The 121,896-nt window shown below is 45.6% G+C and overlaps 1 long non-coding RNA gene across 1 annotated transcript; it reads left to right on the top strand.

The window, feature by feature from the left end:
* Nucleotides 1-5,223: 5,223 nt before the first annotated feature.
* LOC144767346 (uncharacterized) lies at nucleotides 5,224-103,732 on the top strand. The gene is made up of 3 exons (XR_013598159.1): nucleotides 5,224-5,282; nucleotides 103,330-103,362; nucleotides 103,461-103,732. It is a non-coding gene; the product is annotated as an uncharacterized LOC144767346 (long non-coding RNA).
* Nucleotides 103,733-121,896: the final 18,164 nt, after the last annotated feature.

Here is a 121,896-nt window from a genome sequence, read left to right as displayed (position 1 = left end):
CTTCCCACTGTCCGTCATCCAAAGGGGGTTCGCCAGCACAGTGTTTCTGGTCGAGAAGAAAGGGGGCGGATCGTGCCTTGTTCTCAACCTGAAAGACTTCAACGGAGGGGTCGTTTACAGGCACTTCAAGATGGAAGGCATCCATCTGTTGCGGGATCTTCTTCGCGAGGGGGATTGGATGGTCCGTCTGGATCTCAAGGATGCATATCTGTCGATTCCAGTCTACGGCCCTCATCGTCGGTTCCTCCAGTTCCTCTGGAAGGGGCTTTGGTACGAGTATCAAGTTCTCCCGTTCGGCCTTTCGTCAGCACCTTGGTGCTTCACGAAGCTTCTGAGGCCAGTCGTGGAATATCTCCGAGCTCGGGGTGTGCGTCTGATTATTTATTTGGACGACATTCTAATTCTGGCAGATTGTCCTCGCAAACTCCTGACTCATCTGGAGTGGTCCATCGACCTATTGAATCTCTAGGTTTTCTGTTCAACATACAAAAATCCGCTTTGACACCGACGCAATCAATAGATTTTCTGGGTTTCAAGATCGACTCCATTGCTTGCCAGCTTCTCTTACCCAACCAGAAAATTCGATATATCAAGAGGGAGTTAGCTTCCGTTATTTCCAGACAGACTGTGTCATTGAGGTCGTTGGCACGTGTAGTAGGTCTGCTGGCATCCTCCATTCAGGCAATTTTCCCGGGTCCTCTGCATTACAGAGCAATGCAACGTCTGAAGATCCGACATCTCCGGAAAGGCCTCAGATATTCAGATCATATTCCTCTGTCAGAGGAGGTGAAGTGGGAGATGCAATGGTGGCTGGACCACATGGAGGCTTGGAATGGTCGGGCCCTATTCGGAGCATCGCCGGAACTGGTAATAGAGTCCGATGCCAGTCGCTGGGGGTGGGGAGCCCGGTGCGGTCCTGTCTCGACGGGGGGGTCGTTGGTCTCCTCAGGAACTATCTCTCCACATAAATTGCCTGGAACTCCTGGCGGGTTCCTTTGCGATCAAGTGTTTTACGCCACATCAGTCCAACTGCTGCATACTTCTCCGAATGGACAATGTGTCAGCAGTCCGCTACGTCAACAAGCTGGGCGGAACGCGGTCCAAGGTTCTAGCGGAGATAGCCAAGGATTTTTGGCATTATTGCCTGCAACAGAAGATCACTGTTATTGCAGAGTATCTTCCCGGCCGCAACAATCAGATTGCGGATTGGCACTCGAGACATCTTCGGGAATTCAGCGACTGGAGGCTTCACCCTCGCGTATTCCGTTCTCTTCTTCGGAGTTGGGGCCAGTGTCACATCGACCTGTTTGCCTCTCGCCTTAACACCCAGCTTCCACGGTTTTACAGTTGGAGGCCAGACCCGCTAGCCCTAGCCACGGATGCCTTTCTTCAGGCTTGGCAGTCGGCTCTCTGCTATGCGTTTCCCCCGTTCATGATGATCCCCAGAGTTCTGGCTTACACCAAGCGGTATCAGACAGATCTCATTACTCCGCTCTGGAGGGCTCAAGCGTGGTTCCCGGTTCTCCTGGAGATGTGTTGCGTGGTTCCAATCCTTCTTCCCCAGAAGTGGAATCTTTGCTGGACCCTCTCGAGGATCCGCATCCCCTGATTCTGTCCGGCACTCTCCAGTTGTTGGCGTGGCGGATTTCGGGGAACGTTGGTCCATCCCAGGCCTTTCGAGCGACGCTTCCAAATTCATTAGTGAGGCCTGGTCTCCCAATACTCACAAACGATACAAAGGAGCTTGGAAGCGTTGGTGTGATTGGTGTGTTCAACGGGAAGTTGATACCACTTCAGCAGATGTCTCCTTGATTATTAATTTCCTGGCGTCCCTAGCCTCTTCAGGTCTGGCCTATAGGACGGTCAACAATTTTTGTTCCGCCATTTCGGCGGGACATATCCAGATTGATTGTAAGCCCGCTGGTGAGCACCCTTTCATTTCCAAATTGCTTAAACGTATCCGTCTCATGAAACCACCGTGTCCTAAGTATGTCTCTTTATGGGATGTTTCCATCGTTTTGCGGTTTTTAGAGGCTTCGCCTCCTAACTCTTTGCTGTCCCACAAGCAGCTTTCGGCAAAGTTGACCATGTTGTTGTGTCTTGTTTCTTGCAAACGAGTGTCTGATGTTCGGGCATTGGACCTTGCGGGTCGCAGTTTTACGCCAGAGGGCGTTACATTTCGTATTTCCAGACGTACTAAATCTAATACTGTTTCGATTACCTATCCATCCTTTCCCACTCATCCCAACCTTTGCGTTGTGCAATGTGTCAAGGATTACGAAGTAAGTACTGCTTCTTTACGTTCAGATATGCAGGGTCAATTGTTGATTGCTTTGCAGAAACCATTTCGCCCTGTAACACCTGCTACATTAGCGCGCTGGGTACGATGGCTCATGTCAGAGGCTGGCATTGATGTGTCTGTTTTTGGTGCACATTCTGCGCGTGGGGCGATGGCTTCTAAAGCTTTCTCCATGGGTGTCTCTCTTTTTGACATTATGAAGGCCGCAGATTGGTCTTCTGACTCTGTTTTCAAAACGTTTTATTATAAACCAATCGATCATATTGCTTCTGTGGTGGTGGATCAGCTTTGAACAAGCATAATTGGAGCCTCCTGTCCTGACATAGAATTAAAAATTTGCAAACATACGTGACAAGAGTGTATTTTGCTATCCTTAATATACAACAATAACTTCCCTGCAGCAGGACGCCACAGCCACCATGCGTGCTGCATGTGGGGTGCTGCCGGCTGTACGTCTCTGAGTCATGGCAACCATATAAACATTCTGGTGTCTGCTCAGAGTACGTCAACAGACGACAATTAAACTGCCATAGAACGCGTCAATGAAGCCAAAAAGTGTGTATTGTTTAAATAAGAGCCCAAATAAGAAACAAACTGCTAAAAGTGTGGAATTAACAGCTATTACGAAATGTATTACTGCAAATGTAGATCACCAACAATAACTCAGTGGGTGAACCGTAGTTCGGATATCAGCCGCTATCATTATGAGCATTATGTATTTACATGTACGCATCTCAAAGTCATGTCAACAATGTCACCATTCAATAGGATGGTAAAGGTATGCAGCGAGAAACTAGAACTAGGATTGTATGTATCCTCCCAAAAAAAACAGAATGGTTTATATTGTAACTGGATCCTAAGTATGTAATGCAAGTCTAGATTTATGTACAGACAAGATAGAAAGGTCCATAGCTGTTTAAACCTATGCAATCTATGGAGTGGCCATATCTACAATAAGATACTAATGATAAATTGTCTAGACCTCACTAGAATATAATGGGGCCTGTACATATCCAGTGTATATAGTATAAATAGACTTAGATAGTACGTTGGTTTTGCTGAACATGGAAAGATACATCGACACCACATCTACATCTACCCATCCGATCGGCAGATTCTTTCTTTTCTCTTCGCCTTGTTGTGTTTCCTAACACCCTGCCTCACCTCTTTCCTCCCTCACTCTTTATCCTCCTCTTCTATTCCTTCCCTCTCTCCCCCGAATCTCTCTCCCCCTGTCTGCTTTTTCTTCCCTATACCTGAGCCATGCCTTTGTAACTCATGTATTTCCAGTAACTACGTACCTGAAACTGTTGTAACTATATAACTTTTGAAGCAATTGTACCGTCTCATGTACAAAGCGCTCTGATACCTCTGGGTTTAGCCAGCGCTATATAAAACTTTTCGAATAAATATAAAACTTTTTTTCAAATACACTTATGCCATGTTCAGGTGTCTCTCTTGACTGTCTGTTTGTTGGCTAGTACATATTGTCAATAGCAATTGCTAAATTTCATTTGTACCTCTTATTAGAGGAATCGTCATGGTGAGAGACTCTGTAGATGATTGAGTTGGACTATTCATATTGATCTTAGGTAAGATCTTTAATTTGATATTTTTTACTAGGCATCTCACTAGAGAGATGGGTGAGGGTGCACTTTGGTGATGTGGAAAGTTTATTTTTGATTCTTGTTTTACTATTTCACAGAGCCTTCTGACCTGCCACATTGACTGAATGCAGCATGGATTGATGGTCCAGAATTTAGGCCATCGTATCATTATTATTTCTATTTTTATTTCTACACTGTAGTTTTACACCACATGCCAACAGAGTGACATAAATTACTGACCCTAATGAATGCCTTGAACCTTACGGTCATGTAGGCAGAAACATGTTGACCACATAACGGGGTACATATCTATAACCCTGTATCACTAAGCTTTTATCCTCTATCTCGTAGGTAGGAAGAATAAAGTTGTTGCCCCTACTAAGTTAGTTTTAATACACATTCACACTCTTTATTTGTACTCTACTCCTCTCTATTCCCTTGAGGTATTGAATACATACATGCTTTAGACATACTCCTGTTCCTTCCCTTTTGGGAAGTTGTAGCCCACACTGGGAACCTTGCGGTCCCAGTGTGCTGGTGAAACCCAATGATGAAGCATGTCACCATCGGGTGAGTGAGGGTTTTCGTCCACAACATTATTGTGCCCTTTCCCCCACTAGTACCTTACATTGCTACCCTATATCCTGTGTGAGTAGTATATATAATCCATCACAGGATAGAACATTATTAACGATACAATAGTAAATCAAAGTAACAACCAGCAGTGACAAATTCCAACAAGCATTTGCAATGCAATAGGTCTCGCATTTGGTAAAGTTAGAGCTGTTGGGGCTGAAAATTACAATATTTTTTATTTTTGCTTTTTTATTTGCATTGAAGAAATCATACTTGTGTAGCGTTATTGCCATTGATATGACCATGTCCCACTGGAGAACAAGTCAATGGGAAATAGGTTATGAGGGAGGGGAGAAAAGAGTGATATGCTGCCTGAAAACAAAATGTAACAACATCCTGGAAAATCCAACCACTTTTCTGGAATGCAAGATCAAGTAAAGAATGTAAAATGTAAGCAGGAACATCATGGTTACCACGGGGCTCGCACACTGCTGTGATGTGCCGCTGGTGATGGAAAGGCGCAGGGAGATCTAAAACTGCAACTAAAATGTAAAGCGAGGTTCACTGATGCCTGGTTGTTTAAAACACTTAAAAGGGCTTTCGTTACCCTTGAATACCACATTTTAACATACAAAACATCCACAATGTACGACGATGAGCAGGGTAAGGAGCCTCTGATGAGAGCCTTGAACGTGCTCCCTTCTGCCCCCCTCCTTAACTCATCCGTGTCTCTGTCCCCGCAGGTGGAGGCATGCGGGTCGGGCTGCAGTACCAAGCAGTTGTTGCGGAGTACGATGCGGGTAAGTCTCGGAGAAGCCAGGATTAGCTTCTGAGTGGTGGTGCTAGTGGTAGCCTCGAACTCATTCTTTCTCTAGCATTGGATCTCGCATCAGTGGCACCTCCTGGTTGATTCTTGCTGTGACTGCCATCAAGGGCTATTTGCTCTTTTGGTACATATTAGTTGCAGGTGTGAAAACAGACTGTTGCAGGGTTATGCTATGACGTGTAACTTTATCTTTTTTATTCTTTGGCCTGTTCATGGGAGAAAGCGTGTTGTGCAAACGTGGTGTGACCCGGAGGGCGAACTACCTTACACTTTAAAGTTCTTTCCCTAATTGTCTATCGATCGTTCATGGTTGTCATTTTGGTATCGTGAGTGTATTAAAGGCACAGGAAGTAACTGATAAACAGTAACCATCATTCACAGCCCATGGTCGTTCCAGTCTCTGTTTGCTGTATTTTTTTATTAGACAACATCCAGTGGGAGCTTATGGAGGCGGAGTATTCAGAGGCAGGGGTGGGTTTGTCTGAAACCCCTCACTCCTCTTTGTGTCCTCCCCGATCAACCCTCCCGCCCCTCCCCCACCTGTTCGCGCACGCAGCGGCGCTCCAGTGGACTGGCCATGGCTGGGTACGATGAGAGGGGAAAGTTGCTAAGCGGTGGCCATGCAGCTCCGTGTACGAGAAGGGAGCACCACCAAGCATTACCATGCTCGAGAAGGGTGCCGAGCTCTTGGGCTCCAAGCGTCGTGTCTGTCACAACGCAGCCAATAATAAAACTTTGGCGACGCCCAGTGGGGGCCACAGCAACAATAGCAGCGCTGCCCCTGAGGGCGAACTGCCTTACACTTTAAAGTTCTTTCCCTAATTGTCTATCGATCGTTCATGGTTGTCATTTTGGTCTTGTGAGTGTATTAAAGGCACAGGAAGTAACTGATAACAGTAACCATAATTCACAGCCCATGGTCGTCCCAGTCTCTGTTTGCTGTATTTGTTTATTAGACCTAATACATCACCCAGATTCTGAACGAGGACCATTCCACCCTTTTCGTTAATAGCAGTTTTAAAAAAATTCTGTAATGAGTGATGATGTGTGTTAGTGTCTGGGTAAGGAGGGTTGATTCAAGATTGTCTGACGCCTTGTAGTGAGTACCCCAGACTGTCAGGAAGCAGAACATCATCTTTAACGAAGCGCTGCTGCCACATGACTGTGTGTGTGTGTGTGTGGCTTTGTGTGTGTGAGTGTGTGGCTCTGTGTGTGTGTGGCTCTGTGTGTAGCTCTGTGTGTGTGTGTGTGTAGCTCTCTGTGTGTGTGCGTTGCTCTGTGTGTGTGTGTGGTCTGTCTGTGTGTGTGTGTGGCTCTGTCTGTGTGTGGCTTTGTCTGTGTGTGGCTCTGTCTGTGTGTGTGAAGCTCTGTGTGTGTGTGTGTGTGTGGCTCTGTGTGTGTGTGGATCTGTGTGTGTGTGGCTCTATGTGTGTGGCTCTGTGTGTGTGTGGCTGTGTGTGTTTCTGTGTGTGTGTGGCTGTGTGTGTGTGTGTGTGGCTGTGTGTATGTGTGTGTGTGTGTGTGTGGCTGTGTGTGTGTGTGTGTAGCTGTGTGTGTGGCAGTGTGTGTGTGTGGCTCTGTGTGTGTGGCTCTGTTTGTGTGGCTCTGTGTGTGTGTGGCTCTGTGTGTGGCTCTGTGTGTGTGGCTCTGTGTGTCTGTGGCTGTGTGTGTGTGTGTGTGGCTGTGTGTGTGTGTGTGGTTGGGTGTGTGTGTGTGTGTGTGTGTGTGGCTCTGTGGCTCTCTGTGTGGGTGGAAATGCAATAGGTCTCGCATTTGCGAGAGATTAAGCTATTGGCATTGTAAATGACAATGCCATTTATGTATATCTTTTAAAAATAATGTCATGAGCAATGTCAATAGCTCTAACTTTAACAAAGACGAGACCATTGCATTGTAAATGCTTGTTTATTTAGAGACTCTGATGTTAAATCTATTGGTGGGTCAATATACCCCTACAGGTGGGCATTCAATTTTGCTTGTGTCACCTGCAATTGTGTAACTGGATCTAGGACTGGATACAGCCTTCATATTGAGGGGGAAGCACTGTGGGTGGGGGTGATTTAGTTCCATCTCCCACAGGAGAGGCACTGGAGCCATCTTGCTTACAAAATAATCTCCACATTGCCAAAGTACGTTCTCTTTTTCCCTGTGTATTTAGTTATAATGTATGAAAGAGTATGATCTATGATTTTCTCATCAAATGTACCTTCTTGGAGCAAACGACGTACATGCTCTTGTGTATTTTTAAACCAATTTTTGCAATTCTTATCTATTCTCCTACTCTGATGTACTTATATGAAGCGGAGTCTCTGCCATCTTGCTGTAAAAGAGGGCCGTTGCTAAGGCCAAACCACATTTTAGTCACTTGCTTTGTCTATAACTTCAGGGTCTGCCAAGGAGCAAGATTATGAGTAAGTTATCACCTACCCTTCATAATTGTGTCATTATCTTATAGTGTATATATGTATATATATATATATATATATATAAATATATATATATATATATATATATACATACACATATACATATATATATATATATATATTACCTACTGGCGGTCGCCAGTAGGTATATATAGTTAGGATTTTTTCTCTATGGGATTTTTGAAAATTCTATGTCAAATAACTTTGGCGTTTGTGGACGGAATTGGCTGAAATTTTCAGGAAAATGGCACATTTTGTTTCTGAGCAGCCCCTGAAAATTGGGGGGGGGGTTCGTCCAGGGGGGGTCGAGAAAAAAGGGGAGTCCCAAAACGTGTTTTTAACATTGAGTTTTCCATAGGGCGGTTGGCCTCACTTTTAGCCCGAACGGCTGAATGGATTTGCACGAAACTTGGCAAAATTGTAGGGACTGGTAGCCCGATGTGCCTTTTGTAGGTCTCAATATATGTGCTACAGTGGATTTTGAGAAATTAACGTTTAAAAAAAGATATATATCTGTAACAGCGGACCGGGCAGCGCTCCAGTACGCGTACTTTTCGCGCAACGGAGCTTTGTGAAGCGAAGCTGATTGGTTCTCCGGCGTCTGTAAACATTCCAAACAGTCCGTAGCGGCCGCCATCTTGTCTCTCGGTAGGATCGAGAGACAAGAGGAGGCCAAAGCGAAGGGGCAAATGACCATAAGGGGGCATAGTAGATCCTCGCTGACCCCCTAGGTTTGATGTGGAGGTTTTAAAAGGGCCCCGCGGGGCAAAAAAAATATAATAATAATAATAATCGAACGGCTGAATGGATTTGCACGAAACTTGGTAAAATATTAGGGACTGGTAGCCCGATGTGCCTTTGCTAGGTCTCAATATATGTGCTCCAGTGGATTTTGAGAAATTAACGTTCAAAAAAAGATATATATCTGTAACAGCGCTCCGCTTCGCGTAACGGAGGTTTGCGAAGCTGATTGGTCATTCTGTCACTGGGCTATAGTTGGGCTACATCTGGCTGATATTTGGGCTACATTTGTTTTTTTTGTCTCTGGCGGCCATCTTTGGGCTACATTGGGCTACATTGGGCTTCATTGGGCTTCATTGGGCTACATTGGGCTACATTTGGGCTCCAACATATATATAGGCCAATGTAGCCCAATATATATTTTTCAAAGTTAATTTTCGTAAAAACCACTGGAGCATATATCTTGAGACATAGCAAAGGCACATCGGGCTACCAGTCCCTACAATTTTGCCAAGTTTCGTGGAAATCCATTCAGCCGTTCGAGCTAAAAGTGAGTCCAACCGCCCTATGGAAATGAAGGAAATGAATGGGTAATTTGTAATTAGCAAATAGCTCATCGCAAACTAGGAATGGTAAAGAATCGCTATTTATTCCTTAAAGTTCGCTATTTAGGAAATGCAAAAAACTTTGATGATACATATGGCGGTTCATCTCTAACAAGATAAGAAGCATAGGGATAGATTTATGATGACTGGCGCATCACCAGGGATGTGTTAGTCATTCTGTGCCACTGTTCCGTCACCTATGGTGTGCTGCATTTACAATGCGGCGCATCATGGGGCAAAAACAGCACAGATGCGTGATGTATCTGTGCCGTAAAGGTGGCGCATTGCTGGAGTTGTATCGCAAGTGTGATGAAGCTCCAGCAAGGGTCGGGGGTGCCCCTGTCGCAGGGTTTCTGTTCTCACACAGAACTGTGGACAGAGGATTGGAACCTCGGCGAATTAGGGTGCCCCAAAACTCACCTTAGTAATCAAAAACTTCTTAGCAAGCTAGGTACAGTGTCACATTGGATATAACAAACTCTCAATGTTTAGACAATCCAGAATATGAACTTATAGTACCTCAGGATACGTGGAACTCATGAACAGTCGGTCGTTATATATTTCTTAGAAACCAGAACATGGAGTTAAGAAGAACACATGTGTATTTGAAATGTTTATTAACTAATGCCGTCTTCTCAGGCGTAGTATCTTAGATAATACAAGTACACATATTATCAGTAGCAAAATTACCAGCATAGTTACTAGTACATAAAAAGCGAATGGTGACAGTATGTTAACATGCTGTAAATGAATAAGAGTTAGCAACACTTATAAGCAGCCACGGGCCGTGGAGGGAGTTACGGTGGGGCAGGGAGGCGGGGAGGGGGAGGGGCAGGGTGGAGAGGGCTCCACCCTGCCCCTCCCCCTCCCCGCCTCCCTGCCCCACCGTAACTCCCTCCACGGCCCGCGGCTGCTTATATCTCACCCTCCCTAATACACATATTATATTATTTGCTAAGAAGGTCTGTTTGTGTTGGTTTAGGGCGTGCCCATACTTTAGTGTCTTAGATTTGAAGGAATCACATCAGCATACACCAGCTCTCTCTTCATGTGAACCGCATCAACTGTTGTGTATGTGTGTTCGGCAAAGCAATATAAAACCCGCCTCATGCCCAGAATTGGCAGAAGCTGCACTTATGTTATGAGTATGAAGTCGTGGAGATCAGACCTCATAACAATTCTGTATCGTGTTGTTCTTGAAACTTCAGCACTCGCTGTACAGATATAGTTTAACAAGCAAAGCAGATAGTAGAGCAATAACATATTATTCTCATGTAAACCACGATGAACTACTAGGTTGAAAGCTAAAGCAACAACTAAGTGTCGTGTGCAGAAGTTGCAAAAAAGGAAAAATGGCGTTTAAACCGGTAATGAGCCCATGCTAACTTAACACGGTGTAAAGATATCAAGGACCTAGATGACACCTCCCCATGATCCGGAAACGAACTGAATAAGATAATAGAAGTGCCATCTCATGAGAGCAGATTGCAACTTTATATGTGGACGGTCCGCAAGGTAAAACATTAAAAACTAGGAAAATTTAATGCTAAAGAAAAATAAAACAGCCAAGTACTTTATCGAGTCTTAAGCCAATAGGCAAGCTAAATAATAAAAACTTGACAAATAAGTCAATGAATTGTCAATGAAATGCTAGTACTCAGCATATCAAACATGAAAAAGGTCTATGACATAACTGTGTATGCAAAATAAGCTGCAACAGCCTCCAATAGGAAGTCACCGTCTTCATCCGAAAAGAGTTCAGCCATCCAATTTAAAAGCGGAAAAGAACATACGTGCTCTCCCAGCACCGGATCCTCTATCACCATCAGAGGACAGCTCGGTGGGTTTTCAAGAAAGCTCTGTTCCAAGAAAGACTGTGTTGCCGCCAGTAAATTCCAGGGACCAATTAGTCCATGCATCAATGCCACAGCCATAATCCTTTCGCCAGGACAAACCAACTCGTGAGTAATGATAGGAGTCATCAGCTGATTAAAGTCGACGTCAGGAGAAACCGGTCCGCAGAGACACAAATCAATGGCCCAATCGAAATCACAGGTCAGGCAGTGAAATACAGGCTGGACACAGGTGAAGTAGGAGAATCGAAAAGATAATCCATATGCCGTGCTTAATATCGCCAACGGCATTGTGCCATAATATTCTAGCATGCGATTGCGGAACAGTGTCAGCAGCTGCAGGGCGGGAGCTTGCACAGGAGGGACATCCATATTTAAAAATGTAAAAAAGCACAAGGGCGTCCGCTGGTAATGCAAGTAAAAATGGGAATCCACGCAGCAGAGTGGAAAAAATAGAATGAAAGAAAGCAGGGATGACTCCAAAGATTTTCTCAAATGAAGTCACGAGACCACTGGTAACAACTTTAAAAAAGTGCGCCAGGGCCTTTGTGGAGGACGCGTTAAAGATAGTCCGAACCATGTCGCTGAAATGCAAAGGCGAATCAGTATTTAAAAGGGTCTGCACCTCTGTATGGGTGTTCGCTATGTGAAGCACGAAAGTTTCACGGGCCGAACTCAAGGCCACCTCTCTCTGAGACAAAAGAGCTCTTATTCTTGCCATGCCGTTGAAATGTGCTCCCAAGGTTGGTATTTGTGGCCAGATTGAAAACTCCCTATGTTCATGTGTGGGAGGAAATAGAACATTTCTGCAGCAAATAACCCGTTCACTTACTGTTACGATAAAAGGAATACTTTTAATTAACCCAGAACAATCTTCATTATTGAGCATCAAATAACTACCATTTTCCAACAACTTGAACGTGGGGATGATAGCAGGAACTGGCGTGCCTTGCAACACGCAAGCCATATTTGGTCGGTGTTTGTTGCATGAACCGTGTAACTGTATGTGCCTACACATTAGTGAATGATCTGGCGTCTCAGTGCATTCCTCTCCATTCAGATAAACTTCTTGATCATCTTTGAAACATCTGTATGTGTATGGAAGCGACCAGACCTCATGAAGAAAAGCACTACCTAAAGGTTCATAACGACCTATTGGTATATATTTCATACAATTTGAAAACTTATATAAAGCAAAAGGCAGCGTTATTAAACCGTGGATAAGGCACGTTGCCAAAAAACCCGCAATCCTCTGCTGATGATGTCACTGAGCATGTCATGAATGATGTAATATGTGACATCATCAGCAGTGGATTACGGGTAATAGTATCTCTAGTTTACTCCCCTATAGCTGTCTTTCTTTTAACATAAGTGTCTGTTTCCTTCCCTTATACTTACTGTTCTTTTTTTTACAAAAAAATTTTTTGGTTCACTTCCGGTTCGCGTACCGGCGAGCGAACTGGGAAGCGAACTACGAGAAATAGAGGTTGGCACAGTTCCAAATATTGTACCAATTTTTTAATAACGGGGAGGTAGTTCTGAAAAGAACTTTTTTTTTTATTGTTTTTGTTGTTTTATATTTTTTTTATTATTTTTCTGAACATTTTTTTACTTTTTTTGAATTTTTCTGAACAGTTTTATATTTTTTTGGTTTTTTTTTGCAGGGGGCAATGAAAACGATTCATTGTAAAGGGCTCAACAGGAGCAACAAAACAAAAAAAAAGTATTTATTATTTGGGGCGTTTCGTACAAACTTGCATATGATAGTCAATAGCTCTGTTGATCAGAGTGATGCTTCTTTCTCCGTAGCAAATGAATCCATTGCAATGTACGCAGACGTGTTTTACTTCATGAAATCTCGTTTGAATATTTGGCACCATCTCCCTGCCCTCTGGTCCCGTTACTTCCGGTACAACAGATCTTCTGGCCATAATAGGGAGATTATCTAGGTCGTTACGAAACTGTGCAGCACTGTAGTTGTTAGGATGCCACCTAGTCATATGGCGATGCATTGTGTAGTTTCCGAAACTGTATTTTTTGTCGGTCCCTCTGGACAGTCTATCTTGACATATAAGGCAAGTTACGTATCTTGCATTTACTTTTTTCTGACCTTTGGGAATTTTAAAAAATTGCCAAATGAAGTTTTCTTTCCGGTGAGACGTCCTGGGCTCCTCAGGCAAAAAGTGCCTCTCTTCGTGCTCGTCGTCCTGTTCCTCTTCTTCCTCTTCTTGCTGAATTATAACTTGAGCAGGTGGTCCACTCTTCCTTGGATGTGGTGGAGGTGGTGGGGAAGCACCAGCTGAAGCTACTAAAGAAGCCATTGCTCACTGGTAACAAAGGGTCTTTCTCTCACAATGATGAAAGTCAGAGTGAGGAAAGAAGGAGGGATTTTCATCATTTGGGAAAAACAATAGTTCTCAACCAATGAAAAGTGTTCATTTTAGATTATATGACCTAGTCTTACATCATTAGGAAACCAAAAGTGAAATGAACCAATGAAAAGTGTTATTACCAAGTCACATGACCTGCTGTGTTTACGTTAAGCGCTTTGCAGGGCCTCCCGGTTTGCTTCCAGAAACCTGTGCTTTGCGACTCGGTAAGCGTACCAGTTCGCTAACGTAGCACGTCATATGACGTATCACGCGACAACGCGAAACGTCATGCGGACGGGAGGCGTCACGATGTTGTTTTCTAACGCGGCAGTTGCGGTAAAGAAACGTTTACCGGCTCGCGGTCTATTTCGCGGCATCAAGGTCAGCTAACGGGAAGCTTCCCGATTCGCGAAGCGGGAACGAAGAAAAAAAAATATTTAAATTTTTTTTTATTAATAAACATATAAAATATATTTTTGGATTTAAAGAAGAATACATTTTACAGCTACAGATATTAGCTGTTAAAAAACCAATGAAATTCACTGAAAAAACCATAGGTTATAGACCATATATAGTTAGGAATTAGCATTTATAAAACCTTGAAAATTCACTGAAAAAACCATAGGTTATAGACCATATATAGTTAGGAATTAGCATTTAGAAAACCTTATTTTACTCACACAAAACCATTGAAATTCCATATATAGTTAGTTGCACTAACTATATATCGCGCACCCGCAATCCACTGCTGATGATGTCACATATTACATCATTCATGACATGGTCAGTGACATCACTGATGACATCACTGATGACATCTCAAATGACATCACTGATGACATCACTGATGACATCTCATTTGACATCAATGACCACATCACTGATGATATCATTCATGTGACAATACAATGCATCTCCTCATATTTTAATATAACCTCTGTTTCACCCAGTGTTAAATACAGAGTATAATTTTTGAAACCATTGACACACCAATACTAGTTACTACATATGTACTCACTGATTCCTACGTCTACACACACATTCACTCATTCACCCATACAATCATTCATACATACAATCACTCATCTTTACAACACTATCATATGCACTCATACACCTATACAGACACTCACACTCTGCCACTCATCCATGGAGTTACTCACACACCTAGTCAGTCCTGTAAAGAATCAATCACACTTCCATTTTCTTGTCTATATAGTTAAACATAGAGCACCTTATATTTTCAAACATATACTAACACATACTTACCTTGTTATACAATCATTGATATAAGTACACATTGATCTGCACAGAGTCACACACCTCCCAGCCAGCCACACACACACTCAGTCTCCCATACAAATACTTGGACAATCAATCAATAACCCATATAGTTACTCATATAGCTATTGATCAACACATGCAACAGTTTACAGAACAACAGACATAATGATGCACAAATTAAGACAGTTTAGTCACTAACCCATGCACTCAGTGAGACACATTTAATCACTCACTCATACAGTCAGTCATGCACCTACTAAATCCTTCGTCCAGACACTTATACATCCACTCATTCTTCAATATGTAAGACATATTTAAACTTTACAGAAACATAAAATCACTGGATGTTGTTATCAGTGATGTCATCAGTGATGTCATTTGAGATGTCATCAGTGATGTCATCAGTGATGTCACTGACCATGTCATGAATGATGTAATATGTGACATCATCAGCAGTGGATTGCGGGTGCGCGATATATAGTTAGTGCAACTAACTATATATGGAATTTCAATGGTTTTGTGTGAGTAAAATAAGGTTTTCTAAATGCTAATTCCTAACTATATATGGTCTATAACCTATGGTTTTTTCAGTGAATTTTCAAGGTTTTGTAAATGCTAATTCCTAACTATATATGGTCTATAACCTATGGTTTTTTCAGTGAATATATATATATATATATATATATATATACAACTCTATTCCTCGTATTTTATCAGATGACACCATCTTTCTTTTCCTGTCACACACAACAAAACAAAAAAATGTGCAATCAAGAAAATATTGAAATCAGGTCCTTTACCCTAATTAGTATAAGCATAGTTTAAGAAATCATGTCAAGAAAAAGAAAAAAACAAATAATAATTAATAACTATGGGGCATATGTATCAACCGAATTTTGATTCGCAAACTCTGCGAATCGCAAAAAAGCAGCGTTTGCGACTCAAAAGTCAGAAAACGGTATGTATGAGGATAATCGCTTCGCAAATTTAAGGAATCGCAACATTTGCGATTCCTTAAGTTTGCGTAAGCATTTAAGGAATCGCAAATTGCGATTCCTTAAATGCTATGTATGAAGCACCCAAGTTGTGCGATTACTCATTAAGAAATCGCAAATTACCACCAACTTCCAAGTTGGTGGTAATTTGCAATTTTTTTCCCAAATGCACTTTTTGGCATTTGCAAAGGTACCATGTGGCGCACATACATGCCCTTAGGGCATGTATGTGCGCCATATGCGCACACATGTGCATTTCAGGGGTGCATCAGGGTGTCCTTATGGGACACTTGCACCCTTGAAATTATTCTCAATTTGCGATTCAAAATTGTGAATTGCAAATTGAGAATGACTTCCCATTTATTCCCATGGGCCTACTGGCCCAGAGAAATGAATAGGAAAGTATTCCTTAATTGCGATTTCGCAATTTGCTAATCGCAATTAAGGAATACTACGAATTCGCAAAAAATGTGATTTCTTTAATACATCCTGTTTTGCAATTCTCAAATAGCGATTTCTAAAAAATCGCTATTTGAGAATCGCAAATGAGGATGTTGATACATATGACCCCATGTACTTTACATACTTGACAATAGATTGGTAATATGTGGTTCAGTTGTCTTTTGTGTATAAAGTTATGCGAAAAAAGAGGAAAGGAAAGAGGTGATGGGCACTTTAAAAACAGAAGTTCTGGACCACACATAAAGTTATGGTCCTGTAGAAGGCTAACGTCGAAACGCGTTGACTATCCCTGTAAATACTGCACGAATGGTGAAAAAAATTATGAATTGAGCCCTGTGGTGCCGCTTGGTTCCTTCATTGCATCGAGAATAGCAGGAAGAAATCTTGGATATATATATAAATTGATACTTAATCATTTTTTAGACGTGCATTATACCCTATTCTCTTTGTGAAGGTGTACCCTGTATGTAAATAAATGAAACCTACAGGCCACGTGAGTCAGACACATCCAGGCCTAATTGTGCCACTACTTCACCTATTGTTAAATCAGGTGCTGAAAATATAATAGGTGGCTTAGAGAAGTCACTTCCAGATGACACTTGCACTACTTCATTATTATACACGTGTATGATTAACTGGGGCTATGGGGTGTCACTCTTCTCTAATGTCATCACTTACTGAGGGAAGGAAAAACTCAATATCCCTTAAAAACGAATTTTGAAATATATCTAAATTTGTGACTATTTCTGGACCATCACAATACACAATAATATTATCACTGAACATGAATCACACTACCCTAATGTCTAGTTATGTGCTGCTGCCCATGTTTTATCACATATTACTCAAGTCTTTTCTCACTTACCAGTGAAATCATACTCTTTCATACTTGTGAGTGCAAAACCTTCTTCGCACACCACCAGAGTGTCTGAACTTACTCAGAATAAGTCTATTGACACCAGTCTTGCGACTGACAGCAAGCACCGGCTTTCCAGCCTCGAGTTATTTGTTTTGCAGAGTTTTTATCTCAACCTGACAACATAACATATTATATTACTGAGCATTCATAATACAAATATCTACATTTCATTTTATAAAAACATAAGTAAGCCGTACATTTTATATCTTACAATGACAAATTCTACCATCTAGATGTTGCAAACTGCAATTCTAGGCATTTCTAAGCATCTCACATATACATTTCCTTTCATAAAAACATGCATGAAATATTCATAATTTCACACGTATCGAAATATGAAGAATTCTACCCTTGTAGATATTACAATCTAGGCATACCCTAGTATTTATCCTCTAGATCTCATAACCTAATCTACCTCACATTTCATATTGCTTTGCAATATGAAGAATTCTACCCTTCTAGATATTATAATCTAGGCTCATATTCTACACTTCTTTACTCCCTATGTTTAGTGCCAGCTAGCAATGCATATATATATATATATATATATATATATATATATATTTTTTTTTTTAAACAATAGGTTTACAGAGTTCGAACTGGTGCCTCACATATATGTCGGCAACTTCAGGGGTTTCTGCTCTAGTGAATAGACAGACCTTTTTTTTAATAAAAAATGATGTCTGCATACCTGTGTTTCTGCAGAAAAACGTGTATTCCGCAACGGCAGGGCTCCTTGATCCCTCAGTTGCAGTTGACGTAGCACAACCTGATCTCCTGGCTCGCTCGCCACTTGTTTAGCTACGATGAATAAACAGAGGCCCAGTTGGCAATATCATACACTGGGGTTTTAATTCTAATAATGCGACCAGTAGACACAAACGCAAGCCTTCCCTAGCAGACACTCTACTGGTCTCTCAAAAATCCTCTGCAAATGGCCCATATTTATAGGCCTTTGATACTCATATTTATTTAATTCATACTTGTAAAGCGCGAACAAATCATCCCCTTAAAAGTTTCAAGGTGCTGGGGGCCATCGGTAAACTATTGCCCAGAATCACATGATGCTGAGCTAAGCTGGCGCCGGGGATCAAACCATGAGCCCTGTTCCATAGTTTGCTGTTCTAAAATCAATGGAAATCACAGATTATCTGTACCTCATGTTACTGTTTATATGATTTCCTTTAACATAAAGCATGTCTTAAAAATATAAACTATACTAGGTTACAAAAATACATTTAAGACTAATATAGTATATCTTTTGAAATACTCCACCGCACCATATGTAAACTCTAATCTTTTACATCCATTAATTGTTTTCTCATGTCAGAAACCCCTAACCCCTGATCCAATTTTGTCTAATATATTTTCCAACTTAGGTTTCTCTGACTTCTGTTAAATTTAACGTCAGATTCCAAAGCGGTCATGAGGTAGCTTTCTCACCATTTCAGAACTGCTAATGTGTTTACACATTCCAATACATCTTATTTACAATTTTAACCTACTAAGCCACATGTCCATTAGTCTTCTTTTGTTTTGACCTTTTTGTGATTCCTTTACCAGACTTCCCATTTTTATGGATGTAAATCTGTCTAATGCCCACATTCTTTACCATACCAATGTATTTTTAAACAGTAAATATTCTATGAACACGTCTGCTTTTAAAATTGAGTTTATGTTCTTGGACTAACTTTAACCCTAGTGATGTTTACCCACCTCCCAGCATTGAAAACTAATGTATTTAAATTCTTATTTCACAGTTTCACTTCCCTACAGACCTACACATTCTCCCTAACAGATATATATTATATAGATGTGACCTATAAACTGAAAGCATGTGATGCAGAAAAAAACTTGAATGAACAGTTTAGCTCTGATGTGCATTCCTCTTTTGTAAACAAAAAAGAACCTCCTGCCCCGTAATTTTTTACCCTATCAACGTGTATTGATCTTTAACTAAATATACTGTTCCTTCAAGCTTTGCTGGCATCTGAGGTGGGGTCTATGTATGTTTCAGATTCTCCTTAAGACCATAAAGGGCTCTTGGTGGAAGATTGTTTAAGTAAACCAAAGAACAAAGTAAGAGAGACCCAAGTTGCCATAAGAACCTCAGAAAAGAAGACAAAAAAATAGAAAACACAAATAAGCATGAAGGGAACTTCTTGGGTGTAATGAGTATCCTTTCAGTGAGTAGGAGCTGAGTCAAGCCTAAGGAACATTTCTTCTTGTTCATCCAATTGCACCTAGGAGATAAATGGCAGCTGGTTAAAGCCATGGTTTATTCTGGAGTTATTGGCATATTCATGAATGAAACCTTAGCAAAGGAGCTGCAGCTTATTTTCGTAACGAAATCCATGCCAGAAGCAGTAGCTGTGGATGGATGGGATCTGGCTTCGGGTCCCATTTGCTTCCATACTGAAGAAGTGGAAGTGCTCAGCGAAGACACCCATTTTGAAACTCTCCGCTTGAACTTCATGAGAGCCCCTCAATATGGAATAATATTAGGTCTTCCATGGTTGAGGAAACACAACCCCGCAATTGATTGGGTAGTTAGTTCTCTTGTTTTGAACTTGACTTTCTGTACTGAACATTGCCTGGAAGTACATAACAATCCTGTTAGGCGATAACAACAGGACATGTTATAGCCACGGGTGCCGAGAAAGATATCACCCACGCAGAACAGTATGATGCTTACTGGCAAATGTTATGTGAACAACAAGCAGAAGTCTTACCTCTGCACAGGTCTTCCGACTGCTAAATAGATCTGGTTCCATGAGTAGTGGTCTCATATGGGAGACTATACTCATTAATGGAGCTGGAGAATAATCAACTGTGGCAATACTTAGAGAAATACCAAGCGAATGGATTCATACGTCCTTCCAAGTCTCCACTAGCCTCACCTCTGTTTTTCATCCCTTAAGCAAATGCTGAATTGAGGATTTGTATTGACTTTAGAGCCCTGAAAAATGTAAGCATGAAAAATCGTTATCCCTTACCATTTATTCCTATCCTGGATCAAGTAAAGAAGGAAGTGATTTACACCAAGTAAGACCTGAAGGGTGCATATCATGTGGTGGGAAGGAGACACGGCGATAAGTGGAAGACAGCGTTCAAAACCAGATACGGTTTGTTTGAATATATGGTTATGCCATTTGGACTCTGCTACGCTCCCGCTGCGTTTCAATAGATTTTAAATGACGTATCAATAGAATCTTTGGACATCTTTGCGATTGTCTATATGGACCATATTCTGATTTATTTTTCCTGTGTTGGTATACATAGCTACCATGTACGCGGAGTGCTCAAAGCCCTACTTCAGAATGACATGTTTCGTAAACTCTGCAAATGTGAGTTTCAGTTGGTGAAAGTTGAGTTTCTAGGAGTGATGCTCTCGGCTGAGGGACAAGAAATGGCTAAACGCAAGATTCAAGCCATAAAAGATTGGCCCATATCTAAAACTGTTTGTGAACTGCAATGCTTTCTGGGATTTGCACATTTCTACTGAAGATTCATTGATCACTTTTCAAAGGTGGTTTCTCTCATTATGAAGCTATTGAGAAAGAATTCATCTTTCGTTTGGACGACCGGAGCTCAGGAGTCATTCTGCCTGTTGATGGGAGCGGTATTTTTGCAAAGGCATGAAACAGGACAAATGCATCTGGTGGCTTATATGTCAAGGAACCTAAATGCAGCAGAGATCCATTTTACCATAGCGGAGAAAAAATTGCTAACCATCAGAAACGCCTTCCGTAAATGGAGACATTATCTAACGGGAGCCAAACACCTGATGATTTGCAGAATTTAACTTCATTGTAACTTATCGACCTGGGATCGGAGGTAGAAAAGTGGATGCCCTAACCCAACAAGAAACCATGAAGGGGCTTGGTGAGACGAAAGTTAAGCCATCATAGATCCTCAACGAGTGGTGTGTTTTCTCCAGATGGATCAATTCCTGGAGAGAGTAGCACATGCAACAAAGAAACCGGTGTGGTTATCTACTAAGAACACTTGTAAACAACAAGAGAGGTAGGGTTAAAGAGACACGCCTCCACCCCAATTACATTTATATATAACAACGAAGGAGTGACTATGAATAGTGGCAAAAGCACGTAAGGCTAGTGTCTTCAACCAAAGAAAAGGAAGAAACGTGAAATGTGACAAAGTGTACCCAAAAAAACACTAAAGGTTTTTTAAGAAAACCCTCACTCACCCACCTAGTGGTCGACATGCTTCATCATCGGGATCCACCGGGCGGGCCGAGTGCCTACCCGGTGTGCTACGACACCTGCAATTGCAGTGGAGCTGGTTTTTCGTGAGTGTAATAGTGATATAGGTGATAAAGTGTGATTAAGATAGAGAGAACTGTAGCCAAAAAGTAATTTTAATATAGGCATAGTGCGCTCTAGGTTAAAATCAGGTAAGGACAAAAGATTGGCTTTTAGTTAGAGCCAACTGTGTCCAGGTGATCAAAAGGTCGACATGTTTCTGCTCAAAATAGCCAAATCGGCTGAGCTTTCATCAGGACCACAATAAATAGTGAAAGAAGAAACCACTGGGCGGTGTACACGCGCTAAGGCTTACCCTAACCTCAGTGGTGAGTGTGAAAAATATTTCAAAAATTGTATAACTCACAATTTTGTACCGGACTAACCTGGCCTTTCCAGGTGTCCGAACCTGTAAAGAAAGAAAACAGGACATACAAACACAAACAACACTTAAGTATGCATGCACCCATTTTTATACAGGTCTTAGCTGAGTTTCATTGGCAACCTATATTAATGTTCATATCACACTTCTTACACCAAATGGTGACCATTTGCAACCCCCGCTAGATTATGCCATGGGCGTCTTTTTTTATTTTTTTTACCACAGTATCCATTGTTTACAAATACGGGTCTTAATAAGGAATTTAATATGCCCTTACTCATGTGCTCCTTCAGAGAGTCACAGCACATACGTCATAATTACTGACGCGTTTAAGTTTTTTAGAAGTTTAAAAACGTTGTGTGCAGATCAAAGCCTCAAAAGATATATGTAATGAGTCCCTTAAGCAAAACTTGCGAACACCCGAGCATGCAGATATGGCCCAAAAAGAGAAAAAATGGAGTGAAGCAAAAAAACTTTTTGCGTGAATACAAGTCGCGCTTCACTTCATGGGACAGGTGGTGGGGGTTACTTCACGTTGGAGGTACTACAAGAAAGAATGGTCAAGTAATCAATTGGAGCTGATGAAGGGACAAGAATCCACGCTTCACAGGACAAGAGAAAACAAGTCACCTCTTACTTACTTCACTCCAAACGCCTCCCCACTTGGAACCTGGGTTGTTCGCTTCCACCGCCCGAATGTTAAGGGTTGTGCCTGCACGGGGCGTTAAAGTAACGGTATGCTGCAAGTGCGTGGTTACGTAGGAGGACCCACCCTGGTGACATCACGGGTCCTCGAAACAACTTTACCGTGTTAGTTGTGGTAAATGTCATAAAAAGGTGTATAAAGAATGAGGACCTATCATTCTCGGAGATCTTATACCAAACGCTCCAAATGTTTCAGTGAGAGGGGCACTGCGTGACTCATGATCGGAACATTGCCTCTTTGTGAATATCAATGTGTACAAGAAGGAGGTCACGTGATGATGGTGTCATCGTGACTACGGAACTCGGAGAGTTTCTTAAAGCTTGAGTAATATTACACTTAGAATGTTAGGTTGAATAAAAAAGCTTTATTGTTTTTACGTTGCCACAGGACACAAAGTCCAACAAAAGTATCGCGGACCACAATCCCATAAGAAATTTAAACCGCGGTAATTGTAGCATAAATAAGAAAGTAAAATGTCTGTGGGGGCCAAAGTATCTGAAGCTCTTTGTCTATATCGAGAGTCTTGTACACTCAGCTCCGAATATTGGAAAAGGAGGGGGGTGGTGGTGGTGGGGGTTGCCCAGATCATAATCGTGAGTGTGCTTCTCTGCCAAACACCACGACATCAGGGGAATCACGTGATAGATGGTTCATGAAGCAAGTCACTGGTAGGCTGCAGAAAAACCAGAACTCTATAGTATTTATATTGTCACTGGACCTCAAAAGTACCGCGACCCCCCTAAATGGAATATTTCAACCAAACTTTATTATGCCGCTTTACTGAAGCAGAGAAGGACAAAGTGCTCCGTGGCCCCACCCAAAAAATTTATAAGGTGGCAGAAAATTGAGGTTTTTAGACAGTTATTACACATAAAAGTTCAGCTATTTGGAGTGCCATGGCTTGAAATAAAGATATATATCTCTAATGGAGAATTTAACTATTTTCTCGTAATTCAGTGGTTAATAACAGATATATATCACTGACCACTAAATTGATTTCAGTACTGGTAAATCAATGGTTGATTTTTCCTAAAGTGTAATTTATAAGGGAAACATCCTTTACAACGCAAATTTTACAACGCACTACCATTACGACGCAACTATTACAACGCAAGTCATTACAACAACTTGCGCTGGAGGGCGCTCTAGGATAGGGAATAGTATGGTTGGCTTGTATGAAGTGTGCAGTGAGTTTGTTGGTAGTCTTTTTACATCTCACATTACTGCGATGTTCGCCAGTACGCAACTTAATGCGTCTCGTAGTCATTCCTACATAACGTATGCCACAAGGACACGTAACCAGGTAGACTACGTTACACGAGTTGCAATTTGTGTGTTGGCGTAACAACCATCGCTTGCCTGGTTCAAGATCCAGAGTTTTTGTGGAGGATGTAAGATGGCATACACTACATCCCCCACAGGGGTAATGCCCCAAGACTGGAGGGAGACCCCATGTAGTGAGTACAGTGTCATTGGTAGAGTCTGGTGGGTTAACTGGGCGAGAGTGGACCAGAGAGTCCCTCAAGCTTCTGGCTCTCTTGTAAGAGAAAAGCGGCTTGTCCCACTTATGATTGTTACTTGTGAGGATCCGCCAGTGCTTATTGATGGAGCAAATTACTGTGTTCGACAAGGAGTTATAAGTCATAACACATGTAAGGGGGATCTGCTCCTCCTGTGTCCTAGGATTGTCTTCCAACAGAGTACCTTCCAACAGAGTACCTCCAACGTGAAGTAACCCCCACCAAATGTCCCATGAAGTGAAGCGCGAATTGTATTCACGTAAAAATTTTGTGCTTCACTCCATTTTTTCTCTCTTTGGGCCATATCTGCATGCTCGGGTGTTCGCAATTTTTGCTTAAGGGACTCATTACATATATCTTTTGAGGCTTTGATCTGCACACAACGTTTTTAAACTTCTAAAAAATTAAACGCGTCAGTAATTATGACGTATGTGCTGTGACTCTCTGAAGGAGCACATGAGTAAGGGCATATTAAATTCCTTATTAAGACCCGTATTTGTAAACAATGGATACTGTGGTAAAAAAATTAAAATAATCTAGCGGGGGTTGCAAATGGTCACCATTTGGTGTAAGAAGCGTGATATGCACATTAATCTGGGTTGCCAATAAAACTCAGCTAAGACCTGTATAAAAATGGGTGCATGCATACTTAAGTGTTGTTTGTGTTTGTATGTCCTGTTTTCTTTCTTTACAGGTTCGGACACCTGGAAAGGCCAGGTTAGTCCGGTACAAAATTGTGAGTTATACAATTTGTGAAATATTTTTCAGACTCACCACTGAGGTTAGGGTACGCCTTAGCATGTGTATACCGCCCTGTGGTTTCTTCTTTCATTATTTTATTGTGGTCCTGATGAAAGCTCAGCCGATTTGGCTATTTTGAGCAGAAACATGTCGACCTTTTGATCACCTGGACACAGTTGGCTCTAACTAAAAGCCAATCTTTTGTCCTTACCTGATTTTAACCTAGAGCGCACTGTGCCTATATTAAAATTATTTTTTGGCTACAGTTCTCTCTATCTTAATCACACTTTATCACCTATTTCACTATTACACTCACGAAAAACCAGCTCTATTGCAATCACACGTGTCGTAGCACACCGGGTAGGCACTCGGCCCGCCCGGTGGAACCCGATGATGAAGCATGTCACCCACTAGGTGGGTGAGTGAGGGTTTTCTTAAAAAACCTTTAGGGTTTTTTTGGGTACACATTGTCACATTTCACGTTTCTTCCTTTTCTTTGGTTGAAGACACTAGCCTTACGTGCTTTTGCCACTATTCATAGTCACTCCTTCGTTGTTATATATATATCTACTAAAAACATCCGTTTTAAGAGATTTACTGTGTTTAACCTAAGACTTATAGGACCTTACAAGAGCTTGAAAATCATGAATCCTGTTGCAGTGAAACTCACGTTACCTCAGAACATGAAGGTTCATCCTTTGTTCTACACGTCTCTGTTGAAACCACTGTACATACTGGTTAAAAAGACCACCTCCCAAATTTGGGTAGACAAAGAACCGGAATATGAAGTTAAGGCGATCCTTGACTCCAAGTAAAGAGGCACTCATTATGATGTTTATTGGCACGGAAAGACTGGGGGCCTGAAGAAAACTCTCGGGAACCTGCCTCTAGCGTCCATGCACCACACCTCATAAAAACCTTCCATACATGTTATCCTGATAAACCTCATCCCTGTCAGCGTTCTCCAGAGAAGGGATGAACTGTCACACGTGGCAAGTACGCACAGTGGTTCACTACTTTGAATGCTATCAGAACAGACATAGCAAGGCATAGTAAGGCCTACAGTCAGAAGAGGGTTCCTACAGCATGGTAGTACGGGAAAAGCTCCTCGGTGATTCCCGAGGGATGTAGAGAGCCCACGCATCAGCAACTGTACCAATAGTCTGGTGATTCCCACTAATGTGAATGCACTCGAGGTGCACTCGAGGTGAGGGAAGTACATTCACCATGAAGCTAAGCATCCATTTGTCAGCATGCTGCATTGTGGACAGCACATGGGAAGCAGTGTGGGACCTCCTATTAAGTTCATTTATGCCACTTAAGTGCTGGTGATTATTCTTGTATCCAGCTGTAGCAGAGAAGACCATATCACCCCCAGCAATGTTGGACACAATTTGTTTGACAAAAGTTGGGCTTTGACACTGCTCGGCCCTTTAAGAAGGTTAAGTTTGAGAGTGTAACCACATCAGAAGTGCGAGAGTTCTTTAGCTAGGAACTTTTTGTCATAGACAGTGGTGGGCAATTCACACGAAGGACATGTCAGAGTTTCTCTATGTAAATGGCTAAAAATATATGAGATCTTCACTGTATGACCCACAATACACTTTAGAACTTTGCTTTATGACCCACAGTTCAATGGAGAATTAGAACGGTTTACCGTTACCTTAAGGACAGTGTACATCTTTCGTGTCACAAGACCTACAGGATTTCACCTAACTCTGTCACTAGAATTAGCATTTTCCAGATGTTAAAAAGAAGGCTTCCCACTTGTGACGTTTGTCCCTGGTGGCTGAAATGTAAACCTCGCAAGGTAAAAGTAAAAGCACCAGAACTGACCTCCGGGAAGTCAGGTCAAAGTGGAATTTAGGCAGATTAAATCCACTACATAGTATTGCACCGCACACAAGGTCAAATGTATTGACCTAGTGGTATGGAATCTTATCATAATTTGTCTTCATGGTTGTGTAGAGAAAGGTTTTGGCACATTTTCTAGACTCATCAAGGTTGACAAAGTGAACAAATGAAGCGTCACCACTCAAGATGGTACATATTGAAATATTAGAAGGGGTGCCATGTAAGTCTTTGACCTTGTGCCTGGTTCTGACCGTGTGGTTCTCTTTATGGAAGCTGAATATGAATTGATCGACTGCCTGTCGGGTAATGGGTCATCTGCTTATGATCCAGCCCTGCCTGAAGTTACTGAGTGTGCCACTGGAGAGTGGGAACATCATAGATTGGGGGACGACGATGACTGCAAGAACGTCTTCTTGGAGGAAGCCACAGGAGTGACTTGTCTTCAACCCTTCCTTTACCTCCCTTATTTCTTTTATCTTTCTTCTCTTATTCCTTTATTATGGAAAGGTATGTGCAATAATAGCTTTTCCATTATCTTTCCCCCATACCTTTCTGTTACTGTGGTTGGGACATCTTCAAAGTGTTTAATTCGAGACAAACTGATAAAACACAACATACATGTATTATTAAAGAAATAGTTGCTATACGCTTTGAAAAAATGTATTAAAGTAAATGCACTCATAACAAATTTAAGTAATTATTACAACAGCTAAAGTGAGTTATGAACAAAATGGAAGTTGGGATCAATTTTACTACCAGATGGACAACATTATATAAATAGCTCAGCACCTTATGATGATTGATTAAAAATCCTGCCCGACATACACAGTGCAAAAATGTAACCAGGCAGAATACAACAATGTCTGAATAGTACGTCTGAATGATAATTAATGTGTCTAGGTATGACCTAAGGCTAATACAAAGAGGTCGAATCCATCTTTTTCGGGCACTTTAATAAGCAGCACAAGAGAAGCGGACATAAGCCACTAATCCACCTGCGTGACTGTCACACATAATACAAAAAATATTAGTATTACTGTTAGACAATTTGACAGTATAGTCTTTAATTTTTAAAGTGCCGTAGCAAAGCTTCAAGTATAAGGATTTTGCTATATATGGCATGATGCGATCAAAAAACACTTCAAAAACAGGAAGTGATTTGAACAATAAGAACTTACCAGACAAAGTGCCCTTGTGCAATATGGGATTCTGAGTACATATTGTATAGTCCCAACAGACCCTCTTGGGCATAGCTTTAGACTCCAGTTGCAGTAATTTGGGTTTGTTCCATAAATGCGACATGCCCAAGAAACCAAAGATAAATTAGGGGAGAGGATGTGGCCCACCAGCTAGGGCGGTAAACTTTAAATCTGGGGAACTGGGTTCGAGTCTTGGCAACAACGCTCAACATTCTGGGATTCTGGGCAAATCACAATCTCCCAGTGCCTAACAAAAAAATAAATAAATGAATGTGTCCTTGTGTAACGCAACTGGTGCTCATGTAAAGCGCTTTGATACCTGATACCTTCAGGTCAAGTTTGCACTATATACAACTCCAGGAAAAAAAATGCCAAACCATTTCTTTAAATCTATACCACAGATTGGAATTGGGGCCCAATAGTTCCAATATTTCATCCAGTCCTTACTGTAAAGATGCAATTCAGGAGTCACCCAAAGATGAATCCAATACACTAGGGACCGAAGAACTGCCAATTGGTTCACCCGTTTCACCTCAAATCATAATACATAAGCAACAAGGAGGTACTCCCCGGTAGCCCAAGCATTGATCTGAAAAGGGAATTTTCACCAAAAATTAAAATGGTGGAACATTCTGGACCCCATATTTCCACCCCTTAACGTGCAGCTGATTATGCCTTTGCTTTGTACACCTCTAAGGCTTGGGATACTGCTCTGGAGTAAGTTGTCCACTATTGTTTGAGGACAGCCGCTCTTCTGTCACATGTCACCTTGCTTTTTTAGGTCTCGCCTAGAGTTGCAGCGCATTCGCTACTCGCTCTCCGAGATCTATTGTCGTCGTGTTTGTTTCGGAAGCTGGGTGGAAGCTCCGCCTCCGCTTTTCATTTGCGCGTGTCATACTTTATGTTAAATGCACGCATTTCATTTGGAGATTGGCTTTTTGGTCCCCTCCCTGTCTCCTTTCTGGATCACCCGCCCGGACTGAAGATTGTGCACACTCACGGCATCTCTTTTGCTTGAGGCGTCTCTTCCGCCTTGGTGTGCGGTCCTAGTGGCCTCGCCGGGGCTTGGTTAATTAGGTGTCATGTTCATCGCTTTCACTTTCACAAATCACTGGCCTCGTGTTGCTTGTATTTGCTTGTTGCTGTACCCCGGTTGGGCCGCCCCGCGCAGCCCCCTGGAGTCCTCAGGAGTTTCCCCGCCTCCGGTGTTAGCGCTTGGCCATCCTATGCTGCGTCACTGTTTCGCTGGCAGTCACCTATCTGACCTCCTACTCGTGATGGCTTGTTCCTCTGATCACCCCGATCCCTGAATTGGTGTTGCTGCGGGTCACCTCAGCCCTGGCTGCTAGCTCGCCCGGCCAGCCTCCAGCCTACTTGAGCGCCTGGCTGCAGCGGGTCTCCGTTTCAGGCCACTCTCAGACAGCTGGCCCGAGTCGGTGCTCTCTGCTCCCCAGCACAGTGCTGCTGGCAAGCCGACGGTCCTCACCACAGTGTTCTTTGCGTTTCGGCCGCCGTCTGCACCGCCCTCGTTCCCTTTCACCAGCACAGGGGACAGTCACCATTCTGCCACACTCCCGGGGCTCCCGATCAGGCCGCAATTTTACAGCCTCTTCGGTTTTGATATCTCCGGGTTCCCCTGTCGCAGCTGCGTTCCCTTGGTTTTGCAGGTCGGCCAAGGTCCGGCTTCAGCTCATGTTGGCGTAGGAAGATAGCCCACCCGTCCAGCACCCAAATACAGGTCAACAGGGATGCCTCACTCTTAGTTATAACAGGATTAATAAGGGTTCATGACGGAGCCTCACAGCTATGCTGCTGCCATAAACGTGGTCAAAGCCATGCCCCCGCAAGTGCCTTAGTTTTAAAATCGGTGCAAAGCATTATCAATTCACAGTTTTACCCTTCGGCATAAACTCTTTACCATGAGTGTTTATAAAATGCCTTGCTGTGGGGGTGACGCATCTCAGCTTTCAAGGATTCAAATGGCTGGTAATGGGGAAAGGAGCACGGCGACGCCTGCCCCACATCCGAACAACAGTTACTCAGATTCACCAATTGGGGGTAACAATCATTGTCAAAAATTCCCTTCTTCTGCTAGTGTAGCCTCAAAATTCCCTGGGGGCAACACTGATTGCTCAGTTGGATGACGCCTTCTCAAGAATGAAGAGTGTACCGGCATTTCAGAGACTTGATTCCAGTTTTCCAGACGTAATCTCTCAGTGAAAATGACGGCAAAGTTGTTAGGCATGATGGCTCTTTGCGTACAGTTCGTTCCCTATGCATGCCTCAAGATCCATCAGATTGCAAGAGTGTTTGTCGGCACAATTCGTGCAGGCTTCTGAGGATCTAGTGTTGTCAACTCAGAGTTACCACAAACCTCAGTGGCAGAACACTCACAATCTCACTACAGGGTGATGCTTTGCAAATTCCCAGCCACACACAATTCTGAGTATGTACGCCTTGCTTCAAGGATGGTGAGCCCTTATGCCCTTATGCCCTATTTCACAATTGAGGCAAAGTAGACTCTGTGTAAATCAACAGTTTCACATCTGTGTGTTCAACTTGAAGTAGTGTTTCTATAGCTAAAAGCTTTCCATACACACTTGTTGGGGGAAAATGTACTTGGACCCACTGGCAGCATGAGAACCCTGTACTGTAATGGGAAACAGGGAGAATAATTGTCCTACTTTTACCCTAGATGCCACATGTGGAACTGTAACTCCACACCACACAGAGCACCTCCCAAGCATTGACCACTTTGTAGACCGGCTCTGTAGACACAATAAGAACATACAGCGGTAGCCGAATCCCAAAATATTCAATTCATGCTTTCTAAGGTGGGGCTCACCAGGCATAGAACTGGTTGGCACTGTTCAAAATCAAAATGGTCACTCTCTGAGCCCAGGTTCTCACACCCCCAGTCCCAGGGTAAAGCTCTGTGGTTAAAGTGGTCCGAAGTTCACATAAGTCTTTCTGCCTCTTGCTGTTTATTGAAATGGTATGCAAAATGCAGCAGGCACAAATGACCTTGATTGTTGTTGCTCCAAAATGGGCCTGAAAAAGACGGAACTCAAAATGGGAATAGCGTTTTTGTTGTGTGCAACAAAAGTATGTTTATTTCCGTTTTTTTGTAGTTGGTGGTTGCAGCTTAACAGACGAGTTATTATTGGCTTAAAGTGTGCTATATAATCTGTCGTCAGTGCTTTTTAATATTCTAATTTAAAACCATAAGATCTTTTCAGATGGCCACACCCAATTCATAATAATAATAATTTGGATTTGATGGAAGTGAGTAGCCAGAAAATTAAGACACCCCTTTACTTGAAACCCCTTCTTTAACAGCGGCGAGGTGCGATAAAACCTCGACCTTCCTAGAAGATTTTCTTTCACCCTTGCATCATCAATTCACTCAGACTTTTGGAGCTATCTGGCCTTCACCTTATCCATTCATTCACACTCTATTATTTACTTTTACATTTCCTTCCATAATTCCCTCAATCTTTCACTCTTTTTTTCTTTCATTTAATTCTTTCCTTTCACCCTCTCTTTTCCTTTCACTCTGTTTTCGTTTTTTCAATTTTACCCTTAATCCTTCCTCCTTACAGTTTCTGTCTCCCCTCCAACCTAATTTCAGCCGAGCCACAACAAAATAACTTTAAGAACCAACACTTAAAGAGTGCCTCAGAACTTATTCCCTTGAGTACAGATTTGTATTTGTCTTATGTTATGTGCTTTCATTAAAGAAGATTGCGCTTTGACTTTAGGGGGCAGCTTATGCTCAACACAGAAGAAATGATTTAGTTATGGCGACAAGCCATTGATCAAGGCCTATTGCATTGCAAATGCTTGTTGAATATGGGGAGCCAAGGATTACTTACCATCTACTCTAATCCCCAAATAGTCAAACCTATTGACTTTTTCCAAGCCAATGCCTCCTATTGTAAATCTCCCCTTGTAGGTTTTGTGAGGATTGATGGTCATGTATTTAGTTTTTGTCATATTTATTTCCAGGCCCTTGTTCTTGCAGTTGCCCTGAAATCTTAACATCAACTTTTGTAAGCCTACAGGGATGGTGGAAATAAGGTGTTATCAGCAAATAATAAGGTGGGTATGGACAGTTCATTAGGTTTTGGGTACATCATGGATCCATTCCAGCATGCTGGTATTAACATCACTCAAGTAGAGGAAAAACATAGTAGGCTCCAAGACACACTCATACCGAACTCCCCTATCAACAGGAAATTGCTCGTTCAACTCCCCTGCCTTCCCCACCTCACCTGGGCATAATAGGCCTCGGGGATTCTAACCAAAATGGCGACCAACTACTCTGAAGTCCCGATCTCCCTCAGATGGCCCCAAAGCTTAGGGCTGGGTACCAGGTTGAAGACCTCCTTGATTCCATGAAAGCCATATACAAATGATTCTTAAGTATTTTTATGTATTTGGGGGGGGTGCTAGAGTGCTGGCTGCAAGATGGCCGCCACGTAGTGAAGCTCTGCAGGCTGCAGTTTGGGTGTCCATCACGGCTTGAAAACGCATGTGTGTGCTCCTAAACAGATGCAGCTGCCACTAAACAACAGTTTGCTCAATTTGGGTGGCTTTTGAAGCGGCTGAGAGGCGCAAGCTCAGTGGCCCCGGCCTGGGTAGAGTGGGAGCAGTAGCGCCGGACCCAACACAAAGGTGTGTGAAGTGCCCAGAGGCCCAACTGCTACGTGGGGCGTCTGGAATTGCGGAAAGTGCGGTTGGAGCCCTGTGGGTGCCTTGGACCCGTGAGGCGCCAGCAGGCTCCAATTCAGGCCCAGGTAGCGTGCACTGTGTGGAGAACCTGCGGTGAGGCCTAGACCCTCCGTTGTGGAACATGAGCAGGTAAGGTGCCCTCGGCCGAGAGATCACCCGGCGGGGTGCCGCAGGGATCACTAGGAGGCAGCCTGCGGGGTGTACCGGCCCAGGGGACTGTGGGACTGAGGCAGCGCCTCCAGAGTCCACGCCAGGCACTACCGGGCCGGTTCGATCACCCCTGACCCACAAGAGTGCTGCCGTGGTACGATGAGGGGCAGCAAGGGCCCGGCCTACTGCGGCGGCACCGCAGAACGGAGGGCGCTGTGGTTGCAGAGGCTGGAAAGGCCCTGTATCGCCGACAGACCCTGCCGCAGACGTGAAGAGGTGGCGCCGGCCGGTACAGACAGCTCCTCGTGTCCTGGGATCTCCCGTCTGCCTAGGATGTGCACCGGAGCGGTGAGGCCGGGCCCCTGAGGCCACGTTGACTCAAATCCTGACAGATCTCGGGACTTTTGTGCAACCGCTGTTGGACGCGGGGACCTGCCTCCTGGGGAGCCCCGCCAAATAATGAAAAGCAGAGGCCCCGCTTAGACCTAACATAATGGAGCGCTTCTTGGTCATTTCCAGAGAGCTTTGCTGACGAAGCTGCCCACCCATTCCTCCATGGTCTCTGATAAGACATACTCGCCCGTGGGGCATCAGGTTTGTGGCTACCCCTGTGTGGGGGCTGCTCCTGGCTGGACTCGATTGACCTTGGGGGGGGAGGTCCCCCCAGTCTCCTAGGACCTGGAGAAAAAACGCGGTGGTGCCTTAAAACAGACAGAGATGGCGCCGCAGCACAGCACCAGCCGCAGGGGGAAAACTATCTAATCGCAGCTAGGAGAAAGAGCCCCAGCATAGCTGATGGACTGGGGGACAAAGCTGGCAACCCGGGGACACGCTGAGCAGCGTGAGGGGCGCAGATGTGATGCGCTGCGCACCAGGTCTGAAAGCCACGAGACCTGGTCCTTGGGGGGGGTGCGGAGATTCCCCCCCCAGCAAGAATCTTTCGAGTGCATCTGCATTGATACCAAACTGAGCTTGGACCAGCGGAGACCGGACGGATTCGCCTAGGGGGTGGCCATTCCTGGCCACACAACCAGGCAGTTCGCCGTGGGCAAGGTGGATGCAAGGCAGCCAAAGATCTCATTTGAGCAGCAAAAAACCGCAAAGGAACCACCCCCTCAGTGGAAGAACAGACTGAAGTAAATATGGCTTCTACATCGACCCCTGAGACAAACATCCATGAAATGTTTGCCGACCTGAAACACTCTCTATCAGCCATCGACCTGAAAATCGACTCCATGTCAGACCAATTGGACTGGCTCAGAGACAAAGTATTGAATCATGACGAGCATATCACCGAGGTAAAACAGTGGGCTACCACGTTGGAGGATGAAGGTGTGGCTACTCGAGAGAAACTGCTGCGCATGGAGAAGGTGTTGGAGGTCGTCATAAGGAATAATATGAAAGATCTTGAAACCAGGTCGTGGCGCAACAATCTGCACATCCTCGGAATCCCTGAAACCACTGCAATGACCCGAGTGGAAGACTACATTAAGGAAATGTTACGATGCTACTTTGGCGAGGAGCTATCTGCGATGTGCATTGTGGAGCATGCCCACAGATCACTTGGTCCAAGACCCCCCCTGGGTGCTCTGGCCCGCCCAATTATTGCAAGACTTTTAAACTATAGGGACTGCGACGTTATGCTGCAAAAGGCTAGTGACCAACAAGAAATCAGGTACCAAGCCAACTTGATCTCCTTCTTTCCCGACTTTACCCTGTCTGTCCAGGCTGCAAGCAGAGAATTTGTACTGGTCAAGAATGCTACAGGAACAAGAAATCAAGTACTCCTTGTTATATCCAGCGAAGCTCTGAGTTTTCTACTCCAGCAAGGCATCTTTTTTCATGGATCCCAAGCTCACTGCCAAATTTGCACGCAGCCTCAGGCGTTCGAGGTTGGTAGCTCCCGCAGACAGGGATCAGATGGCAGAGGACTCCCTCAACCAAAACGATTCAACAAACCTGATGGAGCTCCTTAGAGCATGATTGACAGAGACTCTAATGCTTGGCTTATCTGGCTTATGCCCTGTGCCTTTTGGTATTGGTGACCCTGTGAGCACACGAGTCAGCAGATACTGAACTGGGTCGTCTGACTGACTAACTGCATGGCCCTTGCTGCCGCTTTCCGTCCAGCCACCCAACGCTCAAATGTTGGGCAACGCCAAGGCCCCTGGTGCCAACCCCTGGGAGGAGTCCCATGTTACATTTTGGTGTTGGCCTTGTTTGGGTAGGGCAGATGCTCTCCAGCACAGTTGGGCGGCTGTAGTGAGTGGGGGGGGGTTGTTTGGGTGGCAGGTGAATTACTCTGGATGTTTTGTTCTTCTCTCTATGTTTCTTCTCCCTCTTCTTCCTTTTCCTCCCCCTCTCTGGTCTTGAGTCCACAACTGCTGATCTCTGCCCCTCTCTTGGTGCGCATTGGTACATGGGAACATAGGGATGGCTGAAACCCTTGACAAGAAACACACTCACTCTAAAAACAGTAACCTGGAACGTGCGAGGCTTAAATGATGTCAGAAAGGTGCGGTTAGTGGCAGCGCTTCTTAATCGATATGGTTCATAAAGGGGGTGGTGATGGACAGAGTATCTGAATTAAGCAGAACACTCCTACCCAGTCAAAAGATCAGGGCTTGATCCATCACCGTTTTTTAGCTCACTGCACCATCCCAGTTCAGAACCTGGCTACATGCAAATTAGTCTGTCCCTGGCCCAGTGCATCATGGGAACAGGGCAGACCAAACTACCAAGCCAATTCTTTACTGGAAAGGAAACAAGCTTCCGGGGACCGGTTTCTGGCATTACAGCCGTCTTCGGCCCGGCTTGCTTGAATCCTGATGGTGCAGTGAGCAAGGGACTCACATCTGAGCATACCCTTCCACGCTTGTGGTGGCCAAAACGATTCATAAAGGGGGTGGTGATGGACAGAGTATCTGAATTAAGCAGAACACTCCTACCCAGTCAAAAGATCAGTGCTTGATCCATCACCGTTTTTTAGCTCACTGCACCATCCCAGTTCAGAACCTGGCTACATGCAAATTAGTCTGTCCCTGGCCCAGTGCATCATGGGAACAGGGCAGACCAAACTACCAAGCCAATTCTTTACTGGAAAGGAAACAAGCTTCCGGGGACCGGTTTCTGGCATTACAGCCGTCTTCGGCCCGGCTTGCTTGAATCCTGATGGTGCAGTGAGCAAGGGACTCACATCTGAGCATACCCTTCCACGCTTGTGGTGGCCAAAACGATTCATAAAGGGGGTGGTGATGGACAGAGTATCTGAATTAAGCAGAACACTCCTACCCAGTCAAAAGATCAGGGCTTGATCCATCACCGTTTTTTAGCTCACTGCACCATCCCAGTTCAGAACCTGGCTACATGCAAATGAGTCTGTCCCTGGCCCAGTGCATCAGGGGAACAGGGCAGACCAAACTACCAAGCCAAATCTTTACTGGAAAGGAAACAAGCTTCCGGGGACTGGTTTCTAGCATTACAGCCGTCTTCGGCCCGGCTTGCTTGAACCCTGATGGTGCAGTGAGCAAGGGACTCACATCTGAGCATACCCTTCCACGCTTGTGGTGGCCAAAACGATTCATAAAGGGGGTGGTGATGGACAGAGTATCTGAATTGGTTCTGAACTGGGATGGTGCAGTGAGCTAAAAAACGGTGATGGATCAAGCTCTGATCTGTTGACTGGGTAGGAGTGTTCTGATTAACTCAGATACTCTGTCCATCACCACCCCCTTTTTGTTATTTGGTTCTGAACTGGGATGGTGCAGTGAGCTAAAAAACGGTGATGGATCAAGCCCTGATCTGTTGACTGGGTAGGAGTGTTCTGATTAACTCAGATACTCTGTCCATCACCACCCCCCTTTTTGTAATTCTTAATCGATATGGGGCGGACATCTGCTTTTTGCAGGAGCTGCATCTGATGGGAGCCAGCTGTTCATGCTTGTGAGCAGGGTGGATGGGTGAAATTTTTTTAGAGCAATACTCCAATTACGCCAGGGTCACAGCCATTATTCTTAGAAAGGGCCTCTCTTGGCATACGCGCACTGCAATATGCGACCCCCAGGGGCGTTATGTGAAAGTGGCGGGGGTTCTTGAAGGTCGTCCAGTCAGACTCATGTCAGTATACGGCCTCAGCCTCAACGTTGATGATCCCCAGTTTTTTTAGTGAGGTCTGGCGGCTGGCGGATTCCTTAGGCGCCGGGTGGTGCTATGGGGGGGGGTGATTTTAATGTGCTTCTCAACTCTGATTATGACAGGTCGAGCGGATCTTGCCGGCCTCACCCCGAGCAGCGGGGCAACTTCAGGCCCTTATGGAGGACCATGACTTGATAGATGTCTGGCGTCGCCAACACCGGCATAGTCGAGAGGGGACTTGCATTTCTACTGCAGGCCCCACATGGTGTAGAATTGACCACTGGTTGATCTCACGCGATGTGGACACTTGGGTTAGACATATTGCCCATCTTGCCGGAACCCTATCGACCACGCTCCAGTACTACTGGAATTTATTTTACCAGATGCGCAGAATAGGGTCTTCAGCTGGAGACTTCCAGCTGGTGCCCTCCCGGCCCAGGTATTCCGGGAGGAAATTGGATCCGCCCTAACGGAATACTTTGTAACCAACGCCGACGCAGGGGACTCCCCGTCCACGTTATGGGAGACATTCAAAACTGTCATCAGGGGCAAGTGCCTCGCCAAACAAACTGGTGTTCTGAGCTTGTTGAGTACCGACTTGCAGCGGCTGGAGAAGGAGATCTGCACGCTTGAATTGTAGTGTGTTTATCTAGGAACCTGAATCGATATTTCTATTTTGTGCCCTTGTCCGGTTATAAATCAATAATATCCATACAACGGCATAAAAACCCTATACATAATTCAGTCGTAGCACATGCTGTCACATTAAGCAAGCCTACTCCTCCAGCCCCCTAGAAAGCACACCGAGTTCTCTAAACAAAACCAAGCCTCCAGCAACCTGGGAAATCCCCCTTGCTATTGTTTTGATTTCGTCCCAGAACTCCAGTCAAGCACTGTAAGAACGGCCAGTTCTTAGTGACATCTTTATTGACGTCTTATGTCCAACCTTACGTCAAACCCGGCATCTTTCAGGTATAAATATACCAACGTTGCCTTAAGCAAACACACAGTGGTAATCCTGGAGCAGAGCAGCTATCTACTTCCGAAGAGCCCAGCTGATGCGAGAGCCCACGGACGCTGCCCCTCCCTTTTGACGCGCTGAGAAAGACGCTGTCTTTTCTCCTGCCGAGAAAATCCAGCTCCGGCGTTTCCAGCCTACCCTTGCGGGTGACTGGGATATCGAGTCCTGAGAGAGAGAGATACCAGACCTCCTGCTTTCTATTACCCAGGTACTGAGCTGACTAAACCCTTACAGAGAATTCTTGAGTCAGATTCTTGGCAAAACAAACTTAACTCAAACTGCTACTTACTTACTCCCTCCCACGTATTAGGCTTAGGTCAGGTACACCGGGGTAGGCGTAGTTAGAAGCACCAGTTGAGTACGATTAGTCAATGTATATATGTATGTATATATTTTATATTTTTTAAAGTATCATATGGCTAAGAAACCATATCAATGCTTTTACAGTATTATTTTATAATCCTGCTTTTACTGTACGCACTTTACTTTACTATAAGTATTGCAATTGTAGCAATTCATTTCTCTTGTATGAGGAAGAAGACTGCTCAATAAATAACACCTTTTATTGAAAACGACCGTCTCTCTTTTCTCTGCATTCTGGTGAAACTAAGTACGCACCTTTGACTGAGTGAAATAGCTGTCTTTTGTTTTCACACGACTCTAGAGATATACTCTTAATCAGGGAGAGCAAAGTTGTCATGTTTTATGGTTGTCAGAAGCTAATCCCTTCTTGTCTATCCAGGGAGGTTAAACTCCTCCTCGCTTATTCGAGAAAGTTTCTAGTGACCTCTGAGCTAGCTGGCAAACCTTAAGGCTAATATAGTCAGTAGAGACCTAGATAACCTCAGTCTTACGTCTACACTGCTGAATATATTATTCCAATGCGCAGAGCCTATTGGGAATATAGGAACTACACTACATGGCGCCCAACGTTTGGTAAGGCGATAAATCTAATGCAAGACGTTAGAGTAACTCAGTCGTGCTTTTTCACACAGACCCTTTCTCCCGTAAATACTCCAAAGATGTCTGGAGTGGGTCAAAGGTTAAAATCCGCCGAAACTTAGTAGGAAGAGATTCCTATGTATAGTTTTTGGTTTATTCAACGTTGAAGGATACAGTGTTCCAAAATATTGTGCACCTAATCTTTGTTTCCTTGAAACTTGATCTGCAAAAAACCTTTCTGCCAGTAAAATGGGGGAAAGTGAAGAAGAAAGGGAGACAGCTAGAATAGCAGCTCAACTCCTAGAGGATGACACAAGTCTCCCCAGAGGGAGCCCTCTGAGAAAAGATACAACCTTAGAAATAGGGATAATCTGAAGAAACCTGATAGATATCAAGACATTGATACACGTCCCTCTCGATCTTTTCAGACATCCTTGCAGAAATCGGAAAGAAGAGGACAAACAGAACACAGGGAAGAGAATGTCAAGTCCAAAGACAAGGAAGCTGCTCATCAAAGTAAAAAATTACAATTTCCAAAAAAGAAGGTAGCCAGCATTAAAATAGTCAAACATGCCGAGGATACTGAGGACACAGCTGAAAAACGGAGAGTGGGCCCAGACAGCGCTAGACAGTGCAGCAGAAGTGACCATAGCTCGCAAGATCCTGATGAATCATCTGGAGACAGTGGACATGAATGAATACATTCAAGTGGAAACTGCAGACAGCAGAGTTAGCAAACCTCATAAAATATACGAGATAACATTACGTATAGAGGGAGATAAGACTAGGACAATAAGGGGTCTATTTTGGGACAACCTTTCCAAAGGCTATGACATTCTTTTAGCTGAAAAAGACTGGCCACCAGAGTTTGTCAGGGAGTGCCCTCATGGCGAAGAAATGATTATGCCTGCCTTCTCAAATCACATTCCAATTCATAAAAAATATACACTTGCAAGAAAGTGGGCTGTAGCCCAAGCTCCTGCATTATATAAAAACCATGTTGGATGGGATGAGGACTCTCCTCCTCACAAAATCCAGTTAAAATGTCAACCAACTGCACAGAGGCGATACCCAATTAAGCAAGAAGCTAAAAAAACAGGTCAGCGAGATCTTAGACCAACTTGAATACCAGGGGGTGATTGAAACATGCACCCCGCAAATGAACAATCTTTTGTTTCCTGTCTCCAAACCAGACGAGTCATATCGTCTAGTTTTGGACTACAGACACCTTAACTCATGTTGCAAAACTTTTGCAGTACAAAACTCACACAGTGCAGCACTAATGAATAACATTGTGCGCAAAAAATACAAAACAACATTAGACATCTCTAATGGATTCTTTTGTCAAAACATTGCACCTGAAAGCAGGTATTTGACCGCTTTCTCAATAATGGGCTCGCAGAAAAAATTCTGTCGACTCCCACAGGGGTTCAAGAATAGCCCAGGATTATTCTCAGCAAGAGTAACAGAGTTACTACAAATATATGATGATGAGGCATTATCTTATGTTGATGACATCTATCTAACAGATGATGACTTGGATACTCACTTGAAAAGAGTGAACACCATAATACTTGGGTTCGCAGCAGAGGGTTACAAATTCAACTTTAAAAAGTCACAAATTGCCCATCTAACAGTCCTGTTTTTAGGATATGAATTATCAAGTGAAGGCAAAAGCCTGGCAGACAATTTCTTAGAGAAGTGCGCTGTAATCCAAGCACCAAAAACGCTGAGGAACTTACAATCAATTCTAGGTTTCCTGAATTTCGGAAGAACTTACATTCCAAATTATGCAGAGAGGGTTAAACCTCTCTACGAACTAATAAAACCAGATTTTAAACCAATCAATTGGACTCAAAAACACACAGAAATTTGGAGATCATTACAAACAGACATGTTAGCAAAAACAAAATTGCAAACTCGCGACAATACACGCAACCTTGTAATCCGAGTCATCCCAGGAAGAAGCGGATTCACGTACCTGACCTCTAATGAGGGAGAAAAGGTACCAATAGCATACAAATCACACTTATACTCACAAGCTGAAAAAACATTCAGTCTCGCGAAAAATGTTGTAAATGCGATTCAAACAGCTGTAGCAAAAGAAAGAGCCCAAGCCCAAGGCAGACGGATTACTGTTTTAACAGCAGAATCAGCCTTCGAGGCATTAACTAGCCCATGTAATTTAACTACCGTGGCATTAGATCCGAAATGGATACAATGGGAAAATTCTCTTGCTACAGACAAAGTGAAATACTATTTTGACCCGGAAATGAAAAAATTGAAATATCTAACATATGAAAGAGAATATCCTCTGCCAATCGAAATTCTGCCTCTACAACAATACGCCTGTGTAATATATACAGACGGATATGCACAACCCTCAGTTTGGGGAAAACAGGCTTATAACGCTACGTGCGAGGTTGTTAAATGCCGGTGGCGCGGATGTAAATTGATGCCACTGGTAACAATATCACAATCTGTAAAAGACAATTCAGGTCAACAAACTGAATTAATAGCTTTAAAAATGGCACTCGACATTGGCGATCGCGAATTCCCGACACTAATAGTGTGCGATTCGCATTACTGCGTCAAATCTTACAATAATGACTTGCAGAAATGGGTTCAAAACGGTTACAAAGATGACACAGGTGCCACAATCAAGCAAAAATCGCTTTGGGAACAAGTAGTTCTTGTAAAGAAAGAACTACAAAAGACTCACGTGATACATACACTGAGTCATAAGCGTGATGGCGTTCACGTTGTAGGGAATTTATTGGCTGAGACAGCCACAGCGGAAGCAACTAATCCGGCTTCCGTAGCCACAAAAAAGCGTTCAGAAAAATACATAGACGGGGAAACCATACTGGCGGTAAAAACGTCTTCAAAAAAGGCGACTGTGCAGCACTACCCGTGAACTATCCACTCAATTATACATACATAATCGATGCAAACTCCGTTCCTTTTGCTCGAATCCCTGGAGTGGGGGATAGAGTGATTCCAAACACGAACAGGAGAATCTTCTTAATACAAGAAGCACACATGGGATTAGGTCTAAGGCATCAGATGATCTAAGAATCTCTGACAGAATTACAATCAGAATACTGGTGGCCGGGAATGAGCGTGGATAATCACAAATTTGCAAATAATTGTGAAAACTGCAACAGAGATCGCAGTGGCGAACCGGCCGACGTAGTGCCAGAACACCTAATAGAAAGCATAAGGCGATCTATACGCATGATTAAACAGGAAACATGCATCCCAATGTATATTATTTAAGACCAGATTCACTTAAAATGTAGACACCAGCGCTCGGCTGACGCCAGAACTGTTATAAAAGATTTGCGAGTCTATATCGGCACATACGCAATTGGCATGCTACATTCTGACCAGGGTCCTGCTTTTAGCTCTCGAGCTTATAAGGGGGCCATGACCAGCATGGGCATTGCATTGCGGTATTCTTGTCCCTTCCATCCTGAGGGAAACGGGATTGTGGAAAGAAAAAACCGAGACATAAAGCAATCTATAACGGCTAGGGTATTAGGTACGGGTGATGGGTGGCTCAAACATTTAACAAGTGTCCAATGTAGTCTTAACAATCTGCCAAGAAATTCTCTAAAAGGTTTCAGTCTGTACGAACTATTGTTCGGGACTAGAATGCATATCCAGGACCTTGATAGTCAGACTTCAGTGGTAGAAGAAAAATGCTTTGATATCAAAGATCGTTTGGCTATTTTACAGGACTTAAATGAAACAAGAAAAGACCTGAACAACATAAAGTTGAAACAGCAGCCAACAGCCACTGAAGAGAAACCACCTGTCCCAGCAAGGCCTGTACGGATTCCAAAGATGGGGGATCTGGTCAGAGAGAAAATCGCGGTGAAGAAGGAATTTGGGCCTTCTTACAGAAAAGCAGTACCTGTCTTAGCTGTCAACGGAACAAGATCAGTTGTACTACCGCCCCTTGCTGGTAAAAAGGAGAACCGAGTTGTATCCATCGACCTGGTAAAACCACAATCATGTGGCCAATAATAAGTAGTAGGCCCAGTGGACTCCCAAGAAATAGCAGAACACCAAAGTTTGCTACAATCCAAGAGGTTCAAACTGAGAGACTAATCACATTTGATAAACCTGCAGTGAATAAAAAAGGACTATGCAATAATGCCATGGAACCTGTGCCTCTTGAAGCCCAAATTGAAACAGTTCCTCAACATACACCTGTCTACAACGATGTAGCCTCAGACTATGCTAATGAAACAAAGAAAATTCCAAAAGCAAATAAAAATCCGGAAGCAATTCCAACAATTGACAGAACTGCATCAGGCTACTTCATCAATTTCGATGACTTTTCTGAGGATCCAAGCGAAACTGAGGAACAGCCAACAGAAACAAAGACTTTTAAAGACAAAGCAAAAGAACTCTTTCATCAACTCAAAGAAACCTATCTGATTTCTCCATGGATTGAATTTTGGTTTGTGCTAGGTGTACTTTTCCTCCTGCTTTGGCTCATCATGGTACTGTGCTTGGGACATTTCATTGAGGGAAAATATAGTACAATGGACACAGCAAGTCAGAACATCAACTTGGTCCTAAAGCCACACAAGTCATCCCACATCGAGAAAAGAGAACTATCATCAGTAAATTTCACAGCCAATCCAATACCCGGTGGGGTAGCTTGGGACAAAACAGATTACGATATTTATGGCCCGGTCGAGCTCTTGAAGTATCCACATCAATTCAAGGTTTCATTAAGTGACTTTGTAAAACCGAGCACATTCTCTGATGATTGGGACTTTGAAAGTATTAATGATATGATGTCAGATTTAGTTATGTCAGCAAAATTTACAGAACATGATTATTTACAGGGTTCATCAAATTATGAACAGATGTATTGCTACAATCACTATGCTAACTATTATTTGCATAAATCTGCACAACCTAGAAATGTTCTAAATTATAATCAATGGGAACATTGTGCAACTCCACCAAAAGGTAGTTCAAAAACATTTTATGAGAAATTCCCATACTTCTCAGGGTTTAACACAAGTGATGCAGAAACGTTTTATTTCAAACTGTTAAATAAGACAGGAATGAAAACCATGCTGACAAACACTAAATTAATCTATTCAGAAACATTTTTTGAAAAAATGAATACATTTGGTTTTGATTTTTGGAAAAACAATATTGAAACAAAAACCATCTGGGGTACCAAAGATTGGCAGGTCCAAGGCATAGAATCATTATTTAGAGCCTGCATGATCCCAGAACAAATTATATTCTTGAATGATACCATTCAACAGACAACCTGTCTTGGCATAGCCAAAATTAAAGACCTAAATAAACCGTCTATTCCAAAGCCAACACCTGACAGTAATAGCACTACAGATGTTGAGATAGACGTATCCCATATTTTTAACCAAAACAGAACACATCCTGATTGGAAGAAATGGTTGATCTGGCCCACAGACACAAATAACTGTCAAGATAGATTCCTGAACAAAATACAGGGGTTCAAATTGACCAGGCCAGACCCTAGATACTCCCAGAGACAACATCCAGGGATAGTTACAACATACAGTGTAGGAAAACTCTGCCTCAAATGGCTACAGACATCCACACTGGCAGAAATTAAGCAACACTTGACTTTACTTAAAGATGGTGCTGACTTGCGTGATTTCATAATGGGACCACGCAAACAGCGTCAAAAACGTTTCATAGCGGCCGGTATATATGCAGCTTACAACGAAGCTTGGAAAATAATGCAAATTTAAACAGCAGAGAAAATACGGGAAATTGACCGTATTAATTTGGAAAAATCACTTTCTGTTGTGGACAATGGGTTAATGACTGTCTTCCAGAATATATTCACTGGACAGTATTGTATCATCTGCTATAGATATAATCGAACAGGACTTATTAATGTTACAACATGGTCAGTCCCAATTACGTTCTATTGTACAGCTTGGCTGGACGTTACAAAATCTGCGCTCAGGCTACGTGCCCTGGCGTTTAATCAACACGTCATTATTCTCTATCTTTAACCTTACTGATACACAAATCAGCTTGGCACAGAAAGGAGCGGAATATACAATTCTGAGCATTGAAAAACTTGAGAGATTACCATTGACAATGTCAGAACGACCTGTCATTGAATGGATAATACACGGAATAATAACTATTCCGATAACAACTCTCAAATGTAACTTCTGTCAAGAATATATACCAGCAGGCCAGTATGAAAGGTTGGGTAAAGAATACATTAAGTCATCATGGAAATTACCTTACACACACACATGTTATAGTGAAAAAGGACAGAATGTATTTCTTAGTGGTGATAATTGTAAAAGGTCACTAAGTGGTATACTTCTGTGTCAGGGTATATACCTACATGGGGCCTGTGAGGGGACTTCAAATAACCTTTCATGCCACCAGCATGGCACACCTGCAACTCAAATAGAGCCATTTTTTAGACAGCTTTCTAACGGGAGCTACATTCTAATAGTGGACCACAGATGTTATGGCTTGGTGCCAGGAAAAGCTTATCTAGTAAGCGTTTCTTCCATGGTCACTTGTTGTATGCAAGTATTGTTTCCGAACAACACTCCAGACAGGGAGCGAAAAATTTGGCCCATTTTGAATATCTCTTCTATTCAAATTGATACTTTAAGCAGAATCAAGTCTGTCCCTTTGCAGACAACTGTGCCCTTGATGTCATCAAAAGAAACGTATGATCTGCAAGTCGCAAGGACAACGGCAGAGATACATAGCCTTTTATCAGCAAATTGCCCCCTACATTTCACAGAAATGTTAAGCCAAATCCTAAATATGTCCGATACTGGAGGTATCCCACATGTATTTAAGACAATTTTTTCGGGACTGTTAACACCCTTCACAACAGTTCTGGGCATTTTTCCTAATTTTGTCCATTCATTCTTTGGTGGCCTTCCACTCCTGTTGGGACTCGTAGCAGGCATTTTATTTTTTATTCTCCTGCTTCGTTATGGCAAGCCAATACGCAGACAAGACTCCAGCAACAATGGAAGAAACGATCCTAGCTATACGCTATCGGGAACGCATAACTAAAGTCCTTGGATTAGCCCGGCTAAGAGATCTGACTATGACCTGGTTTCTTTCATTCAGACCCATCTGGCAGAATTGTATCTTACCTGTGTTAAGATGTATGCTGTGCAGAGAAGAATGCGTGTTGGACGTCTGTCTTACACTACAATCAGAAGTACCATTGAATACAGATACTTTGCTAAGTCCTGTAACGGCTCATGCATCGTGTTGTCCCCAGCGGTTACCTATCCTGATGACGGCATTCATGGAAACTTCACCACTGCGATTAAAGGGTAGTGAAGTGCAAGATGAGAGCAGCATCAACCAGGTACGACCTTCTGTGAGCACTGCTGATCCTGTCATCGATGATAGCAATCATTCTCACGACTGCACAGTTGCAGCATTTTCCAACTTGGTCGAACTTTCACCTGAAGCAGTAAACTGCTTTTTTGAAAGTTTGTCTGAAATTATGTTTTCCTCCGAACAAAAAGAATAACTTTTAAGCAAACTAGTACACAGCGTTCCCTGAACTCTGAATTCGGCCTTCAGCTTTGATAAACAAAAGCTACTGAACATATTTTGAACTATATATTTTTTTCTCTCTCCCTTGAAAACAAAATTATTTTTTCCCGATTCCAAAAATATTTACCTTTTTTTTTGGCACAAGTACTCTGCTTGAAGTAGAACTATTCTTAGAGAACAGAGCTTCTATTTTAGGAACTCTAGAGACAATATATTACCTCAGCCTCTAGCATATTTACAAATGACTGTATTTATATGTGATGGAATGGTCTCGCACCTTTTTTCTGTATTAAGAGCCATTTCATGTGTAAATTTCGCAAATCATTCATGCTGATATATATATACATCCTTTTTTTGAATGATTACACTGCTTGAAACGCGTACAGTACCTATAATCATTTTCATGTGTTTAGCATACACCATTTCAAATGCAATTTTTTTTATTTTGGGGTGGATCGGTATACACATGCACCTTTAGATATGTTTACTATTGCTTAGTTTTTAGTAATGATGGACATTAATTCGTGGAGTGGGTGTAGTGTGTTTATCTAGGAACCTGAATCGATATTTCTATTTTGTGCCCTTGTCCGGTTATAAATCAATAATATCCATACAACGGCATAAAAACCCTATTCATAATTCAGTCGTAGCACATGCTGTCACATTGTAAATGTAAATGTAGTTGAGCTTATATAGCGCACAGCTACCCGCAGTGGGTTTCCCGGCGCTTGCTTAGGGAACCCTTCCTGATATTCCCCTGTGAGATAGCAGGGTATCCACAAGGTGAAAGTCAGGCATCCCGCCGCGAGGGGCCGTTGTGGAGATTAAGCAAGCTGTTGCCCAGAGTCGCAGAGTGTGAACCCGTGAGTCGAGGAGGCACCGGGGCGAGAATTGTCGAGTCCGTGGAATTTTTAGCCCAAGACCCGCTGAGGCGGGGAATTGAACCCTGGTCCAGGACCGATCTCAGCTTCCGGGTCTGCCGCCTCTAACCCCTGAGCCACACTTCTCCACATTAAGCAAGCCTACTCCTCCAGCCCCCTAGAAAGCACACCGAGTTCTCTAAACAAAACCAAGCCTCCAGCAACCTGGGAAATCCCCCTTGCTATTGTTTTGATTTCGTCCTAGAACTCCAGTCAAGCACTGTAAGAACGGCCAGTTCTTAGTGACATCTTTATTGACGTCTTATGTCCAACCTTACGTCAAACCCGGCACCTTTCAGGTATAAATATACCAACGTTGCCTTAAGCAAACACACGGTGGTAATCCTGGAGCAGAGCAGCTATCTACTTCCGAAGAGCCCAGCTGATGCGAGAGCCCATGGACGCTGCCCCTCCCTTTTGACGCGCTGAGAAAGACGCTGTCTTTTCTCCTGCCGAGAAAATCCAGCTCCGGCGTTTCCAGCCTACTCTTGCGGGTGACTGGGATATCGAGTTCTGAGAGAGAGAGATACCAGACCTCCTGCTTTCTATTACCCAGGTACTGAGCTGACTAAACCCTTACAGAGAATTCTTGAGTCAGATTCTTGGCAAAACAAACTTAACTTAAACTGCTACTTACTTACTCCCTCCCACGTATTAGGCTTAGGTCAGGTACACCGGGGTAGGCGTAGTTAGAAGCACCAGTTGAGTATGATTAGTCAATGTATATATGTATGTATATATTTTATATATTTTAAAGTATCATATGGCTAAGAAACCATATCAATGCTTTTACAGTATTATTTTATAATCCTGCTTTTACTGTACGCACTTTACTATACGTATTGCAATTGTAGCAATTCATTTCTCTTGTATGAGGAAGAAGACTGCTCAATAAATAACACCTTTTATTGAAAACGCCCGTCTCTCTTTTCTCTGCATTCTGGTGAAACTAAGTACGCACCTTTGACTGAGTGAAATAGTTGTCTTTTGTTTTCACACGACTCTAGCGATATACTCTTAATCAGGGAGAGCAAAGTTGTCATGTTTTATGGTTGTCAGAAGCTAATCCCTTCTTGTCTATCCAGGGAGGTTAAACTCCTCCTCGCTTATTCGAGAAAGTTTCTAGTGACCTCTGAGCTAGCTGACAAACCTTAAGTCTAATATAGTCAGTAGAGACCTAGATAACCTCAGTCCTACGTCTACACTGCTGAATATATTATTCCAATGCGCAGAGCCTATTGGGAATATAGGAACTACACTACAGAATCAGAATGTTTTTAGACTAATCAGCTCTCGACCCTCGGCAGATTAAGGCTAAGATAACGGAATCGAGGAGGCAGCGCACAGAGAAACGCACTACTTAGGTCGGGAGGCGCACGCCCGCCAATATGGTGAAGGCGATCGAGCCGGCAAAACCCTCGGGGTCTACTCAAAAGGCCATGGGCAAATTACTATATCAGCAAGTTGCACACAGGTGAGAATACGGTTGCGGTTGGGCAGGAGGCAGTCCAGGACGAAATGATCAAATATTACTCATTGCTATATTGACAGTTGGAGGCACTTCTCGACCTGCTCCCCTTCTTCGATTCAATTGAATTAGTATGGCTCAGTGATGCACACTGCAAGTATCTGGATGAGCCATTTACCAGACACCCCAGGATATTGCGGCTTGGATTTGCAAATTGTGCGGCACAAATATGGAAATTTAGCGTTACAAATTTAGAATTTTTGCGGCATTTTTGCTGCACTTTATTTTGCTATTCTGCACAATATAATGCCTTCCAGGGTCCCCAAGTGCCCCATTTACATTATGATCACCTTCCACCCCTCTGCCTCCCTTCCCCCAACCTGCTGGCATCATTGCAGCCCTCAGTCATACCTTTTGTAATTCAAGAAGAAAGAATCTTGTATTAAATGCTAGATGACTTCAGACTTTTCACAGGAAGCAACGTGCAGGGTGCACTAAATGGAAGTAGGAAGAATATCGTATTTGTGCAGCACAATTTGCTAATCCATGGCAGAATATGCTGGGTGGTCTGGTCAATGGAAAGATCCATGGCCTCATATAGACATAGACCAGCTGGCACTCTGTCTCCCACTGTCAGACAGTGTCACCAGGGACCAAGTCTCGAACAAGTGTGTGCTCCAATCTTTCCTCCCGTAAACAATTGCATTCTGGTGGTACACGCTTACTCAGCTTCTCTGGGGATTTTTAGAGCGATGCTCCTGGACATAAAGCTCCTGTAACCACAATAAGAATTGCCACAGTGATACTGACGGCATCATCAATCTGATGCATTAACACACTGATGACTGCAGAAGCAAGAAGAAGCATAAGGAGGGGGTTCTTAAACCGGGAGATATAGTTTTTCCACAATGGCTCATCTTCACTGATGTCAAAGTCATTCCAACCGTGAAATGCTGGTCTAAGACAAACCTCTGAGGTGGTTTAACCATTCTGTGGATCAGCCTGAAGAATGCTCACCACTTCACTAACTGGTAATTCACTTGCTTTTTTAGACATCAGTACAGAAACAGTTTTCTCAATAACATCATAAGGTATGTGTCCGAATATGGAAACCTTCATCTTTCCATGGGAAATACTCTTTAGGGAAGTTGAGTATTAAAAGTAAATAATAATAATATTGTGCTTTCCGTTTAAATCGGAAAGAGGCAGCTGGTCTTTCCTAAAATGAGAAGGCGATCTTCCCCCGTGGAGGAGGCGGCACCAATAACTGAAGGACGAGGAAGCTTCTGGTTCCCGGGGACTGTGTGCGCCTGACCACTGAAACACTTCTGTACTCAGTCAACAATAAATGAGGCAAAGAAAAGGCGTCAGGTACATCAAAGTGTATCATCCAGGGTTGTTGCTGCATTAGCTGGGGCAAGGCGCCACCCAGTGGTAGTCAGAGATTCCAACACCAATGGAAAAGGTTTTGGATATTCGTGCCAAACATGAAGAGGATAGAAAGAGTTGCTCTGCTGCTTAAGACGCTGGGCCTCTTCTGGAGATAGTAGCGCTCAGTGCGGAAGGCAAAAAGCTCCAAATTTCGCTAGCACTTTTGTAAAAAGCGCGGCCTTTTTACAAAAGTGACAATTTTGCGATTTGTTTTTGCAAATCGCGAAATCTTGGAGGGTCTGAAGAAGAGGAGGTGATAAGGGTAATTCGGTCCATGCCGGGGGACAAGGCGCTGGGGCTGGACGGATTCACTTCCGCCTTCTACAAGGAGTTTGCGCCGCTTCTCGCACCTCACCTCCTCAACATGTATGAGGACTCACATGAGCGGGTGCTCTTCCCTCCTCCCTTCTCGAAGCCCATAATTTTTTTTTGTTCAGTCCACATTTTTAATGCAAGACAGAACATGGTGTTATAGAAATATATCGCACATATACTTCCTGCACATCAACCAATTTCAACTGGTACAGGGATCTTGTCCAATAATCGATTGAACATCACAACATGCTGTTTTGACTTACTGAATATGTAATCAATAACATAAAACTGACTAACTTACACCCGGAACACTGACAGTGCGCCCATACATGTCTTCTGGGTTATTTCCGTAGTGCCTCCCACCCACGCACCCGACCCCAACATATCATTTCGTCTGTGCTTGTTGTTTACTCAGTCACTCAATCCCCAAAATACATAATGAATACCAGACAGACGATGTGTCCTGCAATGTGGGAGCTAAGTAGACACACCAAAGTAGGAAGGCCAACCATGCACGCCCGAGTCCGTGCAGGATGGCCGGGCGAGGCAGTGATCGCCTCCCTTCCTCCCCACATTATAAGCCTTCGGCACTCGTATGCCCGCTATCAAGTGCGGGCGGTCCCCGTGGCGACCACGGGCGGTCACGCCAAGCAACGCGAAAGTACGAAAGTATTGCGCCCCATGCTGTGGCTAGCGGTTGCTTATGCAGTCCTCTAGCATCCTCGCGCTTAAGAGTCACGCTTTCTGCCTGCGCCCAGCATAGCAGCGATTGGTACCAGGCCTCCGCTGCCGGGGGGTCCCGAGATTTCCAACGGCATGTGAGTAGCCTCTTGGCGACTATGAGTCCCAGGTCTATATACCTGGAGGTCACCTTGTGTTTTTTGGATCTGGGGTACAGCCCAAGACACATTGCTCCCACGTTAAGTCCAGTTCTCGCTCCGTGCACTGAGCTAGACAACTGGTGACCACGCCCCAGTAGGTATGAATGGCTGCACATGACCACAGCATATGCAGTAGGTCTAGTCCTATTTCATCGCACATTGCACATCTGGCATCAGTGCGATCAAAATATCTGGTGTTAGGTAAGCGCTGTGAATAATGTAGTATTGTATGAGTCGGAATCGGACGTTCCGAGCTATTCGCACCGGGCTCTGTCCGTGGCGGGCCTCTGCAAGCCCACATCCCACTGGGCTCAGAGGGATAGCAGGTGAGGCACCGTGTGTGTGCGGAGGGACTCCGCAAACCACTTGGTAAGGTGCCTGCTTGCGCCCAGCTCGTGCAAATACTGTAAGGTTAAGTGGGTGGCAGTTTGTTTTTTTAATTATTATTATTGTATTTATTGGCTTATTAAAACAAGGTTACAAACAAGGCGGCAGTGACTTCGGTACATGCAAATGAAGAATAATGTTATACATTGTGACATATGCATGATGCTAGTAGCATTCTAGTCCTCCCATGTCCAGCACACATATTGATCCCCCCATATATCGATTCTGCACGCGGGGCGACATTCATATTGTCTGTACCTTCCCCTCCCGCTCTAACATTCACTTCCCACCCGTCAGTACAATGGTGCAAACTCCGTTGTAAACAAAAAACAAGAATATCAACCTCCACATGAATAACGAGATGCTCCAGGTGGTGTTAAGACTCGTTATCGTCTCCATCTCATCAGTGTCAATCCATACCGTGTATTACTATGTTTCCGCCCCATCGTGGTGTAGCGTGTGTTCCTGCGTCCTACCCGTCCCCAAGTCAGTACACGTGTCGTCCGTGGCTCCGTCATCCAGCACCTGCCTCCTCTCCAGAGACAGCGCCCAGTAGTTCTTTGGCCTATTACAAGGCGGTAATAATTCACTGTACAGACCTGTTTGCATGCAGCAGTATAGCATATCACTAGACCACCTCGTTAGCGTCGGAACTGGACCTCTCATCCAAGTGAGTGCTACACAGCGCTTTGCCACAAGGAAAGCAATATCTACAAGTCGCCGAAAATCGGATGCAACGTCCTTTGAATATCCCAGTAGCGCAAGCAGTGGTGATGGGGATAACGATAGGTCAGTGACCCTGTTCACTTCAGCGTATACATTGTGCAAAAACTCACAACCTTCGGGCAGAGCCAGGCAAGGTGTAAGAAATCTGCAGAGTGCGCTTTGCATCTTTCGCAGTTTGGGGCGTCTCTCAATCCATAGCGGAACAAACGTTCAGGAGTGTAGTACACCCTGTTAAGGAATTTAAAATGCAGTAAGCGATGTCTGCCGTTAAGGGAGACCCTCCTTATATTAGCACAGCAGTATCGCCACTTGTCTTCAGGAAGGTCCATCTCTAGATCCGTCTGCCACGCTAATCTAGGTTTAGAGTAATGCGTGTTTTTTTCAGTCAATGTGTCATGATAGAGTCGCAATATCAGACGAGTCGGAGACTTAGCCGTGACTACATAGTCGTACGTTAATATCACCGGAGGTTCTTCCATATCTTCCCCAAGTAAGTCTCCGAGTGCAAGTCTCACCCTGTGAAACTGGAACCAGGCCAGTAAATGAGCGTTGGGGTTATCCCCGGCACCAAGTTCCTTCCACGTGCGAACTTTACCATTAAGAATAGATCTCCCATAGTGGTTATGTTTAATTTTGCTAGTGTTGATAAAACTCCTTTATCTGTACACGGTCCTAGCCACGAGCACCATTTGGGTGGCAGGTTTTCGCGAGGCACTTATTGTGACCATTCTTTAAACCGGATTAGGACCCGCAACTATATGATTCCTATAGGCCACTACCAATGATCAATATTGACAACAAAATCCTTGCTAAATTGTTGGCTACGCGGCTGCTCCCACTGCTCCCCATGATGCTCGACCAATGTGGCTTTGTCCCTGGTAGGAGCACGGCTAACAACCTCCACACCCTCTTTCTTAAAAAGATAGCACTACTCTATACCTCCCCGACAGCCAGGTTGCGGACTAAAGGAGTGGTCTCCCCTCAGATTGTTGCAGCCCACGGCACAAGCCAGGGGTGGGCACTTTCACCCCTCCTCTTTGCCATAGCCATAGCACCGCTGGTGGCCAAACTATGGCAGCACCATGCTTGGAGAGGGCTTGATTTTACCCCCATGGTGATTCTGGAATCCATGTATGCAGATGATGTGACTCTATATGTCAATCATCCGGCGACCAATCTTGACCCCTTCATACGCGAAATTACCAGATTTGGTGGCCTTTGGGGACTCAATATTAACTGGGGGAAATCTATGATTTTTCCACTCACTGCTGCCACAGACATGTTTCAGTCAGAATTCCCACTTAAATGGGCGGACACCCCCAGTGAAGTGCCTGGGTATCTGGAACAGCAGGGATCACGAGGAGTTGTGGCGATATAACTATGGCAGGCTCATGGAGTGGCTGGAGAGTCGATTACCCCACTGGAGAGGGCTTCCCCTGTTTTTGGCCGGCTGAATCGCCATTGCCAAAATGGTGATTCTGCCTAAGTTCTTATATGTATTTGTAAATCTTCCGCTCCCTCTTACGTCCGAATTTAAGAGGAGATTTCGCTCAAATTTGATATCTCTTGCATGGGCGGGCTGGCAGCCTTGTGTAGCCTAGGAGACCCTCACGCTTCCGTTCGAGCAGGGTGGCTTGGTAGCACCTGACATAGAACTGTATCACAGCCCCAATTCAGGTTCCATTGGATATATCCGACTCAATTCATGGCACACACTGCCCCCCGAAAGTGACCAAGCGGACCCAACCCCGTTACACATGGCATTGTTTTATCCGCAGAACCACCCGTGGTCTGGGATTGATACTGTAGGCAGCCGGTTTGGGCTTGGCAGTAACTTCATCACAGAGCACAGCTGGACTCTTTATGTGCACTATCAGTGTCGCTCACTAGACACTCAATATTGCCTTTCACGGATGAGTCAGGGGTCTGTCAGCGACTGCGCAAGCTCCAGCTGCATACGCTAGGGCAAGCTTTCCTGGACGGCGTCTTCATCGGACTAGATGCAGCACTAGGGGATGTACACAGTGGCCTCCTCGATAAAATGACATACTTCCAGCTGCGGGCGGCGTTGCAAGCACAATATGCATCGTTTCCGGTCACGCCCCCAACTTTCCATGTTCTGGAAGCATTTTTAACTAATCCCTCACCTGGCAAACTTATAACACGTCCCTATTCGGGCCCAATAAGCATACCCCTTCCCCAGCGCGAATGGGAGGAAAGTCTGGGAACTCCATTTGAGGAGGGAGTATGGGTCTACTCCTGCACGCAGTCAAGAGATATGTCACCCAATTACAGATTGAGACTTATTCATTTAATACCTCCACAGACTTTATAGTCTGTATGACTGCGCAGAGTGGGGTTGAGCATGGATGCACGATGCATACGCTGCGGAGCTCCTGAGGTCTCCGTCATGCACTTGGCCTGGGAATACATGGCTGTTGCGAAATATTGGGATTGTGTTTTTGATGGGTTGGATGAAATGCTGGAGTGCAGGTTGGAGCGCTCTCCACTGTCTGCCTTGCTAGGATATGTTAAGAACCTTCCAGCAGACTCCAGAAGGCTGGCAGCCTTGATCCTGCTATTGACTAAGAGGCGTGTCACGCAGGGGCGGATTGGCAAGGCGGGCATTCGGGCATGGGCCGAAGGGCCGGTGCCTCAGTGCCCTCTATGGGCCGTTTTTTTCTCCCCTGTCCCAGTCCACAGAGAGTGGACTAGGAAAGGGGAGAAAAAAAACGGCCCACAGAGTGCACGGAGACAGAGACAGAGAAAATGAAAGCAGCCTCGCTGTGCGGCCAGACAGCAATTGTCAGCTGTGGCCTCTCCTTCACCCCCTGCCCTGCCAGGCAATCAAGCTGAGGCTGGGCTGGGGAGGGGTGATTGTTTGCAAGAATCGGCCTCCCTGGGGGCCAGGTGTTTCTCAGGCCTTTGAGCCATTTGTACCTCGGCCCCCTGGGGCCCATGCAGCCCAGAAACGGTGTTAGTCTTAACACCTCGCCCACAGCCCTTCACATTCAGGGCATAGTGGGCAAGGAAGAATGGGTCTTGCTGTGGGGGCCAGGTGATGTTTGGAATTTTTTTATTTCATTTATTTATTTATGCGATTTTATATAGCGCGGACTTTACCCAAAGGTGTCAGAGCGCTTCACACTAGGAACAGCAATAATACATGAGGAGAAAAATTGCACGTGGACAAATTACAAAAGCAAACGTTAAGTTACATGAATCAAAAGTGACAATAGTGAGCAACCAAAATACATGAGGTAGCAATCGGTACATTACAGGAGGAAAAAGTGATATGTGTGCAGGTTACAAAAGTGTACAAAGTACAAGTAGAGGTATAATACTGCAATAAATGGCAGACAATCCAGCACAAGAACAAACGTATGCAATGGTGGCACTTGTGCAAGTATCTAAAGCAAATAAAAGTGAGAGGTAGCATACAGTGTGATACCAGAGAAAAGTGACGTGTGCAAGTTACAAAAGGGTACCATACACAGGTACAAGGGTAATACTACAGTAAATGGTAAACACTCAAACTGCCAGAACACACTGGGAAGGCACTTCCCATGCACCAGCTTCACCTCAGCCTCCCCCTGGCTACCTGGCTACATTGGATGACCCAGAAAGCTGTGTTTTGTGCTCCCCTGCCAGGACATTTTCCCAAGGCCTGGAGGGCTGATTAATTTACTAATTGCAGGGGCCTTACCTCTGTTCATGTGCTCCTGAGCTGAAGGTGTGGGGAGGGCTAAGTAGGTTAGTAATAGCAGGGGCTTTGCTGCTTTTTAGGTGCTCCTGTGCTGGAGGGCTGGAATAATTTTGTGACAGAAAGGGGCCTTGCTATTTTTTTTGGTTGCTCAGCATGTAGGCCATTGTCACCTTGGCCCTGTGTCCTGTGCAAGAACAGTATCCTCCCACTTTCATTCCTTGTCTGTGCAAATGGTGTTTCATGAAAGGGCACGCCCCTTGCATGTGGGCCACGCCCCTTAAATATGGGCCACACCTCTTGAATGTGGGCCACTTTTTTCGTCAGTGCCCGGGCCGAATTGTGATCCCAATCCGACCCTGGCGCGTGTGGCTATCTGCTGGGGCCGTAAGCGTGGGCCGCGCAGGGACAAATGGCTTAGCGATGCTACTTTCTGCCACAATAAACTGTCAGAGTTTTGGGAACTAATTCCTGCACAGGCACGTCCTCACAACATATGGGAACTATTGCAAAGCTTTCTACGAACATACTCAGTCAGTTGACCGTGCACATCCCCCGCGGTGGAAGGATAAGCGATCATGGGAATGCATGCGATGTTGGGGGGTGGGGCGTCCTGCACATCGATGCACCCTTTACTCCAATTTGATAAAAAATATAACTTTCCACCCCCTTCTCCCCATTCCTTCCCACCTTTCCTCCCCACCTCCACGCCAAGATGATCTCCGCTCTGGACCTCTTTCTCTATTCTATTTCCTTTCTCCTTCCTTTTTGCTGACATGTGGCTGCTGCCCTCCGGACTGATTTACAAACTGGCGATGTAAAATGCAGATTACAAAACATTGTACTTACTGCTGGACTACCACTCCCCGTGACTAAATATCTGAATGTAAACATCCAACTACTTGCCTTTACATCTATCCCCAGCACCACTTACGCCCGGTGCAGTATGCCACTGTCTGTACTTGCTATAATTTATAAATAAAGTTAAAAAAAAAGAAAAAAAGTATCTTTATGTATTTCCAAGTTGTCAATGCCAGGCAAAACACTGGTCGATAGTACTGTTTTTTGGCGTAAAGCCCACTTGATTATCTAGCAGGGCTCGAGCTTTCTCCATGCACCCTTGGAGCTCCAACAATATTAGTCTACTATTTTCTGGGTTTTGTCAAGGAGGCTTATTGTGGGGAGCCCCTGTACCCCCTTCTTAAAAAAATGTGAATGATTATTGTCCCCTTTAAAGAGTCGGGTACAGGGGCCACTCCTGCTATGGAATTGAAAAGTAGTTTGAGATAGGAACTCTAAACCTTTGGATTGGACCTACAAATGTCTCTTCTGGTCCAGGTGTCTTGCTGTCTTTAGAGGCTCAATTGCCTTCCATGTGTCCTCTAGGGTAAACACCAAGGAAGGCAAGTGCTCACCAAGGATACCAGGGGGGGGGGGGCGGGGGGGTCAGAGAATCTTGAGTCCTCAAATAAGGAATATAGAGAGGCAAAGGTGTTGACTCATTGGACTGCTTAAATAAAATGTTCTGTTGGCATGGTCTCTCCCCGGCCGTCATGCTTATGTGCTAGAACATGGGTACTCACAAACTTTCTCTCGGGGGCCAAATTTACAGTATGGGTTGTGTCCGAGGGCCGCACCAGTGGGGGCGGGGTCAGTGGGGGAGGGGGCGAGGCTAGAGCAACAAAAAAACTGTGACCATGAGGTTGAACACAGGTCCCTGCAGCAGACGGCTTCATCCACTGAGCCACCAGACCCAGCAAACATACATCTCTCTCTCCCTTTCTCTCTTCCTCTATCTCCCTCTTTCAACCTCTCTCTCCCTCTCCCCCTCCCTCTCTCCCTCCATCTCTCCCTATTTCTCCCTATGTCTCACTCAGACTGTCTCACTCCCTCTCACTCCCTCTCTCTCCCTCTCTCTCTCTCCCTGATTCCCTCTGTCTCACTCACTCTGACTGTCTCACTCCCTCTTTCTCTCTCCCTCTGTCTCAGTCTCTCTCTCTCTGTCTCCCTCTCTCTCTGTCTGCCTCTCTCTCTGTCTCTGTCTGTTGCTCTCTCCTTACCTCTCCCTCTCTGTCTCCCTCTCTCATTCCCTCTCCCTCTCTGTCTCCCTCCCTCTGTCTCCCTCCTCACTCTGTCACCCTCCTCCCTTTGTCGCCCTCCCACTCCCTCCTCCCTCCGTCTGTCTCCCTCCCTCTGTCTCCCTCCCTCTCCCTTTCTCTGTCTCCCTCTCTGTCTCCCTTTCCCTCCCTCCCTCGCTCTCCCTGTCTGCCTCCCTTTCCCTCCCTCCCTCGCTCTCCCCGTCTGCCTCCCTTTCCCTCCCTCTCCCCGTCTGCCTCCCTTTCCCTCCCTCCATCGCTCCCTCTGTCTGCCTCCCTGTCCCTCCCTCCTTTCCCTCCCTCACTCTCCCTCTGTCTGCATCCCTTTCCCTCCCTCCCTCGCTCTCCCTGTCTGCCTCCCTTTCCCTCCCTCTCCCCGTCTGCCTCCCTTTCCCTCCCTCCCTCGCTCTCCCTGTCTGCCTCCCTTTCCCTCCCTCCCTCCCTCTCCCTGTCTGCCTCCCTTTGCCTCCCTCCATCGCTCCCTCTGTATGCCTCCCTGTCCCTCCCTCCTTTCCCTCCCTCCCTCGCTCTCCCTGTCTGCCTCCCTTTCCCTCCCTGCTTTCCCTCCCTCCCTCGCTCTCCCTCTGTCTGCATCCCTTTCCCTCCCTCCTTTCCCTCCCTCCCTCGCTCTCCCTCTGTCTGCTTCCCTTTCCCTCCCTCCCTGGCTGCACACGGATGCCATGTACGAGATTACCTGCCAGGTCATGTGGGGATGCTGTTGCTGGGAGAACGGGGTCACCGTCGTGATGCACTTGTGGAAAGTGCACATCACTCGGTGTTATCAGCCGGGCCTCGGAGTAGCGCAGCGCTCACAAATGGCCTCTGTTTTAACCCCCTGTTCCCCGGCCCTGCAGTGCCCAGCCTTACTGTCAATCAGGCTTCAACACTGCGCGCCGAGACTCTGCTGCTCTGTGGGGGCCCGGGCGATTAATTCCATCCATTGTCAGAGTGGGGCTGCAGGGGCGCTAAGAGGTGAAATACAAAAGCCTCATTTAAAAGACAATTTGTATGTTAATGAGGCTTTTGTATTTCACCTCTTAGCGCCCCTGCAGCTCCACTCTGACTATGGATGGAATTAATCGCCCGGCCCCCACAGAGCAGCAGAGTCTCGGCGCGCAGTGTTTGCAGACACTCTTAATTTTTTTTTAACGTAGGTAAATTGTCTGCAAGGTCCGCGGGCCGCCAGGGAAGGCTTGCCGGGCCGCTGGCGGCCCGCGGGCCGTACTATGAGTACCCCTGTGCTAGAACATAGTTCTGTTCCTCTCCCTGGAAGCATCCAGCAATTTTGTCCAGTTTTGGTTGTCCCATTTTCTTTTACTATGATCGAGCACATGGTTATAGATATTCTTGCTTTGTTGGATAGATTTTAGGTCTTCAGCTTTAATGAATTTAATAAGTTCTGTCTTAGCTTTCCTAAACTCACTATAATACCAGGGATTGACTTTTGGTTTGGTTTCTTTTGTGTTCTGTTCTGGAGGAGGGCATGAGGAAATGTTCTTTCAACAAGCAAAAGAAGTAGGAATGTATCTGTGCTACGGGGATATGACATGAGTCTAAATGGGCATATGGTGCTAATTCATTGCGGAATAACTTGTATATCTCAACAAGACACAACCTATCTTCTTTAATTTTAAGTCATTTAACAGTTTTTCAGCCATTAGTGATGATATGTTTTCCCACTATATCTGCCTCCTAAAAAGTAGTAGTGGTAGTAAAAAAACTCTTTCATGAACAGAAGTAGGACATTACAGTTGCTGTCATGTCTTTCTGATATATTAAAATCTACCATGTGTGACAATAATCAAATATCCAGAAGTATGTAATCGAACCAATTGACGTATGTCCTCCTCTTAAAAGTATGCATTCTGATACCATCAGTCTTGGATCTTCAATACAGCTTCTTAACCCATGCACTAAGGTTAGGGAAAGTGATTGAATAGTACTCGTTAGGCAATTTGTGCGAGGTTCAACATCAAGACGGAGAATACCTCTCTCCTCATTCTCCTCTTCTGAGATCTGATACATTAGATTTGTTAAAGTGCTACACACCCTGCCACTAGCCAGGGTCAAACGGGCCTCCTCATCTCTGAGCCAGTGCACATACGCAGAGGCACCAATTCAAGGCTGCTCTCTCTCCCCACTGCTCTTTTCCCTGGCAATAGAGCTACTGCAATCACCCTTTGGGATCAGGGTGGTGACTGGGGCATCCTTCTGGGTGACAGAATTCACTACATCTCTCTTTTTGATGAAGACCTGCTCCTTTACTTTAGAGATGAGCACTAGATTCCTGCCACGATGGCCCTTAAGCCCTGATCGCGTTCTTGATCTCTCTGGCCTGAAGGTCAACTGGGGTAAATCTTGCCTGATCCTCTTCACACCTGCACTGCCGAACTCAGACTGTAATTTAAAAGGGGTTCCAATAACTTGCCAACCCACAACACTCCGGTGCCCAGGTGTCTGGGTGTGTCATACACCTACGGACCTATTTGGTGGCAATCTCACATAAGCGGCCACATCCCCAAGGGTTCAGAAGGTCTTCTGGCGAACAATACCGTTGACGGTGGCGGGCAGATAGCCCTCCTTAAGATGGCTGTCCTCTCCCAGCCTTTTATATTATTTTGCCATCCTCCCCCTTTACATCTCAACACCCTTTTTTCATTCCTTTGAGAAACCAATGAGGGAATTTATTCAGAACAAATCTTGCTGCAGTGTGGTCTTTTCAAAAGCTTTATTTACCCAGAGACCAGGACGGGCTCCCTGTACCGAATCTCGAACAGTACTACCTTGCCTCCCAACTCCAAAGGGTGGCTAAATGGCCAGGAGGCTTGCAGCTGGCTGATGCTGCCATGACGCTGCCCGTCTGGAACTTACCCAACACTCTTCACTTGTTCCACCCTAGCACCCAGACAACAACACCTGATTCTATGCATCTAGGAGTGGCATAACGCTGCTTTCTCCAATGTGTTTATCTCACACGATCGTCAATTCCCTATGCACCATCATTGGCCCTGCTTGGTACTCCCAGGGGACACAGCATCAACTTGTCAGTGTTACTAGCTGTTTGGCACACTGTGCGCCTTCACATCCTAAGGGATCTTTACTGCGATGGAACCCTCTTCCCATATGAGTCCTTGATGGAGGACAATGGCTTTGCCCTTGGCCATTTCCTTTAATACAAATCCCTGATCACGATGCTAGGGAACAAATGAGGTGACATGGCGCAAGAGCACCCAACACACCTCAATATACAGTATCTTCATGTGCTGGGACCGGGCAGACAACTGATATATTGATTTGCTGACTTGTTGCAAACCCACACCGCACTGCAACTCACGCCCCTGCGCCGTCACTGGGAGGTATATCGGGCTCACCCCTGCACGAACAAAGAATGGGCTGCCTTATTGAAAGGCCAGTTCAAATTCCACCCAATGTTCATTTCTGAGTTATTCAATTTTACATCATACACAGAGTCTACCTTGCCCCGCTAAAATAAATCACTACCGCACTGATGCTGTCTGCCCTCGCTGTTATTTGGTTGACGCAGATCTACTCCATATGCTATGGGCCTGACTGTCCCTTCATCGCTACTTGTGAGGTGTTACCCTTCACTTATCCACTTGCACAGGGCGCCCTGCATCACACATGTGGGAAGCATGGCTCCTAGTTCTTTACAATAGGGACAAGAAGCAGATGGTGTCCTCCCGCTTCCTTCTAGGATTGCTGACAACCAAACGTCTCTTTACTCAGCGATGAAAAGCACATGAGCCCCCAGCTCTTGTAGCCTGAAAGCAATTCCTCATCGCATGGGTCCAGGCAGAGAGTCTCACTGCACATAAGGGATAACCTAGAGCTGTGCAAATTTCCCATAGCCACCAATTGAAACACTATACTGATCGATCTCCAGACCGTCATACAACATGCCACCGATGCGCCAATATGCCCATTAGAGCGTGGGGTGGGTACGACAGATGACCGGGGTCTCACTTAATCATATGGCACCAGCAGGACATCTGGCTTTTCCCTGTCTACTAAGTTCCAGGATATAGCACTCTTACATTGACTAGTTTAATCATGTGTTCTCCTGACTAATCACAATGTATGTGGCTGACTGGCGGGGGGGGGGGGGGGGCGGGCTTTGGTTTCTTTGATTGTTGTACACTCAAAATTGGAATAGTTTGTCTATTTCTCGATGTGTATGTTTTTGGCCCCTTAGCGTGCTATTATGTTCTTATCAAATCTTATCGCCTATGTGGTTGTGTTCAGTTTGATGGACACTTGCATGTTGATGTATGGCCATTTCCTTTCAGCACTGTTTTTCTCTGTAGAACGTAATTTGCGGTAGCCATAGCAATCAGCTTCTCGGGAGCTATAATGTCTATGTAACTGGAACATGTCTCATTGTTTGTAATATTTGCTATCAACCTGAAAAATACAAAAAACTGATTCAAACAAAAAAATGAATCCTGGAATTTGGGGGCTAATTAGAAATAACCAGACCTGCACACGCTGCCTGCCGCCATTGTCTACGGAGCTATCTGGAGGGCTATGCCGGTCTCACTGGTCTGGTGGGAGGAGACCAGGAAACTACCACCCCCAGCAGCCCCTGTGGTGCGCACGCCGCCAAACTCACAGGGAAGCACCAGGAGGTGCATAAAAAGTCACCGGAACCCCCGCAGCACGGGAGCTTGAATCACCGGACCTGCACACGCTGCCTGCCGCCATTGCCTGCCGCCATCTCACCTCACAATGCCTCTCAGTCCTTGCAGTCGAAATCAATAGCGTTGCTCCTCTCCAAAGCAAAAAGAAAAGGCCCATTCCCTCAGCACCCTGGTTCAGCAAATCCCTATATGAAGATTGTGAGAAGTTGGCCTGATATGCAGTACTCACTATTCTAGTGATCACTATGTATCAGTCCAAACAACCCTTATTGATGATTGGTTGTAAGTCAACCTTATAGACCAGCTATCCTAGTAGCATGGATACGAGCAGTCTAAGGCTAAGACTCTAGAGGGCGTGTTAAGCCAGCTGTTTTACCATCACATTACCCCTTGAACACCAAGTGAAAGGACACCACACAAGTTGTTATGAAAATAAACAGATATTTATTTATAACAAGACTACCCTGAACTCTTTATGAGTCAGGGAGCTAAGCACACAACAAAACTCTTACGAAAATACTTTAAGTCGCACAATTTACACAAACGCCCTAGGGGCACGAAAAACCATATACACAGTAAGTGGAATGCGAACTTGCTAGCAGGTAAGTAATACTTTTCTAGTCTCAGGAATCGCTAGGCCTACAATTCTAAACACTGGGATTAGATGCAGGAGGCCTGTGGACGTCGTGTGCAGAGTGGGAACTCTCACGCGTAAGGCGGGAAAAAGTCTATGGAGGCTAGCAGTTGCAAAGTTACTGTTCTCGGGCGAACCCGACTAGGTGGGTCGAAAACGGGGGTGGATCCGAACACTTAGGGTGTTGGACTATGCTGAAGCACCGGAGTACTTGGTTTACCTAGCCCAGGGGCTGCGGCTGCATAGGGTTGAAGTTGCGTCGGAAACCCACGTTGAAGAACCAGGAGCCTGAAGAAAGAGTTGCTGGCAGGCGGCCAGTGAAGAAAGTTCGGAGTGATCCAAGCCTGGATCAGGGAAGAAGAAACCTGTAAGCAGAGGGGACCAAGTTCTGAATCACTAGCCAGTGATTTGAGTGGGCACCAGGATGGCACCGGACGAAGTCACCTCAGCCAGGTGAGTGGGCGCTGCTGGGCTCTGCAGTCTCTCGGACCAGGAGGCGTTGTCGGCGACCAGGATGGAGGTGCGAGCTGTCCCACGAAGGTTCTTGCTGTCGACGTCGCTGGACCCAGGATTGGGCAACAAGTCTTGGCAAATGCAAGGCCCACGCGGTGGACCTAAAATGGCGTCTTGAGTGGACCAGGAGGGTCCAGGGTGCTCCTCTTTTGGAGGGGAGCAAGGGCTAGTTTGGAGCAACCAGACCAGCAGTAGTTGTCGTCGTGGAGTGTCGTGAGAGGGCCACTAGCCAACGGGCAAGCGACCTAGACAACGCGGTTGGCAGCAAAGAGCAGAAGGGCCCCACGCAGATCTCGTGGATGCAGGGGGGGCTGAACTTCGGTGCTGGAGCTGCTCAGGGTCGGGGCTTCTCTTACCCCAAAGCACTCAGTCGAGGGTCACTCGGGAGTCGTGCTGGACAAGCGTTGTGCAGTTCTGAAGATGGCCGGTCCCTCGAGGTCTCGTCACACCCACGGATCACAGCTGGGCTGATGATGTAGGTTGAGGTCAGAGGTGCCAGGGAAGCCGGTTCTCGTCGTGCTGGAGCAGTCTTGATCCGAAGGGGGACTGGCAACAAACCGCGATGCTTGGTTGGTGCCTGCTGCTGCAGGGTGACTACTCCTTAGTCACAAGGGAGAATCTTGGGAAGAAGTCTTGAGTTCCTTTCGTGGAAAGTATTTTCAGGATTCAAAGATGATCTGATTTGGAAGGGGGCCAGGTCCTACCTTTATCCTGCAAAAAGGGGCTGGCACGCGACTAAGTCCTGCCCTATGGGTGGGACCAGGAGGGGGGTGGTTACACCCCTCTCCTTTGGCGGGCTTTACCCAGGCCAGGGGCTGGAGTGCCCCTGGAACTGGTTTCAGCCGGCCTATGCACAGTGAGCACCGGGGTGCCACTTGCAGTCACCTTCCTCTAAAGCCCTGCCTACCTAGGATACACAAAATCCTGTCTGGGACGGTGCTGGCACCGCCCCTGGCAGGAAACCCTTTGTCCTTGCCTCCTGGGCTGGGAGGACTCCCAGCAGCAGGAGGGCAGACTTGTGTCTCGGTGGCAGCATCCATTTTGTGGAGCTAAGGCTCTGTCTGACTTTAACCGGGGTTACAGGTTACATACATGTCGTGTCCCTCTAGAAGGGTGGAATGCTAACCCCGTCGCCAGAATTGGCGAGGGGTTAGTATTCCAATTCGTATGACACCTTACTCGACATGTTTTGATAAAGCGATACCAGAGTTGGCATATAACCGCGAGGATTATAATGCACTTAAGAGTATATGGTATGCGATATCATGGAAACGGCTAAGGGATGGATCCCGAAAGCCGCAGACAGGCTCAGCTCATGCCAGAGCACCATCTCACACGATTCCAAGCACTCTGCCTTCAGGATTGTTAAGGCCTGCCATAGGAGTGACTGATAGGAGATCTGTGTGTCCATTTTAGGTTTAGATATAGGAATACTATATCTACAACAGAGGGTGGGTACACCACTCTGCCCCAGCTGTCAAGCAGCCAGTTGTGTCTGATTTAGTTAGTCAGCCCAGGGGTGGCATAATACATGCTGTAGCCCCTGGGAGACTTCTGGGTGCACCTCAGCCCTGGGTACTGGGACTTGAGAGGGCCCAGTGCCAATTCAGTACCTGGGTACAATTTGGAGTAGAGAGAACAGCTAGGCTGTGGGTCTGATTAGCAGGCCCACAGCCACGGAAAGTCGTAAACCAGTGAAGCAAAAAGCAAAAATCTGGGTGATCATAGGATTGCAGACCCTACTCTCCTACATGACCCCCCCCCCAAACTTTGGGACAATAAACTAACCTTGACCAGGTGAGTCTTCTTGCTCTAAGTGGAAATACCTGGAGAGCCCATCAGCATTGCCATGATCAGTACCAGGTCTGTGCTCCACTGTAAAATCCATCCCCTGTAGGGAAATGGACCACCTAAGTAGTTTGGGGTTTTCACCCTTCATCTGACTTAGCCATAAGAGGGGCTTATGGTCGGTCTGAACTGTGAAGTGAGTTCCAAACAAGTAGGACCTCAACTTCTTCAGGGCCCATACCACAGCAAAGGCCTCCCTCTCAATAGCTGACCAATTTTTCTCTCTGGGGGTCAGCCTTCTGCTAATGAAAGCAATTGGCTGGTCGTTGCCATCAAAATTCAGCTGAGATAGAACAGCTCCCACACCCAACTCAGAAGCATCTGTTTGGACAATGAATGGTTTGGAGAAGTCTGGACTCTTTAGGATAGGTGCTGTGCACATGGCCTGCTTTAGGTCATCGAATGCTTTCTGACAGCTTGCTGTCCACTGAACTTTCTTTGGCATCTTCTTACTTGTCAGGTCATTAAGGGGGGTCACTATGGACCCATAATTTCTGACAAATTTCCTATAGTACCCAGTCAGGCCCAAGAAAGCTCGAACCTGAGTCTGGGTGATTGGAGTTGCCCAGTCCTTGATGGCCTGTATCTTACTCTCCAAGGGTTGAACCTGGCCTCCACCTACAAGGTGGCCCAGGTATACAACCTGTGTCTGCCCTATCTGGCACTTAGTGGCCTTGATAGTGAGGCCTGCCTTCTGCAGGGCCTCTAACACTTTCCTCAGGTGGACCAGGTGATCCTCCCAGGTGGAGCTAAAGACAGCAATATCGTCCAGATATGCTGCACAGAAGTCATCCATCCCAGTGAGAACTTGATTCACCAGCCTTTGGAAGGTGGCAGGTGCATTCTTCAACCCAAAGGGCATTACCACAAACTGATAATGACCACCAGGGGTAGAAAATGCTGTCTTGGGCCTGGCTTCCTCAGCTAACCTGATTTGCCAATACCCAGCTGTCAGGTCAAATGTGCTTAAGTAGTTGGCAGAAGCCAATCTATCTATAAGTTCATCTGCCCTTGGTATTGGGTGGGCATCAGTCTTAGTGACTGCATTGAGGCCTCTGTAGTCTACGCAAAACCTCATCTCTCTCTTACCACCCTGGGTGTGAGGCTTTGGCACTAGAACTACTGGGCTAGCCCAAGGGCTATCTGAGGGCTCAATGACCCCCAACTCCAACATTTTCTGCACTTCTGTTTTGATGCAGTCTCTGACATGATCAGGCTGTCTGTAGATTTTACTCTTGACAGGCAGACTGTCTCCAGTGTCCACTTCATGGGTACACCAATCAGTTTGACTGGGTGTCAGAGAGAACATATGTCTGAAGGATTGCAGAACGTGCCTGCAATCCTGTTTCTGATGTTCAGAGAGGCTGCCACAAAAGACAACACCATCTACTGACCCATCATCAGGATTCTGAGTGAGCAGGTCTGGGAGAGGGTCACTCTCTTCCTCCTGTCCCTCATCTGTGGCCATGAGCAAGCTCATGTCCTTCCTGTTGACATATGCCTTGAGCCTGTTCACATGGAGCACCCTGAGGGGGCTCCTGGGGGTTCCAAGGTCCACCAGGTAGGTGACCTCTCCCTTTTGCTCAATGATGGTGTGGGGCCCAGACCATTTGTCTTTGAGGGCTGCTGGGGCCACTGGCTCCAGTACCCACACCTTCTGTCCAGGCTGGTATACAGTCAGGACAGCCTTTTGGTCATGCCAAGCTTTTTGGAGTTCTTGGCTGGCCTCTAGGTTTTTGGATGCCTTCTCCATGTATTCAGCCATCCTGGAGCGGAGACCAAGTACATAGTCCACTATGTTGGTTGCAGGCTTTTTGAGAGGTCTCTCCCATCCTTCCTTCACCAAACACAGGGGTCCTCTTACAGGATGCCCATACAGAAGTTCAAAAGGGCTGTAGCCAACCCCCTTCTGTGGGACCTCTCTGTAAGCAAACAGGAGGCAGGGTATCAGGACATCCCCTCTACGCCTGAGCTTTTCAGGTAGTCCATGAATCATCCCTTTGAGGGTCCTGTTGAATCTCTCAACAAGCCCATTGCACTGTGGATGATAGGGTGTGGTGAACTTGTAGTTAACACCACATTCCTTCCACATTGCAGTCAGATATCCTGACATGAAGTTTGCACCTCTGTCAGAAACAACCTCCTTAGGGAAGCCCACTCTGGAGAACACTCCAACTAGGGCCCTTGCCACTACAGGTGCTGTAGTGGTCCTAAGTGGAATAGCTTCAGGATACCTGGTGGCATGGTCCACCACCACCAGTATAAACTTGTGCCCTGATGCTGTCTGGGGTTCCATTGGACCAACAATGTGAATCCCCACTCTTTCAAAGGGAACCCCCACCACAGGTAGTGGTATGAGGGGGGCCTTTGTTGTGCCACCTGACTTACCACTGGCTTGGCAAGTGACACAGGAGCGACAAAACTCCTTGGTATTCTCATTCATGTGGGGCCAGTGAAAGTGTGAGACAAGTCTGTCCCAAGTCTTTGTCTGACCTAAGTGACCTGCAAGGGGAATCTCATGGGCCAAGGTGAGAAGGAAACCTCTCAGAGACAGGGGGATGACCAGCCTCCTGGTTGCACCAGGCTTGGGGTCTCTTGACTCAGAGTACAGGAGTCCATCTTCCCAGTATACCCTATGGGCACCTGTGGCATTCCCTGCAGCCTCAGCAGCAGCCTGCTGTCTGAGGGGTTCAAGGGAAGGGCAGTCCAACTGGGCCTTCCCCAGGTCTTCCCTGGAGGGTCCCCATGAGCCCAGAAACTCAACTTGATCAAGTTCAAGCTCTTTAGGCTCAGTTTCCCTCAGCTCTCTCAGATCAGCCTCCTCAGAGACTTGATCCTCAACCTGGGGCAAGGGGGAAGGCAAAGCCTTACCCTTACTGCTCTTCTTCTTGGAAGGTGTCTGGTCCTTTCTTCCAGGATCCAGCACCTGTTCAGTGGGGCATCTTCTGGCCTGTGACCTAGTCACAGCAAGCACATGTGCTGGCAAGCCTAACATTTCCATGTGAGTCCTCTGCTCCACTTCTGACCATAGTGATGACTCCAAATCATTGCACAACAAACAATCCACTGGGAGGTCTGAACTAACCACAACTTTCTTTTGGCCACTTACCCCTCCCCAGGAGAAAGCAACAATCGCCATACTATGACTGGTAGTGACGTTGCTGGCATTGGTCACCAGGAAATCTGTGCCTGGCATGATCTGTCCAGGGTCCACAAAGTTAGGTGTCACCATGGTGACACTGGCACAAGTGTCCCTATAGGCCTGAGCCATTTTGCCATTTATCAAAGGTGTCTGCCTGTATTTGCCCAAAGTATTGGGACTTACATCAGGGGACATATCCATATCCCCTGTACAGACAAGGACAGCCTGAGTGAGTGTGCCAACTAAGTTGTCAGACTCCTCAGTTCCCAAGGTTAACCCAACTAATCCCTTGGGAGGTGCACTACCACTACTGACTGTACTAGGGGGTGCAGTTGCCTTAGGGGCTGTAGTGGTAGAGGTTTGTCCTCCTCTTTTGGTGCACTCACTAAACCAGTGAGACTTACTTTTACAGTACTGGCACCACCTTTTTGACTGGCCTTCTTGAGTCTTCTTTTTCTGCTGTGAAGCCTGACCCCCACCCTCTTTGGTTTGTTGGGGACCTGTTGAAGATTTCTGGTCATTTTGTTCACTCTTAGCATTACCCTTCTGGTCTGCTTTCTTCTGACCACCCTGGTTCTGGTTCTGGTTCTGCTTGATCCTTGTTCTGACCCATTTGTCTGCCTTCTTTCCCAATTCTTGGGGAGAGGTCAGATCTGAATCAACAAGGTGCTGGTGCAACAACTGGTTCTGACAATTATTTAAAATTTGTTCCCTCATCATCAGATTATACAATCCTGTGTAATCAGTAACCTTGCTACCCAGCAACCAGCCCTCCAAAGCCTTAGTGGCACTATCCACAAAGTCAGACCAGTCCTGAGACTGGGTTTTCTGGGTGTCTCTGAACAGCAACCTGTACTGCTCAGTGGTTAAACCAAACCCATCAACCAGTGTACTCTTCAGGACCTGGTAATTGTTAGCATCCTCCACTCTTGTAGTGAGGAGCTTATCTCTACCTTTGCCATCAAAGGAGAGCCACAGTATAGCTGCCCACTGACTCTGGGGAATGCCCTGCACAGTGCAGGCCCTCTCCAAAGCAGCCATCCATTTCTGGATGTCATCCCCTTGCTTAAAGGGGGGCACTATTTTTGTCAGGTGTTTAGTGTCTAAACCCTTCTCTCTATCTCTTGGGAGATTGCTGCCACCAGTGGGAACGATCCCACTCATCTGCTGCTCTCTAGCAAAGGCAAGCTTTTCTTTGGCCAGGGCAAGTTCTTCCCTTTCAATCCTCAGAGCAGCCTGTCTCCTTCTAGCTTCATGCTCTATTCTCTGAGGGGAAGTCAATCTCCTCTGTGGAGAGTTCCTTCTCCTCTGGGAAGAGGCATTAGAGTGCAGAGATCTATTGGAGTCCCTAGAAAGAGATCTATCTCTCCTAACTCCAGGGTTAGGCCTACTTAGGGTCAGTACTGGGGGTCCCCCAGATCCTAGCCCAAGCAAGTCTATGTTGGCCCTAGTTAGCCTTCTGACTACCTCAAGACCTTTGTCTGTCTCATCCCCAGAGAGTTCCTCAGGCTCCTCCTCCTCCTCAACTGCATTTACAGTGTTGTGGAGGTCTGGATCCCCAGTGGTACCCTCTAAGGCTGGCATATTCCCATCTAGCTGAGAAATCTTTCTCGCATCATATGTCTCTAAGAGACCTATCAGAAAGGGAATGGTGGGGTTAGACCCCTGTTTCAATTTCCTGGAGGTACACACTTGTCTCATCTCCTGGAAACTGAGAGCTGCATATCTTGATTTGACCTGTGAAGGGTCAAGATCCACAAGAGGAGTCTCAGTAGACTCTCCCTGGGTAGACATGCTTTTCTAGTGAGGTGTAAGTGGTGCACTTACCTACACTATATGTTTGCCTACTGATCCCTTGCTAGAGTTGTAGTTTAGGGTGTGCTAGGCCCTAGGAGCTACAACAGCTGGTTCAGTAGAACTCAGAGTATTCTAAGCTAAGTTATATGTACCTTAGTACTTATGTGATCTTTCACAAGATATTCTTAGGATATGTGTGGTAAAACAAACAGCAAGCTCAAATCCCAACCGCTGCTCACCAATGTGAGAAGTTGGCCTGATATGCAGTGCTCACTATTCTAGAGATCACTATGTATCAGTCCAAACAACCCTTATTGATGATTGGTTGTAAGTCAACCTTATAGACCAGCTATCCTAGTAGCATGGATACGAGCAGTCTAAGGCTAAGACTCTAGAGGGCGTGTTAAGCCAGCTGTTTTACAATCACATTACCCCTTGAACACCAAGTGAAAGGACACCACACAAGTTGTTATGAAAATAAACAGATATTTATTTATAACAAGACTACCCTGAACTCTTTATGAGTCAGGGAGCTAAGCACACAACAAAACTCTTACGAAAATACTTTAAGTCGCACAATTTACACAAACGCCCTAGGGGCACGAAAAACCATATACACAGTAAGTGGAATGCGAACTTGCTAGCAGGTAAGTAATACTTTTCTAGTCTCAGGAATCGCTAGGCCTACAATTCTAAACACTGGGATTAGATGCAGGAGGCCTGTGGACGTCGTGTGCAGAGTGGGAACTCTCACGCGTAAGGGGGGAAAAAGTCTATGGAGGCTAGCAGTTGCAAAGTTACTGTTCTCGGGCGAACCCGACTAGGTGGGTCGAAAACGGGGGTGGATCCGAACACTTAGGGTGTTGGACTATGCTGAAGCACCGGAGTACTTGGTTTACCTAGCCCAGGGGCTGCGGCTGCATAGGGTTGAAGTTGCGTCGGAAACCCACGTTGAAGAACCAGGAGCCTGAAGAAAGAGTTGCTGGCAGGCGGCCAGTGAAGAAAGTTCGGAGTGATCCAAGCCTGGATCAGGGAAGAAGAAACCTGTAAGCAGAGGGGACCAAGTTCTGAATCAATAGCCAGTGATTTGAGTGGGCACCAGGATGGCACCGGACGAAGTCACCTCAGCCAGGTGAGTGGGCGCTGCTGGGCTCTGCAGTCTCTCGGACCAGGAGGCGTTGTCGGCGACCAGGATGGAGGTGCGAGCTGTCCCACGAAGGTTCTTGCTGTCGACGTCGCTGGACCCAGGATTGGGCAACAAGTCTTGGCAAATGCAAGGCCCACGCGGTGGACCTAAAATGGCGTCTTGAGTGGACCAGGAGGGTCCAGGGTGCTCCTCTTTTGGAGGGGAGCAAGGGCTAGTTTGGAGCAACCAGACCAGCAGTAGTTGTCGTCGTGGAGTGTCGTGAGAGGGCCACTAGCCAACGGGCAAGCGACCTAGACAACGCGGTTGGCAGCAAAGAGCAGAAGGGCCCCACGCAGATCTCGTGGATGCAGGGGGGGCTGAACTTCGGTGCTGGAGCTGCTCAGGGTCGGGGCTTCTCTTACCCCAAAGCACTCAGTCGAGGGTCACTCGGGAGTCGTGCTGGACAAGCGTCGTGCAGTTCTGAAGATGGCCGGTCCCTCGAGGTCTCGTCACACCCACGGATCACAGCTGGGCTGATGATGTAGGTTGAGGTCAGAGGTGCCAGGGAAGCCGGTTCTCGTCGTGCTGGAGCAGTCTTGATCCGAAGGAGAGACTGGCAACAAACCGCGATGCTTGGTTGGTGCCTGCTGCTGCAGGGTGACTACTCCTTAGTCACAAGGGAGAATCTTGGGAAGAAGTCTTGAGTTCCTTTCGTGGAAAGTAGTTTCAGGATTCAAAGATGATCTGATTTGGAAGGGGGCCAGGTCCTACCTTTATCCTGCAAAAAGTGGCTGGCACGCGACTAAGTCCTGCCCTATGGGTGGGACCAGGAGGGGGGTGGTTACACCCCTCTCCTTTGGCGGGCTTTCCCCAGGCCAGGGGCTGGAGTGCCCCTGGAACTGGTTTCAGCCGGCCTATGCACAGTGAGCACCGGGGTGCCACTTGCAGTCACCTTCCTCTAAAGCCCTGCCTACCTAGGATACACAAAATCCTGTCTGGGACGGTGCTGGCACCGCCCCTGGCAGGAAACCCTTTGTCCTTGCCTCCTGGGCTGGGAGGACTCCCAGCAGCAGGAGGGCAGACTTGTGTCTCGGTGGCAGCATCCATTTTGTGGAGCTAAGGCTCTGTCTGACTTTAACCGGGGTTACAGGTTACATACATGTCGTGTCCCTCTAGAAGGGTGGAATGCTAACCCCGACGCCAGAATTGGCGAGGGGTTAGTATTCCAATTCGTATGACACCTTACTCGACATGTTTTGATAAAGCAATACCAGAGTTGGCATATAACCGCGAGGATTATAATGCACTTAAGAGTATATGGTATGCGATATCATGGAAACGGCTAAGGGATGGATCCCGAAAGCCGCAGACAGGCTCAGCTCATGCCAGAGCACCATCTCACACGATTCCAAGCACTCTGCCTTCAGGATTGTTAAGGCCTGCCATAGGAGTGACTGATAGGAGATCTGTGTGTCCATTTTAGGTTTAGATATAGGAATACTATATCTACAACAGAGGGTGGGTACACCACTCTGCCCCAGCTGTCAAGCAGCCAGTTGTGTCTGATTTAGTTAGTCAGCCCAGGGGTGGCATAATACATGCTGCAGCCCCTGGGAGACTTCTGGGTGCACCTCAGCCCTGGGTACAGGGACTTGAGAGGGCCCAGTGCCAATTCAGTACCTGGGTACAATTTGGAGTAGAGAGAACAGCTAGGCTGTGGGTCTGATTAGCAGGCCCACAGCCAGGGAAAGTCGTAAACCAGTGAAGCAAAAAGCAAAAATCTGGGTGATCATAGGATTGCAGACCCTACTCTCCTACATGACCCCCCCCCAAACTTTGGGACAATAAACTAACCTTGACCAGGTGAGTCTTCTTGCTCTAAGTGGAAATACCTGGAGAGCCCATCAGCATTGCCATGATCAGTACCAGGTCTGTGCTCCACTGTAAAATCCATCCCCTGTAGGGAAATGGACCACCTAAGTAGTTTGGGGTTTTCACCCTTCATCTGACTTAGCCATAAGAGGGGCTTATGGTCGGTCTGAACTGTGAAGTGAGTTCCAAACAAGTAGGACCTCAACTTCTTCAGGGCCCATACCACAGCAAAGGCCTCCCTCTCAATAGCTGACCAATTTTTCTCTCTGGGGGTCAGCCTTCTGCTAATGAAAGCAATTGGCTGGTCGTTGCCATCAAAATTCAGCTGAGATAGAACAGCTCCCACACCCAACTCAGAAGCATCTGTTTGGACAATGAATGGTTTGGAGAAGTCTGGACTCTTTAGGATAGGTGCTGTGCACATGGCCTGCTTTAGGTCATCGAATGCTTTCTGACAGCTTGCTGTCCACTGAACTTTCTTTGGCATCTTCTTACTTGTCAGGTCATTAAGGGGGGTCACTATGGACCCATAATTTCTGACAAATTTCCTATAAAGTAAAGTAAAGTCCACATTTGTAAAGCGCACAATCACCCGTAAGGGTCTCTAGGCGCTGGGGGGCCGTCGGGAAGATTAAGCGAGCTATTGCCCAGAGTCACATGGTGCTGGGCTAACCTGCTGCTGGAGCCGGGGATCGAACCGTGGTCCCCAGATTCCAGCGTCAGTCGCCCTGGCCGCGGCGCCACACCTCTTCCACTATAGTACCCAGTCAGGCCCAAGAAAGCTCGAACCTGAGTCTGGGTGATTGGAGTTGCCCAGTCCTTGATGGCCTGTATCTTACTCTCCAAGGGTTGAACCTGGCCTCCACCTACAAGGTGGCCCAGGTATACAACCTGTGTCTGCCCTATCTGGCACTTAGTGGCCTTGATAGTGAGGCCTGCCTTCTGCAGGGCCTCTAACACTTTCCTCAGGTGGACCAGGTGATCCTCCCAGGTGGAGCTAAAGACAGCAATATCGTCCAGATATGCTGCACAGAAGTCATCCATCCCAGTGAGAACTTGATTCACCAGCCTTTGGAAGGTGGCAGGTGCATTCTTCAACCCAAAGGGCATTACCACAAACTGATAATGACCACCAGGGGTAGAAAATGCTGTCTTGGGCCTGGCTTCCTCAGCTAACCTGATTTGCCAATACCCAGCTGTCAGGTCAAATGTGCTTAAGTAGTTGGCAGAAGCCAATCTATCTATAAGTTCATCTGCCCTTGGTATTGGGTGGGCATCAGTCTTAGTGACTGCATTGAGGCCTCTGTAGTCTACGCAAAACCTCATCTCTCTCTTACCACCCTGGGTGTGAGGCTTTGGCACTAGAACTACTGGGCTAGCCCAAGGGCTATCTGAGGGCTCAATGACCCCCAACTCCAACATTTTCGGCACTTCTGTTTTGATGCAGTCTCTGACATGATCAGGCTGTCTGTAGATTTTACTCTTGACAGGCAGACTGTCTCCAGTGTCCACTTCATGGGTACACCAATCAGTTTGACTGGGTGTCAGAGAGAACATATGTCTGAAGGATTGCAGAACGTGCCTGCAATCCTGTTGCTGATGTTCAGAGAGGCTGCCACAAAAGACAACACCATCTACTGACCCATCATCAGGATTCTGAGTGAGCAGGTCTGGGAGAGGGTCACTCTCTTCCTCCTGTCCCTCATCTGTGGCCATGAGCAAGCTCATGTCCTTCCTGTTGACATATGCCTTGAGCCTGTTCACATGGAGCACCCTGAGGGGGCTCCTGGGGGTTCCAAGGTCCACCAGGTAGGTGACCTCTCCCTTTTGCTCAATGATGGTGTGGGGCCCAGACCATTTGTCTTTGAGGGCTGCTGGGGCCACTGGCTCCAGTACCCACACCTTCTGTCCAGGCTGGTATACAGTCAGGACAGCCTTTTGGTCATGCCAAGCTTTTTGGAGTTCTTGGCTGGCCTCTAGGTTTTTGGATGCCTTCTCCATGTATTCAGCCATCCTGGAGCGGAGACCAAGTACATAGTCCACTATGTTGGTTGCAGGCTTTTTGAGAGGTCTCTCCCATCCTTCCTTCACCAAACACAGGGGTCCTCTTACAGGATGCCCATACAGAAGTTCAAAAGGGCTGTAGCCAACCCCCTTCTGTGGGACCTCTCTGTAAGCAAACAGGAGGCAGGGTATCAGGACATCCCATCTACGCCTGAGCTTTTCAGGTAGTCCATGAATCATCCCTTTGAGGGTCCTGTTGAATCTCTCAACAAGCCCATTGCACTGTGGATGATAGGGTGTGGTGAACTTGTAGTTAACACCACATTCCTTCCACATTGCAGTCAGATATCCTGACATGAAGTTTGCACCTCTGTCAGAAACAACCTCCTTAGGGAAGCCCACTCTGGAGAACACTCCAACTAGGGCCCTTGCCACTACAGGTGCTGTAGTGGTCCTAAGTGGAATAGCTTCAGGATACCTGGTGGCATGGTCCACCACCACCAGTATAAACTTGTGCCCTGATGCTGTCTGGGGTTCCATTGGACCAACAATGTCAATCCCCACTCTTTCAAAGGGAACCCCCACCACAGGTAGTGGTATGAGGGGGGCCTTTGTTGTGCCACCTGACTTACCACTGGCTTGGCAAGTGACACAGGAGCGACAAAACTCCTTGGTATTCTCATTCATGTGGGGCCAGTGAAAGTGTGAGACAAGTCTGTCCCAAGTCTTTGTCTGACCTAAGTGACCTGCAAGGGGAATCTCATGGGCCAAGGTGAGAAGGAAACCTCTCAGAGACAAGGGGATGACCAGCCTCCTGGTTGCACCAGGCTTGGGGTCTCTTGACTCAGAGTACAGGAGTCCATCTTCCCAGTATACCCTATGGGCACCTGTGGCATTCCCTGCAGCCTCAGCAGCAGCCTGCTGTCTGAGGGGTTCAAGGGAAGGGCAGTCCAACTGGGCCTTCCCCAGGTCTTCCCTGGAGGGTCCCCCTGAGCCCAGAAACTCAACTTGATCAAGTTCAAGCTCTTTAGGCTCAGTTTCCCTCAGCTCTCTCAGATCAGCCTCCTCAGAGACTTGATCCTCAACCTGGGGCAAGGGGGAAGGCAAAGCCTTACCCTTACTGCTCTTCTTCTTGGAAGGTGTCTGGTCCTTTCTTCCAGGATCCAGCACCTGTTCAGTGGGGCATCTTCTGGCCTGTGACCTAGTCACAGCAAGCACATGTGCTGGCAAGCCTAACATTTCCATGTGAGTCCTCTGCTCCACTTCTGACCATAGTGATGACTCCAAATCATTGCACAACAAACAATCCACTGGGAGGTCTGAACTAACCACAACTTTCTTTTGGCCACTTACCCCTCCCCAGGAGAAAGCAACAATCGCCATACTATGACTGGTAGTGACGTTGCTGGCATTGGTCACCAGGAAATCTGTGCCTGGCATGATCTGTCCAGGGTCCACAAAGTTAGGTGTCACCATGGTGACACTGGCACAAGTGTCCCTATAGGCCTGAGCCATTTTGCCATTTATCAAAGGTGTCTGCCTGTATTTGCCCAAAGTATTGGGACTTACATCAGGGGACATATCCATATCCCCTGTACAGACAAGGACAGCCTGAGTGAGTGTGCCAACTAAGTTGTCAGACTCCTCAGTTCCCAAGGTTAACCCAACTAATCCCTTGGGAGGTGCACTACCACTACTGACTGTACTAGGGGGTGCAGTTGCCTTAGGGGCTGTAGTGGTAGAGGTTTGCCCTCCTCTTTTGGTGCACTCACTAAACCAGTGAGACTTACTTTTACAGTACTGGCACCACCTTTTTGACTGGCCTTCTTGAGTCTTCTTTTTCTGCTGTGAAGCCTGACCCCCACCCTCTTTGGTTTGTTGGGGACCTGTTGAAGATTTCTGGTCATTTTGTTCACTCTTAGCATTACCCTTCTGGTCTGCTTTCTTCTGACCACCCTGGTTCTGGTTCTGGTTCTGCTTGATCCTTGTTCTGACCCATTTGTCTGCCTTCTTTCCCAATTCTTGGGGAGAGGTCAGATCTGAATCAACAAGGTGCTAGTGCAACAACTGGTTCTGACAATTATTTAAAATTTGTTCCCTCATCATCAGATTATACAATCCTGTGTAATCAGTAACCTTGCTACCCAGCAACCAGCCCTCCAAAGCCTTAGTGGCACTATCCACAAAGTCAGACCAGTCCTGAGACTGGGTTTTCTGGGTGTCTCTGAACAGCAACCTGTACTGCTCAGTGGTTAAACCAAACCCATCAACCAGTGTACTCTTCAGGACCTGGTAATTGTTAGCATCCTCCACTCTTGTAGTGAGGAGCTTATCTCTACCTTTGCCATCAAAGGAGAGCCACAGTATAGCTGCCCACTGACTCTGGGGAATGCCCTGCACAGTGCAGGCCCTCTCCAAAGCAGCCATCCATTTCTGGATGTCATCCCCTTGCTTAAAGGGGGGCACTATTTTTGTCAGGTGTTTAGTGTCTAAACCCTTCTCTCTATCTCTTGGGAGATTGCTGCCACCAGTGGGAACGATCCCACTCATCTGCTGCTCTCTAGCAAAGGCAAGCTTTTCTTTGGCCAGGGCAAGTTCTTCCCTTTCAATCCTCAGAGCAGCCTGTCTCATTCTAGCTTCATGCTCTATTCTCTGAGGGGAAGTCAATCTCCTCTGTGGAGAGTTCCTTCTCCTCTGGGAAGAGGCATTAGAGTGCAGAGATCTATTGGAGTCCCTAGAAAGAGATCTATCTCTCCTAACTCCAGGGTTAGGCCTACTTAGGGTCAGTACTGGGGGTCCCCCAGATCCTAGCCCAAGCAAGTCTATGTTGGCCCTAGTTAGCCTTCTGACTACCTCAAGACCTTTGTCTGTCTCATCCCCAGAGAGTTCCTCAGGCTCCTCCTCCTCCTCAACTGCATTTACAGTGTTGTGGAGGTCTGGATCCCCAGTGGTACCCTCTAAGGCTGGCATATTCCCATCTAGCTGAGAAATCTTTCTCGCATCATATGTCTCTAAGAGACCTATCAGAAAGGGAATGGTGGGGTTAGACCCCTGTTTCAATTTCCTGGAGGTACACACTTGTCTCATCTCCTGGAAACTGAGAGCTGCATATCTTGATTTGACCTGTGGAGGGTCAAGATCCACAAGAGGAGTCTCAGTAGACTCTCCCTGGGTAGACATGCTTTTCTAGTGAGGTGTAAGTGGTGCACTTACCTACACTATATGTTTGCCTACTGATCCCTTGCTAGAGTTGTAGTTTAGGGTGTGCTAGGCCCTAGGAGCTACAACAGCTGGTTCAGTAGAACTCAGAGTATTCTAAGCTAAGTTATATGTACCTTAGTACTTATGTGATCTTTCACAAGATATTCTTAGGATATGTGTGGTAAAACAAACAGCAAGCTCAAATCCCAACCGCTGCTCACCAATGTGAGAAGTTGGCCTGATATGCAGTGCTCACTATTCTAGAGATCACTATGTATCAGTCCAAACAACCCTTATTGATGATTGGTTGTAAGTCAACCTTATAGACCAGCTATCCTAGTAGCATGGATACAAGCAGTCTAAGGCTAAGACTCTAGAGGGCGTGTTAAGCCAGCTGTTTTACCATCACATTACCCCTTGAACACCAAGTGAAAGGACACCACACAAGTTGTTATGAAAATAAACAGATATTTATTTATAACAAGACTACCCTGAACTCTTTATGAGTCAGGGAGCTAAGCACACAACAAAACTCTTACGAAAATACTTTAAGTCGCACAATTTACACAAACGCCCTAGGGGCACGAAAAACCATATACACAGTAAGTGGAATGCGAACTTGCTAGCAGGTAAGTAATACTTTTCTAGTCTCAGGAATCGCTAGGCCTACAATTCTAAACACTGGGATTAGATGCAGGAGGCCTGTGGACGTCGTGTGCAGAGTGGGAACTCTCACGCGTAAGGGGGGAAAAAGTCTATGGAGGCTAGCAGTTGCAAAGTTACTGTTCTCGGGCGAACCCGACTAGGTGGGTCGAAAACGGGGGTGGATCCGAACACTTAGGGTGTTGGACTATGCTGAAGCACCGGAGTACTTGGTTTACCTAGCCCAGGGGCTGCGGCTGCATAGGGTTGAAGTTGCGTCGGAAACCCACGTTGAAGAACCAGGAGCCTGAAGAAAGAGTTGCTGTCAGGCGGCCAGTGAAGAAAGTTCGGAGTGATCCAAGCCTGGATCAGGGAAGAAGAAACCTGTAAGCAGAGGGGACCAAGTTCTGAATCACTAGCCAGTGATTTGAGTGGGCACCAGGATGGCACCGGACGAAGTCACCTCAGCCAGGTGAGTGGGCGCTGCTGGGCTCTGCAGTCTCTCGGACCAGGAGGCGTTGTCGGCGACCAGGATGGAGGTGCGAGCTGTCCCACGAAGGTTCTTGCTGTCGACGTTGCTGGACCCAGGATTGGGCAACAAGTCTTGGCAAATGCAAGGCCCACGCGGTGGACCTAAAATGGCGTCTTGAGTGGACCAGGAGGGTCCAGGGTGCTCCTCTTTTGGAGGGGAGCAAGGGCTAGTTTGGAGCAACCAGACCAGCAGTAGTTGTCGTCGTGGAGTGTCGTGAGAGGGCCACTAGCCAACGGGCAAGCGACCTAGACAACGCAGTTGGCAGCAAAGAGCAGAAGGGCCCCACGCAGATCTCGTGGATGCAGGGGGGGCTGAACTTCGGTGCTGGAGCTGCTCAGGGTCGGGGCTTCTCTTACCCCAAAGCACTCAGTCGAGGGTCACTCGGGAGTCGTGCTGGACAAGCGTCGTGCAGTTCTGAAGATGGCCGGTCCCTCGAGGTCTCGTCACACCCACGGATCACAGCTGGGCTGATGATGTAGGTTGAGGTCAGAGGTGCCAGGGAAGCCGGTTCTCGTCGTGCTGGAGCAGTCTTGATCCGAAGGAGAGACTGGCAACAAACCGCGATGCTTGGTTGGTGCCTGCTGCTGCAGGGTGACTACTCCTTAGTCACAAGGGAGAATCTTGGGAAGAAGTCTTGAGTTCCTTTCGTGGAAAGTAGTTTCAGGATTCAAAGATGATCTGATTTGGAAGGGGGCCAGGTCCTACCTTTATCCTGCAAAAAGGGGCTGGCACGCGACTAAGTCCTGCCCTATGGGTGGGACCAGGAGGGGGGTGGTTACACCCCTCTCCTTTGGCGGGCTTTCCCCAGGCCAGGGGCTGGAGTGCCCCTGGAACTGGTTTCAGCCGGCCTATGCACAGTGAGCACCGGGGTGCCACTTGCAGTCACCTTCCTCTAAAGCCCTGCCTACCTAGGATACACAAAATCCTGTCTGGGACGGTGCTGGCACCGCCCCTGGCAGGAAACCCTTTGTCCTTGCCTCCTGGGCTGGGAGGACTCCCAGCAGCAGGAGGGCAGACTTGTGTCTCGGTGGCAGCATCCATTTTGTGGAGCTAAGGCTCTGTCTGACTTTAACCGGGGTTACAGGTTACATACATGTCGTGTCCCTCTAGAAGGGCGGAATGCTAACCCCGTCGCCAGAATTGGCGAGGGGTTAGTATTCCAATTCGTATGACACCTTACTCGACATGTTTTGATAAAGCAATACCAGAGTTGGCATATAACCGCGAGGATTATAATGCACTTAAGAGTATATGGTATGCGATATCATGGAAACGGCTAAGGGATGGATCCCGAAAGCCGCAGACAGGCTCAGCTCATGCCAGAGCACCATCTCACACGATTCCAAGCACTCTGCCTTCAGGATTGTTAAGGCCTGCCATAGGAGTGACTGATAGGAGATCTGTGTGTCCATTTTAGGTTTAGATATAGGAATACTATATCTACAACAGAGGGTGGGTACACCACTCTGCCCCAGCTGTCAAGCAGCCAGTTGTGTCTGATTTAGTTAGTCAGCCCAGGGGTGGCATAATACATGCTGCAGCCCCTGGGAGACTTCTGGGTGCACCTCAGCCCTGGGTACAGGGACTTGAGAGGGCCCAGTGCCAATTCAGTACCTGGGTACAATTTGGAGTAGAGAGAACAGCTAGGCTGTGGGTCTGATTAGCAGGCCCACAGCCACGGAAAGTCGTAAACCAGTGAAGCAAAAAGCAAAAATCTGGGTGATCATAGGATTGCAGACCCTACTCTCCTACATGACCCCCCCCCCAAACTTTGGGACAATAAACTAACCTTGACCAGGTGAGTCTTCTTGCTCTAAGTGGAAATACCTGGAGAGCCCATCAGCATTGCCATGATCAGTACCAGGTCTGTGCTCCACTGTAAAATCCATCCCCTGTAGGGAAATGGACCACCTAAGTAGTTTGGGGTTCTCACCCTTCATCTGACTTAGCCATAAGAGGGGCTTATGGTCGGTCTGAACTGTGAAGTGAGTTCCAAACAAGTAGGACCTCAACTTCTTCAGGGCCCATACCACAGCAAAGGCCTCCCTCTCAATAGCTGACCAATTTTTCTCTCTGGGGGTCAGCCTTCTGCTAATGAAAGCAATTGGCTGGTCGTTGCCATCAAAATTCAGCTGAGATAGAACAGCTCCCACACCCAACTCAGAAGCATCTGTTTGGACAATGAATGGTTTGGAGAAGTCTGGACTCTTTAGGATAGGTGCTGTGCACATGGCCTGCTTTAGGTCATCGAATGCTTTCTGACAGCTTGCTGTCCACTGAACTTTCTTTGGCATCTTCTTACTTGTCAGGTCATTAAGGGGGGTCACTATGGACCCATAATTTCTGACAAATTTCCTATAGTACCCAGTCAGGCCCAAGAAAGCTCGAACCTGAGTCTGGGTGATTGGAGTTGCCCAGTCCTTGATGGCCTGTATCTTACTCTCCAAGGGTTGAACCTGGCCTCCACCTACAAGGTGGCCCAGGTATACAACCTGTGTCTGCCCTATCTGGCACTTAGTGGCCTTGATAGTGAGGCCTGCATTCTGCAGGGCCTCTAACACTTTCCTCAGGTGGACCAGGTGATCCTCCCAGGTGGAGCTAAAGACAGCAATATCGTCCAGATATGCTGCACAGAAGTCATCCATCCCAGTGAGAACTTGATTCACCAACCTTTGGAAGGTGGCAGGTGCATTCTTCAACCCAAAGGGCATTACCACAAACTGATAATGACCACCAGGGGTAGAAAATGCTGTCTTGGGCCTGGCTTCCTCAGCTAACCTGATTTGCCAATACCCAGCTGTCAGGTCAAATGTGCTTAAGTAGTTGGCAGAAGCCAATCTATCTATAAGTTCATCTGCCCTTGGTATTGGGTGGGCATCAGTCTTAGTGACTGCATTGAGGCCTCTGTAGTCTACGCAAAACCTCATCTCTCTCTTACCACCCTGGGTGTGAGGCTTTGGCACTAGAACTACTGGGCTAGCCCAAGGGCTATCTGAGGGCTCAATGACCCCCAACTCCAACATTTTCTGCACTTCTGTTTTGATGCAGTCTCTGACATGATCAGGCTGTCTGTAGATTTTACTCTTGACAGGCAGACTGTCTCCAGTGTCCACTTCATGGGTACACCAATCAGTTTGACTGGGTGTCAGAGAGAACATATGTCTGAAGGATTGCAGAACGTGCCTGCAATCCTGTTGCTGATGTTCAGAGAGGCTGCCACAAAAGACAACACCATCTACTGACCCATCATCAGGATTCTGAGTGAGCAGGTCTGGGAGAGGGTCACTCTCTTCCTCCTGTCCCTCATCTGTGGCCATGAGCAAGCCCATGTCCTTCCTGTTGACATATGCCTTGAGCCTGTTCACATGGAGCACCCTGAGGGGGCTCCTGGGGGTTCCAAGGTCCACCAGGTAGGTGACCTCTCCCTTTTGCTCAATGATGGTGTGGGGCCCAGACCATTTGTCTTTGAGGGCTGCTGGGGCCACTGGCTCCAGTACCCACACCTTCTGTCCAGGCTGGTATACAGTCAGGACAGCCTTTTGGTCATGCCAAGCTTTTTGGAGTTCTTGGCTGGCCTCTAGGTTTTTGGATGCCTTCTCCATGTATTCAGCCATCCTGGAGCGGAGACCAAGTACATAGTCCACTATGTTGGTTGCAGGCTTTTTGAGAGGTCTCTCCCATCCTTCCTTCACCAAACACAGGGGTCCTCTTACAGGATGCCCATACAGAAGTTCAAAAGGGCTGTAGCCAACCCCCTTCTGTGGGACCTCTCTGTAAGCAAACAGGAGGCAGGGTATCAGGACATCCCATCTACGCCTGAGCTTTTCAGGTAGTTCATGAATCATCCCTTTGAGGGTCCTGTTGAATCTCTCAACAAGCCCATTGCACTGTGGATGATAGGGTGTGGTGAACTTGTAGTTAACACCACATTCCTTCCACATTGCAGTCAGATATCCTGACATGAAGTTTGCACCTCTGTCAGAAAAAACCTCCTTAGGGAAGCCCACTCTGGAGAACACTCCAACTAGGGCCCTTGCCACTACAGGTGCTGTAGTGGTCCTAAGTGGAATAGCTTCAGGATACCTGGTGGCATGGTCCACCACCACCAGTATAAACTTGTGCCCTGATGCTGTCTGGGGTTCCATTGGACCAACAATGTCAATCCCCACTCTTTCAAAGGGAACCCCCACCACAGGTAGTGGTATGAGGGGGGCCTTTGTTGTGCCACCTGACTTACCACTGGTTTGGCAAGTGACACAGGAGCGACAAAACTCCTTGGTATTCTCATTCATGTGGGGCCAGTGAAAGTGTGAGACAAGTCTGTCCCAAGTCTTTGTCTGACCTAAGTGACCTGCAAGGGGAATCTCATGGGCCAAGGTGAGAAGGAAACCTCTCAGAGACAAGGGGATGACCAGCCTCCTGGTTGCACCAGGCTTGGGGTCTCTTGACTCAGAGTACAGGAGTCCATCTTCCCAGTATACCCTATGGGCACCTGTGGCATTCCCTGCAGCCTCAGCAGCAGCCTGCTGTCTGAGGGGTTCAAGGGAAGGGCAGTCCAACTGGGCCTTCCCCAGGTCTTCCCTGGAGGGTCCCCCTGAGCCCAGAAACTCAACTTGATCAAGTTCAAGCTCTTTAGGCTCAGTTTCCCTCAGCTCTCTCAGATCAGCCTCCTCAGAGACTTGATCCTCAACCTGGGGCAAGGGGGAAGGCAAAGCCTTACCCTTACTGCTCTTCTTCTTGGAAGGTGTCTGGTCCTTTCTTCCAGGATCCAGCACCTGTTCAGTGGGGCATCTTCTGGCCTGTGACCTAGTCACAGCAAGCACATGTGCTGGCAAGCCTAACATTTCCATGTGAGTCCTCTGCTCCACTTCTGACCATAGTGATGACTCCAAATCATTGCACAACAAACAATCCACTGGGAGGTCTGAACTAACCACAACTTTCTTTTGGCCACTTACCCCTCCCCAGGAGAAAGCAACAATCGCCATACTATGACTGGTAGTGACGTTGCTGGCATTGGTCACCAGGAAATCTGTGCCTGGCATGATCTGTCCAGGGTCCACAAAGTTAGGTGTCACCATGGTGACACTGGCACAAGTGTCCCTATAGGCCTGAGCCATTTTGCCATTTATCAAAGGTGTCTGCCTATATTTGCCCAAAGTATTGGGACTTACATCAGGGGACATATCCATATCCCCTGTACAGACAAGGACAGCCTGAGTGAGTGTGCCAACTAAGTTGTCAGACTCCTCAGTTCCCAAGGTTAACCCAACTAATCCCTTGGGAGGTGCACTACCACTACAGACTGTACTAGGGGGTGCAGTTGCCTTAGGGGCTGTAGTGGTAGAGGTTTGCCCTCCTCTTTTGGTGCACTCACTAAACCAGTGAGACTTACTTTTACAGTACTGGCACCACCTTTTTGACTGGCCTTCTTGAGTCTTCTTTTTCTGCTGTGAAGCCTGACCCCCACCCTCTTTGGTTTGTTGGGGACCTGCTGAAGATTTCTGGTCATTTTGTTCACTCTTAGCATTACCCTTCTGGTCTGCTTTCTTCTGACCACCCTGGTTCTGGTTCTGGTTCTGCTTGATCCTTGTTCTGACCCATTTGTCTGCCTTCTTTCCCAATTCTTGGGGAGAGGTCAGATCTGAATCAACAAGGTGCTGGTGCAACAACTGGTTCTGACAATTATTTAAAATGTGTTCCCTCATCATCAGATTATACAATCCTGTGTAATCAGTAACCTTGCTACCCAGCAACCAGCCCTCCAAAGCCTTAGTGGCACTATCCACAAAGTCAGACCAGTCCTGAGACTGGGTTTTCTGGGTGTCTCTGAACAGCAACCTGTACTGCTCAGTGGTTAAACCAAACCCATCAACCAGTGTACTCTTCAGGACCTGGTAATTGTTAGCATCCTCCACTCTTGTAGTGAGGAGCTTATCTCTACCTTTGCCATCAAAGGAGAGCCACAGTATAGCTGCCCACTGACTCTGGGGAATGCCCTGCACAGTGCAGGCCCTCTCCAAAGCAGCCATCCATTTCTGGATGTCATCCCCTTGCTTAAAGGGGGGCACTATTTTTGTCAGGTGTTTAGTGTCTAAACCCTTCTCTCTATCTCTTGGGAGATTGCTGCCACCAGTGGGAACGATCCCACTCATCTGCTGCTCTCTAGCAAAGGCAAGCTTTTCTTTGGCCAGGGCAAGTTCTTCCCTTTCAATCCTCAGAGCAGCCTGTCTCATTCTAGCTTCATGCTCTATTCTCTGAGGGGAAGTCAATCTCCTCTGTGGAGAGTTCCTTCTCCTCTGGGAAGAGGCATTAGAGTGCAGAGATCTATTGGAGTCCCTAGAAAGAGATCTATCTCTCCTAACTCCAGGGTTAGGCCTACTTAGGGTCAGTACTGGGGGTCCCCCAGATCCTAGCCCAAGCAAGTCTATGTTGGCCCTAGTTAGCCTTCTGACTACCTCAAGACCTTTGTCTGTCTCATCCCCAGAGAGTTCCTCAGGCTCCTCCTCCTCCTCAACTGCATTTACAGTGTTGTGGAGGTCTGGATCCCCAGTGGTACCCTCTAAGGCTGGCATATTCCCATCTAGCTGAGAAATCTTTCTCGCATCATATGTCTCTAAGAGACCTATCAGAAAGGGAATGGTGGGGTTAGACCCCTGTTTCAATTTCCTGGAGGTACACACTTGTCTCATCTCCTGGAAACTGAGAGCTGCATATCTTGATTTGACCTGTGGAGGGTCAAGATCCACAAGAGGAGTCTCAGTAGACTCTCCCTGGGTAGACATGCTTTTCTAGTGAGGTGTAAGTGGTGCACTTACCTACACTATATGTTTGCCTACTGATCCCTTGCTAGAGTTGTAGTTTAGGGTGTGCTAGGCCCTAGGAGCTACAACAGCTGGTTCAGTAGAACTCAGAGTATTCTAAGCTAAGTTATATGTACCTTAGTACTTATGTGATCTTTCACAAGATATTCTTAGGATATGTGTGGTAAAACAAACAGCAAGCTCAAATCCCAACCGCTGCTCACCAATGTGAGAAGTTGGCCTGATATGCAGTGCTCACTATTCTAGTGATCACTATGTATCAGTCCAAACAACCCTTATTGATGATTGGTTGTAAGTCAACCTTATAGACCAGCTATCCTAGTAGCATGGATACGAGCAGTCTAAGGCTAAGACTCTAGAGGGCATGTTAAGCCAGCTGTTTTACCATCACATTACCCCTTGAACACCAAGTGAAAGGACACCACACAAGTTGTTATGAAAATAAACAGATATTTATTTATAACAAGACTACCCTGAACTCTTTATGAGTCAGGGAGCTAAGCACACAACAAAACTCTTACGAAAATACTTTAGGTCGCACAATTTACACAAACGCCCTAGGGGCACGAAAAACCATATACACAGTAAGTGGAATGCGAACTTGCTAGCAGGTAAGTAATACTTTTCTAGTCTCAGGAATCGCTAGGCCTACAATTCTAAACACTGGGATTAGATGCAGGAGGCCTGTGGACGTCGTGTGCAGAGTGGGAACTCTCACGCGTAAGGGGGGAAAAAGTCTATGGAGGCTAGCAGTTGCAAAGTTACTGTTCTCGGGCGAACCCGACTAGGTGGGTCGAAAACGGGGGTGGATCCGAACACTTAGGGTGTTGGACTATGCTGAAGCACCGGAGTACTTGGTTTACCTAGCCCAGGGGCTGCGGCTGCATAGGGTTGAAGTTGCGTCGGAAACCCACGTTGAAGAACCAGGAGCCTGAAGAAAGAGTTGCTGGCAGGCGGCCAGTGAAGAAAGTTCGGAGTGATCCAAGCCTGGATCAGGGAAGAAGAAACCTGTAAGCAGAGGGGACCAAGTTCTGAATCACTAGCCAGTGATTTGAGTGGGCACCAGGATGGCACCGGACGAAGTCACCTCAGCCAGGTGAGTGGGCGCTGCTGGGCTCTGCAGTCTCTCGGACCAGGAGGCGTTGTCGGCGACCAGGATGGAGGTGCGAGCTGTCCCACGAAGGTTCTTGCTGTCGACGTCGCTGGACCCAGGATTGGGCAACAAGTCTTGGCAAATGCAAGGCCCACGCGGTGGACCTAAAATGGCGTCTTGAGTGGACCAGGAGGGTCCAGGGTGCTCCTCTTTTGGAGGGGAGCAAGGGCTAGTTTGGAGCAACCAGACCAGCAGTAGTTGTCGTCGTGGAGTGTCGTGAGAGGGCCACTAGCCAACGGGCAAGCGACCTAGACAACGCGGTTGGCAGCAAAGAGCAGAAGGGCCCCACGCAGATCTCGTGGATGCAGGGGGGGCTGAACTTTGGTGCTGGAGCTGCTCAGGGTCGGGGCTTCTCTTACCCCAAAGCACTCAGTCGAGGGTCACTCGGGAGTCGTGCTGGACAAGCGTTGTGCAGTTCTGAAGATGGCCGGTCCCTCGAGGTCTCGTCACACCCACGGATCACAGCTGGGCTGATGATGTAGGTTGAGGTCAGAGGTGCCAGGGAAGCCGGTTCTCGTCGTGCTGGAGCAGTCTTGATCCGAAGGAGAGACTGGCAACAAACCGCGATGCTTGGTTGGTGCCTGCTGCTGCAGGGTGACTACTCCTTAGTCACAAGGGAGAATCTTGGGAAGAAGTCTTGAGTTCCTTTCGTGGAAAGTAGTTTCAGGATTCAAAGATGATCTGATTTGGAAGGGGGCCAGGTCCTACCTTTATCCTGCAAAAAGGGGCTGGCACGCGACTAAGTCCTGCCCTATAGGTGGGACCAGGAGGGGGGTGGTTACACCCCTCTCCTTTGGCGGGCTTTCCCCAGGCCAGGGGCTGGAGTGCCCCTGGAACTGGTTTCAGCCGGCCTATGCACAGTGAGCACCGGGGTGCCACTTGCAGTCACCTTCCTCTAAAGCCCTGCCTACCTAGGATACACAAAATCCTGTCTGGGACGGTGCTGGCACCGCCCCTGGCAGGAAACCCTTTGTCCTTGCCTCCTGGGCTGGGAGGACTCCCAGCAGCAGGAGGGCAGACTTGTGTCTCGGTGGCAGCATCCATTTTGTGGAGCTAAGGCTCTGTCTGACTTTAACCGGGGTTACAGGTTACATACATGTCGTGTCCCTCTAGAAGGGTGGAATGCTAACCCCGTCGCCAGAATTGGCGAGGGGTTAGTATTCCAATTCGTATGACACCTTACTCGACATGTTTTGATAAAGCGATACCAGAGTTGGCATATAACCGCGAGGATTATAATGCACTTAAGAGTATATGGTATGCGATATCATGGAAACGGCTAAGGGATGGATCCCGAAAGCCGCAGACAGGCTCGGCTCATGCCAGAGCACCATCTCACACGATTCCAAGCACTCTGCCTTCAGGATTGTTAAGGCCTGCCATAGGAGTGACTGATAGGAGATCTGTGTGTCCATTTTAGGTTTAGATATAGGAATACTATATCTACAACAGAGGGTGGGTACACCACTCTGCCCCAGCTGTCAAGCAGCCAGTTGTGTCTGATTTAGTTAGTCAGCCCAGGGGTGGCATAATACATGCTGCAGCCCCTGGGAGACTTCTGGGTGCACCTCAGCCCTGGGTACAGGGACTTGAGAGGGCCCAGTGCCAATTCAGTACCTGGGTACAATTTGGAGTAGAGAGAACAGCTAGGCTGTGGGTCTGATTAGCAGGCCCACAGCCAGGGAAAGTCGTAAACCAGTGAAGCAAAAAGCAAAAATCTGGGTGATCATAGGATTGCAGACCCTACTCTCCTACAAAGATCACAGAAAGATGTGTTGCGAAACAACTCTCACGTCATATCAAGGACAATGATCTTCTTGACAATTTTCAGTCCGGCTTCATCCAAAACTGCAGCACTGAAACTGCCCTACTAGACTCGGGGGGTCTTGTCTTCTAATTCTCCTTGACCTTTCAGCAGCCTTTGACACTGTCAACCACAACACCCTCCTCAACACCCTTCAACAGAGAATGGGCATGGAGGGCACCGTGCTTAAATGGTTTGCTTCTTTCCTTTCTGATAGATCCCAAATGATCAAAATAGCGGACAGTCTTTCACCTCCTTTGGCGGTGGGTCAAGGTGTTCCCCAAGGCTCTATTCTTGCACCCACATTGTTCAATCTCTATTTGGAACCTCTGGGAAATCTCATAAGTAAATCTGGGGTCAACTATCACCTCTACACTGACGACACTCAAATCTACCTCAAGGTTGCCTCCACTCACGATCTCTCTGTCCTAAGCTCTACCCTCGACTCCATTCATAACTGGATGTCAACACATCAACTGATCCTGAACCCCTCCAAAACTGAGTTCCTCCTCCTCCCCTCCTCACTTTCTCCTCCCCCGGTGCAATCATGGATGGACCAGATGAATCTGCTGAACACTAATCCCATCATTGTCGACAGCGCAAAATCCCTTGGTGTCATACTTGACACAAAACTCAATCTACTCTCCCACATTAATTCAATTGCAAAGTCTGCCCGATACCAACTGCGCCTTCTTTGGGGGATTCGTCGCTTCTTCCCGGTGCATGACCTCAAAACCCTGGTCCAATCGCTGGTCCTCTCCAGACTGGACTACTGCAATTCTCTTCTGACTGGCCTCCCCAAATCCCACCTATCCCCCCTTAAGTCTGTTCTACATTCAGCAGCTCGTTTCATTTATGGGGCCTAAAGAAGCGACCACATCACTCCCATGTTATCCTCCCTCCGCTGGCTCCCCATCGAGGCTAGAGCTATCTACAAGACTGCCTGCATCACCCATAAAGCCTTGCACTCCTCCTAACCGCGCTACCTGGCGAATAAACTGAAACTCTCTGGAGGCTCTAGACCATCACGAAATGCGGAAAATCTACTGCTTGAACCTCCCACTTTCAAGAAGGAGAGATCGATGGCCCAATCCTTTTCAGGCAGCGCAGTGAGAATCTGGAACTCACTTCCGCCTCAGCTCCGGACCACCTCCTCCTCCCAAGCCTTCAAATCTGACCTCAAAGTTCTCCTTCTTCAAAGACATTTCCAAATGTAATTCATGCCCTCTCTGCTATCTGAAGGAAGCCCTTCAACTACTGAAAAATCTACTTTATTTGACTATGGAAGTGTCTTCCAAGTGTGTTCTTGTGGTTTGAGAGTCTGCCTCTTATTGCAGTATTGTCCTTCTTCCTGTGTCTGGGACTCGTGGGTGACTTGCACCCGTCACTTTCTCCTGTAACACACTGTTTTCTACCTCCTACATTTGTTTGTTTCGACACCTGCACAAGTGCCACCAGTGCCTACGTAACGTTTGTTCTTGTGCTGGAGTGTCCTCCATATATTGCAGTATTATACCTTTATAATAAGCAATATATTGCAATATATTGCTTTTTGTGACCTGCACACGTCACTTTTTCCTCCTGCAATGCACCGTTTGCTACCTCTTGTATTTTGCTGACTCACGATTGTCACTTTTGTAATGCACCGTTTACTACCTCTTATATTTTGTTGGCGCACAATTGTCATTTTGCTTCATTTAATGTAACGTTTGCTTTTGTATTTTGCTCACTTGTAATGTTCTCATGTATCAGTTCTGTTCCTATTGTGAAGCGCTCTGACACCTTCAGGTAAAGTCCGCGCTATATAAAAATGCATAAATAAATAAAAAATAAATAAATAAATTGTCTACTGAGCTACCTGGGGGGCTCTGCCGGTCTCACTGGTCTAGTGGGAGGAGACAAGGAGACCAGAAAACTACCACCCCCAGCAGCCCCTGCGGTATGCAGGCTGCTGAACTCACAAGGAGGCGCCAGGAGGCGCATAAAAAGATGCTGGAATTGCCGCAGCGCGTGACGTATGCAGGCGTGCCCGGGCCAAGGGCGGGCCCGTCTGCGCCCGTCAGCGACTGGAGGAGACTGGACTAGGCCATCCCTCTGAGAACTGCCTCCACATTTTGGCCTGTTTGGTAAGACCACAAGACTGTGTGTACTCTTCCAGAACTTTGCAGGTATTGACTGGGACTCAAATATTTTGTAATTGATTGCTGCTAGCCCATATGTCCATGATCATGAGTAAACGCAAAGGTGCAGCAAGTACTCTAGGTGCCTTTTTAACTAGAACAGAATCCCTACTGTCACATGAAATTCAAATGATAGGGAGACGCTTGTCACTTGATCCCACACAACTTTTAATGTATAAGCAACCACACACTTTTAATTCGAATGACTCAATCAATCAATCAATCAATCAATCAATCAATACATTTATAGAGCGCACTACTCACCCGTAGGGTCTCAAGGCGCTAGGAGGGGGGGGTGCCGTTACTGCTCGAACAGCCAGGTCTTGAGCTTCTTCCTGAAGGAGAGGTGGTCTTGGGTCAGGCGCAGGTCGGTCGGGAGGGAGTTCCAGGTCTTGGCGGCCAGGTAGGAGAAGGACCTTCCTCCTGTTGTCGCTCTTCGGATGCGTGGGACGGCGGCGAGGGCGTGGCTGGATGATCTGAGGTGGCGCTTGGGAGCGTAGAAGTTGATTCGGTTGTTGAGGTAGCTCGGGCCTTGGTCGTGTAGGGCTTTGTGTGCGTGGGTGAGGAGACGGAAGGTGATTCTTTTGTTGACGGGGAGCCAGTGCAGGTCTCTCAGATGTCCGGAGATGTGGCTGTTTCGTGGGATGTCGAGGATGAGTCTGGCTGAGGCGTTCTGGATCCGCTGGAGTCTCTTCTGGAGCTTGGCGGTGGTTCCGGCGTAGAGGGCGTTGCCGTAGTCCAGTCGGCTGGTGACGAGGGCCTGGGTGACAGTCTTCCTGGTCTCGGTGGGGATCCACCAGAAGATCTTCCGTAGCATGCGTAGGATGTTGAAGCATGACGAGGAGACGGCGTTGACTTGTCTGGTCATGGAGAGGGAGGAGTCCAGGATGAAGCCCAGGTTGCGTGCGTGGTCCGTCGGTTTGGGTGCGGTGCCCAGGGCGGGGGGCCACCAGGAGTCGTCCCAGGCGGAGGGCGAGGAGCCCAGGATGAGGACCTCCGTCTTGTCTGAGTTCAGTTTCAGGCGGCTGGTCGTCATCCACTCGGCTACATCTCTCATCCCTTCGTGCAGGTTGGCTCTGGCGGCGGCGGGGTCGTTGGTCAGGGAGAGGATCAGCTGGGTGTCGTCGGCGTAGGAGATTATGTTGAGGTTGTGTTGGCGTGCGATGGCCGCGAGGGGGCTCATGTAGACGTTGAAGAGGGTGGGACTCAACGAGGATCCTTGAGGGACGCCGCAGATGACTTCGGTGGCCTCTGATTTGTACGGTGGTAGGCGGACTCTCTGTGTTCTTCCGTTGAGGAAGGAGGTGATCCATTCCAGTGCCTTCTCCTGGATTCCGATGTTGCTGAGGCGCTGCACTAGGGTGCGGTGGCAGACAGTGTCGAATGCCGCGGAGATGTCCAGGAGGATGAGGGCCGCTGTTTCTCCGTTGTCCATCAGGGTTCGGATGTCATCGGTGGCGGCGATGAGGGCGGTCTCGGTGCTGTGGTTGGCTCGGAAGCCGGACTGTGAGGGGTCGAGGGATCCATTCGTCTCGAGGAAGGCGGCCAGCTGCTTGTTGACGGTCTTTTCGATGACTTTGGCTGGGAACGGGAGGAGCGAGATGGGACGGTAATTCTTGAGTTCGGTTGGGTCCGCTGTAGGTTTCTTGAGTAGAGCGCTGAGTTCTGCGTGCTTCCAGCTCTCCGGGAAGGTGGCGGTGTTGAAGGAGGTGTTGATAATGTCCCGCAGGTGGGGTGCGATGACAACGTCGGCCTTGTTGAAGACGTGGTGAGGGCAGGGGTCGGTCGGAGATCCGGAGTGGACGGAGTTCATTGTGCGGTTGGTGTCTTCGGTGCTGATCGGAGTCCAGGCGCGGAGGGTGGTGGTGGGTGGCGTTGCTGCGGTTGTGGCGTGCGTCGGTTGGATGCTGAAGCTGTTGTGTATGTCCGCGATCTTGTTGTGGAAGTAGGAGGCGAGGGAGTTGCAGAGGTCTTGCGACGGGGTGATGTCGTTGTTTCCGGCGTTGGGGTTGGAGAGCTCTTTCACGATGTTGACAACAGTCTCCACTAAGTCCAAAAATATTTGTCCAAAATAGACCAATGACACCTGCTCCGCAAAACACATCTCCAATATTCACAAACCCAGCACCAGACGACCATAGAAGACAGGGTATAGAAACGAGAGCATGAGCTCCAAAAGAATTAGAAGAGCCTAAAGGGAAAGTCCCCCGACCAAAGCAGAATCGTGTTATGGGTCACCTAAAATCTAAAACTAAGAGCGAAGGGGGATCTTGGCCCATGTCTCAAATAACTTCCCATGTAAATGATTAAGCTGTAATGTCGTCAAGTATTGTCAGCACACGGACAGAAGTAGTTTCCCTCCCCTTCTACCTTAGTAACGAAAGAAAGTTCTGGGGACCATGATCATATATATATAACAATCCTAGAATCAGCACTTGGGTCTATGTTATCACAGATTAATGAACTAATGAATAAACATTTGGCTTCCTAGATAAAAAGATTGATCAGTTATATACTATGGTAGAAAACATGAGAGGCAGAAAGGATATTAATCACCCCGACATTATAGAAAGGGCATGTGAACCAAAGCAATTAGAGAGTTTCCCAACTCCTAGCATAGCTGGAATCAGTAATAGGGGCAATGGTATTTCCATGGCAAATCCCATGACACAAAGAGAAAACAGGGAGAAAAGTTCATGGGGCAAGGCCCAGAAATCGGATGATAACAGGGGAAAGGCAAGATATATGCCCTAAACAGGTAGCAACAAATTTACCCACAAATCGCTCTGGTTCTGCTACAACAAATCATTCACAAGGTACAACATTGAATCCTAGCACTGAAGTTTTAGGATTACCACCTGCCTCATGTCCCTACGTAGCAATCCTAGCCGGGGTCCCTGCTCTAAGAAAGGAGCAGAGTGAATCCTGGACTAACCTGCGAAACAAGACCGTTGATTGGTTGACTAAACATAAAAACTACAACCCACGGAATACGAATGACATTTTAATGGCCCGTCGAATAGGGTGGATTGGTGATTCTCCCAAGAAGATTAGCAGCAATTGTATAGTAATAAACTTTTGCTGACCCCAGATGGTCCAGAGATTATTAAATATGCACAAGGAGATATCCCTTCAAAAAACTTGTATCAGCATGCTCCCTTTGGGCATTTTTTACAGACTATAACCCAGGAAACTTGTTCATGATGGCGCCTCAATATTATTTCCAAACAGATATCAGGCGTTATCTGACTTAGATTCCCTAGATTGACAACCAATTCCAGTAGAGAATGATATACACCTTCCTGTTAGAACCCAGAGAAGTAGCAGTGTGGACCAGATATGTTTCTCATCCATACAGCTTCTAAAGGAGACACAGGGTGAGCTAAATGGTCGTAATGCATCTGAGCCGAATGGACAACCAGGGGTGGAAGAGCCACGGGGTTGCCATCTAGCCTTCTTAGGCCTTTTCCTGAAGTAACAACAAAACAGCCTAGGCAGAACACAATAAAGACAGGAGCAAAGAAGGAGTTAGAAATACGACTTACTTCTTGGAACATTGCAGGACTTAATAGGAATCATAGGGACACTGAATGGCTGGAATATATAGAACAAAGTGATATCTGCCTCTTGCAAGAGACTTGGGCATTAGAAACCCCCCATAAGGTTGGGTTTAAGAACTTTAATATTAATGTAATTCCATCAGCAAGAGGTAGACCATCAGGGGTCTCGTTATATGGATAAGAATCACTCTTAAAATTGAGCTAACCCAGTTGGACATACCATCCCAGGACCTGGTTGGTGTGAAAATTAAAACACGGGACAAAACAGCAATATGTATGATTAACATCTATAATAGACCAAGTCCATCCATAAAATAATCTATGGTAATAGAACAGCTTGATTTTTTCTTAAACGTATTAGAGCCCGGAGCAATGGTAATTGTAGGGGGTGATCTAAATTGTAAATTTGAACCAGTGGTGGGCTTTGAGAACCTATTTGAATAGGTGAATAGGAAGATACAGTAATTTAACATCCCTGCTCTAGAAAATAGCCAGACAGCGCCTTTCACTATAGCTGTTGCACAAATTATGAAACTGATAACAGGGCAGGGACTTAGAGCTTGCAATGGTCGTTTACCTTCTGATAGACCAAATGCTTTTACCTTTAACAGAGGTCATTGCAAGAGCAATATAGACTACATAATGGTATCAATCGAGTTCTGGACAAATGTATTTGATTTGATAATAGACACCAGAACAGACAGTGATCACCGTCCTTTACATCTGACATTACCAACTGACTCCTTTATTGATACTACTGTGAGCAATAAAGATATTAACATCTCTACTGACGATACTCTTGTGAGCAATAATCATCGAGCTCTAAAGTGGCCATATATATTAGGAAACATCCAATCAATGACGCAGATTTACAACACTTTTGTAGACATTGTCTCTCTCTACATAGACTCACCTGCAGTAGAGTTTTCAATATTGGCCGCACATTATGCTTAATTAGAAGCGTTAGCACCGATTGTGAGTAGATTAACTAAGGATCATAATGGGAGTGACTCAAAAATAGGAGATAACCCATGGTATAAAAAAAGAGTGTTGGGAAACAAAAGCTGACCTTATATTGGCAATAAAAACGACATAATGGCCACAAGGGAGAAAAGAATTAATTATAAGCGAATCCTTGCTCATGCAAAAAAAAAACTGGGATGACAACATTTGGACGGATCTAATTTGTGCAGCTAAGTCCAAAGACCAAGTAGGTTTATGGCGATTAATAACAAAGGGCAATAAGACTGGTAGGGATAACAAGGACCTCTTTCTTGACACCAAAACTTGGGAGGATCATTTTTCCAGCCTTTATGCGGCAGCACCAACTGAAAAAATACTCCCTATTGCAGCTCCTGTATTTAATCCCAATATCAACCATCTCCATTTCAGTGCGGAAGAGACACTGATGGAAGTTAATGCAGTCAAGTTAGGGAAAGCGCCCGGCCCAGACAAAATTCCGGGAGACTTGCTGAAGCATGACAGTAGTGTTTGGGGTCCATACATAAACCGAATATGTAATGCTATTACTTCGGGCTCTCTTATACCTGAATCATGGAACGGGGCAGAGATCATTACGATTTTTAAGAAGGGTAATCGATCGTTATAACCCAGCGAATTATCGACCAATAAGTTTAATTGACATTTTACAAAAAATCTTTGCTAGGCATATTTTAACGAGATTAAACGATTGGCTTAAAGAGAACAGTGTGCTCTCAAAAGTCCAGGCGGGATTCAGATCCAAAATTAGCACAATCAGGTTTTTAGATTTATATCTTTATGATGGAAGTACATTATTTAAAAAAAGGGCCATTTGTATGTTGCTTTAGTAGACCTCAGGGACGCATTCGACCTCATACCACGGAACTTACTTTGGGAATCGTTGAAATGCCAAGGAGTGCCTGATGAATTACTCGTGCAAATAAAAAGACTACACAAGGACAATTTTGCCAAAGTAAGATGGGGTCCGAGGGGCAAACTCACCAAGGCAATCCAAAAAGGGGTGTGCGCCAGGGTGTGTACTGGCGCCCACCCTATTTTCCTTAAGTGTTAATGACATTCCTAGACACTTGCTCGGGTGACCTCATGATTTGCCCAAGTTGGGAGGGTATTTGGTGCCAGCGCATTTATTTGCTGACGATACAATACTAACATAAGAAACCCCCAAAGGTCTACAATGCTTATTGGATTCTTTTAACACCTATTGTAATAAGAAGGGCCTTGGAATAAATGCCAGCAAAACAAAATACATGGCAATAAACCCACATACGTCTTTTAAAAAGAATTTAGCAATTAATAACCAAAAACTAAAATATGTTAAAAAATGTAATCATCTGGGTGTAACCTTGTATGCAAAGTTGTCCTGGAAACCGCAACTGGAAAAAAACAAGATCACCCTGCTTCAAAACCCATTACCCATAATAAAGAAACATGGGAGCAGCAGCTCGAAGGCGGTGTCCCCCGCCTTAGAGGTTTTTAAACACAGAGCTCAATCGGCTTCTCTTTATGGGGCGGAAATATAGGGGCCCAATTGCAAAAAGAGCTTTGAACCGGGAGAAAATAAATTCTTTAGAAGATTGTTAAGCTTACCAGTACGAACACCTCTAATACCTATTGTTATGGATTTAAATGTCAAACGAACAGATCACCATGCAATACTAAGACCCTTATTATTTTGGGTGCTGCTCTGGTGACCCCCAGAACTGACACACTATACGGAAGGTCTAGAGGAGATTCTAAAGATTGACCAGAGCAAGAGCATTCCGTGGCTCAAGCATGTTTCTTCTTGGTTTGAGAAACTGGGCCTGCGCCATTGTTGGTAATATTCGACACAGCTGACATTGATATCCCGGAAATTGTTAAAATCCACATTCTGGACTTACATTCAAAACAATGTGTTATATGGCTCAGATTGTGGTACATTTATAACTATGCTCCTTCTTTTCAAAGAGATAGCAAGTTTCGAGTCCTTTCTAGACGGCGTTCGCCCACAACTGGCTAAATCCCTATTATGAAGTTCAGATATGGTGTGTTACAAATTAATACGAATACATCAAAATGGGCTACTAACCAAGATGGAAATAGCAATGAATTCTGTGAACTATGTCAAAATGTGTCCAAGGAAAATGATTTACACATATTATTCTCCTGCCCAGCATATGGCAAACCCAGGAACAAATAGATTAAACCTATTTGTCGAAATATGAATACTAGATTTTGCCTAGAGGCGGGAAGAATATTGAAAACTGACACATCACAAAAAATAGTTTTTAGTGTCAGCAGATTTTAATTAAATGTGAGCCTTATGGGTAAAAGTTGGGCTAAAACTTTAAAGTCTAACAAATTAAGAATAGGTGTTTTCTAAGCCAACAGCTTTTAGTAAATTTTGCATATGTATTCTAGGTTTAACTGTACTATAAGGCAACTTGTGTATCTAGTGATTGCCACAAAGCATTGGTAACCTTATGATGATTAAACAGGAATTGCATTGAAAGCTAAATATAATGGAATATGAGCTCGTACTAGAATAATGGATACTCATTCAAACTCGCCATACAAATGAATTTTAAGGTATTTATGTCTAGTTTTAAATTATTTATATTTTTTAACTGTTACATTTGTGGTTAGGTAATTGTATTAATTTTTTTAACGACAGCCCCTCCCTTGATGAAGTGGTATTAATTGCAGGCGAAGCTGTTAAACCTGTACCCAAACAAACTGTTGATGCATATTAATGACGTATCTTTTATGGTTTTATTTGAACCGAAATAAAGAAATTTGATATGATATATGATATCACATGGATTGTAAAATTGACAATATTGTTCAACGTAAACTGTTAAAAAAGATAGTTAAATATTAAAAAATATTGCTCATCCTGCATGGGATTACCAAGTAATGGCGCTTAAACTGTATTGTGTACAGGAACACTGGCAGACTTGGCAGAATGACAGTGTATGGTTGTTATTCTTCTTCATGCTTCACAGGATTATGCAAACATAAACTCACAGGGCCTGATTCACAAAGGTAATCTGAGACAAAAGGCTAACTTTACGACTTTTGGTATTCACATTAGGCGTTTACAAATAGTAATGTTAGACTTTTGTCTGAGTTTAACTTAAGTGTTGGTCTTAAGTTTAACTGAGACCAAAAGTCTAGACTCAGTTAACCTTAAAACCAAAACTTAAGTTAAACTCAGACAAAAGTCTAACTTTGCTACTTGTAAATGCACTTCGTGAATAAAGAAAATCGCTAAGGCTTTCTTCTCAGTTTACCTTTTTGAATGAGGCCTACAGTGAGCACTGATGTTTCCCTCATTAAATGGGTCATGATCATGCCACAGTAAGTTTTCCCCAAAACATTTAAATTGGTATAATGGAATAACCCAGAACAAATGCAAATAGAGATCGACAGTGATCAATTGTGTGGTTGAAGTGCCACATTACAGTCTACTCCTCATTTCATGAGTATGGCAGCCATAGTATATGTTTTGGGTAGTAGATATCACCCATATCATTGGGTAGACTGGACACTGAGCATGTCGGTTGAGTACTATTCTAGCTTGCCAGAGGAAAGAGTGAATCTTCCCAGTAGCCACAGTGCCACTCTGCACAAAATAATATGTGTGAAAGCGATCAAGTGTCTTTTTTTAGAGGGATATAGGAGGAAAAACCTATAAAGGAGAGAACCTTCTTTTGGTAATCTTGTATTTCTTGATTGAAGATGAAAGCAGCACAGGAGAAAACAGGAAGGCTCCAAACTCATCCTGACATCAGGAAGGAGAAAAGCAAAAGAAGATTATAGAAGGAAAACGATCCAACTTTCTTGAAGCAAAAATCTGACACAAAAATAGTATAGGGGTAAAGATAATTACGCGGAATCAGGGAACTAAATCCATTATAACTCCTCTTCCTCATATAAGGCCTCTTTTATATATGACTTAAACAGGATCTGATATGACAAAAGGGGACTTTTCAGCATCTTGTATTGGGAGACTTAGACACCCTCCAATGGACAGACCACCAACTTGAAAAGGGCGGTTTATAAGATTTAGTTCAGCACCTTAGGTCGGGGATGAAACCCGGAGATAAAGGTTACTCAACTTTCAATGTCTCCCAAAACAAAAATAATCGATATTGAGTACCTCTATCTGAGATAATAGTTTGGAGCAGTCCATGAAGTGAAAAATATCAGTCTCAAACCATTGTGCCATTTCCTTGTCTGTTAATTAAACATAGTGTCTATTGTAACTATTATCACAGTACCCTTCTGAGGATGCACGGTCATTACAATGCACTACCTTTACAACGCAGCTGTTACAACGCAACTGCCTTTACATCGCATGCCATTACAACACATGCTATTACAACGCATCTCATTGCAACACATACCATTATAATGCATGCCATTACAATGCATTATAAGGTAAGTAATGGGGATTTTTTTGTTTTAGGGTGGGTATGGATTTTGGGGTACATGGGGATAGTATTTTTACTCCTACACTATCCAACACTTACCCCACTGTTGCCCCAAAACTATTATGTGATGTAATGGTATGTGTTGTAATGGTATGCGTTGTAATGGTAGTTTCTAAAAAATGCATTGTAATGGCATGCATTGTAAAATCATGCGTTGTAATGGTAGTAGCGATGTAAAAGAGTTGGAAAGGCATGCGTTGTAATTGTTTGTGTTGTAATGTCATATATTCCTGTTTCAAAAATCTAAAGACATTGAATGCCAAGATTCAGGAGCCACTGGTATAGGATACAAATATCCAAAATGCTTAGAATGCAAGGAATCATGTTGTGCACATGCAGGAAAAACAAGGACATATTACTGGACATTAGAATTTACAATTGGCCACCAAAAAGACCGCATAAGTTAATGCAGCACAGTCTTTACTTCTTTATGACCAGCCTCAGCTGAGTCATGACACATGATCAGAACATCAACTTGTAATTTTTTAGTAGGAATAAAGCTAAGTAGTTGACTAAAATACAGCTAATATTGGTCAACCAACAGAGTCTTTAGATGGAGACATTCTAACTCATGTGAATCAATCTATTCCTGTGCAATATTGACCTTCTCTAAAAAGGACTGAACTATTTCAACAGCACATTGAGGAATTACAGACTGCTCATATACAAATGAGTGCCTCTGGATAACAAGATGGATTGAGAAACTCAGATAGCTTCAAACAGACAGGCCACCATCTTGGAAATGGCTATTTAATAGAAAACCAGGACTGATATTGTCTGCATGATGCAGAAATCTGCAGTACCGCTGCTGCCCTTTGCCTTCCATGTGATTTATGGAAAGACCACTCCTTCGCCAACTACCTGAGTCAACACAAGCGTGAAAACATAGGAATGACCCAGGTGCTAAGGATGCTCAACACAGGTCTGAGCACAGGGTCTGGTGACGAGCTAATGAAGACCACATGAACAGCCTCTTTCCATTATGAACAAGACAGTCTCAAGTGAGCCCTTGGTACAGTTAACTGCACTGATCCCACTAAAATGTGACAGTAAGAGACGGTGTCGTGAGTCTCCTGACTAGTGCTGTACGTGATTTTGGTGCATTGCTCATCAATGGAGAGCTAGATTCTGTTGGACAATAGAGTTACCCCAAAGTGGTCCTCCTAACCAGGCAATAACTACTAACAGTTGGCTGCAGCTAAATACAGTAGTGGAGAGATAGGCCTCTTGCCTTGACCTTGCTAGTGCGGAAATCTCACGGTAATCTCTTGTCAGGTTCACAAGCAATCTTACCTGTTGGTTGCTTGTGGGTTTTGCAGGGACGGTATGGACCGACTTCCCAGTACCCTAACTTATAACCTGTGTTTAGTAATTAGACACTAAGGCTACACAGTTGGGATTCAGGGAGGAAGGCCGGATCGGTAGACGCTAGCTGCTCCTAGTTGTCGACCTGCGAGGCAACATGGAGAATTGTAACTAACTGTCTCTCTAAATTAGATGTCTTAACCAAGATTTGTTTTACTAAAAATCGTCTTTTTAACTTAGAAATGTCTTACCAGCGATCTAGAAATGTCGAGCGTCGCATCCTTGTAGTCGTCGTGAAGTGAAGTTTGTTGTTTTCAATTTGAATGGTTGGGGTGTTGATCTTAATAGGAGGATGCTTGTACCTGCGTTAGAAAGGTAAATATAAAATAAGTTACTGATTTTATAAGTTTGCTGAATTGTAACTAACTGTCTCTCTAAATTAGATGTCTTAACCAAGATTTGTTTTACTAAAAATCTTCTTTTGAACTTAGAAATGTCCTATCTGGGATCTAGAAATGTCGAGCGTTGCGACCTTGTAGTCGTTGTGAAGTGAAGTTTGTTGTTTTCTATTTGAGTGGTTTGGGTGTTGATCTTTTTAATAGGAGGTGGCTTGTACCTGCGTTGGAAAGGTAAATATAAAATAAGTTACTGATTTTCTAAGTTTGCTGTTCATGCTAAATAATTATTTCTATTTTGTTTTATATCTCACTTACTCTTTAGTAATCCAACACTATTATTCTTCACGACCTGTATTTGAATAAAAGAAATAACATATGCCGAACTCACAGCAAATTCCCTAACATTGTTCTTTTAAAGTTTCAATTAAATGCGCAAGAAATATCTTCTTAGTCTCTGAAATCACACAGTTCTTATTTGCTAAATATTGTCACAAAGTTCTTAATTGCTAAATATTGTCTTTTTTTCCTTTTGATTAAGGTTTTCCAAAAATTGGGCCAAGAAACATTAAAAGTAAGTACTTTGCGCTTGCTTCCTGCTTTCTTGCATCGGGCACATGAACATAAACTTGAAAAAACGTTCACTTAGATTATGTTTCTTTTTTCTTGCAGCTTCGAAGATGCGGGCGAACTGATGAAGCGCTGCAGAGAAGAAAACTGACCTCCCAAGAAGAGCGGAAATCCCTTGGTGAGAAGCAGGCAAGTGGGGACGTCCTCTAGTCCACGCAACGGAAGGCAAAGCATTTTCCAGAAGATGGGTGTGCCAATATATAGTCTTGCCACACCCAAGAGAGCCTGCTGACGTCGTGTGCATGTTACGTAACGTGCGTTTTAAATTAATTTGTTTTGCTCGGCAATAAACACAATGCTTTGCTGACTTTTACCTGAAAGGATGTTATCTTTTTTTGATGGCTCGTTTTCACCACAATCTTGCTTTAACTTTGGTTAATTTACGTATTTCACCGCACCTGTGTTCAACATCGATCAATACACTTGGACAAAACCTTAATCATGAAAATATTTGCAATACAATTCACATGATACGGAAATTGAATCGTAGTAAACATTCCCATAGTCTAAATCCAATAAACATATTTTTACAGATAATAAATCATGGTGTGCAGGATGCACGGGACAGGGGTGGGTTTTAAATTGGGAAATACACTCCATAAGAGTGTACATAATACAGAGCCCTGAATGCACACTACAGTTGTTTATTTTAAGGGATTTAGGGTTGAGAATCAAGGGGTGGCAAGGGGTGGCAAGGGGTAGCAAAGGGTAGCATGACAGTACCCTCCCCTCAATATCCACCCTAAGACTTGTGGTACAGGTTTTGGTTGGTCTGGATACCGGGAATGAAATGCTTTAACCAAACGTGGTGCATGTTGTAAATTGGCAAGAGGTTCAAAGGAACGTTACTCAGGACCATAACCCTTCCAGTGTATTAAATAGAATCATTTTCCACAAACTCTTTTTGAATCTAGAATGGATTGAACTTCAAATTCAGGAGTACCATCAACATCTAAAGCTGGGGGAGCTAAATTTGCTCGAGTCATGGGATTGAATGGTTTTAGTAAGGAGACATGAAACACTGGATGACAACGATATTTAGAAGGAAGAGTCAACCTAACACAGATGGGATTTATGATCTTTTCCACGATAAATGGTCCTATGAATCGGGGACAGAATTTTTTACAAGACTTGATTTTTAGATGTTTTGTGGATAACCAAACTTTGTCTCCTACTGGATATTTGGCTTGTATAGATCGATGTGAATCAGAGATACGTTTTTTGAGTTTCTTTTGCTTCCGCTAAATGATATTGAGCTTGTGATTGAATAGAAACCAACAGTGATCCATGTTATTGTAGGTGAACTCTAACACGCATAACACTTCCGACCATTCTAAATCGTAATCCGTTAATACACAGCGTAAAAATTGTTCAATAGTTTGGTTTGTTTGTTCTGTAAGGCCATTAGTTTGAGGGTGGTAGCTAGAAGAGGTACGAACATCCATGTTTAAGGATTTGCCTAAAGGTTGCCAAACATGTGAAATAAATTTGGAGTCTCTATCGGAAATGACCACTGATGGAATTCAGTGTAATCGCATAACTTCTTTTGCAAATATTTGAGTTAGCTCTTTTGCTGAAGGTCATTTCTTTAGAGGAACAAAATAAGCCATGCCAGAGAAATGATCAACTATAGTTAAAATGGTAGTAAAACCATTCTTTGTTCGAGGAAGTTCTACTATAAAATCTAAGGATACGGTATGCCATGGTTGAGCGGGATTGGCAGAGGACGTAAGAGTCCACTAGGTGCCTGATGTTGTGATTTATTTTGTATACAGATAACACAAGTTTCTACATACCTTCGCACATCCTTCAACATGGAGGACCACCAGAGCCTTCGTTTGATCGATTGATAAGTCTTTGTCACCCCTGGATGAGCTGACATTAGAGTGTCATGATGTAATTGTATAACTTGTGTTTGTAATGGTGCAGTAGGCACAAATATCTGATCGTTCATAAATAACAACTCATTCTTACATTGTAATAGAGGATATTTATTCTGCCATTCTTGTACTTGTTTACCTTGTAATTCTTTTTTAATGTCTAGAACACCACCTGAATAAATTGCTCCCACTTGAAAGCATTGTTCAGGTAATATTGGTTGAATAGTATCTGGTGAAAAACACATATCATCAGATATTCCTATACTGGACAAAGCATCTGCTTTCTGATTCTCTTTTCCAGCACAATAAGTGATAACGAAATTGTAATCATTAAAAAAAATGAGTCCAACAAAGTTTTCGAGGAGTGGGAGCTTTGATGAAATGTAGGGTTTGCAGGTTTCGATGATCTGTATAAATTGTTACAGGGCGTTGAGCTCCTAACAAGTAATGGCACCATTCTTCGAATACAGCTTTTATCGCTAATAATTCACTATCTGCAATGGCATAATTTTGTTCAGTTGGTGTAAGTTTTCTATAATAATATGCTATTGGGTGGATCTGGCCAGTGTCTTTATGTCTCTGAGACAGAATTCCTCTGACAGCAAATTGTGACGCATCTGCTTCTACTATAAAAGGATTCGAGGGATCTGGATGCATTAAAATGGGAGCAGAAGTAAATTGACGTTTAAAGTCTTGAAAGACGTGTTCTGCTTCTTTTGTCCAATCAAATTTGACCTTTTTCTTCAACAGTTGGGTAATAGGTGTAATAATCTGAGAGGAATTACAAATGAAACGCCTATAAAAATTGGCGAATTCCCAAAAACTCTGCACTTGTTTTACTAAGGAGGGGCTGGGTCAATTAAGGACTGCCTGAATCTTGCTAGGATCCATCTCAATTCCATTTTGACTAAGGACATAACCTAAAAACTCCACTTCAGTGGTATGGAAAATACTTTTTTCCAGTTTAACAAATAGGGAGTTGTTGAAGAATAGTTCTTACTTGTTTTACATGATCAGTTGTGTCTTTTGAATAAATCAAGATATCATCTATGTATACTACACAACAAACATCTAAAAAATCTCTTAATACTTCATTTATAAAAAAACTGGAATGCTGGTGGAGCATTGCAGAGTCCGAAGGGCATGACTTGGTATTCGTATAGTCTAAACCTTGTACGAAATGCTGTCTTCCATTCATCACCCTCACGGACTCTTACTAAATTATATGTTCCTTGCAGATCCAATTTGGTACAAATGGTAGAGTCCTTTATTTGATCCAATAGTGTTGGAGTTAGTGGAAGTGGATACCAGTTTTTTATAGTGACATTATTCAAGGTGTGATAATCTATACACGTGCACAAATCTCTCCCTTTCTTTGGAATGAAAAACAAAGGGGAAGATACAGGGGCTTTGGAATGCCGAATAAACCCATTGGCAAGGTATTCATCAAGGTACCCTCTTAAATGCTCATTTTCTTTTCAGTAAGAGCATAAATTCTGCTACATGGTAGGGTGGCTCCAGGCATCTAATGTATTCGACAGTCGAAATCTCTGTGTGGAGGTAGGGTATTGGCCTTTTTTTAAATCAAAAACATCTGTGAGATCAGAATATTCTATGGGTACACCCTCTAAAAGCAAAATACTTTTAGAATTTTTCGGAAAATCGTAACCTTGAACAAGATGTTCAGACACCTGATGTTGTAGGCAAGTGGAATGACAATAATTAGAATTGAATAATATTGTCTTTTGTATCCAATCAATTTTTGGATTATGTTGTACAAGCCAAGGAACACCTAAAATAAGTCGAAATTGAGGAGCGTCTATGACATCAAATGTTATGTGTTTACTATGTTTAGTAGAGCATGTCATAATAAGACGTTCAGTGTGATGTTGTATCAGTCCAGATGTTAGTTCCTTACCGTCAACTGCTCTAACTACTTTGGGTCGAATCTTAGGTTCTGTCTTTAGACCTTATTCCTGTAAAAAGAGAGTATCAATGAAATCGCTTGTTGCTCCTGAGTCTATTAATGCATCTATAGACCAGACTTTTTATCAGCTTGAGATTGTAAGGTCACTTTGATTTGATTTGATTTATCCATTTGTAAAGTGCGCAAATGCCTGGAGGCGTCTTGGCGCTATGACAGACTGCAAACTTCTGAGACGGGCAGCCTAGATAACCGCAGTGAATAGCCAAGTTTTGACTGCTTTTCTAAAGGACCCCAGAGATGGGCTATTTTTTATAGATAGAGGCAGCCGGTTCCAGGCCCGTGCTGTGTGCACCAAGAAACGTCTTCCGCCCCAACTGGCCCGTCCAAATTTCGGGACTCTGATTAGTTTCAGTTGGCTGGATCTAAGAAGTCTGGCCGGTTCGTACAGTTTCAAGTGGGTCTTCAGGAATTGTGAGCCTGATCCCTGAAGCGCCTTATAGGCCAGGCACAGCGATTTGAACTGCACCCTTTTCACTATTGGGAGCCAGTGTATGGCTTTAATACTAAGGTGTTGATATGTTACTTCAGGAGTCATGGAGGCCAAACTAGTTAGTTCAGTCGACAAACTGACCTCTTGTTTTTCCGAGCTTTTTAGTTTTCCGACTGTTGAATTATACCTGCGTCATTATTTTATTCTTTGGTTTATTTGGATGAGTTGGACATTCTTTTACAAAATGTCCTGCTTTACCGCAGTAAAGACACTGATTTAGTTTTCAGTGCTTCTCTTTTTCTTCTTTAGAGAGAGGTCCTTTAAGGTATGTTACCTTTATAACGCAACTTTTACAACGCACTACCATTACAACGAAAATTTTACAACGCAAAAACCATTACAACGCATGTATTTACAACGCATGTTTTTACAACGCAGGTACCTTTACAACACATACCATTACAACGTAAGTATTGGTAAGTATATAATTATATTTATAATGTTATATGTTTGGTTTTTTTTAAGGGGTATTTTTAGGGTTCAGGGACAGTTTGGGGTTTTAGAGAAAAAGGGTATTTTTAGGGTTCAGGGTCAGTTTTGGGTTTTTGGGTAAAAGGGTATTTTTAGGGTTCAGGGTCAGTTAAAGTAAAATTTAAATTAAATTAAATTAATTAAATAAAATGAAACAAAAATAAATTAAATTAAATTATATTAATTTCAAATAATTTACATTAAAAAAATTATTTTATACTTACCAATACTTACGTTGTAATGGTATGCGTTGTAAAGGTACCTGCGTTGTAAAAACATGCGTTGTAAATACATGCGTTGTAATGGTTTTTGCGTTGTAAAAATTTCGTTGTAAAGGTAAGCGTTGTAAAAGTATGCGTTGTAACGTCATACATCCGTCCTTTAATTGTACCAATCTGCATTGGTTCTCCTAAATCTAACTTTGATGTCGGCTCTGATTTAAAACTAGTATTTTCCTTGAACGTAAACAGTTTATGATCCGACCGTCCTTTTTTGCATTTTCGTTCAGATAAGCGATGGTTAAGTTTAACTACCAGATCTATGAATTCTTTGATATCATCTGGGGGATCCAAAAGTTGTGTTACTATGTCTTTTAGCTGTTCTCGTAACCCTTTATAAAAAAGAGAAACTCTTTTTTCTTCTGGTCATTCTGCCTCAATCACTAACCTGTTCAATTGAGAAATGTAGTGTAATAAATCTGAAGACCTTTGTTTAAGATGTAATAATTAATGATCTGCAGATTGTACAAATCATGTTTGGCAAATCATTTTTTCATCGTATTTTTAAACCTACTAAGATCATATAAGATCAGATCGGACGCGCCGATCAGAAGGGCGCTAGCGGCGGCAGTGTGTAAACTCTGTTCTGGTGACCTTTTAAAAACTTGTACATATTTTAAAAATTGTATTTTACCTTGCTCCTCATTCTTTGAGCCTCCCTTCCTTGGTCTGAGCCCTGTTCCACCACGGCCTGTGCCGATTGCGTGGAGGGCGTGTAACAGACCTGTGCCCGGCCCCCGTGGGCGTAGCACTTCCAGTGGAGGCGGGGCTTGCAGCTTCCTAACCCGCAGGCCACCACTCCCGTGCAGCGGACGCGCAGATCAGAAGGGCGCTAGCGGCGGCAGTGTGTAAACTCTGTTCTGGTGACCTTTTAAAAACTTGTACTTATTTTAAAATTTTTATTTTACCTTGCTCTTCATTCTTTGCGCCTCCCTTCCTTGGTCTGAGCCCTGTTCCACCACGGCCTTTGCCGATTGCGTGGAGGGCATGTAACAGACCTGTGCCCAGCCCCCGTGGGCGTACCACTTCCGGTGGAGGCGGGGCTTGCAGCTTCTTAACCCGCAGGCCACCACTCCCCAGAACCCCTGGCTTTCGGACCGGGCAGATGTCCCCCTACTCCCGGGAGGACCTGCTTGCTCTTCGCAAGTGCGCACCCTGTGCGGCCCAGCGTAGGCACCCTGATACCCTACATGCAGGGTGCAACAAATGTGGGTTCAAGGCCACTGAGACTCCCCAGATTCCGTCAGAGCCCCCTAAACCCACCAAACTGAACATATACAGCCTGAACTGTAGGTCTCTGGTAAAACACCACGAAGATGTATTCGACCTCCTTTTGGATCGGTCGCCGGACCTACTTTTTCTCACTGAGACCTGGTTAACCAGCGACTCGACGGCCATCCCAGCCCTGGCCCTTCCATCAGGCTACTCAATGTCCACTCAGAACAGACCCAAAGGCAGGGGAGGTGGGTTAGCTGTGATATCCAAAACTACCTACTCCTGCACTCTCTCCCCCGTTACTATAACTGACTGTGAATGCACCCTATTCAAGATCAAAACAACTTCACTCTTTCGGGGCTCCTCATCTACCACCCTCCCGGGCCGACAAGCACTTTTAAAGAATCCCTTACTCTGACCATCCCTACCCTCGCACTACAGACAGCCAATTTTAGTATACTAGGAGACCTTAACCTACATCTAGAGCGTCTGGACTCCCCTGTCATCTCTAACTTTCTGGACGACCTGGAAGCATGTCAGCTTACCCAGCTAGTTAAAGATCCCTCTCACCTAGCAGGGCATTTGCTAGACCCAGTGTTCTCCAATATAGAGGGAATCAAAGTCCAAACCTCCCTCCCGCTCACTTGGACTGACCATTTCCTCATCCACTTCTGCATCAGCACAAGAGCCACTGTACAGCAGATCCCCTCCCTCCCCCTGAGGAGGCGCCCCTGGCACAAATTAAACGCTACCTGCCTAGAGTCCAGTCTTAAAGCCTCCCGCCCAGTCTGGTCCGGCAATTTAGAGGAAGCAGACAAAGCCTACAGAGGGTGGATCAACAACTCTCTTGACCACCTCATCCCCCAAAAAATGTCCCGGCCCAAACGCAAGCAGTCACACCCATGGTACTCAGAGACACTAGCAGCAGAAAAAAAGCACTGCAAAATCCTAGAGCATGCCTGGAGGCGATCCTATGACCCATCAGCAAAGAACACCTATAGAGCTGCCACTTAAAGCGTACCATAAACTCATAAAAAAAACGAAAGGTGCCTTCCATACGAACACGATCAAAACCAGTCCTAACCCATCCAAAACCATCTTCTCAACAATTAAAGACATGACGAAAGTAACAGAGGGAACCAACAGTACTATAGTCTCCAACTCTCAATGTGAAGATCCGGCCTGCTTCTTAATCAATAAAGTAGAGGTGATCTATAACCTGCTGAATACTAGTAGACCCTCCCCGTCACCCAGCCTACTCCCTGGCCCTCCTGACCAGCCGTACACCTGCTAAACACTCCCAACTCTCCCGCTCCTGACCAAGAAAGACCTTGAGCACCTGGCCTTAAAAGTAAAGTCTGGGTCTCCCGATGACCCTGTCAAACCTGAAACATTCAGTCAATTCCAGGACTCTATCCTGCACAAGGGCTGGGAATTGATTAATAGATCCCTATCGTCTTTCACAGTCCCCAGATCATAGAAACATGCTAAAGTTATCCCCCTGCTGAAAAAACCCACCCTGGACCCCTTCCTCCCAGAAAACTTCAGACCCATCTCCCTTCTACCGTACCTGGCCAAGGTGATGGAGGCAAATGTAAACTCCACCCTGACCAGTTACCTGGAGGCACATGGGATCCTGGACGAGTCACAGAACGGCTTCCGGGCAAACCATAGCACGGAGTCTGCGCTCCTGGCTGTCACGGAGCAACTAAGGGTATCACAGGACCTTGGACATACCTCAGGGTTGATCCTGCTCGACCTGAGCGCGGCGTTCGACACGGTCTCCCACGAGATCTTACTCAAACGTCTCGGGGAGATCGGGGTCAGGGACAAGGCTCTGGCGTGGTTCGCATCATTCCTGTCCGAGCGCTCCTTTCAGATTCAGGCCCCACCCTATTCATCCAGCAAGTTCCCTCTGAAATGCGGCGTCCCCCAGGGTTCTGCCCTCAGCCCTATGCTGTTTAACGTGTACGTTCGCCCCCTGGCCCTGCTAGCTAAAGAACATAGGATCAAATTGATCTCGTACTCTGACGACATGCAGCTTATTTTTACCTTTTCTAACAATACCATATCGGACCAGGCAAAATTTCAGGAAGATGTCATAGCCATCTCAAGCTGGATGACGGAGAACTGCCTCCAACTTAACTCCTCAAAAACGGAGGTGCTCCTAATTGGCTGGGACCCACAGAAATGGGACGACCAGTGGTGGCCCCCGACGATGGGCCCTCCCCCGATACCAAAGAAGGAAGTTAAGAATCTGGGAGTCTTAATGGACAACTCTCTTTCCTTCAAGTCGCATACAAAAAAGGTGGCTGGTACTTGTTTTGGACGCCTATGCACCCTTAATCCCATTCTGGGCTTCTTCGAACTGTCCACCAGACAAGTAATAGTCCAGTCCTTGGTCCTATCCCACCTGGACTATTGCAATAGTCTATGTCATGGTACCAACCTAACAACCATGAATAGACTCCAAAGGGCTCAAAACGCTGCGGCTCGCACTCTTCTTGCCCTCCCCAGACTCTGCCACACTTCTCATATCCTTCGCCGCCTTCACTGGTTGCCGGTGAAACAGAGAATCCAGTTTAAAACACTCTGTCTAACTCACAAGATCCTACATGGCCAAGCCCCCCAAATACTTCAGGTTCTCTGCTCTTTCTACGTCCCCACACGTGCCCTTTGCTCTGCCGACCTACACCTCGCTCGCACCATTAGGGCACGCAAGAGCAGAGCAGGCGGACGATCCTTCCAATTCCTGGCTCCGGCCCTTTGGAACTCCATTCCCCCTGAGGCACGCGCCACGCAAGATCACTGGCTCTTCCGGAAAAAAATTAAAACCTGGTTGTTCGCCTCCATTTAGCACAAGCTACCCAGCTCAGCTTGCCAATCTGGCTCACTTCACTGTATACTCCATAGCACTCCGCTGGTTGACTTGTCTGCAAGCGCTGGGACGCCTTGTTGCTAGGGCGTGTGCGGTTGCGAGGCGACTACAAGCTGCAAGAAATCTTCCGCTAGCCTTAGATCTTCAAACACAAGCTTAAGAGGTAACCCCGGTACCTCGTATTCCCTCCACTTACCTGAAACCAGAAGTAAGTGCTTAGCCTGTGTGCGGTTGTGAGTCTACCACTAGCTGCCTGAAATCATCCGCTAACCGTAGACCTTCACATACGAACTCAAGAGGTAACCCCGGTACCTCATATTACCTCTACTTACCTGAAATCGAACTAGACCATTTCAAGGCGAATTCAAGGGCCACCACCACCGGTCTGCCCGTGGGGGCCCCGGTAGGAATTCCCACCTGACCCCCTTCTTGGCCTGATCCAGTCGAACAGGCCGCGACCACGCTGCGCCCACATCTCAGCCCACCACCAATCCACTAGACAGGTGACCTGCCTCTAAGACGCTCAGACGAAGGTCTCCCTCTTACAGCACCATTGGTGTTCGATCCAGATAACCTGCTGGACCACGGCCTAGATCATCTTGGAAGCCATACCAAGCCTATCAAAACACCCCCCCTTCCTCCCCCAAGTCCCACTGTTTTTGTCCTGAAGAAGACCCGCAGCCGAGGTCCCAAACACCCCTGGAGCACTCGGGTCGAAACGTCGACGGTTTACCATAATTGGCCTGTACCTCCCCCACCCTAATCTTATCCCCTTTTTTAATTGATGTGGACAGGCTCATATTACCGCGGATAGCTTCCGCCCCTATATGTGTAAATACTTTTATTGTATATTATATTAATTATCTTTCTTTCCTTTCCATTTCTAAATCACGAGAGCACCCCTTTTTCTCTTTCTGACTGTACTCTGACAGTCCTGTGCGCCGTATATATATTTGTTTTATGATGATGTAAATAAATATACAAATCTTGGTATAACAAGAATAAAGAGTGTGGCTAAAATCCATCTTTCCTGTTTAGCTTAAATTGCTATTTTTGGGTACTGGTTTTCATTGCATTCAATGTGTTTATAAACAATATCAATGCTAATATATCTCCCTCCCTTTGCTTGAATCAATGTGCTTGGATTTAATCGCACAAATAAGACATAATTTATACTTATATATTTTTGTTTGAATCAATATCGAGGACCACCTTGTTTTTTATATTACCTAAATGTAAATGTAAATGTGTTGGACTTGTAAAACGCACAGCTGCCCGTAAGCGTCCCGGCGCTTGCTTAGGGAACCCGTCCTGGTATTCCCCTGTGAGAAACCCCGGCAGGGTGTCCACAAGGTGAAAGCCAGGCATCCCGCCGCGAGGGGCCGTAGTGGAGATTAAGCAAGCTATTGCCCAGAGTCGCAGAGTGTGACCCCGTGAGTTGAGTAGGCACCCCATTGATTTAATGGACTGTTGCTAGGGCAGCCATGCGCTATACAAACACAACTCACATAACATAACATTGTCTCGTTCTACAATTGGTACAGACCAAAGAGCGGCATCACCACCTAAATATAATAATATAAATGCAACTTTAGATGAGTCATCTGGGAAGGCGGTAGGCTTTGCTATGAAATGTAAATGGCACTGGTTCAAAAAGATAGTATATTTACTACTATCCCCATAAAACCTCACTGGAGGTGCCAACGGGATTGTAACTAATGTCACTACTTGAATCTGAGTGGGTGAAGAAGAAGTACTACTATGTAAGGTTTGCACTCCTGGTTGGAAAGTAGGTGGTTTTAATACAGGTTTTTGTGTAGCTGGGAAACTCCAAGTAGTTGGGCTTAAAGCATTAGAGGCCTGTACCCTATTTTGTGTAGCTGAAATATCTCTTCGAAGATCCGCATTTTCTGCTTTTATGTCAGCTAAGATAGACGCTATATCCTGCAATGAAACTGAAGCAGCCTGATCCATAACGTCCGGGCGAAATAATATTCGTGGGCTTTGCCTTCTGTCAGGTTGACAAGCAATCTTACCTGTTGGTTGCTTGTAGATTTTGCAGGGACGTTATGGACCGACTTCCCAGTACCCTAACTTATAACCTGTGTTTAGTAATTAGACACTAAGGCTACGCAGTTGGAATTCAGGAAGGAGGGCCGGATCGATGGATGCTAGCTGCTCCTAGGTGTTGACCTGCGAGGCAATAAGGAGAATTGTAACTAACTGTCTCTCTAAATTAGATGTCTTAACCAAGATTTGTTTTACTAAAAATCTTCTTTTTAACTTAGAAATGTCTTACCAGCGATCTAGAAATGTCGAGCGTCGCATCCTTGTAGTCGTCGTGAAGTGAAGTTTGTTGTTTTCGATTTGAGTGGTTGTGGTGTTGATCTTATAGGAGGATGCTTGTACCTGCGTTAGAAAGGTAAATATAAAATAAGTTACTGATTTTATAAGTTTGCTGTTCAGTGCTAAATAATTTGTTCTATTTTGTTTTATACCTCACTTACTCTTTAGTAATCCAATACTATTATTCTTCACGACCTGTATTTAAATAAAAGAAATAACAGATGTCAAATATTGTTTTTTTTCCTTTTAACTAAGGTTAAATTGTGCCAAGAAACATCAAAGGTAAGTACTTTGCCCTTTCTTCCTGCTTTCTTGCGTCGGGCGCCTGAATTTAAACTTGAAAAAACGTTCACTTAGCTTATGTTTCTTTTTTCTTGCAGATTCGTGGATGCGGGCAAACTGATGAAGCGCTGCAGAGAAGAAAACTGACCTCCCAAGAAGAGCGGATATCCCTTGGTGAGAAGCAGGCAAGTGGGGACGTCCTCTCGTCCACGCAACGGAAGGCAAAGCGTTTTCCAGAAGATGGGTGTGGCAATATATAGTCTTGCCACACCTAAGAGAGCCTGCTGACGTCTTGTGCACATTACGTAACGTGCGTTTTACATTAATTTGTTTTGCTCGGCAATAAACACAATGCTTTGCTGACTTTTACCTGAAAGGATGTTATCTTTTCTTGATGGCTTGTTTTTCACCACAATCTTGCTTTAATTTTGGTTAATGTACGTATTTCACCGCACCTGTGTTCAACATTGATCAATACACTTGGACAAAACCTTAATCATGAAAACATTTGCAATACAATTCACATGATATTGAAATTGAATCGTATTAAACATTCCCACAGTCTAAATCCAATAAACATATTTTTACACATAATAAATCATGGTGTGCCGGATGCACGGGACAGGGGTGGGTTTTAAATTGGGAAATACACCCTATAAGAGTGTACATAATACAGAGCCCTGAATGCACATTACAGTTGTTTATTTTAAGGGATTTAGGGTTGAGAATTAAGGGGTGGCAAGGGGTAGCAAGGGGTGGCATGACATCTGTCTTTGGAAACTAGAGTAAATGTGGCAGAATTAACTTTAATTACCATTACCTTTTTTTCCACATCAATATGTATTCTCGAGGTGACGAATCTTTGTCTCATATTTTGACCAAAAGAGCTCCCTCATAAACACAGCCAAGTAATCAAATGCAAATAAATATTTTTGACGATAATGAGAGCTTGTGAGTAGTTTAAAGGGTTTTAGTTTATAATTAAAGATAGAGGTTACTCTGAGTCGTTATTAAATAGTCAAATATCAATCAGGTTACAGAATTGATAATAGAAAAATATAATAAATGCAGATCTTATTATAATAAATATAAAGTGTGCTCCATTAAGTAAAGAATCCCTATTCTAAGAATTGGGCACAAATGATGTCAGTCAGAACCTATGAAGAGTGCAAAAATAAAGGCAAGAGTGAGATTAGCATGAAACTAATAAATCAATAATTAATAATAAATCAATAATTAATAATTACAGTATTTCCCATTAAGAGAAAATAAAGCATAGAACAAATAAGCATTGGTACAGCCAATTAGTCAAAGCATAAAGCTTATGGTTTTAATAAATGTTGTAGTGACACAAAGCCTGTTGTTCTGCTCTGCAACTTTGCCTCCTCCTTCCTACATAATAAACCCATCTTGCCATCTGCTGTCCTGCACATGAATTTCTCCAGCTCCTTCTGTTCTCTCTGCTCGGAATCAAAGTCTTCCCTCTCCTCCTCTGTATCTGTTCTTTGCTTTCCCTCTCTGCTCCCCTCCATCTAGTTCTGTTCTCATCTAAGTGTTCTCCCCTCTAGTTTTGGTCCTGTTCTGTTTTGAAACTCCTAAACCAGGAACGCATTTATAAATGGTAAAATGTTACAAAACGTGTGGTCTTTTCTTGTCTTCTCCAATTGGAATCCAGCATTCTCTGGTAGGTACATCTCCTTCTTTTTCCTGTCAACACATAATTCATTAGGCACCGGATATCACTGATCTAATTTCCTAACATTCTGATAAAGAAAGGTGTTACTCTAACTAAACACATTACATTTGCTGCAAGAGAAACATATTATTTAAACAGGAAAAACATTAGAACATATTGTCGCAATACATGTTGAAATGTGTGTGCGTTATATACATACAGTTAATAAAGTAGGCTTTAAGTCAGTTTATGAATAGAGCTCTTATTCGAAATAACATTCTACCAGCAACTAATACGATATCAGTAAGGCTTTTGAGGTCATTCTGAGCTTCTCTATTTCACAGCATATTCTGTTGTTCTCTACAAGGTCAAATGAAGTTTCTTCTGAGCAAGCTGCAAACGACAAAATTCTAGCTATCACTGCTCTTGTGAAAATTTTTAAATGTTGAGTTAATTCAATACAAACTGTACACCACCACTGCACACATGTTTAATTATTTTTGTAAATTAGAAACACATTCTATAGTTAAAATCACATTAACTATAAATTATATGTGCACATGTTTAAAAAATATTTTAAAGCATGTTTTACTACAGGAGAAAGCGCCTGATTAAAGGCCTTCGAAGTCTTGTGTTTTCATTTTGTTCACCAAATGTCTGCGTGTCATTTTTAAAAGTTCAAGGCAGATTGTCATTTTATTTCTTATGGAAGTTGAATTTTATTTATTAAGTTATGTCCTACACTTCCCTCCCATTTGAAGATTTTAAATCATCACACTAAATTTGTTTCACATGGGAAATCATTGAAAGGGCACTCATATCATTAGTTCAATCAAAATGTATTTTTTTTTGTTTTTGTTTTTGTTTTCTTCACAATCCTACAATATTGCTACTCATCTGTGGTGCAAGTAAACGTGGTGAATTCATTAGTAGACCTAATTTCTATCTGGTGTGTAAAGAACCCTAATATAACACAACTATGACCAGTATCACTGGTATTACAAAAATTGAGCAAATAATAATTTTATATCCATTTCTAAGGCAACTCATGATTTGTCTGTAATCGGATCATATATAGTTAGGCTTTCCTGTTTTCAGTTTCTATTTTTGGTAAATTCTGCTGTTTTCTTCTGTGTTTTCAAGTGATTTCAAACCTTAAAACAAGCATTTACAATGCAACGGTTTCGCCTTTGGAAAAGTTTGAGCTATTGGCATTGTAAATGACAACATTTGTATTTATGTGTTGGTTTTGAAAACAGATAAATAAATGGCATTGTCATTTACATTGCAAATAGCTTTAACATTTCCAAAGGCGAAACCGTTGCATTGTAAATGCTTGTTTTATTTGCAAGTGGTATATAAACATTGTTTGTGAATGGTTAGCTGTTGCTTATGCTAAGCAAAGTTGGCAGTAATATAGAGTGCTAGTCTTGCTTGTTATAAGCATGCTGATTTAAAGCGCTCTGATACCTGCGGGTAAAGTTTGCGCTATATAAAAGTGAAAAGTAATAAATACATTTTAAAAAGCCTACCTGTACCACGTCCGTTCTTATTCTGCGATGCCACATATCTTTGTGTCCCTGTACTTATTAACTGCACCCAGCTGTGGGAAACCTCCATGGCAGGAACAACGTGTTGCGGGGCAGACACGGGCAATGTCGCCACTGTCCTGTGGTAACAGTGTAGGGGCAGGAAGGCAGGCAGTTGGTAGTGCTGTGCCATAGCAGTGTAGTTCTCTGTGTATGCTGGGCATGGGGGTTGCTATTGCTGACAAGAAGTGGTGAGGAGCTGCCTGTTCGGTGTGCCTGCTTCCTGATCTTGGGAAGGCGACAGGTAAAAAAAGACCATGCTGCACCAGCGCACTCCTACTGCCCTATGTCTAGTGAACATGTCTTATTACAAACTGCAGCACTGCTGCCCAGAGATGAGATGCTGCAGGGCAGCTCAACTGTGCAGACTCACTATACACTGCAGCACTGCTGTCGATAGATGACACATTGCACCCCTTCAGCCAACAAACTGCAAGCAGAAGCTCAAGTGCCCTAAACCTACACGCTCCACCCTTGTACACTGAAATGGGCGTGTGCGAAGTGCTTGTTTACGTTATACATGTCTGTGTAACAGAGTCGGTTTGTGCGTGTGTGTTTGTACGTGTGCGCTTGGACGAGTATTCTTGTGGGACAGAATGTTATTTGTAACTGTGTGGGAGATTTATATACGGCTACTGTCTGTGTGAGAGTGGGTGTGTGTAGGAGCGCTAGGAAGTGTGTATGAGCGATGTGTGAGTCATCGTGTGCTTGTGTATGTTTTCTACCGCCTTTTCTCTTAATGTGGATAGTTCTGAGTAACCAAGCCCCCTGTAGACCTGAACAATGTGGAATTGTTTATGTAAAAAAAAAACGGTTTAATCCCGAAGTGTCCAGCATTGTAAAATGCGCGCGCGCTCCTGTGATACTCTGCAAGCCACTACCACCTCTGCACGGGGTTCGAAGGAGTCCATCTTTAATCCACTAACATGTATTGCGCATGTGAGGAGGAGAGGGTTGCAGTAATGTGGCACACAAGAGACATTCTTTGGTACCTTTAGAATCCGGGGTACCCCACCACGGCAGTACAGAAGCCCTCTTTGGGAGGTTCGCCTGTTTACACAATGTGTAAAGACACACATTGGGCTACAGAGGACACATTCCGCGCACCGCTGAGAAGGGTGGCCGTGTTGGCCAAAGCACCGTGGACTTTTAGTGTTAACAGATTTATGGTGTCTTTTGAACGCCCATCCAGGGTAAATAGCGCAAATGTTCTAACTGGGTGATAGGTTCGTGAGCAATAAAGCAATTACCCATGGCCAGGAGCTGACACGTCCTCTAACTAAACTCCAACCAGCAGCTAATGGCAAAGGCTATCTCGGCCCTATTGATTGCAATTAGCCCTGCTAAACTCTTACAGCAGCGCCTATAAATGGTTTAATCTCAGTAAGCCTATTGCATTTCGCAAACGAACACACAATATCAGTGCAAGTGGGAATACCGTTCAGTAAAAGCCACAAAATCAAATATTTGCTGCTTTTGAATTTATCATCCCTAACAAACACCATGAGTAAAATGTTGCTTTCTGCCTCCTGGTTTCCAAATGAATGAAATTCGTAATAGAATATTGTACCTACACGCCCATAGTATCCTTACAAACGGGAAGAACTTCCATCTTGGCACGTTTGTAAGATAGCAACGTGTTTGTATAGCGCGGCATGGCTCTAGTGTAGATTCTAGGCGCTGGAAGTAACGGCAGTTACGATGACTCAATTTATGGCACTCTATACTTGTGCGTCCACTCTTCAATATTTCTGTGCATCTGCACGATTTCCTTTCTTTACACAATACTGTCTTAATATATGGTGAGTACTTCTAAGTACCGACGCGCTAATGCTTTAATGCCCACACGTAGCACTCTGCTGGTTTCTAGGAGCTACGGTGAGCTGTGCGGTTATTTTGTCAGTGGCGAATAAGTGATTTTAATGAGAGTGCGCACCGAGTAAGTATTTTTCCCAATTATACAATTAAGCCGATCTGCACTTTTCCGTACACACACCCCTCCGCCCTATCGGCAGAATCTCTCCCCACCTATTTATGCAGCTCCAGCACACACCACACTGCAAGTGCCCCGCTACAAGATATCGGATGCCATTTCCTCTGCAGCTAAGGCGCCCACCGGCAACCTCCTTATTCCTCCGCCCCATCATCCCTCTCACCATATAGCATTGCGCCCCTTGGGGTAGTCCAGGCGCTCCAGCGCCCCTAGCTGGTAGGGCAGGGTGTGCGCAGCGTTCCAAGCTAGAAGCGCGACCAGCACGGTGGGACTCTGCGGGGCAGACTCCGGGAAGGGCCCTGCCTCGGGCGGGTACCAGGAGCAGTAGGGCGGGCAGCCCCCAGGCACAGGGCGAGGAGCAGCCGGGGGGCTCCAAGGGCCATGGCACTAGGACAGAGGTAAGCCGGCGTGTGTGAGGCCGAGCGGAGCTCAGAGCCGAGCAGTCCGTGTGCAGTAACCTGAGACCCCCCTCCATCCCAGACTCAGCACCGGTGAGAGGGGAGGCAGGCCTTACTATAAACGAGGGTGGGTGGGCTGTGCTGAAAACTCTGCTGGGGGGTAAGGGATAAGAGGCGGAGCTAGGCTGGGTGCGAGGTGTCATTCTCTGTAGAGGACTAGCTAGCTGCAGGCTGTCCCTAAGAAACTTCTGCCTGGAGACAATCAACTGCAAAAGGTGGGTGGAAACCCTATGTCCGAGGTGGACTGACCTCGCGCAGGGTAGTACCGGCACAGGAAAGAAGGGTGTGTGTTTGTGCGTGCGGTGGGGGGGGGGCGGGCGGGGGGGCAGGGAGGGTTCTTTATGTGTGTGCGTGTGTGTATGCGTGGCGCCGGTGGGGTGTTCTCTGTGTGTGTGAGTGCGCGTGAGTGCGCGGCGGGGGGGTAGGGGGGTCTGTATGTGTGTGTGCGTGCATGTCTGATGCCTGTGAAATCTCAGTGACACGCACAGTCAGCTTCAATGAACCGAGTAGCACGAGCCCCTGAAGCACGAACCCACCTGCGTCTCGTCGAGTCCTGCTCTGGAAGACGGGGGCGGCTGCTCTGCAGAGGAGGTGAACAGCCCCGCACAGCAGCAGGAAGAGGCCGAAGGCGCGTAGGCCCAGAAACCTGCTGCGCAAGGGGCGAGCGGGGCTCATGGCTTCTCCTGGTCCTCGGTGAAAGAGTAGCGGCTAGCGCACACACCTTTTCTCTTTCGTAAGATGGCTGCCTGAGAGCGAAGCCCGGCCACACCCTCCTATCTCGTTTGCTGCGGGAACGTTGAGAGAGTAAAGAAAAGCCGCATCATGTGAGGAGCTTTTGACCCCCCTCACGCACCAAATTAAGAATGAATGTGTCCTTCCCAGTGTGTAGTTGAGGCATTTTTTTTTCACGGAATTCCTCTGGGGGCAAAAAGAGAA

This window comes from Lissotriton helveticus, chromosome 7 (genome assembly GCF_964261635.1).
Source record: "Lissotriton helveticus chromosome 7, aLisHel1.1, whole genome shotgun sequence".
Lineage (NCBI taxonomy): Eukaryota > Metazoa > Chordata > Amphibia > Caudata > Salamandridae > Lissotriton > Lissotriton helveticus.
The sequence above is the reverse complement of the archived record's forward strand: the minus strand, read 5'-3'. Positions and strand labels throughout refer to the sequence as shown.